The sequence below is a fragment of the Urocitellus parryii genome, chromosome 14, assembly GCF_045843805.1.
Source record: "Urocitellus parryii isolate mUroPar1 chromosome 14, mUroPar1.hap1, whole genome shotgun sequence".
NCBI lineage: Eukaryota > Metazoa > Chordata > Mammalia > Rodentia > Sciuridae > Urocitellus > Urocitellus parryii.
The window spans coordinates 14,961,280-15,086,672 of NC_135544.1; the positions used below are offsets into that span (position 1 = coordinate 14,961,280).

At 38.5% G+C, this 125,393-nt stretch overlaps 4 protein-coding genes across 6 annotated transcripts; 3 read left to right on the plus strand and 1 right to left on the minus strand.

Annotated features, from left to right (window-relative positions):
* Positions 1 to 5,009: 5,009 nt before the first annotated feature.
* On the plus strand, positions 5,010 to 54,552 carry Ikbkb (inhibitor of nuclear factor kappa B kinase subunit beta). The gene is made up of 22 exons (XM_026409327.2): positions 5,010 to 5,128; positions 5,755 to 5,877; positions 15,874 to 15,968; positions 16,975 to 17,092; positions 19,756 to 19,825; positions 29,307 to 29,395; positions 30,403 to 30,492; positions 32,598 to 32,722; positions 36,543 to 36,650; positions 37,999 to 38,128; positions 38,571 to 38,765; positions 40,297 to 40,411; positions 41,455 to 41,578; positions 42,160 to 42,311; positions 42,503 to 42,564; positions 43,603 to 43,712; positions 44,844 to 44,893; positions 44,997 to 45,096; positions 45,301 to 45,448; positions 48,816 to 48,943; positions 51,590 to 51,680; positions 52,687 to 54,552. The coding sequence occupies exons 2-22, from the start codon at positions 5,773 to 5,775 to the stop codon at positions 52,750 to 52,752; spliced, it is 2,271 nt and encodes a 756-aa protein (XP_026265112.2). The 5' UTR covers positions 5,010 to 5,128; positions 5,755 to 5,772; the 3' UTR covers positions 52,753 to 54,552.
* Positions 54,553 to 61,644: 7,092 nt separating this feature from the next.
* Positions 61,645 to 88,488, plus strand: Polb (DNA polymerase beta). The gene is made up of 14 exons (XM_026409329.2): positions 61,645 to 61,905; positions 62,255 to 62,312; positions 64,926 to 64,992; positions 68,748 to 68,822; positions 69,838 to 69,896; positions 72,010 to 72,059; positions 74,625 to 74,676; positions 76,406 to 76,460; positions 76,558 to 76,630; positions 80,348 to 80,418; positions 81,902 to 81,988; positions 85,933 to 85,997; positions 86,497 to 86,636; positions 87,587 to 88,488. The coding sequence occupies exons 1-14, from the start codon at positions 61,845 to 61,847 to the stop codon at positions 87,679 to 87,681; spliced, it is 1,008 nt and encodes a 335-aa protein (XP_026265114.1). The 5' UTR covers positions 61,645 to 61,844; the 3' UTR covers positions 87,682 to 88,488.
* Positions 88,489 to 89,428: 940 nt separating this feature from the next.
* Dkk4 (dickkopf Wnt signaling pathway inhibitor 4) lies at positions 89,429 to 93,032 on the minus strand. The gene is made up of 4 exons (XM_026409312.2): positions 92,922 to 93,032; positions 91,349 to 91,499; positions 90,733 to 90,885; positions 89,429 to 89,679 (listed from the first exon to the last, which is right to left on the minus strand). The coding sequence occupies exons 1-4, from the start codon at positions 93,030 to 93,032 to the stop codon at positions 89,429 to 89,431; spliced, it is 666 nt and encodes a 221-aa protein (XP_026265097.2).
* An 11,322-nt stretch (positions 93,033 to 104,354) lies between these two features.
* Positions 104,355 to 117,507, plus strand: Vdac3 (voltage dependent anion channel 3). Of its 3 annotated transcripts, none has more exons than XM_077792519.1 (9): positions 104,355 to 104,462; positions 107,189 to 107,257; positions 107,804 to 107,853; positions 111,075 to 111,227; positions 112,186 to 112,238; positions 113,556 to 113,783; positions 115,380 to 115,530; positions 116,344 to 116,405; positions 116,983 to 117,507. In XM_077792519.1, the coding sequence occupies exons 2-9, from the start codon at positions 107,191 to 107,193 to the stop codon at positions 117,059 to 117,061; spliced, it is 843 nt and encodes a 280-aa protein (XP_077648645.1). In that variant the 5' UTR covers positions 104,355 to 104,462; positions 107,189 to 107,190; the 3' UTR covers positions 117,062 to 117,507. The 3 variants fall into 3 exon arrangements, with proteins under 3 accessions (XP_077648645.1, XP_026265120.1, XP_077648644.1); XM_026409335.2 differs by having other exon boundaries at positions 104,357 to 104,462; positions 116,344 to 116,401; XM_077792518.1 differs by lacking the exon at positions 104,355 to 104,462 and adding an exon at positions 104,602 to 104,765 and having other exon boundaries at positions 116,344 to 116,401.
* The last annotated feature ends 7,886 nt before the right edge of the window (positions 117,508 to 125,393 follow it).

The window sequence follows — 125,393 nt, forward strand, 5'->3', positions numbered from 1 at the left end:
ATCAAGTCTTTTTTTTTTTAAAGTGATGAAGAGAGTTTTTTGAGAGAGAGAGAGAGAGAGAGAGAGAGAGAGAGAGAGAGAGATTTTATTTATTTATTTATTTTTCAGTTCTTGGCCGACACAACATCTTTGTTTGTATGTGGTGCTGGGGATCGAACCTGGGCCGCACGCATGCCAGGTGAGCGTGCTACCGCTTGAACCACATCCCCAGCCCAAATATCAAGTCTTTCTATGAATGATCATTAGAATAAATCATGGGAAAGGGCTGACTTCTACATCTGGGGGGGGGGGGGGGTTGAGGGGTGAAGGGAGGAGAAAAAAGGTTCCACGATCCTTGGATGGCTAAAAGATCCATACACTGATCAAATTTCTAATAAATAATTATAGTGAACAATACTAGTCATCTTTGCATCACTGGGACAGGGTATCTGAGATAAACAATTATTATAATGGAAATGATTTATTTTGGTTAGTGTTTTCAGGACATGGTTGTATGGCCCTTTTGCTTTAGGTGTTTGATGAGCCAGAACATCATGGCAGAGAGCCTGTGGTAGACTAAAGCCACTCACCTCATGGTGGCCAGGAAGCAAAAAAAGAAAAAGGAAAGGTGGGTTCCAATATGCCCTTCAAGGGAACGGCCCTGATGACCTCACTTACTAGTTCCACCACCTTCTAAGAGCTCCATAGGCTAAGGACCAAGTCTTCAACACATGGGCCTTAGGGGGACACTTATCCAAATCAGAGTAAGCACCTATTTTTTTGACCAATAAATGTTTGCTGCTGTCATTATTGTGTATGGCCAGCATGAGGTAATGCTTGCATATTAGCTTGAACAATCAGGCATAGAATGGACACATAGGGAGCTGACAATATTGGGTGAAGCAGGCAATAAACAAGAAACAAATAATATTAAAATTCTAATCTTATGAAAGATTAGAATAGAGTGTGATGATAAAATAACAAGTTGTGGTGGGGAGGAGGATCTGTTTAGAAAGGGCAGTTAAGAATTTAGCAAAAAGAGGAAGTCAGAGTGGGAAGCAAGTAAGAAACATATCACCTGCCTCATTGCCATCATGTACCTCTTTTGAAACCAAGCTCCTGGAGGGGAAGGGTAAAAGACAAGAGATCTTGTACTTCAAAGGGAAGGAATGAAGCATTCAGTATATTTTATTTGAATTACAAAGGATAGAGATCTCAGCTGATTTCTAAGTTATAGCATTAAAAAAAAAAGGCTGGACATATAGTTCAGTGGTAGTGTAGTTTGTGTGCAAGGTTCTGGGTTTAATCCCCGCTGCCCCCAACACTGCAAATAATAATAATTTACAAATAACAATAGCATTTATAACTACTATTCAAAGGGGTTTAATAAGTATCTGACTCTGTACTTTTTAATACATTATCATATAACCATGAAGAATAGGTTTTATTAGCCTCCATTTTATAGAAAATTGAGGTTTAGTGAGGTTAAGTAAACTGCTTGAGTTTATAAATCCAAGAAAAGTCAGAGCCTGGATAAGAATCCACATCTCTCAGATTCCAGACATTATGTATAACCAAATGTAAGAGTATAGAATCACTTGTCTTTTCATTGCCAATTCCCTCATTCATTCAATTCAATCAATTTTTTATTGAGCACCTATATGTACCAGGAACTAGGGATACTACAGTGAACAAAATCTTTGCTCTCATAGAGCAAAAGGAAACACTCAGAACTGAGATGAGCAAAGAAATATACCTACAACCAAGGTCAAGGAATGGTAAGTTGCCCTTTAGTGACTTCTTCCTCTTTAATTGGAATTTACTGGAATAAAAGCATGTGTATAAAAGTAAAGAGAGCTTACAAAGTGATTTCCACCCCCAAGCTTTCATTCCTTCTGAGAGGGTGACTCAGGGCCCCAAAACCTTGGCTTTCAATATTTCATCCAAAGTTTGAGACAGGATGGTCTGTTTGGTTCTGCTCCTCTTAAAGTTTTCACCATTACTCAAGTCCAAGTTGGCTGCCTCTTCATTCCTTCCTTTTCTGCAGTTCTACACTGAGCCTAGAAATATCTGAGACAAGGTTCATTGTCACTATCAGTCTCCATCAGTCCACCTCCTCCGGCTAACTCCCTGCAAAGAAAGGCAGATTTCTTCATGTCCTCTAACTAAACATGTTTTTCCAACTTTCCTGGCAGAGGAGTATTGTTGATGGAGCAAGACCTGACTTGCAGAATCCTCTCTCTGCAGGTCCTGGATTAAACCAACTTGGAAGGATAATAAAAGAATTGCTAAAATCACTAAAGCAGAGCTGACTCTGGGGGCAGGGAAATCCATCCTGAGGGGTCTGTTTTTATCCCTATCTTTGAGACTGGCTTCTTCTACTACAATTTAGCCCCCAGATGGTGCTGAAAACAATCTTCCTCACTCAAAGGAGCTCAGTGCTGCTTCGCCTGGTTGCTATTAGGTGAATGAGCAGAGCTTAACCAACTGATAACATTGAAAAAAAAAAAAAAACTAAGAGGATAGTTATCTTTGACTTCTTCAGGGAACAAGATTTCATTTTACAATCAACGATACTCATAAACTTTATCCCTATTTCTAATTATGTACTATCTCTGTAGCACAATGAATTAGCACTAATTTTATGTGGCCTGGTCCTCATCTCCCCACAATGGATGGCTGTCTGTGGGTCTAGTAACTCCAGGAAGATTCTGAATGCCTCTGATGCAAATTATACTGCTGGGGTCCCCTGGGGGTCAACGATGCCTACAGCTGTCCCATGCTGTTCAGTGTTTCATGATAACTTTAGTCACAGCTAAATAGCACACTCAGACTCAAAGCATGATGAAAAAGGAACATTTTTCTGCTGCATCTGAAAAATATCTGTCAACAGTCTGCTCACATCACCAGAGCAAGATAGAGACAAGATGCAGGCAGTGATCTGGACATGGTCTTATCTGGAGGGAAAATAGGGCTTAACATGATAAATATCTTGGAACATGATAAGTTCCAGAGGCCCCTTCCCGGCACATCATTTATTTAAAAAAAAAAAAAAACCCAAACCTATTAATGTATGACTTTATCAGAACGATTTATGTACAGCTGAAAACAAAGCTATTTTTGAGCTGAACAAAATGAGAACTCTTTAATTTCAGTGATGTAGAGTAAACCTTTGGCATATTAGTAAATGTCCTGATAAGTTTCTTAGGGACACCAATTTTCAGAGATGCTAGGACTAAAACAAAACCATTTATGACATCATACAGGAAAAAGACTACATAGTATCCAGCACACATAGGTGCTAAGTTAATATGTTTTATTTCTAAAAGTTATTTATTAAACAAATGCTATGCACTAGACTTTGCCAGGCACTACTCAAAGTGCTTTATGTCTATTAACTCCTATTTCTTCTTACTTTGAGGTTGAGTATGTAATTCAAATGTGACTATAGGGTAATCAAGAAATACTATAGCTTAGTGATATAGCACATGCTTAGCCTGTATGAGATACCACAAAAGAAGAAAATAAATAAATAAACAAAAGAGCAGTCCAAGAGCCTAGCACAGCCCTAGGCACCGTCAACTCATATTTTTGAGTTAAGAAATGTTCCTATGAATTAACTTCAAGCCCTGGGCTCTGTTCAGTCAGGAGAGTCCCCTGTATCAAGTGTTGCTTTTACTATTACCTCATTTCTTCCTCACAACTCTTCTGGTGCCTCTTTTTACAATTTATGTGCCCTTCAGTACTGCTGCTATTAGGCTGAACCAGATGAAATTGCTGATCTTTGTTACTGATGTCTTGGCAATTTCATGTAACTCAGCCTAATAATGCCTGTATTTTATTTTAAGAATGTAGGAGTGGCTAAGTAACTTGCCCTAACATCAGAGATCATCCATAGCATTATGTAGATTCAAATTTCAGTTTTCTGCCTTCTGAATTTTTTGGCATGCTACTTTCAACCAAATATTAAAGAACATGCACCCAGAACATGCAAGCTCCTTGGGTTTGAGATTCAGTTTCAATTAGTAGCTCTGTGACTTTGGGATAAAGACTTTTTCCTGTTCATCAGTTTTCTCAATGGCAAAATGGGGATAATAATATTAATATTATATTTTCTATTTGTAGGGTTGACTTGCAGATTAAGGAAATCTAAGTACAGCGTTTAGGATAGTGCCTGGAACAAGGTAAGCATTCTGAAAATGTCAAGTATTATCATCAGGTTTCTTTTAATATGGTTTTTCCTGCTTGAGTAAAATGTGCCAACACACACACTGCCTTTGACTGCTAATACAATGCCATAGAACTGAGAAACTCAAGGGTAGAAGACCTTGTTACAATTTTAAGTAGGTAGGTGATGAACATGAATCTCAAGGCTTGAGAGTTTCCCATAATTTCCCCGGCTTTACTGGAGATGAAAATCCAAGTTAGTTTAACACTACTCGATTCTCTTTGTCTGGGACTCTTTGAGGGGGGTGTCACTTTGAGGAGTACCGCTCTTATTTATCATTCTTGACATCCAGCCAAGTAGCTGCCAAACAAGGGGAGCGCTGTGGGAGGACAGGCGGGCAATTCTTGTAAACAGTCCCTAAATCAATCCTAGCGGGGGGCGGGGGCGCGGGAAATTCCACCTAGTTAAAAGTCTAGGAAGCGGTGTCAAGTTCACCCTAGGAGTGCCAGGTAAGGAAATCCCCAAGCCCCTGTCGCAGAAACCGCTGCAGGTAGAAGTCGCCCGTCTAACAACACGGGCATCTTAGTTCATTTTAGGGCCATTCTTTCATCTTAGTGAGCAGTCTGCCCGATTTCCTCCAGAGCTGTCTGGAAGCCACCTTCAAACCCTCTCCCTGAGCCCTGGGAGTCACCTGGGCAGGGATCTTGAGGCTGGGTAGGCTCGTGCTGCTTGGCTCGCTGGCACCGTGGCGGCTTGTCCCGCAGCCCCGCAGCCCCGCAGCCCCTCGCGGTTCCTTTAAGAGCCGGCCAGGGCCCACGTGATCGTGACGTCAGAGCAGGAAGTGTTTGAGGAAGTCGCTGGTTTAAGATTCCAACATTTTAATGTCTTCAGGGGGGTGTCAGAGCCCCCAGCTTTGCCACCCCAGCCCCTGTCTCCCCCGCCCCCGGGAGCCTATCCCCTGTCCCGCGTCCCCGCCGACAGGTGAGTGCCTTGGGCGGGCCGGGGGCTTCAGGTGCCACCTACAACCTGGTGTCCCCTCTGCCCGGGGCGGGCTTTCCCCGGTCCCGTTTTCCTTTCCCCTCACTTCAGGCTTTGAAGACATATCTGTGGAGTTTAAAAACCGGGGTTTTCCGGGCGCGGGAGCGTTTCTCTCTGCCCTGGCCAGGATGGCCCCAGCCCCAGGTGGGTGGTTTGGGAGACAGCCGTGATTCATTGACTTGTAAAGACACCTGTGACCGTGGGGAAGCGCAGAAATACGTTCTGTCTCTGCTCCCTTGGGCAGAAGGCGGGCAAGTCCAGGCGCCCCTCGCAGGAGTCAGGTGGGGGATCCCCTTTCTAGGTCGTAGCGTGTGGGGCAGCATCTCCCTCTCAGGGAGTGACTCTTCCCTGCTGGCTTCCTCGAAGACAAGGTGGGGGAAGGTGAGAAAGCCCAAAGTTGGCCACCCCAAACCAACCACACCAACTGGCTGACTTACAAACGGATTACGTTTTTTCTTCTCTCACATGGAAAGCAGTAGTATCTCATTACTTTCTCCATCTCCTTGAGCTCACTTTTTTCACCTGAACCTTAACCTTAACTTTTGTCCTCCACCCCAAATTGCTTACAGAATTAGCAGGGCATCAATATGAGCTGGTCACCTTCCTTGCCAACCCAGACATGTGGGGCCTGGGAAATGAAAGAACGACTTGGGACAGGGGGATTTGGAAACGTCATCCGATGGCACAATCAGGTAGGAGCTTTCTGCAGCCTGAGCAGAGGAAGGGGAGGAGAGTGGGAAGATGGCCTCCTTTCATTTTTTTTTTTTTTTTTTTGCTTCTGTTCTCACTGTTCTGAGTGGACAGAAGACCTCCCCTTTGGTGTGGTCATATGGGAGAGTGAGAAAGGGGCCATGGGAGGGGGCTGCTAAGCTGACTCTCAAACCTCTGTTAACTGTACTACTTAAATAGTACAAAAAAATTAAGCACTTAACCCCATTTACGTATTTTACATTATATGTCTCTGAGAATATTCAAATATCAGGCACTAATACATAACATACTGATAAATGTTATAAGATGGACAAATTGAAAGGATGAGAATAATGAAATTTTTAATATTTTAAAAATTAAAATATTTTAAATATTTGCTAATTGTGATGTCTCTCCAGTATTATTTATAGCACAAAATACACAGACCTGCTTGAACACGAGGATGGCATATTACTGAGGGTAATGGATGAAAGTCCATATTTCAGATAATTTTTAGTTATTTGAGCTTATATCTTTTTGAATATGATAAGATCCTCATTATGTTTAGTCCTTCTAACATTAGAACTGTCAGTTCTCCCACATTTGTGTTTGTGCAGATGTTACATGCACTGAAATTTCCTGTAGGACTCTCTTTAAGCTGCTTGTTCACTGTATGAGAGTTATTTTACCAAAATTGCATAATAAAATCAATAATTCTGCCCAAGTGGGGCTGTAACCTGCCCTTGTCCACCCTCCTGCTCATGGAACACCTACTTGTGTACTTTCCTGTGGTTATCTCCAGTGTCAGACATAGCACAATAAATTATCTGAGAAGAGTGCTGTGTGCAGAAGCTCAATTTTATTTTTCATTTTTTTAGATTTCAGTCTTGGGTAAAACTTGGAGAACATATATCCAATTTGGAGACCATTTCTCTAGGGAATCCTCATTCACCAAATAACTGAAATTAAGTTCCTGACCCCAAAATCAGACCCACTGAAATCCTTGAAGATCTGTTTTTTTAGTTAATGGCTATTGAGGATCTTTTGTGACAATAGGGGTAGGAAACTACAACCACTTCCCAGGATCCTGGCTGCAGTGAGTGAGAGGGTCATCAAGTTTGCTAGCCAGCTATGTCAGAAGGTCATTACAGATGGTCACTCTCCTGTATCATTAGTTGGAAAGCATTCCAGGCCATGCTCTGAGTCCTGTCAACTTTGAGCCAGTGGAAGGACCCCCAAGGAATGTGGGTGTCAGAGCTAGAGAGCAGAGTACTATTCCATAGGTGATAATATTCACACATCCAACTTGGAAACTAGGATTTCAGCAAACCCTATGGATAAGGGGCCCTTAGAAATATAACTGTCTCAAGTCTGGCATGGTGGCACACACTTGTAATCCCAGTGACCAGAGAGACTGAGGCAGAAGGATCAGCAGCTTAAGGCCAACCTTTTCAACTTAGACCTAAGTCTCATGCCTAGTCTGAAAATAAAAAGAGTTTTGGGGGTGGCGGTGGCTCAGTGGTAGAGGGCCTCTGGGTTCAATCCCTAGTACCGAAAAAAGAAAAAGAAAGAAAGATATACAACTACCTCATATTTGTCCTGGTCAGTATAGCCAGGAGCTAGCATTAAAACAAAAGAGCCAGATCATTCTGCAGTCACATAAACCTTGACTGTGTTACTTTTTTTACACAGCCTAGTGCTTCTAGAGTCAGCTTAACTGGAGATATCCTGGTTTCCTTCAAAAAAAGTTCTGTCATAATGTGCCCTGAGTCTCTTATCTCTAGCCCAGTATGACCTCTGTCTGCTCTCTGGACTTGAAAAGCTTTTGCCAGATGGAATTTATTTTTGGCTTTATAGATATGGATGAGAGAGAGAGAGAGAGAGAGAGAGAGAGAGAGAGAGAGAAATACGCACTTGTGCGTATTATTCTCTAGTATTACTGCTTCCCAGTACTTACCCTTTTCAAAAGCCTTCTTTCTTTCTTTCTTTCTTTAAAAGAAAAAAAAAAAGTCTAGTCAGGTGCTGTGGTGCACACTTGTAATCCCAGTGTCCCAGGAGGCTGAGATAGAAGGATTGCTAGTTCAAAGCCAGCCTCAGCAACAGCAAGACACTAAGCAACTCAGTGAGACCCTGTCTCTAAATAAAATACAAAATAGGGCTGGGGATGTGGCTCAGTAGTTGAATGCCCCTGAGTTCAATCCCTGGTACCGCCTCCAAAAAAAACAAACAAACAAACAAACAAAACCCACAGAAGCTGACTCCTATTCTTGTTGTTTGAGGTTCCTCCACAGCCTGTGTACCTTGCCTTCTAGCACCTTGGCTTCCAACAGGTTAATCTGTGAGCCCTGTCTCTGGGACAAGCCTCCCTTTCCTCCTTTACATAAATTCTGCCTATTCCTCCAGGAGCAACTGTAGGCCATCTCCATCAACCCTTTTTCACAGGCTGCTTCATTTCTTGGGAATTCATTCTTCCATTGAATTCCTTATCTCCACTCATTTGGCATGCCTCTCATAGACTGACTTTTTGTCTGTGTGTAGGAGTGCCATGTCAAGATGGGTCAGTTCTGGATTTCTTTAGATTTCAGCATAGTGAAGATCTTATATATGTATTAGGTGCACAAAATCATTCACTCAGTTCATCTTTAAGTATTTATTGAATATGTGTTATGGCTTAAATGGTGGTTAAAACAGACTTTTTTAAGAGAAGAAAAAGAGCCGTTAATCAGCTAATTATAAATGTGTATTCCTGATTGTTATAAGTGAGTCTGAAGACCCCTCATGCACTGATACCTTATACATAGGTAGGATCAGTCAGGAGGTCAGAGGGGGGCATCCCCAAGGAAATGGTGCTTCAAGTGGGTGGGACAGCAAGACCAGTGGGACTGGAAGAGGAACTTGGAGAGCAAGGTGTGCAGCAGGTAGGCAGCTAAAGGTAGAAGGTGAGAGTCAGACCCTGCAGAGATTCATAGGAAATTTAAGCCGAGAAGGTTTACTTTTGATCCAAAGTGGGGGAGAAGGACCATGGTATTGGAGGCTTATTCTGACTGTAAGGGCACATTGGATGGGATCCAGGCAGTCAGTAGTGTGCTGGGAAATTTTGTCAGTCATCAGAACAACAAAAAACAACAAAACAAACAACAGCAACAACAAAGAAGAAAAATAAATATTCTGGTTTTTAGTGTTAACAACCATTTCCATGGGGTTACTTACTCCCAGCATGACTATTTTCAAGCCACCAAGAGTTGAACAACCAAGTTTTACTAAACTAAGAATATTGAACAATTAGCTGATCCTGGGACACCATTGGCACCACTGTAATAAGGTGGAGAGACCAGTTAGGAAGTCTTTGGAGTAGCCCAAGTGAGAGGTTGGACTGACTGATAGTGGTGGAGATGATGGTAAGTGGGTACATTTAACTGATATTTTAGGGATAAAATGAACCAAACTTGGTGGTGGGACAGTGGAAGGGGTTGAGAGAGAGGGAGGAGCCAAATGTTAACAGACTTTTAGTGATGCTCACTGATGAACCTGCTCAGCCCAGAAAGCTTTCTGTCATCCTTGTGGGTAATTCCTCAGTTTGGGAAGCCCTGAGGGGCTTCAGGGTGCTCAGGGGAGGCCTTCAATCACTATCTAAGATCAGAATGTGAGGAGCTGCTCTCTGTAGGATATGCTTCTATTCAAAGCCTCTTAAACAGGGTAGCTGAAGCATTAGTATTGGTTATTTAACTCCAGTCAAGTATAATGCTTAACGATGTTCATTTTCCAATACTCTTGTGGTTTATGAATTGGTACTCATAGTCAGAGAAATGATGTCTGTTAATCAGGCCCACTGTTTATTGAGAATCCATCATATGCTAGCATTAGGGTTGGTATCATATGTGCTTTTTTTTTTTTTTTTTGGTGGTACTGGAGATGGAACACAGGGCCTCATGCATGCCAATCGAATGCTCTACCATTGACTCACACTCCCAGCCTTATCTCACCTGCTTTATCTCTAGTCTTCACAATAACTCTCACAATAACTCTCACTACTGTCTATTGTCATTTTTATAGCTGAGTAAACTAAAATACAGTGTGGTTAAGTAATGTATCCAAATAGGCTAGGCTAGTAAGTAAAGGAGCTGGAAGGTATACAGCTTCAAATACCAGACTTTCACCACTATGGTTTCTCCAGGTAGAGCCCATGAATAGAGACACCCTGGGACCTTCCCAGTATTTCATTCCTAGTACTCATTTATTCTTCACACGCAATTCAAACCATTTTAAAGCATTAGGGGAAACACTCTTTGAAGGACAAAATATGTAAATCTTTCTGGTTAAACCAAGAGCTCCCAAAAGAGTTAAGATTGAGCAATTAAGATTGAGTATTCTTAATCCAAAGTGCTCTAAGATCTAAAACATTCTGAGCACCCATATGACACCACAAGTGGAATATTCCATACCTGGTCTTGCAATAGGTCACAGTCAAAATGCAGCTGAATGCACTGAGGTTGTGGCTCAGCAGTGGAGCACTCGCCTAACGCATGGGAGGCCCTAGGTTTGATCCTCAGCACCACATAAAAATAAATAAATAAAATGCAGCTGCCCTTAAAATACTGTATAAAGTTACCTTGAGGCTATGTGGAAGAAGTGCATGTGAAACAAGTGGATTTGCATCCCATCCCCAGTATATCTCATTATATATATGCAGATATTTCAAAATCAGAAAAAAAAATTCAAAATCTGAAACATTCTGGTCCCAAGTGTTTCAGAAAAGGGACATTCAACAGTATATCCCAATGAGGAAGGTTAATAAATATCCCACCCCTGGTCTCCCAGTTTCACTGATTTTCCTACAAAGTGTGGGCCTTGATGTTCCTTGCTGTCAGTCTGCTCTTAAATCTTCAGTCCAATGCTCAGCATAAACCATTTAGCAGTGTAGTTTAGATAGCCCAATAGTTCCAGTAAGACCTATTTAGCATTCAAAGGAAAAAGAAAATGCGGTAACTCTAGTAACTTCAACCTGCTGTACCTTTTGGGAAAAAGCATTCAAGGAAAAAAAGTGGCTTATAATCATATAGATATTGCTTCAAATCCTGACCCCGAAGTGTCACAGTCTTGGCTTTGGGTCACAAGTTCCCATATGCATTATGAGGTTTCTGAGATACTGATTCCCTCAGCTTTGGATCCCCAACACAGTCAGCAGGATATGGGGCAACTGCCCTCTGGGAGAATCTGAAAACATCCCAGGAAGCCTTGAAATATATTCTGTGTATACTTTGATGTAAAAGAGGCTGGGAATACTCCCTGGGGTCCTATGGGATGCTTGTGAGGATGGAAGTAATGCACTGGCTATTAGAAGGCAATAATATTAATTATCCTTCCTGTGAAATAGCACTATCCTACACTGGATAATACAGCTCACTTCTGCTTATCTGTGTGATTTAAAGTCCTGAAGACTGATTTGGTTAGTGAGTTCACTATGAATTTACTGGGCGGGTCTAAGCTACATCAGGGATATAGGAGCAAAAATAGATGACCCTGTCCTTGATGTTCTTATAATTGAGGTAATAAAATTGGTACTTGGGAATATATTGAGTAAGTCTAAATACAAGCACAAAATATTGTGGAAATAATAATGACTACCATTTATCAAATGGCATGTGCCAGCTGTGCTAGATGCTCTATCCACTTGTGTCTTTTGAATGCTCAGAGGCAAGGGATGACTTCTTCGAGGAAATGGAGTTTCAGCAAGATCTTGAAAGGAGGTAGATAGCCTGACAGGAAAAGAGAAGACCTTTCAAGTGAGTAGAGCAACACTTACATTGGACCAGAGAAAGGAACTGATAGTGCCATAGTTAATCCAAAGCTTACTACGGATCAGATGCTATAGTTCCATTTAATTAGCAGCACTGGAAGGGGTACAGTCATGAATAAAAGGTAGAATCACTTATGGATAAGTAACCAGATACTTAAGTAATAGGCTCAACCACACATTTGCCTGGTGAAGGAGGAAGGAGTGTTTCTGGCTCCTATGGGTAAGATTGGAGTCCATTGTGTCCATTAGGTGTGTCTGCTCTGCTTTAAGTACAATTGAAGGATCACAGTCTCTGATCAATGCTGAGGAAAGAATGTTTCCCTCATCTGTTAAGTTAGAGATGAAGCTGCAGCCAGACTCTGGACCTTTTGACTCCCCAGCCTTGGTCCTGTCCACATAATCTCTCTGGGCCCAGATTTGTACCTTCTTTCCAAAACATTCATCTTGAGAGTCAGGGTCTGAGAAGGAATGAGGAGATTATTACTAATTGTCACTGTGGCCTGGTTTCATGGTTGCCATGAAAACAAGCAATGGCTTTTCTGGGCTAAGGGTCTAAATGGAGCTCTGGTTTCCTGTGAGTTTCCCCTGAGTCATTAAGGGGCTAGCTTAGGGAAGCTGGGCTAGCCCCTTTTGTTTCCTATGTAAAACTGACCTTCTGGCTCACTTCTGCTGAAGCATCTTTTGGTGGCCATCAGGTCTGTGGATGTGTCTCCCTTCACCCTTACCTTTTTTGAACTTTATATTGCACATTTATATACAATTTTTATTTTTTATTTGTTTTTTATTCCAATTAGTCAACTTTTATATTTTCATGCATTAAAGACAAAGAATTGCAAACTGTGAGGGCCTTAAAAATCAACCACATTCAATATAGATAATACTTTTGGCCATTTTATTTATTCAGAATGTAGCCAATTTTAAATTTTGTCCCACATGAGGAATCCACTTACTAAAGAGTTTGATACTGAGATCGTTTAGGGCAAGTCTGGACTTCATAGAACTGAACTAAGACTCCATGGGTTCAAGCAAAATACAGTAAGACATTGACTACTATCTGAGTTTCCCTGCTAAGAAACAATAAACTCTCCAGGGTTTCAAAACCAGTATTCATAGTCTGTTTCTGTACCATATAATTGAATTTTGCTTTCTAGAGCAGGTATGTTTTTAGTAACAAAATCATCCTGTTTGGGTTTCTGTTTTGAATGAATCATTAATCAGAAAAATGGGAATGTTTTAGAGTATTACCTAGAACCAATGAGGGCCACTGTGTTAGGAAAAGTTTATGTATCTATTGCAGACATTCCTAGGCCTAGGAAGTTAGGATTTCCCCTACAACTGTAGGGCTAAACTGAGCTATCCATAAGTAGAAAGTTATTTTTCAACTCTGCTGTTATTCCAAGACTTGTTAGTTCACTCTTTTTAGTTTGAGTTTGGAGATTGAAGGGCAGAATCTAATCCTCAGTCTTTAATATCAACCATCATTATAAAAATCTATTCTCGGAATAGAGGTACTTTGGATTAGACAAAGGGGAATGAAGGGAAGGGAGTGGGATTGGAAACAGGAGTGGAATGAATCTGACACAATTTTCCTATGTTCATATATGAATACATAACCAGTGAAACTCACCATCATGTATGTCCCCAATAAATTAACTAAAAAAAAAAAAACTATGGATAAATGGCAGAAAGATCAATAGAGGGAAGGGAGCAGAGAGTGAGGGGAGGAAGAGGTACTGGGAACTGAATTAGAACAAGATATATTTTGTGCTTTTATAATTATGTCCAAATGGATTATACTGTTATGTATAACTAAAAAGAACCAATAAAATAATTTTTAATTCAAAAACTTAAAAAATCTTTTCTTGGCTTTAGGATTGTGCAGGTGATGTCTCTGTGTTAGATACAATGTTTGTGTTTAGCAAAAGACCACAATTTTCCAATTTGTAGACTGACATATTGAATTAATTATATCTCAGTAGAACTGTTTAAAAATTAGAGTAGGTGTGGGAGATGTAGCTAGTGGTAGAGCACTTACTTGTCTATTTTTTTGTGAGACCCTGGGTTCAATTCCCAGTACTGAAAAAACAAAAATCAAAATAGAAAGACATATAACTGCTCAGAGAGCTTGAGCAAAGCAATTTTGGGCTTTATTAAAAGCAGCTTCTGAAAGAGTGCTAGAGGTGTTGTAAATATCTGTTCTTTGGCAGTGGAGCTGTAATGGTCAAATGATGCTTCCACCTTATTTCTGAAGCTTTGAGTTCTTGAATGCCAGTTTTAGAATTGGCTTATTGATTGGTGATTTAGTGATCTTTATTAGACAACTTCTGATTGTGTTTGGAGATTTGCGTGGTTCCTTTTCTTATTATTTGGCTTCTTAGTCCTGCCGAGGATCTTGGCCAGTCTGGTAAATATGAGGCTGTGATGCAATTCAGGATAGCAGCATGCACACTGGGAGACCTGCCACAATCCTGTGCATGTCTTTAAGTCCCCTTCAGTGCCATATGAATGTTCCACTTAGAACATTTAGGATTCCTTAGTATGCATTTTCATAAAATGAGAAACTTAGGAAAATGGTCTGACAAGACCTCCAGGATATCCTTCAAAGGGGCCAACAGTATTATCTATGTAGATGTAGTTGATTTTGAAGATCTTTATAGTTTGCAATTCTTTGCCCTTTTTACATGGAAATAAAGCTTTACATAAATAGAGTGTATTATAAAGCACAAAATTTGTAGAATTTGGGTATAGTTTTGAAATATTTCCTTATTGTCACATTTACTCCACCATCCTGCAAGGCCATTGCTCCCCTCTAGGTGTGTGCTGAGAGTGAGGTTTTTGAGGGAGGTTTTTGCTGCAGATGCACAGAATGCACAGGACATTGACACAGGTCAGTTGTTCACTGGTAGTTGGATTAGCTTCCAGTCTGATGCCACTGGAGTTGCAGCTGGAGACACTGCTATCCCTTAACCATCCTGGAGGCCCCCTGGTGGAGGCCACAGCTGCTGCCAGCTCTGCAGTCTCAGAGCCCTTACTCATATGTGCCCCGCTTGGCTTTTTGGTACACCAGTGATGAGAGATGAGTTAATCCTTAGGATTAATTCCTAATCCTTAGGAACCAACCATTCAGTTGATTAGTCCCACACACACAAAATATATCGATTGCCCTCTCTTCCACTTAAGAAACCACAGTAGAGGACATTGTGCTAGTTACTAGTATAGAGGCTAAAGCCCACAGAGATGGATAAGCCTATAATTTAACAAAGAAAAGAGAAAAAGCCCCATTTCCCTATATAAAATAGCTCATTAATAGATGTATGCAGCGAAGGAATTACCTGTTAAAAGAATTCAGAGGAAGACAAGGTCTTCTCGGTCAGGGGCTAGCATTGCCTGTACTGTGTGATCAAGAGCACAGACGTGGAAAGCACAGACCAGGACAGGTGGTATAATTTAGCTGCAATTTTGGAAGCCTGAATCATTGGAGAGTGTCAGGGTAAGCAAGTTGGAGTCAAACTTCAGAGGTTTTTAAATGAAGGAGTACCTACATTGTGATAAGTTGTCCTCTTAGTAGGGTCTTCAAACATCTCCCAGGGACAGGACACTGCTCATCTTCATGACAGCCCTGGAAGGTGGGTATCATTATTTCCATTTTATAAAGGAAGATATTGAGTCATAGCAAGTAGTGACCCCCAGGTCACATAGGTGGTAAAGACAGTGGAATTTGGGCTGGCCTGTATCCCATCTCTTATACTCTGCTTGTATTCTCTCTGAGTAGACAAAACTCTTACATGAGACAATGATAACACCCAATATGGCATGAAGTATTGGGTTGAACCAGTATGAGAGTGTCATTTTTGTAGGTCAGAGTTGTCATATATTAACAGTATCACCTGGTTCAACCTATTATAGAAGCAGTCTCCAAACAGAGTTTGGAGAGAGAAATAGAAGTTTATCTGGGCAGGAATGGTCAGCAGAGATACCATAGAGGAGGTGGGAATGGAGCAAGGTCTTAAAGGGTTTGTAGATTCTACATGTAGAAGTGATGTGGGAGAAGGGCAGGCTGAAAAGTGGGAGTGGTGAGGAGAGCAGCCAGATTGAGAGGGTACCCTGAGCACTCTCAGGGATAACTGTGTGGTCTCTGAGCCCCAAGAGGTAACCACATTTGGTAGTTCATTCTTCTATCCCCACTCTGCTCTTCCTATAGGAAACAGGTGAGCAGATCGCTATCAAGCAGTGCCGGCAGGAGCTCAGCCCACGGAACAGAGACCGCTGGTGCCTGGAAATCCAGATCATGAGAAGGTGAGGGTCTGGGCATTTTGAGCTGTGGGAGCTGTTACCATGGCCATGGGATGCTGAAATGAAATCTGCAGCAATGGCCATGCCTGCTGCATCTTGGAAAAGAGAATCATATCTCCCTCTGTTGGGACACCTGCCAGGCTGTCCAAATAAATGACTCTCCTCTTCTAGAGACTTCTAGAGAAGTAACATATAAAGACTACTTTGGGCCTTGTGGCCAGTTTTATTTGTTACATTAAATAACTTTATATGGTTATGAAAGCATACCTGTAATCCTAGCTGTTTGGGAGGCTGAAGTGGTAGAATCACTTGAGCCTACAAATTCACAACCAGCCTGGGCAACACAGCAAGACCCCATCTCAATAAATAAATAGCTATCATGGTGAATTTTCCTTTGTTAGCAAAAATTTCTTTCCCCTGTATTTCCAATTCTAAGGTGGCATGAGACTCTCTACTGTTGTGAGCCTACTGCTGATATTTATTCCTCCATTGTGAAGCCAGGATCTATTACTTGCCAGGTAGATGCTGTCCCCTGAGGTAGGAAAGCATGGAGGTAGTACTGTCAGCCTGGAAGACAGCAAACAGGTGCTCCCTCTGCCAACCTTTCAAATAAAGGAAAAGGAGCAGGTGTCCACCTTGATTGTGTGCTCACATGCATGCACATGTCATCCTCTTGAATGAGCTTGAAGTCCTTCTGTTTTCTCTGCTTTTAGAAGCAGGTTTGTAATACAGTAAGGACTAGAAATGGGGCCCTCTAAAGAAAATTAAGTGACACATGATGTGCTCACAGGGTGCTTGAGTTCAGGGTGCTGGAAGTAGAGCTGGGTGAATGCTAATTGACCTAGTGACTGAGGTAAGTTGCTTGTTCCTGGGTCCTTGTCTTTCTCTATTTGTTTCTGAGGACCCTTGGTTACTCCAGGTCTTGGTTGGAAGGTTGATACATGGAGAGGGGAAATGGATTTGAGCTGAAGCTCAGGTTCTGCCCTCATTGTTTTCTCCTCCTTCTTAGACTGAATCACCCCAATGTGGTGGCTGCCCGTGATGTCCCTGAGGGGATGCAGAACTTGGCACCCAATGACTTGCCCCTGCTGGCCATGGAATACTGCCAAGGAGGAGATCTCCGAAAGGTGAGGCTTTGAGGGTAGTGAGGTACAGAGCTCATCAAGGCAGAGCTGGGACACAGGAAAGGGAGAGAAAGGGGGAACCTCTGACCAAAGTCATTTTCAGGAAGCTCAAGGAGCCATGATGATTTCATTGAACTCTTTGTCCTTCTCAAATCCCCTCTCCGTGCCCACTTTGGCTGGTGTTATATGTATGTATGTGTGTGAATCAAGAGACTGAATCAGAAGCCCTTATGAGAAAGTCAGGGAAGGGCCTTCTGTACATTCTTTACCGTGATTATTAAAGTAACAAGGAAAACTCATCATCAGTTCTGGAGCATGGGGAGAGACTGGATGAGTTCCAACACAAACTTTTCTTCCCTTGCATGTTAGGGCCACTTCAGTCCTTTAGGGTCAGTGTTGCTGCCAATCTTATGAGGAGGACTCTTCTCCACAGATATGACATCACTGCACAGAGTCACAGAGCATATCAGGAAGGGTACTGGCTTAGTCATTGGGGCACTTGGTTGTGGTTCCAGACCTACTGCTGACTCACCTGCTGGGCTTTGCCTTCTTCCTTCTCTGTCCCAGAACCTACACCCGAAGGTGGATGTTGGCACCTCTCCCTCATCTCAGGGACGGTTCCATGTGCTACCCCCAGCTGTTCTCTAGAACAGCACTACACAACCTGCTTTAACATGGTATCTGTTTATGGTTTTCAACAGCCTTATGATGTTTGTGCACAAGTAGGATTTCTGTGGTATAGATGGATATTATAGACCAGAGAGGTCAGGTCATCTCAGGCCTCAGGAGTGCAAGAGCTGAGCTGGGGTCACACTGCTGTGAACCCAACCACAAACTCCTCCTCATCTGTGAAACTGAGAAGTGCCACTTAGGAAAAATAAAAGCTTGGATCTGTTCTTAGTATAGTTCTTCTCAACTCTTCACTCTAGAAAGTCCATGATTTGTGGGGATCAGAGGAAGGGATGCACATTCATGTGTTCTGTCTATACATGGCAGTTTCCCAGACTCACATCGTGTGCTATTCTCATTCTTCTGGGCATTTCTGCTTTATTTTTTTTTTTAAAGGAAAGTTTCCATGATGGTTGATCTATGTGAGGAACTTTCTCCAGCCATGGGAGGTGGGCATGCCCTGGGAATGGTGAACTGTCTGGCAGGATGTGAATACAGTCACTGGCATGGTCCAGGAGTGGCCAGTGAGAAATGGGGATGTGACAGTGCTTTGATTTTTCCACCCTGTTTTTCTAACCTTTTGACAATCATCCAGTTACTAACTGCAGCTGTGTGGAGATAAAACCTTGTTGTTATAATTGAATAGAGAATTCCTAGCGGACAGCTGTGGGCAGTAGGTGACTATGGCCAGATTACCAAGGACTCTTGAAGTGGAGCAGGGTATTTTTCACTGGTCTTCTAGGCAACAAAGAGCCAATGAAGGAAGAAGATGATGAAAATTCCAATATGACTCCCCTGGGTTGCAGGATGATCTCTGGGGAGGCAGAGGCCTCAGTTCTTGCTGTTAACCTGGAGTGTGGCACTGTGGGGAGGGCACTGTTGCTTAGAGTTCTTGTCATCTGTTATTTCTTTTGTTCTCCAAATAAGAGCCTGTCTTTCCCTCCTCTAAAAAGTTCAAAATCTACATTCATGGACACAAACAAACTTGGCCAGCCATGCCAAAGTCAGAATTGATTTAACAAGTTAAGTCAGCCAGGCATAGTGATGCACACCTGTAGTCCCAGCTAATTTAGAGGCTGAGGCAGGAGGATTACTGAGCTCAGGAGTTCCAGACCAGCCTGGGCAATATAGCTAGATTCTGCCTCAAAAAACAAAGCAAACAAACAAACAACAACAACAACAACAACAAAACAGAAGAGTGAAGACTATATGCCATATAGGTAAATAGTCCTTGGAATATTCAGGAATATTAATATTAATTAGTGACCATACTCCCTAGTTGGGAGGTTACTTTCTCCATTGTTTTCATTTGAGACCAACTTCCAGCACACATGGAGCCCCTTGATAAGTCAAGTGGCCAGTTGGGCAAAGGGTAAGTGCTCAGGCTCAAGCACCAGGTGGCTTGCCTGCGCCTTTTAGCCCTGCCCTCTGATAGCTGCCTGAACTGATGGATATTGGAATCCTTTAGTCTCAGTGTCCTCATCTCTGAAATGGAAACTCTGATAGTGCTTACCTAAGCAGAAGCTGTGAGGATTCAATGAGATAATGCAGGTAAAGCTTTAGTGAGCTCATGTAGTAAGTGCACATTAACTCTTCCCTGCTGTCATCACCGTGTGGCAAGGCAATGTCAGGGAAGTGGTCAGAGGGTGGTTTTCAGTGAATGCCTTCCCAGCCTGGCCAACTGAGCTGAGCTTAAATTCTGGCCTGCTTCCCTCAGGACTACAGCAACAGGTGAGACCAAAAGTTCCTCATCTTAGAATGACTCAGACACCCCACCCCACCCCCATCAGGGCCAGTGCTGTGTATGCATGAGAGCCTCTGGGGGTGTTGCCTCCTCTAGCTCCTCCTTGGACCATTCTGCCAACTTTGTTGCTCAGCCTCCCTCAAAAGCAGGTCCCCAAAGCCAAGGGCCTGGCTCTGGCACTGGTATGCTACTGTGGGGCTGATTGGTAATTTGTGACCACTCACACTGACACTGCTTCTCAACTTCTTGGCAGTACCTGAACCAATTCGAGAACTGCTGTGGCCTGCGAGAAGGAGCCATCCTCACCCTGCTGAGTGACATTGGTAAATCCCTTCCCTGGAAGTCAGGCTGAGGCCTTCAGGTAGAATGTAGTACCTCTGTGAGTCCTTGCAGAGCACAGAGAGGAGACATTTCAGTTCTTTGGTTTTGACAGAGGGTTGGATGGGGTCATGGTGGGGCCCCAGTGGAATGGGGAGGTCAACAAGGACTAGTCAGGCAGGCACTGAACTCAAATAGATTTCCCTTCCTTCCTGATTAAGTCATGAAGTGAATTATGATGCATATAGAGCAACAGATTTCCTTTCCCATTAAAAAACTCCACTCCCTACTTTCCTGGAATGGTAAGGGATGGAATACGTTGTCATTTGAATGAATTTCATCCGTTGGCTATGAATTTTTCCACTCCCACATTGATGGTTTTTTGCCAGCCGCTGGCATTGGAAAAACTACCCTTGTTTAATCATTTGGTACTGTCAGTGTCCTCAGATGAGGTTGTCTGTGGCATTCTCTGAGAAGTCCAGGCTGGCTTTGGAGACAACAGTCACCTCAGCCTGCAGAGGTCACATGCCGTCTCCCACGCCTTGGCTCTGGCCTAGGAAAACAGGCACCAGAAGTGCCACAGAGACTTTCTCAGGTTCTTTTTTAAAAATTAAAAAAAAAAATCCAACAATATCCAAGGTTGTTAGTACATATTGATAGTTTGAGATCCTAAGGATCAGAATCTATTTTTGAATATGACTTCATTTTCATTCCCCCTTTATCTCAACCTTTTGAAGTTGTACATTTTATTTAAGTTTTTTTTCTTGCAAATTGTCAAAAAAAGAAAAGTTACAAGAGTAATGTAGTGAAACTCACACACCCTTTCCTTAGATTCACCCATCATCAGCATTTTGCCACATTGGTGAAGCTGTGTTCTTCAACCCTTGAGCTGGCTTCTTGAGCTGGCCTCTAGTCTCTATTAGTCACTTGGCCTTGCTAGTGTGAGTCCATCTCCCTTACTCTGCTTCTTTGGATAGAGGGTGAAGGGACAGTGGGGAATCAATTAATGAAGTCTGAGATCCAATAATCTGAATCCTTCTCCCTCTATATGTGGTGTCTTTTCCCTTTGGGTGGAGTTCACATGGAGGGCAAGCTGACATTATATCAGTCTTATCTGACTTGACTGGGCAGTCACCATTGGCCTCACTGATTTCTCTGTCTGTGGACCTTCGTGTGTCTGCAGGAAGGGCCCTCACTATTTACCTAGACCATCTAATCTAGAGGTCAAGGATTTCACTTGATTTATTGACTCCTTGCAGCATGGCTTGCTCATCCAGAGTATTTATGTTTAGCAAGTAGTTATTTAGAAGGTCTTTAAATTATTAGGTCAAGTAGCCATATCTGTCTTCTGCCATTTTACTTTCCTAAGTAGTTATCTACTGATATTAATAACACCTCTACTGGTTGCAGATGTTTTTTCACCTGGGTATATTTTGAATCCTCTTACCATTAACTTGTGTGGTAACTTTTGTATTATGCAATTTGCCCACACAGATGTAAGTTATATGTGAATCAGAATAATAAGGATAGGTGAGCTTTAAAGTGCTTATGTGGTACAGCTCAGCTCTCCTATATGAAATAGGGGATTTAATTCTTTAAGTCACTGATTCTCTCTTATTTCTATTTATAACCCCAAGTTGGAAATATTTAGGCTCTGAAGAACTTCTACACTAGAATTAAACTACTTTTTGTGGGGAGTGCTGGGGATGGAACCCAAGTTCCATCCTAAGCATGTATTCTACCATTGAGCTATACTCCAAGTCCTGAATTAAATTTCTTATAGGCAGAAACCTGAGTAACTGCTTTATCACCAGCTTCTAGAAGAGTATACTTTGTATATATCATCTTCTCTATCAATATTTATCAAATGAATGAAATAAACCCTAAAGGAAATTAACACAAAAAAAGAACTTAGTTTTGCAAAAACCTGATGCCCACATATTATCCTTAAACCAGCTCTTCCACTTACTAGCAGTATGACCTGGGGTGTGTTACTTAATTTTTCAGAGTGTCTGATTTATTAGTTATCAATTAGAAATGTGACTAACTTCATTAGAATTGTTATAAGGATAAAATGAGATGGTATACCCAAAGCTCATAGCACAACATTCTTTTCCTAGCAGAATGTACAGTTAGCTGTTGCTTACTCATTTCCTTCCTACTCTGGATTTGTATTTATGGTTCCCTGTTTGAAAAATGTCAGATCCTAATTTGGGTTGTGACCTGAGTTTGGATCCAGCAAACCTGACAGGTGATTGTGTCATGAGACTTTTTTTCCTGGAAATGGCTGACCTTCTCCAGATCCATTCCTATCTCAGTCAGCTTTTGGATGCAGTCACATCCCTTGATTTTGTGGTTACACTAATAAACTTGTAATTCATTTTTATTTACATTTCTGGTTTGTATACAGGACCCATGAGATTTATTTCATTTGCAGCGATCTCATGACTGAGTCAAAGTTCAAAAGCTTTACTTGGAGCAGCTAATCTAACATAACTCTTTTGTATTTTGAAACATTTCCTGAGCATATTTTGTTCTAGTTTGTTCCAAGTGTTGGCCCCACGTTTCCTATGTTGGAGTTGCCACTGCTGTTCCTTTCCCTGTTGACTTCAGATAAGTGTCAGAGCCACACCCTTGTCTGCAAGGTCCAGATTTATTGCCTTCTCTTCAGGGTTAAGCTTATTTGCTTCTAATTTCTTCTGTACCCCTGCCCTCCCTAGAGTAACATCAAGATAATGGACATAGGTGGAATTTTTCCACTGAACTTTACATTGACAAGATAATACTGCAGAATACACATGAGGAAATTAGGCAAGCACATGGGAGCCTGCCACTTCCAGTGCTAGGGCAAGCTTGCTAACCATTGCCCTTACACTGGCAAGAGATGCGGGGGCAGGTGTGGAGCAGCCAGAAATTATTTGGCCTTCTACACAACTTGATCCTAAAATAGATCAAGGAAGTCAAATGCAAGTGGACTGTAAATTAACATCTTGCTCATTATCCTTTGGAAAACATTGGACTGTGTTTCCTTCTACCAGTGGAGGAAGAAACTGATGAGCAGTCAAAACAGAGGGTCAGACAGCAAGCATTTCCTTGTACCAGGGGTTAGGGGGATCCTGCCCATGCTGAGGCCAGCTGGGCAGTCTGGACCCCTTTGTGTGATTGTCATGGCCTTTTTGGTTCTTACGTTAGGATTGGTCTCCTTGATTCTCTAGGTGGCTGACTTGCTGTGGTGACTGAATATATTAGTCAGCTTTCTATTACTGTAATGAATACCTGAGGTAATCAACTTATGAAAAGATTCATTTTGTCTCAGTTTTGCAGGTATTCAGACCATGTTTATTTGGCCCCATTGTTTTGGGCAAGTAGGGCACATCATGGTGGGGAGCATGAGATTAGAAAAAGCTGCTCACCTCATAACCAGAATGCAAAAGAGAAAGAAGAAGAAAAAAGGGTCTGGAGTCCCACTATCCCCTTCAAAAGCACACCTCCAGTGACTGGAAGACCTGTCACTCATCCTCACTTCTTAAAGGTTCCACCACCTCCTGATAGTGCTAAAGGCTGGAGACCAAGCCTTTAACATATGGATCTTTGGGGGATGTTCCAGATCCAAACTATGACACTAACCATCTTGTTCTCCGAGTCTTCAGGAATCCCACCCCACATTATTTGTGCTTCATTCCCTGCATCACCATCTCCACTTCTGTTGGCAGCTGCTTCTAGATGGCATCCGTATTTCAGCAGTAAAGAGCAGAGAGGGTTCCAGGGAGAACACATGGCTTGAGGGAAGAGAACTCCATTAGGAATCAGAAAACTGGGTGCTCTGTTTAGTGTTTTCCTACCTGTGAATTTTCTTGCTTTTTCTATTGAATGCATCAGTCTGACTCTACTATTGATTATAACAAAAGATGATTACTTGATCCCAGATCATCTCTATAGAAAGTGTGTCGAAAAGCAAAAATAACCAGATTAATAAATAAATATAATATAATTACAAAAGAGAAGACAGCTGGCTCTCAGTCCCGGGTTTCTCTGCTTTACCAGCTCTTTGACCTTGGGCAAGGCTGGAGACTTTCTGGGTCTGAGGGTCCTCAATTTTAAATGAGGGGTTTGAGTCTCTAAGTGACCTTTGAGGTCCATTACACCCCAGCTATTTCATTTCACTGCTTAGGTAGCTGATATGCAGAATGATTTTCCCAGACTGTCCTTGAGTTGCCCTCAGCTGTCCCAGCTGGACAGCTTGCCACAGACTCATCTGCATGATCTTTTGCCAGGAGCTTTGTCTTCCTACTTTCTCCTTATTCCTGCTTCATCCCATTCATCCTTCCCCACATGGACCAGTGGCCCATTGCTTTCTAGTATTCTGTTTGCCAGGCTGTTCTTGTGTCATCTTTATTAACCATTTCTTTTCTAAAATCTGATTTCTATCCTCAGTCCATATCCATATCTACAGGAATTTCTCTTAGAGTTGATTCCAAATTGAAGTCCTAGACTTCTTCCTTAAACCAGAGCCTTTCCCAGCTTCCACTTTGTTGTGTTACTAGACCCATCTTTCTGTCAGTTTCCCAACATGAGTGTCAATTTTTAATCTTGCCTCTTCTTAGAATCTTTCCCTACTCTTGCTCCATACCCTCCCATTTAAAAATTCTTCAGTCCATTTAACCTGTCTGTGTTGTATAGTCCATTTTCCCTGTTACTACTGCCTGCACTAATTCAGTGTCCCAGTAAATCACTGTCATGACCTCTTGCTGGCTTCCTTATCCACATTTTGCTAATCTATCATGCCTCTGAAAAGACATTTCATTATACTATTAGCTAATGGCTAATCTTCTTAATCTAGCATTTTCCCCACCCTCTAGAGCCAGCCTACCATATACTTGACTCTCAAAATCCACTTTTTATCCTCCTGCTGACTTTTGTGCATGCTGCCCCTTATTAGGCTTCCGTTTGTATACCTCCCCAAGGGCCCTCAGCCTTTCTGTCTTTGTGGGCAGAGGTTTAGACCTGATATCGCACACACAGTGATTCTTTCACAAGATTCCTCTTCCCTTGTTCCTAACAAGAGACTACAAGTACTTGTTGAAGGACTGAGGAAATGATTTTACACTTTCCTCAGCGCTTGGTGTTGCTGCCTTGCTACCTTGCTGATTAGTCATAGAGCCTGTTTTAGCTGGGAAACCAAGCCAGACTAAATCTTTCTCCACAGTTGGCCTTCCACTCTGTTTGGTTGGCAAAATCCAGGGACACAAATTGGCTGGCACATATTAGGGACAAAATAAATTTTGATTGAGGGCATGGGCATCCTATTGCCATTCTTAGTCAGTGGCAACTTGTATTTTGGTGACTACCTTTACTTTTTTCTTTTAATCTCTGTGTCAAGATTTTGATCCATTTGTCTTTCCATTTCTTCCCAGTGGAATGTACTTTAAATAGGTGTTCTGAAGTGAGCTTAGTTATCTCTTGAAACTTGTGGTGTGGTAAGTAGGGATTCATAGACACAACCCTTCTAAAGCTCCTTTCTACATTGAAGTCTAGTGAGTCCAGCTATTCCTTAACTTGGGTTGTTGTCCAGAAAAAATACAGAGGCTGTGATTTAGAATTGTGTTTTATCAGTAAGAATCACAGGATAGTCACATTCTTCAGTTATATGTCTGTGTCTGCCTCATAAGCTAAGGGAGCACTGGGGTAAGTCTCTGAATGCCATTCCTGATGAGGATAATAGCTACTGTTATTTGCAGAAGATTCTTCAACTGGGACTCTTCTTTCTGCAGTGTCCTTTCTAGGACATGCCACAGTGTAGTCTAGTCAACAAGTGTGTGTGTGTGTGTGTGTGTGTGTGTGTGTGTGTGTGTGTATGTGTGTGTTTTGCTGGGGAATGGATCCAGAGCCTCACACATGCTAGGCAAGTGCTGTACCACAGAGCTACATCCCCAGCCCCTGAGTTATAACATCAAAGTTCACACAGAGCAAGCACTTCTCATAACTTGTTTCTGCTATTAGAACATGAAAAATTAACTCTTGGCTTTTATGCATTGGAGTGATGTAGTTCTCAATTTTTATAAATGTGTACTATCACTATTGCCAGGAGTTTAGAGTTGTTGTTGTTGTTGTTGTTTTTTAATAAACTCCAGATGCAACACTGTTTTTCTTAAATCTCAATATTGCAATTTTTCATCCAATTTAAACTAAGGTTCTCTTGGCTTTAGACGATTTTGATTTATTTCCTGACACTGCTCTTCAGAGGCTGTTTTGTGAAATGTGACTCTGTCTGACTAAACTAAACTCTTTGAAGACCTGTTCTGCAAGAGAAACCATTTAAGAGGTCTTGCTTGTCAGAATTTTTACTGTTTTCAGTTAGACAATGTGTAAATGTGTAAAGAAACTACCTATAACTATACCTGTTAGATTCTTTAATTCTAGACTTTGTTAAGTGAACAGAAATATTTGAGAATAAATGACCACCCTGAAATGAGAACTAAAGTTTGTTATGTAAAGTTGCTTAAGCATCAAAATAAACAGTTATTAATAGTCATCAGTGGACCCAGTTGCCATCTCTCTTCACTTAATGAGTGAAGTGTAGAGAATAACATGTTGTCTCATCTGAACTCTTTCTCCTCATCCGGGACTTTTTGAAATACTTCACCTGCTCCCACCCCATGTAAAAATGTTACACTTCTGGCTTCAGGGCCTTTGTCTTAGTCTGGCATATGTACTTCCTCAAATTACATGAGTCTCAAGTTTCACATGGTCTGCTTTGGAATAAACCAACCCATACTTTTACATACATTATATCCTGATATTCTTCAATAGCTTGTCACATACCAAAATTTTATTGAATCCATCAGTAAAATTTTAAGTTATTGTGTGATCTTGGTGCCTGCTGGCAGATAGTTCAAGTTTAATAGTAGTGCCATCTCTGACTGTAAGGTTTTGTGGGTGTGGTTATTAGAGTTTTATTATACTTCACTTTGCTTCTTTAATAAAAATAGCAAAATAAAAATGAAAGTGTTGATAAGAAGTTTTGACTTTTAGAAATTAATGCATTTGAGCTGAGTATGTAGCTCAATGGTAGAGTGCTTGCTTGGCATGCATGAGGCCCTGACTTCTTCCCCTGGTACTGCCAAAATAAGAAAACAAAGTTGAGACCAAGATAGAGTGGAATTCTTCAGGCACATGGAAAGCAGCACAACTTTGACTTCATTTGGATGGTAATTGTACCTAATCCAATCAGGTTACTATGTCCCTTATGAAAGAAAAGAAAATCAGGAATAAGTATGAAATGTTAAAACTATGTTCAAAGACTGGATTTAAAAGGATATATAATTAGCAACTTTGCAGTATGGCTTAATGTCCTGAGCTAAAACCCACCTAATAAAATGTAGTTCCATTGTTGAGCTCTCTCATTTTGCCTTTCAAGTGCATTTTTAGGCAATGTTCAGGTGAAAGTCCTCACAGAGCATGCTGATCACTTGGTTTTTGTGGAGGCTTTTTCCTCTCTGCACAGTGCTCCCTCCTGATGCAAATAGACAGGACCAGCCACCTATCCTGCAAGGCTGCCTACTTCTCCACCGCTGCTTTCTCAGACTGACCAAAGAGAGTTTATGTGTGTTTTTGTGTGTGTGCTTATATGGGCATGGGAGTGTTTAAGCATGTGTGTGGTGGCATAAAGAGGGCTTGTTTTTAAACTTCTCTTAATGTTGCTGTTGCTTTTGCTTTTTACTCTCATAAAAAAAAAACAAAACAGGTCATACCATTCACTTGGCAGTACATCATTGACATCCCTCTGAGTCAGAAACTATAAACTTAAATTACTTTAAAAGAGTTGCCAGTTGTACTGTGGATCTACCATAATCAGCCATTCCCTGATTGTTGACTTTCACTTTATTTCTAGTATTTGGACTTTGTTTATAATATCTTTGTCGTAAACTTTCAAAACTTTTTAATGTTATTTATGCTTTTATCTTTATACCATGTAGTTTTCCTCACATAAGACTACTTTTTTGCTAATTGCACTCCATGATGTTTTTGTTTTTGTTGCTAATGTGAGAGATTTTTTTTTTCTCCTTTTCAACATCTATAGATAAGCTAACAGGGAGGACAGCCATTGATTTGTATACACTTGTTTTGTTTCCAGCCAACTAGATTATTACTAAATTCTTTCCATTTTTTAGTCTTTTGAGTTTTCTATGCATATTTATCATATAATCTCAAATAGGGATAATTTTATCTCTTTCCGATACTCATTCCATTTTTCTCTTCCCTAGTTAGTCTCTAGTTAGCTAGGACTTCTGTTAAAGTTGATTAAACCTCTCTTACAGGTAAAAATCACTTCTTGGACTCCAAGTTACGGATGGATCTCTGTTGCTCTGTGCCATGGCCCTTCTTGTGTAATATCCCATTTCTTCTTCACAGCAGAAGCTGTGTGTGTCAAATGACCTCATAGGCAGTTTTCTATAGGCTCGCTTTCTACATAAATTCTTAGATTTGGAGCTGTGTCCTTTGTTTTATCCCCTGCAGAACCTCCCAGAGAACTAGGCACAGTTTATAAATACATGCCGAACTTTCGAAATGTGTTGAAGGCATTCCTTTTCTGTTCCTCTCAGGCTTCCCAGTATCTTCTTAAAGCCAGCTTCAGCCTCATTAGACTCTAGGTCTTAATGACCATAGTATTCTTTGCCCAAATGACCTTTTTGCCCTCCCTGCAGAATTTAGATTTTCATACCTCAAGACCAGAGAAGTTCCCCTTAGATTATTTCAGTGTCAGTATCAACTAGAGAACTTGTGATGCTGAGGTGAGCCTGAGAATTTAGCAGGTAATTCAGTTTGAGAATCACTGCTCTAAACTATAATTGGTGACCTCATGGGTGCAAGGCAGAATTAATATTGTCAAAATGGCCATACTACCAAAAGATTTAATGCAATTCCAATTAAAATCCTAACGACATTCCTCACAGAAATAGAAAAATCAATCACAAAATTCATTTGGAAAAATAAGATACCCAGATTAGCCAAAGCAATTCTTAGCAAGAAGAGTGAAGTAGGAGGCATCACAATCCCAGACCATAAACTGTCCTGCAGAGCTATAGTAACACAAATGGCATGGTGTTGACACCAAAATAGACACGTAGACCAATGATACAGATTAGGAGACACAAAGAATTGTTTTTTCTTAAAGTGCAGGGGAATGAATCCAAAGCTTTGTGCATGCTAGTCAAGTGCTCTACCACTGAGCTCCTCTTCAGCCCCTTGGAATTTTTGCATGAATAAGCTAAGTTTTTGTGGTAGTCGTAAGTTTTGCTCATCAAGCTAGGTTCTCTTCACCCCACCTGAGGAGCATCTGCCCTAGGCCCCTTCCTGCCACAGTGAGTTTGTGCACTAAAAGTTATAGAGTGCATTTCAGGGGCACATTATATAGGATAGGAGATTCTGAAATGAAAAGCATTTCTTAAACTTAATAAAAATTCACTCCCCTTTCCACTCCCTCAGCTTCTGCGCTTAGATACCTTCATGAAAACAGAATCATCCATCGGGATCTAAAACCAGAAAACATCGTTCTTCAGCAAGGAGAGCAAAGAGTGAGTGACCTTCCTGTACTCAGGAAGTCTCAGGGGCTGCCTCAGGGAAGCTGCCTGGTAGAGAAGGAACATGTTTTGTAGGTTTGTTTATATTCACATTTCCTTGAGTCACACTTTGATCCTCTGGCAATACTTTTTTATTTGAAACAAAATTCAGTTCTTACTGGCAGATTGAGGCAAGTTTAAATGGCTCACATTGTTAATTGCCCAAGTTGCAGGATTCTGATAAGGAAAATACTATTTGTTGTCCTACCTCTTCTCCCAAACTTTGGGGCTAGTACTTCTTGGAAGTAGACTTATTGTTTTCCATTTGTTTTAAGAGCCTTAAATTTTAATATTAAAATGGAAACCAACTGTAAATTGGTTATCAGTGTGTCTGAGAAAGACGCTTGGAAATGGCATTTGCCATCTCAAGCCTTGTCCAGCCTGCAGTCCCCCAGAATTCTTGTGACCCTCTTGAATGGCTGCCCTGCTTAGGTATGGTGGTAACCACCATACAGGACTTGATACTGTTGTTGACTGGGCTGATGAATGGAATACAGCAGCTCAGCTCCAGTTCACTAATCCCTCCTGGTACAACTCTGACAGCATCCTAGACCTGACCCCATGCCTATGACAGGATTCACTTTCATTCCAGGGCATATTCATTCTTGCTGGTTTTTCTAAAATTTGAGAACTAAAGTATTTCCTGAGAAGGAGCTTGCCTGATCTCTGACATTAAGAAGTCCAGGTTTAGCAATCTTGAGGGCTGGTCCATGACCAGTTAATTTTGGCCTTTTTGTGATTGGTGGCAGAATGAGGGAGAATATATGCCTAGCATTTTTACAGTGAATAATTTCTCTCCCATATTCAGTGCATTCTTCTATGTATCTGGCTTTAGGAATCTAGGATTTAATACTCTCTGGGAATTCTGTAATAATCTCTGCTGTAATGACAAATTACCTGAATCTTTGTAGAAGAACAACACATTCTGATAACCCTCAGATTTCTCCTCCATTTTTTTTCAGTTAATACACAAAATTATTGACCTAGGATATGCCAAGGAACTGGATCAGGGCAGTCTTTGTACTTCCTTTGTGGGGACCCTGCAATACCTGGTAAGAAATGGGATTTACATGTTTGCTTATCAGTTTCTCTCATGTTTGTAGGGCTCCTTTCCATCCTTACCTGCCTGAACCTAAGTCCTGCCAGATTCATGGATGTTTCCTAGATATATAGAAATTGTCTCATGAGCTCACAACCACAATCTGCTCAAGTTAGCATATTCTGCCATCAGATGCCCTCCAGAAGGATGTAGTCTTCTTTGATGTCAGAAGGGCTGAGCCAGTGTGCCTTTACACAGAACTGTAACCTCACTGTCCTTCAGTATTTTCCTTACCCTTCTTTATTTTATGTGATCTGAGTTCTGAATTACTCCATTTATTCCAGAATATCGATCCAATGCAGTCTGTGTGACAGGTGCTATGCTTAGAGCTGGTGATGCAATGGGAAAGAAAATAAGCATTCCTCTGCTCTCCAGGAGCTTAAAATTTAGCAAGAAAGTAGGTGTTAACTTGATATACAGGTAACTAAGAGTTACATTGCATTGAGCCCTACAGAGGAAAACTGTAGGATATCATGGGGGTATATAGGACCTAGCCTAGTCTGGGCCCCAGAGGATGAGTAGATAAGGGCTGGAGATTAAAGGCAAAGGTAGAGGAAGGGGAGATTTGGGCCAAAGGAGTAGCACATTGGAAGACCTAAGAGCATGACTGAGACCTAGAGAAGGAAGAGGGAGTCTGAAGTTGATGCTGGGGAGGGAGAGGGAAAGGGACGACAGATCGAGGGCCTGCTAGCTAGTTAAGGGTCTTAAACTATATCCTAAACCCTCTGGAATGACATTAAAGAGCTTTATCTTGGAAAAGGAGCAGGCTTTGAAAATACTTACTTTCATTTTGGTGTAGAGAATGGATTGCACTGAACAAGAGAGACAAGCAGTAAGAAGCCTATTTCCACAGGCCCATTCAGAGCTGGTGGTAGCAGTGAGGCAGTAGAGAATAATTAGATAAAAAAGATTGAAAAGCTAGAGGAGCTTAAATATCTTGCTGTTTTTTAAATAAGAAAGAAGCCATTTGTTCTCTTTTTGCATGTGTTAATATTTCTTTCATGTCCTACCAATTCTACTACTGAACTCTCTCCGTTTCTCACCTGCTCAGTGGAATAGAGGTTTCTTAGTGGTGACTCGTGGGGAGCTGTGATTCGGGCATTTGTATCCATAGAACGTGTACTTATATTTGTCCTGTTGAGTACCTGCAGGAGTCGTCATCAGCTCAGCAGCAGTTAGGGGGATCCTAACAACTGTGACCAGTTGTTCACATGTGTGAGTTAAAACATCTGTTCATAACCAGAACCAGTGATTGACCCAACCATCCCCAAATCTCTTCTCCTGGCTTGGACTCCCTGACCTTTCTGTATCACATTTCTACCCACATTGTACATAGTTCTGTCTCCCTTGCTCATGAAAGTCCTTTCTGTAATGCCTCTGTCTCCTGCTCATTCAATGAACCTTCTGAGGCCAGTTCTGGCCCCACCTGGGCTTTGTTGCCTTCCTGGATCACCCTAACTCTCTCACCTTTGGCAGATGTCAGGCATCTGGCTTTTTCCTGCCTGATTGAAAATATCCCATCCCATTGTGTGGCCACATGTTACTTGGTTCAGGAGATTTCAGTCAGCATTTAATGCATGCATTGTTCATTTGGTATACATAACCTGGTATTGTTTTCCTTTGTTTTATGTATTGTATCTTCGAATCTCCACAGAGCACCCATGACTAGGCCCTGCATTGTCTTAGCTTTTCAATAATCCCTTGAAATTCTGCACAGCCCTCATTTTTAAAGGGGAGAAATTAAAGCACATTGAAATGCATAATTGATTTACTCTGATCTACCAAATATAACCCCTCAGGGCCCTGACTCCTTAGCTCTTCTCTCAGCATTTAATGAGAGTATGTGATGTACAGGAAAACCTTAGGTACCACCAGCTAGACCACCATCCTCAGGTAGTTACCTCCTCACCCTTGAGTGGATGTGCTAGAACCCCTGGGATGGAGCCAGGAGAGATGGGGGTTGCGGGGGGGCATGAATAGATGAGTTGCTTGTACCTTTTGCTGTGGCTTCTAAGAAGAGAGGGCAGCTCAGGTGTGCTTCATCTTGTGTTGTTGCAGGCCCCGGAACTGCTAGAGCAGCAGAAGTACACGGTAACCGTGGACTACTGGAGCTTTGGCACCTTGGCCTTTGAGTGCATCACAGGCTTCCGGCCTTTCCTCCCTAATTGGCAGCCTGTACAGTGGTGAGTGAGAGCCTGGGCAGGGAAGGCTGCCTAGTAGATGGAGTTACCCCTGGCTCTGTTCATCTCTTTCACTTTGTCCCCAATTCACTGGTTGCCCCAGAGCTGAGCCTGAGAGGTCTGTGCGTGATCTTCTGAGAGGAAAGCCCATTAGCAAATAGCATATGGGCATTTCAAACTCCACAAATCTAGAAAAATGGGTGGTTGTTAAGACACCTCTTTAAATTTAATACTATGTGAGTGCTACTTGTTCTGTGTTCAGCAGTAACAAGTCAGCCTCTTTGTCCACTGTTAAGTGAATGTGTGTACTTAAAGTGCTATATATTAGTAAAAAATAAAGGATACCTGCACATTACATGTGAGGAAATATTTACATGAAAATTTAGTGTTGACAAATTTTAGTGCACCTTAATATACATTTTTATTTTTTTTCTTTTAAAGAGATCAAATCTCACTATGTTGCCAGACTGACCCTGAGCTCCTGGGCTCAAGTGCTCCCCTGTGTAAGCCTCCCAAGTAAATGAGACTAAAGGTGTGTACCACCATGCTTGGCCTGAATATAAACTTTTGTTTTAAAAGTATAAGAAAGTCAGGCTGAGGTTGTGGCTCAGGGGTAGAGTGCTCACCTAGCACGTGCAAGGCCCTGGGTTCGATCCTCAACACCACATAAAAATAAAGATGTTGAGTCAAACTACAACTAAAAAATAAATATTTTTTTTAAAAAAGTATAAGAAAGTGGCCTTAACTGTGAATCTAATAAATTATTTTTTACTTATCAGTTAAAATAACTTCAAGTGCTGGAGGGAAAAGAAAAAAAGGTTAATCATTACTAAAATACATGATTTAAAAATTAACATTCCCCCAGTCAAGTAGCTTTCACTGAAAATTACTTCTTGGGAAGCCACACACTAATTCAAATGATGCTGTTGTTTCTCAAAAAGTTTTTATTTCAAGTTTTTTTGTTTGTTTGTTTTAAGCAGTAATAAGTTAGCATGGTTCAAACTTCAAAAGTATGAAAGAGTATGTACTCAAAAGTCATCTCATACCAGTCTCCAACCACCTGGTCCCCTCCCCACAGGCACCTGATACCACTTGGTTTTGTTTACTTCTGAAGATGTTTTTAGAACCTCTCAACCAAAGTGACTGATATTTATTTGTTCAATTTTGCATTTGCCCCCTTTTTCTGCACCACTGGTGGCATAATTTGAACACTTTCCTCTGTGTGCTTTTAAAGCATTTTACTCTGTAACAAAGTTTCCTTCAAAGCCAATTTATCTACATCTTAAAAAAATCCTTGTCTTGAGCCTAAATAGTCTGCCCAGTTTGAATACTTCAGATAAATTTTGTTTTATTTTTGTAATTTTGAAAGATACAGATACAATTTTTAAAAATAAACAAGTATAATCAGATAGTCTGGGAATAACTGCTATGAACATTTGTGTATCTTCAGTGTGTGCATGTATTTTATAATTTTAAAAAATAGGTTATTATACATACTCTGATATACCTTGCTTTTCAAACTAATATTGAACCTACTTTATATTTTTCCATGTTGTTTGGATGTCCGTTTGGTGTTCCATTGAGTGTCTGGCTGCATTGTAGTTTATTTAACTTGTGCTCTGTTGTTGGAAGCTTGGGTGGTTTATAATTTTTACTTCTTAAAATAAAACCAAGAATAACATCCTTGTAGGTAAATCCTTGCACATTCATAGTTATTTCTTTAGGATAAATTCGTAGGAATGGAATTAACAGATCAAAGAGTATGCACGTTTTAAAGGCTTTGATGTATATTACACTGCTTGCCAAAAAGGTTATTTAAATACTTACTTCCGTCAGGAATACACAAAGCTGCCTCTTTCTCCACACCATTGCCATTGGCTGTTGTCATCTTTCTAAATATCTTTTTGGAAATAGTAAAGACATTAACTTTTCAAAGGACAAGTGTTTACATCATGAGAATATTTATTGATGAGAATAAAGTGTAACCTCTGAAATGAGTTCTAGAAGAGAGGTTTTTTGTGATGGCAACCCAAGTCAATTCTGTATTTGTATTCCAGACACTGGTAATGTAAGGACGGAGGTGAAGTCCCTTCACTGGAGGAGTCTGGCAAAGTGGCAAAATATGCCCTCCTGTGGTGACTTATGGAGAAAACTTTTTTTTTAGCTGCATAGATTCTGGAATATTAGAGAATTTCATAACTGTAGTCACATTTTAACTGTAACCATCATGAAAAAAGTTTGAAATTATTTGTGTATCTATAGTGGTTTTAATCAATCAAGGGATTATTGCATTTCTTCAATTTAGATGTTGAACTTTTCCATTATTTATAACAAGATGAGTTAGAGTCCATTAGAACAGCAGGAACAATATTTTTTATATTTATTTTTTAGTTTTTTAGGTGGACACAATATCTTTATTTTACATTTATGTGGTGCTGAGAATCGAACCCAGTGCCTCACGCATGTTAGGCGAGCACGCTACCACTTGAACCACATCCCCAGTCCAGGAACAAATGTTTTTGAAAATATATCTCTAACGGCTCAGCACCTTCACAGTTAAATCTATTGTCTACAGAATCTTCTAGATTCTAGAACTACCCTTATCAGTACTGGAAGGCCAGGTGGCCATAGTAATTTCAGAACAGGAGCAATTTTGAAATATATTTTAGGATCTGCCTAAAACATAATTTTCCATTTAGTGTGTTCTTTTGTAATTTTCTATTGATAGACAGTTTTCTGTAGGAGGACCATCCTACTTCAATTAGAAAGAGAGAGGGCCTCTGATTTCTACCTATCATAGTTTCTGCCAGATGTGGAAACTCCAAGACTCTGCCAGACACCAACTATTCTGGATCTCATGCATGCTCCTGATAGGCCAGTTCACTGAATTGTTCAGGACAATAGCATTTTTAATTTGAATTTCTCAGGAGTTTCAGGAAAAGATGTATTTGTATATTTAGGCAGAGTATAAATTACACCAGTAATTTTCAGACCCTAATTCTGCCATTCTAGTTGTGTGACCTCAGATAGATCACTTCATCTTCATCTCCTTATCACTAAGTGTTGGACTAAAAATGATATCACCACATGAGCAACTAAGGAAACAATGACAAACTACATAGTTATCTATAAAGTTGAAATATAAGGTATTCTTGTTACCATGAAGGATTGAAGCCAGTTGGTTTTAAATTTCTTTCCTTCAAATACTACTTCAGATATCCCAAGAGGTTCCATAGATTGGGAAATGTAAAAGTTCATTTCTCCATAGAAAAAAAATATTTAGCAATACACATTTAAAGGGAAGTATATATGTATGTGCATGTATTGCACATCTCATGTAAATGTGACCTGCATTTGGTAATCTTGATTTGGAAGTCCTAATTTTATCCTGTATCAAACATGAGAACTTACATTGGGTGGAATGGAAAGTAGAGAAAATGAAAAGCAAGAGCCAAGAATGAGAGTTCTGCTGTCTGTAGAACTCAGGGCACAAGATGGTGAATGACCACTAGGGACTATCCTTTAAAAACTCGCTCAGGTAGTACTGACCATTCTTGTAATGTGGTGCTGCATATTGAAATAGGGTCTTGCACATGCATGCTGAGTACATGCTCTACCACTGAGCTACACCTCCCCTACCCTACTACTAACCATTCTTAAATGAAGAAACCAACCTACCAGGATACCAACCATTTTTCCAAAAGATTAAATATCCATCTGGAGTAACAAGTCATCTGTATAGTTGTAAAGTGATGTTATAAATGTTAAATGGCTCTTGAGGCCACTGAGTAACTTGAGGGAAATGATAATGGCATACTTGCAGGCACTCAAAAGTCCGGCAGAAGAGTGAGATGGATATTGTTGTTAGTGAAGACTTGAATGGAGCAGTGAAGTTTTCAAGCTCATTACCCTACCCCAATAATCTTAATAGGTAAGGTACCATGGTAATTTACATATCTTCCTTTTTTCAGAAATTCAAGTTCAAGATAACATCTGATAACTTTGAAACAGACTACCCTGTGACTAAGAACTTGACATAATCTATCTCAATCTTAAACAGGGTGAAGTCCCATCCATTACCTCCCTCGAAATCATCTTTTCTCTTTCTTTCTTGTTCATTTCTTGTAATTATATATAAGATAAAGCTCACGAAGAACTCAATATAATTACTTCCATAGTAAGTCTTTTAAGGGGCGCAGATTGTACCTTATTTCTCTTTGCACTCCTCATCTGTCCTAATGCTGTGTTAAGAGTCAACAAATCCTTATAGTTTGAATGGCATTCCAGTCTAATCCAGTCAGAATACAGCAGTTAATTAAGTTATCAGAATTGTTTCATAATACAAAGGAAAGTTACAAGGCATGGGGAATGATGACCATGAGCATTTAGAGGTATGGTGTGCAGTAGAGTTATGTGGGGTGATTTTGGATGTGCTGGGAGGATGTATACGCTATGAACAGATGAAAAGGTTGGAGGAAAGAAGTTCAGAGGGGAGACTGGGGTGAGCAAAGGCACTTTGGGGAGGCCATGAGTAGCTGTGTGGGTCTCAGGGGAGGGCTTGAGTGCATCTAGGAAGCAGGTGCTGGGGGTCCAGGAGAAGGAGTTTGAATTTTGTCATGGACACCTACCAGATGCTAAATCCAACAGTATGGGGGCTAGGTTGCGGGGTGGGCTAGTGATTACTTACAAACCACTCCCTCCCTGGCTGTCCAGTGCTACAGATGGAACCCAGAGCCTCATACATGGTAGGCAAGCACTGTGCCACTAAGCCATACCCAGGCCTAAAATGCATTCTTTTAAAAAGTTTTTTTTTAGGTATAGATGGACACAATATCATTTATTTATTTATTTATTATTTATTTTAATGTGGTGCTGAAGATCAAGCTCAGTGCCTCACACATGCTAGGCAAGCGCTCTACTACTGAGCCACAACCCCAGCCCCCTAAAGTACATTTTAAAAACTTCACAGATCATTATTCACAGGTCATTCACAGGTAGCCAGTCGGAAATGTGTACTGGTCCATGAATTGGAAATCCCTGATTTAGGGGAACTGTGTTCACAGGTCAAGAGAGAAGGGATGACACATGAATGATTAAATTGGTTGGAAGCACTTAGGGTTTTCTCTCTCAGATTAGTCCATTTTATTTTCAATAACCATTTATTGGTTGCCACCCATGTGCATAATGACAAGACATATGCAGGGTCAAACTTTTAAATTTACACATAAAGGCAGCCTGAGACTGCTGGCAGTATCTCTTCTACACTGTGCTTTTCTCAGTGTACTGGCAGAACGACTGGAGAAGTGGCTGCAGCTGATGCTTATGTGGCACGCCCGACAAAGAGGCACAGATCCCCAGTATGGTCCAAATGGCTGCTTCAAGGCCTTGGATGACATCTTAAACTTAAAGGTAAATGTGCCAGCAAGGTAGCCCTGAGGCAACTGCTGGGTCCCCTGGTGGGACATAGCAATTCTGACAAGAAAGATTTGCGGGAGGACATAGTAGGTCAGGGGCCAGTTTGCTGAAGGAGGAAATTTAGGCTTCTCTGACAGTCTTTCCACAAAAGAGGTTGACAACTGAGCTCACTGACCTTGACAGTTAAGTCCTCACTGTTTGCAAACACTGAGCTCATTGACCTTGACAGCTAAGTCCTTATGGCATACAAACAGGAATACTAAAGACTGGAATATGGAAACCTAGCACCCAGCCTCCCTTCCTTAAGTTAGGCCTTTACTTTGTGGGACTGGGAAATGTTGGGAAGTGGAAGATCTCTACAAATAGATGGGGATCTGCATAAAGACTGTTGTTTTTGTTTTGTTTTTTAATATATAACATCTGAGTTGTGTTGTAGCTGGTTCATATCTTGAACATGGTCACGGGCACCATTCACACCTATCCTGTGACAGAGAATGAGAGTCTACAGGACTTAAAGACTAGAATCCAGCAAGATACAGGAATTCCAGAAAAGGACCAGGAGCTACTGCAAGAGGCAGGTCTGGCGTTGATCCCCGACAAGCCTGCCATTCAGTGTATTTCAGATGGCAAGGTGAGCTCCTTGCTTCCTGAAGATTGCCCTATTTTCCCCTAACTTAGTAAACTAATTTTAGTAAACTTAGTAAACTATTTTCCCCTAACCTAGTAAACTAATCACACTTTTGGATTGCTACTTGACTGTATCAAATAGACTGTTAATCATGCATTACATATACATGCCTGCTTTTTTTTTTTTTTTTTATAAGTTGGGGTATGAGATCTCCTGTGTGGCTTACTAGGAGACACACGCCACTTCATGCTTGACTTGTTTCCAGACCAAATTTGCTTTCTTTTAAAAAATACTTTGTTTTTTAGTTGTAGCTGGACCCAATACCTTTAATTTATTTTTATGTGGTGCTGAGGATCGAACCCAGTGCCCCACATGTGCTAGGCAAGCGCTCTACCAGTGAGCCACAACCCCAGCCCCCCAGATTTGCTTTCTTTTGCCTTTATTGCCAAAATGATTCTCTAGTCTTCTGAGTAACCAAAACTATTTATGATTACCTGTGTGTATAGAGCCGTTAGGCACCTCGGTGTTAACCACCTCAATGTGAGACATGGTCCTTGCTCATAAAGAGCTTATAAACTAACTTATAGTCATTGCATAGGGAAGTATACAGTGAACTTCTAATTGGACAGGAAAGTTAATCAAAGAACAAAATAGAATGAAATGTAAATAAGGTTTAGGTTCACGTTATTTTTATGCTTGATTTCGGGACCCCCCCAAAAGACCACAAGAGACGAAGATCCATGTAAGCAGCAAGGAGGCATTTATTGCGAGCTAGCTCCATCCTCCCTGCGCACACAGCAACTGGTGACGCTGAGAGGCCCCGGGTTTGCAGCAGTTTTATATACTCTTTGGGGAAGGCAGGGACTTTACATATATCATAGCATCTCTTAGCAAATCATCACACACCAGAGGAAAATTATAAAACAACTCTAAAACACGATTTGCACATTCACAGGCGGGAACAAGTTGGGTAAGGATGATTGGTTAGTACAAGAGGGGGATTTGTTTGAACTGATTGGTTTAAACCATGAGGGGTGTTCGTGCTGAACTACATGGTTTCCCAACATGTTATCAACCACCATAACTAATGGGAGGGTCATCTGGCATCCCAGGTATTTTCCCTGTCTCATGCTGATTGGTGGCTGCTAGGGGGTTGCTATGGGTCCCCAACTAGCCTGACTGAGTCAGGGACACCTGGTGCCAAAGATCTCTCATGTGATTTGTAGATAGACAACTCAGCAGGGTGGGTATGTGCCTAGGAGTGCTCTGTGGGTCTTTCCAAGGACAAGGGTCACGCTCCCTTCCTTGGACAGTCTTTGTTCTGAGGTAGAGGCTGGTTTCTCAATTATGAGGATAAAAGGAAAGATGAGTGTAGGCTGGAGTCAGGAAGAAAATCATCATACCTGCTTAGTACCTGGGGCTAAAGATGATGCCCTTGATGAACAATGGAAGTTGATCCAGAACCTCTCATGATTAGCTGGGAAATGGGAAGGTTGGATCCACAAGATTTCATTCTGTTCTTGCCTCTTTGCAGCTAAATGAGGGCCGCACACTGGACATGGATCTTGTTTTTCTCTTTGACAACAGTAAAATTGCCTATGAGACTCAGATCTCCCCACGACCCCAACCTGAAAGTGTCAGCTGTATCCGTAAGAACATCATTTGTTGGTTTTTTTTTTTTTTTAAAGATCAGTTGTAATATATGGATGAAGGCAGAAGAGAGAGACTTGAACCAGGGGAGAGAGCTACATAAAGGAAATTCATCTACCCAGTCCTAAGGGCAGCTTTCTTAACCTAGGATGTGAAAGGAGTAACACAAGCAAAACAAGTCAAGGAGATTATCAGTTAATTTCAATATAATAGAGCTTTAAGCAGAGGACAGAATACTGCATATTACCCATTTTAGTTATTTTTGAAGTTACATTTATATTTTAGTAACTAATGTATGTAAATAGTATCTTTAAGAAGAAATATGAAAGATTGAATATACCATGAAAAAATAAGCCAACCTCTCTTTCCAACTCCCCAGCTTGTGAGTTCCCCTTCCAGGAAAACTGCTGCTATCAAATTTTTGGATATCCACCCAGGGGTATTTTTTCCTCACACACCACTGGTAGTACCCTTTTCACTTAACAATTTATTATATAGATTTTTCCTCTGTTGGTACATACAGAGCTGTTTTGTTTTTTAATAGCTATATAACATTCCATTGCATGAGCATTTAATGAATAATTTTACTCCTATCTCTTCAACAAACATACATATACCTAGAATAAACAGACTGGCGGTCCAAGGTCTTAGAGATCTCTAGGCTTCTCGCTAGTTTAATTATCTCTAGTACTGTTAGCTGATGCTGTGTTTTTATAAAACTTCGTGAACCTTAAATGTTGTGAACATAAAAGAGTTTCTGTTGAAAATATGTGGGCCTCTGTACATGTGAACATGCCTTTAAATGGTTCACAAAATGTATCTTCAAATCAAATCAGTAGCTGTTTATTAACCATCTGGTACATGCTTATACTGTGAATAGGCTACACAAAATATTTAAGATAATAACCAAGCATAATACCAAAAAAGTTATGGAATAGTATAATAATTATAAAAATTTTTAAAATACTAGTGATGTTTCAAAGCAGGATGTGGTTCTTTGCAGGAGAGTTATTTTCTGACAATTGTTCATCTCTTTTTCCAGTTCAAGAGCCCAAAAGGAATCTCTCGTTCTTCCAGCTGAGGAAAGTGTGGGGCCAGGTCTGGCACAGCATCCAAACTTTGAAAGAGGATTGTAACCGGCTACAGCAGGGACAGCGAGCTGCCATGTATTGTGCCAGACATTTTTTAAAAATTTAATTTATTTAAAATTCCTTAGTGGCTTTGGCTCTAAGAGAGGTGGCTGAGGCAGGGACCCAGAAGCAACTCTTCTCAGAGACAAGAGGGAGACACTGGTTTGGATGGGTAGGCAGTGGTTGGGTGGGCTAGCTGGAGGGAAGCCCTTTTCAACCTGATGAGGTGAGTGTGGTCAGTATATGCAGCAGAATTGCAAAACTGAGGGTTGAGTTGGCTGAACTGTGGACAGAATTTGGAACTCAGGGAAGCTCATTGCAATTTGGGTTAGAAAAACTCCCCTGATTATTATGCTGGGTTACAGATGCTTTCCCCAGTTAAGAGAGTTTAGTTTATTGGCCGTTTGTATATAATTCTAATTTTGGTGCAGAACCCCATGTATTGCTAAGGGCTAGGAAATTGTCTTTATGGTTTTAAGTGGCTTCTTTAATAATAGTGATGATTATTATTATAGCAGGGACCTCCCTAGGTGTTTGAGGGGGGTTTGTTATTATACAGGAAATGGTATTTGGATCCCAAAGATGCTCCAAGGTTCTGTTTCTTGTGGTTCCTGCAGGATGAATCTCCTCCGGAATAACAGCTGCCTTTCCAAGATGAAGAATTCCATGGCCTCTATGTCTCAGCAGCTCAAGGCCAAGTTGGATTTCTTTAAAACCAGCATTCAGATTGACCTGGAGAAGTATAGTGAGCAAACCGAGTTTGGAATCAGTGAGTGTATTCTGCAATGAGTGTAAAGAAACCCTTCCTTCCTTTCTTTCTCTCCTTTCATTCATTCATTCATTTTTTCACTTAGGTTTCTTTTGTCCTTTTATAATTAAGTTGCTTAGTTCTGTTTTGGTTTTGTGGTGTTTTTGTTTTTGTTTTTCATTTTTTTTTCTTCCCAATTTTTGTTTTTCCAGCATCAGATAAACTGCTACTGGCCTGGAGGGAAATGGAACAGGCTGTGGAGCTGTGTGGGCGGGTAGGAGACTCATTTTAGGTTTCTGTTCTTGTGATATGAGTTAGGCTTTGTTCTACCATTTCCCACTTTCTCATCAAACACTGGTTGATCTTTCATGTCAGAATTCAAATTTCTTTGCCACGGCCTTTCTCCTTAACCAAACTTGTTGGAAAGAAACTGATAGAGTACCCATTACAAGAAGCTCTACTGTAGGCAGACTCAAGGTAGACACCAATGTTTCAGATTTAAGTAAAGAGCAAAATATCAAATGTCCTTGGAGAAAAACCTAGACCTCTTGTTGTTAGGAAGGGAATTAGATGAATGATCAACACACCCTCTTGTTAAAGTTTTTGCCTGATTTTGTTGGTACATGAAATCCATAAGAAAGGAAAGGTCTTGGCAGAAAGTTTCAGGACACTAAATCAGATGCCACTGAAAAAACAGCAATTGTAGAGTCAGTGGAATGTGACTCGGTAAACCTTGCATATATCCAAGACCCTGGGCTCCAAGGCTTTTTCTACCATCTCCACCCTGTACACTTGGATGAGGACTTTCACCTCTGTTCCTTGATGTCTGTTTTTAAAAATGAGTCCTGATGGGTTTAAACTTGTTTGGAAGTGAATATCATATAGACATTTCCTTATTTGGCATTCACATACATCATCTATGAAGTAAAGGAGTCCAGGCCTTCACACACATGATGGCATTGGGATGGACAAATGGAGAGAAGACAAAGTAATGTGCATGGGGCATCTTCTTTGTGCCAGATACTGTGCATACTTTATCTTACTTAATCTCTAAAATGGCCCTACTAGAATTCTTTTTATGGAAGAGGAAACTACAACTCATGGGTTAAATAACTGCCCATGGGTCACACAGAGGTAGATGTGAGGTAGATCCAAACTCTGGTTATTCTGACTCCAGAGTCCATATTCCTTCAGCCAGTCACTTGAAAGTTTCCATTGAGTTTGGAGGTTCTCCCTCTGGCAACCCAAAGCAAACCTGTTCTTCAGAATGCTTTTCTTGCATCAGTTGATATTAGTGTAGCTTTTTCATTAGGAGAATGAAGTAAAACATCTGGTGGAACGTATGATGGCACTGCAGACTGACATCGTGGACTTGCAGAGGAGCCCAATGGGCCGGAAGCAGGGGGGCACACTGGATGACCTGTGAGTGCCACCTGGGAGAGGACCAATTCTGCTCCCCCATACTGATACCCCTGCCCAAGTTTCTAGCTGTGTGTTAGTGTCGTCTCAGGAGGCTTGGTAGAATCAGCCTCCTGCAGAGCATGTTCCCCTGGTGAATCATGTCAAGATGTTCCAGAGATAAGCCAGGGGAAATCACCATCACTCTGAATTTCAGTTTCCAAATCTGTTAAATAGCAGGGAAAACTGTCTGACCTCACAAAGTTTTTGAGGATGCATTCGTGAATTGCATATGAGAAGCAATCTATAAAGATCTATAAAATGCAAGTATCCTTTACCATTGTATCAGACGTCACTGCGCATCCTGCCTACCGTGGCTCAGCTGTGACTGAAAGAGCAGGAAGAAAAACAGGGAGGGAGGAGCCTGGCAAGTCTAGGAGTTTAGATCTAGACATGGTTCATTTGAGTCTTCATTAAGTATTTGGCATTGGCTCCAGGAGGGGATGAGGCATACAGGCAGAGCATCCTACCTGAAGAAATAACATCTTTCCCCTGTGTGCTGACAAGAAGGTAGCAGGCAGGCAGGATCAGTGTATTAAGGACTCCATGGCTGAGCTCAGTGTATTTCCTGATGCTTTTACTAGGATTCTTGAGATGAAAAATCTTAGCATCAGAACTTTAATTATTTGTTCCATATTTTCCCTAATTCTTTAATCCTTATTCTCTAGTTTTCAAATGAGAGTCTTCTTTTGAGAACATTGCCTGACCTTTGTTAGGGGAATGGGGTAAGAATTTGTGTTTGCCCTTGACTCAAATTTTCAAGGGTAAGCATGTTTTCTTGCTCAGATCCAGGGATAGCACCTGTAGTCACTACTGTAGAATTCAAGTGGAAGAGGAATTCAGAAGGATGGAGCCAATACTGCTTCTCTTAAGATTTGCTCTAGTGATACCTTGGGGATATTTGAATTGGATGATGAAGGCAATCATTCACTTACCAAAGACATTACTAGAAATAATAGTCTTCTCCAATCCAGAAAGACATATCATCATTCTTATGTTTGTAAATCAGTAATTCTGCTGGCAGGAATTAGCCACCAAGACTTCCAGGGTTCCTATTTGGTCTTGAATCTAAACAGAGCTTCCTATATATTTCAGAGAGGAAGAAGCAAGAGAGCTTTATAGGAGACTAAGAGAAAAACCGAGAGGTAGGTGGTATGGGGGCCTCTGGCTCCTTTTTATCTCATTTTGAGGCACTGGTACTCTGCCAGGCACCTGGAGCAACTATGTTACTACCCCTGTCTTTCCCAGACCAACGAACAGATGGTGACAGTCAGGAGATGGTACGGTTACTACTTCAGGCAATTCAAGGTTTTGAAAAGAAGGTGCGAATGATTTATACACAGCTCAGGTACGAGCCCCCTTTCCTGCTACAGGATGGAATATAGTGCAGCATGAAGGCCATGGGTGAGACCATTTCCCTCACTCTGATCTGATTTGCTTAACAGCAAAAGAAGCTATCCACAACTGCTAGTTGGATCCATATTATTAAGGGTGATGTTCTGCTTGCTCCAGCCCAAAGCCCACTCGAGTTTTTCATGTTTGTTCTTCACAGCAAAACTGTGGTTTGTAAGCAGAAGGCATTGGAATTGTTGCCCAAGGTGGAAGAAGTGGTGAGTCTAATGAATGAGGATGAGAAGACTGTTGTTCGGCTTCAGGAGAAGCGGCAGAAGGAGCTCTGGAACCTCTTGAAGATCGCGTGTGTGAGTCAGCCCTTGGCCTGCCAGCCACCTCCCTGCCTCTATGCCACTGACAGCATTCTGCTAGGGGAGCCACAGCGTCACCAGCAGCCCTCCTTAGTTGCCACTGCTCTGTTGTCATCTCTATGAAATGGAATGGGCAGGGAAGGGAGGACTAGGTGGGGAGGTGAGAGGAAGGCTTGTGCTGGTAGTTTTTATTTATCCTAGTGACTGCCTTAATTACCACAACCCAAGTGGCTTCTAACAACAGAAATTATTCTCTCAGAGTTCCAGGGCCCCTCCAGCAGCTCCAGGGGAGAGACCTGCCTTGCCTTTTACAGCTGCTGGTGGCTCCAAGTATTCCTTGGCCTGTGGCCATGTCACTCTGGGATCTGTCTTCACATGACTCAGTGTCTCCCATCTGGATGTCCTTCTAAGGACACCTGTTACTATATCTGGATCACACTGAGCTAGTACAGAATGATCTCATTTGGGGGCCCTTAATTATATCCGTAAAGACCCCTTTTCCAAATAAAGTCACATTTGCAGGTTCCAGGCATTAGGACTTGGACCCACATCTTTTAGGGCCACCAATTAAAAACAGCCTTGTCAACCCTCATCTGGGTCTGAGGTGATCTCAGCATTATGGCCTAGACTTTCTTTGCATACCATCTTAATGCAACTGTGATTCCATCAAATCCACTTGGGGTGAAAATATAAAAATTTAAAAGCCAGAGAAAAGAGAAGAGCCAGTGGGGATGGGGTTGTGGCTTAGTGGTAGAGTGCTTGCCTGGCACATGTGAGGCACTGGGTTTGGTCTTCAGCACCACATTAAAATAAATAAAGGCATTGTGTTCATCTACATCTAAAAAAATAATTAAAAATAAAGAAGAGCCAGGTAAAAAGTTGGTTATGGAAGCCAGAGCCACTAGGAGAGTGACCCAATCATGAAAGGCTGCAGAGAGGTTGGAAAGAATGAAAAGAGAGCAATTTGGTTGCTAATTCCTGCCAGCAGAATTACTGATTTACAAATATAAGAAGCTACTAGTAAGTAGCTTCAAGAGCAAAGGGAGGAGGAAGGGTAGATGGTTGCTTATGGTGGGAACAAGATACAAAGATGGTACTTTTCAAAGGTCTTAGAGAATAGAGCATATTTGTGGGCCCAGCAGAAAACAGTGTACCAGGAGATCCTTAATCAGAGAGAGATGGGGGACAGTTGATTAATCTGGTCCTGAGACCCAAATAGAGTTAGGATCAGGAGCATTGTGATGGATTTGCCTTGGAAGGTGTGAGCAGCATTTTCTCCTATCAGAAAAATGATAAAGAGAAAAGGAGGAGATGATCCAAGAAGGAGAGAGAAGTTGAGGTCTGCACAGGTGATAACTTGACCTGCCTTCTGCATTCTTTGAGTGCTACTTGCTCAGCAGTATGATGAAAACTGGAGATACAGTGGGGACAGGGCATGACATCTGCCCTGGGGAGTTCATAATCTGGCAAAGGCCATGGACAAGGACATGAATGAGAACAATCTAGAGCAAGAAGTGCTAAAAAGCAGCTATAGCTATAGTACGCATGAGCAGTGGTGTGAATGCAGGGGAGGAAAGCCAGCTTTCATCTGAGAGGTGAGGGAGCGACAAGAAAGGCTCCTGATGAGTACATAGGAGTTAGTTGGGGGAATGACAGTAAGGACATTCCAGTACAGTTGGATTGCTTCATTGAAAGCATAGAGGCCTGGAAGAGAGTGGTGCATTCTGGGTGGCAGAAGCAGGTTGCAGTGGTGTTGGAGAAAGGGTTTCACCAAGAATGAAATCTGGGAAGGTCAAGGGTTAGCTCAAGTAGGCCACCCTGTGTTTTCAAAGTCTAAGGAAATATAGCAGGATTTGTTCTTCCCTCATATCAAAGAACACAAGTATGAAAACTATATGATCCTATTTGGGTTTTATGGGAATCACTCTGGTGGCAGCTGGAGTCCAGATTTGGCACTCTGTCAAACCTTAGTACTAACTATGAGGGGCCATGCAGTGGTGGGTGCACAGGACCTAACAGGAGAATGTTAGGAGCAGATTGTGTAGAAATGATCTGCCACCCATAATTATAGACCCAGGGAAGAAATGAAGGAATAGGTGGCTGATCGGCCTGGAAGGCACAACAGATAGAGAAGAGCAAAGCTAACATACTTGAGGAACTGGGATTGTGGCTCAGAGGTAGAGCGCTTGCCTAGCATGCATGAGGCACTGGCTTTGATCCTCAGCACCATATAAATATAAAATAAAGATATTGTGTCGGGCTGGGGATGTGGCTCAAGCGGTAGTGCGCTCGCCTGGCATGCGTGCGGCCCGGGTTCGATCCTCAGCACCACATACCAACAAAGATGTTGTGTCCGCCGAGAACTAAAAAATAAATATTAAAAATTCTCTCTCTCTTTCTCTCTCTCTCTCTCTCTCTCTCTCTCTCTCTCTCTCTCTCTCTCACTCTCTCTTAAAAAATAATTAAATATTAAAAAAAGATATTGTGTCTACCTATAACTAAAAAATAAATATTAAAAAGTTAGCATATTTGAAAGTCTGGTTAAAGACAACCTCCATGTTTAGCCAGAGAAGAGTATAAGCTTAGAAAGGTCTCCAGATTGACAGCTAGGGAGAGACTGCAGAACTGCTGCCTCCAGCGAGGGTAAGAAGCAGGGATCGTGAGTGTAGAAGGAGGAGGTATCCAGAGACTCATAGATGTGCCTGAGGTGTAGAAAAGATGACAGTAGGTCATGTTTACAATAGATCATGTCCACACTACGTCATGTTCACAGGCTGCATATATGAAGAGGTGCAAAGAGCTGGAGCCAGAGCCACTGGCTGACCCCCTGCTTGAAAGGGCAGTGGCTGCATTGCTCCTGGTATTCAGAACAGCTGCATTTTCTTCTTAACTCTACTGCAGATTGTGCCGTTCACACAGTTTCTTATTCTTTTTGTGTGTCTCATTCTCCTTGGAAGAGTAAAAATACCTTTCTTTTGTTTAAGAGTACTCCAGGAATCAAATTAAATAAAGCGTGCAAATTCAGGTGTTCGAGTTCTCTATATTTAGAGTCCTTTTTCAAAAAGCACATATGTTGATACAGAAACACTTTTTTTTTTTTTTTTTTTTTTTTTTTTTGTGCTGGGGATTGAACCCAGGGCCTTGAGCATGCGAGGCAAGGCAAGCACTCTACCAATTGAGATGTATCCCCAGCTCAACTTTTGAGGAATAATGCAATATCCCCAGCTGTTGTCATGGATAGAGATGTTGACTGGTAGTTTCTAGGAATAGTTATGGTGTCTTGCAGTCAGTTGTCTCAAGAGGAAGTACTGTGGTGCGAATGCAGAATTTGTTTTGTTGACTGTTTTGGGGTTTTGTCCTTCAGAGCAAGGTCCGTGGTCCTGTCAGTGGAAGCCCAGATAGCATGAATGCTTCTCGACTTAGTCACCCCGGTCAGCTGATGTCTCAGCCATCCACTGCCCCTGACAGCTTACCTGAGTCAGCCAAGAAAAGGTAAGTCACAGTTAACAATGCCTAGTGTCACATTCAGGGCATATCAGGAGACCATGGAAATGGAAATCATGTTTATCACTGATAAACATCTACTGGTTTTGTGCATGCTTCTCTTTGTTATATATGCAAGGCCCTACAGTGACAAAGGTGATTCATATTTTACCCGCATAGTCCCTTGTAACTTGCCCACTAAGTAGTTTCCTTGTCCTAGGTGGATTACTAATTGTTTAGTGAGGACACAGTTCTAGTCAGGCACATATTGTTACATATAGTCTATCAACAATCATCTCTTCTTCAAAACCATCTTCCCTTCACACCTGGGTTGTCCGGCCTCCTCCATCCCATTCACCTACATCTGTCATAAAGCAGAGGTCAGAAAAGGACAAATGGTTTGACAGAATCTCCTTAGTCTCATGGTGGCCCATAACATTTTGAGTTAGCAAGTTACTATTTTTCTTCCCAGGGCCTCTCTTCATCTCCCATTCATCCCTTCTTTTCCTTCCTTTTTCCTGAACCACTTCAATGGAATTCCCAAACAGAACATTTCAACCCTTTTCCTAGCCAGGCTTTCTGCTTCTGCTTCCTATCTGTTACTGCTGCCTAGACTTTTTTTTTTAATATATTTTTTCAATTGTTGATGGGCCTTTTATTTATTTACTTATTTATATGCAAAGCTGAGAATTGAACCTTGTGCCTTGTGCATTATAGACAAGAGCTCTACCACTAAGCTTCAACCCCAACCCTGCTGCCAAGTATTGACAAATACTATTCTGACCAAGTAGTTACTTTAACAGTGGCTTCATATTCCATTAACAATGGCTTTCACATTCCATTCTAGATCAGGTATGAACTTTTTCAGGCACTTGCAAGCACCTCATTGTGGCTCTTGGGCTTATCCACTATCCCTTACAAACTTCTTGCACTAGCCCAGTTCTTAAAAAGTCCCATCCAGACCTGCAGCAGCAATAACATCCAGGTACTTGTTAAAACAGTAGATTCCTGGGTTCCACCAAAGCTCTGAATCAGTGGTGGTGCCTAGGAGTCTGTGTCTTAAAAGCTGTCTGGATGATTCTGCTGTATGTGGAAGAATGGGAACTGCTGTCCTTACTGAGCAAGCTCTCATTCTTCAGGTGCCCTTCACTGTGGTCATCCTCCCACACACTGGGCACACTGTTTTTCTCTGCTTTCCACCTCCTTCAAAGCCTTGAGCATCCACACATGCCTTGCTTCCTTCTTAGGATTTGTTTTCTAGTTCAGTTCCATAGGCATTTATTTAGCACCTTCTGTGTTCTGATCCCTAGGTACTGGAGATGGTTAAATCCAGTTCCTGTAGGCAAAACCGTAGGCATAGAAAATAAAGTAATGATTGCCTAGGGTTAATGGGGAGGAGGAAAGGACTGATTGATAATGGGTACTAGGTTTCTTTTAGGGGTGAAAAAATGTTCTAAAACCGGACATGGTAATGATTGCTCAACCCTATAAATATACTAAAGCCATGGAATTGTTCACTTTGAACAGGCACACTTTGTGGTGTATAAATTATATATCAAAATGTTTTGAAACAATTTGTTCTTTTCCTTGGGGAGTTTGTTGCCAGTTTTGGTATTTAATCATACACAACTTTAGATTCTTCATTATATCCCCTACCTCTTGTGAACTTCTGGAGGACTGTAATCTGGTCACAGGTCACGTGACTCTCTGAGCTGATACTGAGCCTTTAACTTAGCTAGAAGTCCCGTAGATGAGCCTGAGCACAAATGTGCTGGTTCCTTCCTACCCAGGATTTTGTTCTTTCCCACCAAGTTTTACAGGGCAGAGTAAATTCCAGGGCACCAGTATCTTATACTTGGTGTTTTTCCTCCAGTGGTATTCTTAAAGTTCAGAAAATTTGTACTGAGAGCATAGAGATTCTCTGGTCTCTCCATGTCATAAAGCAGAGGTCAGAAAAGGACAAATGGTTTGACAGAATCTCCTTAGTCTCATGGTGGCCCATTCATGAAAAGAAACAGGCGTTTCTTACTATAGAAAAGAGAGATCAGATTCAATGAAATAATATCCCAGAACTATGCATTTCAGCAGATCAAAAAGAACTGTGGAGGGCTGAGGATGTGGCTCAAGTGGTAGCGTGCTCGCCTAGCATGCGTGAGGCACTAGGTTCGATTCTCAGCACCACATAGAAATAAAATAAAAGATATTGTGTCCACCTAAAACTAAAAAATTTTAAAAAAGAACTGTAGAAACCCAGGGGACTGCTTACTCCCCTCCCCCACCCTTTCTTTCTTTTCCATTTCAAAAACTGGAAAATAATTTACTTAAGAGGATACCTTTAGATTTTGGCAATTTGAAAAGAATTCTGTATAGCTATCTAGTAAGTCAAAAGGCTGTTTTGCTTTATTAATTAAACAGATCTATTTACTTTTTCCCATTTTGAACAGTAATATTCATGACTGGATTTGGGCTTCTACGAAGTACTTAATCAGATGAATGGACTCACTAGTCAGTGACATGGTGTTAAGACATTTAGGATCAAAATAATTGTTGCATCATTCAAAAAATAGTGTCAAAGGTTCTTTAGCATATTTTCAACTGAAGTATTAGCTCATAAGATACTTATGACCCTTTCTAATAATTGATCATTATCTTTAGTGAAGAACTGGTGGCTGAAGCACATACTCTCTGCACCCAGCTAGAAAATGCCATGCAAGACACCATGAAGGAGCAGGACCAGAGTTTGATGGTAATAGCTTGTGGGAACTCTATCTTTTCATGCCCTTTTTTCCTGTAGCAAAAGAGAAAACGAAAAGGCAACCCAACATTAGCCTTGGTCTCAGTATGTATTTATGATTTTCTAGTACTTTTTTGTGATTCATAATAATTAATGGCTGTTGATTATTGCATGTTTCTAAGTACATTGTGTGCATTATCCTTTTTAATTTTTACAAGACTGAATCCTGATGAGGAGGCAACATTATTCCTAGAAGATCCTGCCCCACCTTGGCTACTATTGCTGAGCAACTATGTTGGGTGCTGTGCTGGATTCTGGTGACAAAACAGCAATCTCTCATGGCTCTGTACCTTAGACACTTAGCTTAGCAGTAGGCAGTACTGATATGGGGAAGCTACATGAGGAAAACCCAGCCAAGATAGAGAAGTACATTAAGACAAAACTGAAATCACTGCAAGGATCTTAAATCTTTCCCTTAGATGTTTAAATAGACTTTTTCTGCTAATATAATCATTTTCTAACTCTTCCCTAACTTCAAGAAAAATCAAAGAGGACACTACTGCCAGTTGTAGTCGTCTCTGATTTGTTCAAGTGTCCTCCTTTGTGGGAGCTTTCTGTACCTCTTATTTCTCTTCACCTCCTGGTGCTATATATATATATATATATTTTGATCATTTCCTGCTACTTGACCTCTGCCAGGAGAGAAGCGTTTCTCATCAGGCCATTTCCTCTTATGAGATTGGAAACTTACAGTTGAGGTGATAACTCTCAGTATTACTTACCTATAGTGAGTATGTAAGTGTTGTGAGCTACTAGTAGTACTAAAATTCTCTTTTTAGTTTTCACAGGGCTTTGAGCTGATCCAAAAATATCCTGCATGGTTTGAATATGTAGCTTAGTTCAAGAGTGCCCTGCAATAACAGGACTGTTCCTGACAGAAGGCTTTAAACTTACTTTGAAATTGCATTGGTTGCCTCCTGAAAAGGAAAGAATGTCTAACATGCGTATTGATTTGCAGGCTCTGGACTGGAGCTGGTTACAGACAGAGGACGAAGAACAGAGTGCTTTGGAGCAAGCCTCATGACTGGGGGCCTAGACCACCTAACCTGCCACTTTCCTACAGAGGCTCCTGTGGTATTGACGTCCCAGTGCTCTCCAGCATCTAGATGGAGATCTTACTTCCCCAGCATCTGTGTTTTTCAGCCTGGACCAAAGTTGTGGCCCTCAGCAAACCATGCCAGTACCTTGTCTGTACACTGGAAGTCCTCCATTATAGAAGCCCAGTAAATGTTGATACCAGTTGTAAGTTTTCAGGGAAACAGAGCCTCAGCAGCTGCTTCCTCTGCTATGAAAAGAGTGCTCAGAGTATGGTTTGCCACACAGACCACTGGACAGATGTCTAACTTGAATCTTTTAGAAATGGTACTTGGTGCCAGCTTGCCCTCTTCTGACTTCTCCTGAGCTCCAGGGAGGTCTTAATCCACTGTCCCTTTTTATGTTACAGCTAAGACTTCGTCTGGATTCAGCTTCTCTTAAACAGACTTTTAAATCATAGGTTTGGCCAGAACCCATCTCTGTTCCTTTTTATTTCATTGCTGCTAAAAAAATGTTTTTATCCACTGCATCGTGATCATCCCCCACTTGGTTATAGTAATGCCAAGCCCCCCATTGTCTGCAGTCCTTTTAGCTACAGAGTGACTTCCTAGGGACAGGATGAAGAGCTACTACCTTCTTTTGAGTTTCAAAGATGACCTGGGAGCAAGTTATCCTGGAGAAGAGGGAAAGAAGAAAAGGGTATCTGTCAATGACTAGCCTACTGACCTTTTTAACCTTGTAAAAAATGTCTCTGTGTGGTGGTGGGGTAGGGGTGTTCCAGCCTCTCATACAGTATTATTAAATTGGTTTATTTTATAAATAGTTTCTTTATTTTGAAACGTGACTGAAATACTTAGACTGGATTCTGCAGTCCATTTCTATAATACCTATGGTTAGAATTTCTGAACTCAACATCCAGCATAATGGAAAATTTTATAAAATTGAATATTATCTGGATCATAAACAATGTTGTAGCTCTGCTTCAGCATTTCATGAAACGATTTTATATGTAAAAGCAAGAAAAATGAATTTAGATGATCATAAACAGGTTTGTTTTGTTGGTTAAAAAAAAAAAGACTTGAAGTAGAGGAATTTCATGAAGTAATTTCCATGGAGATAGTGTGAGGCAAGTGCCTGGTCAAATAATTTTAGGAAATTCTTCATGCTTAAACTATTTGTTGGAGATTTGCTCTGTATACTGGTAAAGTCTCTGAAAAGTCTTATAATAAAGGAACTTGCTTAACTTTAGGTAAATTCATTATTGACCAATGTCATTTGATCATAGAATTTCACCCCTCCCAATGTGTGTCTAACATTAATATCCAAAGGATTTATGGTTTGAGAAAGCATGATTTTGGAAACCTTAGTTAGGGACATAGTGGGAAATAAGACAAGAAACCCTGGGACAGGAGAGAAGGCTGGGTTAAGGGCTGTGGACTTGTTTCATAGGCAATTAGAAATCACTCAAGAATTTTGAACAAGAAAATGACATAGCCAAAGCAGTAGTTTGAAAATTTGTCATGGGCCATTCTAATTAAAAAAGTGAAAACCCAAGAGTTAAGACTTCTTTTTCCAAAAAGATGAAGTAGATATGCTTTTTCTTTTTGTTAAGTACAACTAAAATCTTTGGACATTATATATGAGCAAATATAAGAAGGTAGAGGGTAAGGCAGACTGTATAGGGACCTTGGGATTTGAGGAATGACATTGGTAGTGAGTTCTTTGGGTTTTCTCTTTCATATATCCCAGATTGGGTGCTGGAGAAGCTAGCTAATGGGCACAGACAAAAAGGTCCCAAGAAAAGCATGCTCTCTTTTTTGAGTTTTCCTGGGGCTGCTATAACAAATTACTACAAATTGCCTGGCTTAAACAACAGTAATTTATTCTTATAGTTCTGAAGGCCAGAAATCTGAAATCAAGATGTAGACAGGACCATATCTCCTATGTAGGCTGTAAAGATAAATTCTGTTCCTTGCCTCTTCCAATATCTGATGGATCCAGACAATCCTGACTTGTGGCTGCAACTCTGATTCAAGGATATGTTGCCACCGCCTCCTCCATCTAATCTCCCCTGTATATAATTTATGATAACAGTTGTCATTAGATTTAGGGCCAATTTGGAAAATGTAGGATAAGTCCCTCCTCTCAGGATTTTTATGCAGTCACACATTTTGCCATGTGAGTAAATATTTATAGGTTCTGGGGATTTGGATGTGATTTGGGGTCACCCTTGGATCCCCTGAATTCATGTCAGTCAAACATCCCCAAAAGTCTCTATCCATTACAGAATCAACTCTGAGGCCATATTCTCACCTAGATATCAGCTTAAAAGTCCTGAATTTCATCATTTCAATCAGGTGTGGGTGAGATTCAGGCCAGTTATAATCTAGGACAAAATTTGTCCATCTGTGGACCTGTGGAATTAGGAAACAAGTAATCTGCTCCCAAAATACAATGGTAGAATAGGCATATGATAGACATTCCCAAACCAATAAGGAAAAATGGAAGGAATAATGAAGTCATCAGTCCCATCAATTTTGGATTTCAAGCAGGGCAAATTCCATTATGCTTCAAGTTCTGTAAATTGGTTTGTGGCTGTGCCTATTAGACCTATAGCAGCTTTGTTAATCTTTGCATGTGTGCTCATGGTGGCACCGTGGACTTCTTTATGCCCATGGTGGCTCCATAGACTTTTGATTCTGCCCACAGAAACTTACTAGGACTGTATCCATTAGCTCTGTATCTGCTCAGCCAATGACTCTGCCCTTAAAATTATTTTTCCTTTCTTCACCCCCGCCCCACCCCAGAAAGACAGCATGCTTGCAGCCTAATAGTTTGATCAGCCCATTTCCTGCCTGTAGTTTTGGAATTTCACTAGCCTTTCCCTCCTTTCATCCCGTGTCCCTTTAATCTAAGCTGATTTCTGTTGATAACACATTCTCAAAAATAATGTATGTCTCCTATGTATGTCATGGAGTTCTGCACCATTAGATAAGAGGGCCCTCCACATATTTTCCAGAATAATCCCATTCCTGACTTTTACTGAAATGGTTGAGTGGGTCATATGCCATGAGTCATATGCCTAATCTCTTCTATGAAAGTTTGTCCAGCATACCCTTGACTTTCTCTCTAGGGGGGCACTTTCCCAGAGTTTTAAATTTTAGTTTTGTAATCTTGGTAGGCCAAGGACATCCCAAGTAATCAAGTGCTGATTCTTTTTTTTTCTTTTCTTTCTTTTTTAAAAATTCTTTGTAATTGTAGATGGATAGCATACCCTATTATTTATTTTTATGTGGTGCTAAGGATCAAACATAGTGCCTCACACATGCTAGGCAAGTGCTCTGCCACTGAGCCCCATCAAGTTCTGGTTCTTTTTTGCTTAACAATTCTTCAATTTATCTCATTCTTTTTGCATTTTACTATAAGCAGCAAGGAGAAGCCAGGCTGTATTGTCAGTGTTTTGCTTGTGAATCTCAGGCGAATAACCAAATTCATTGCTTACAAATTCTGCTTTTTATAAAATCAGAACACAATTCAGCCAGTTTACTTCTCTATATAAAAAGGATAATCTTTCCTTCAATTTCAAGTAATGTGTTTCTTATTTTTTTCTGAGTCCAACTATGTTTGTTTGTTTGTTTCTTATTTTTTTCTGAGCCCACAATAAAAGCAATGACTTAACATTTGTATTTATTTGTTATAATTGGTTATACATGACAGTAGAATGCATTATGACACACTGTACACAAATGGAACATAACTTCTCATTCCTCTGGCTGCACTGCTGAATCACACCAAGAGTATATTCATTTCTGTAAATATTTTGTTCATAGTAAATGTGTTCTTCAAGATGATAGAAACTTTCTTGACCATGCTCCTAACATCCTTCTCAGTCTTCATCATCTGTCTTTAACATCTGTATTTCTATCAACATTATTCAAGGCAGTCAAGACTTTTACTGTCATGTACCTCAATATTCTTCATCTTCTATTCATTATATAATTCCAAAGCTTCTTCCACCTCTTTGTGTTATAGTACATGTTATAAAGCATTCTATTCCTTAATACCAAAATCTATCACCTTTCTAGTTTTCTATAATAAATTACCTCAAGTAGGTGACTGCCTCAGCCTCTATTGTTTACTGCCTCCTATCTATCAAATATCCCCAGTGTGTCTTTTATCATGACACTTGTTAAGATGGTCCTCCCAAATCTTTTATTACAAATTTTGTTGTATAAGATGGTATCCACTTCTTTGCTGCAAGTCACAAATTCTGAGAATTAAGATGTGGACATATCATCTTGGGTACCACCATTTAAATTACTACATTAGCCATAAGACCAGGAGAAAGAATCTTAGACAATGACTACTCCAGCCAAATAACACAGCAAAAACTGCTGTTTCTGCCAGCAAAGGTCAAACAAGGAACTTTGACTTCCACACTCATCAGATTGTTATGAAGAGTCCCCACATCTCCCACAAGGGTGATGACAAAAGAAGACCAACTGAGGAGCTAGGACTTACATGTCTGCTAGATGCCAACAAGTCCCCTTCCACATGGTATCAAGGGAGACTATATGGTGAATGGCACTTTTAACCACCCATTAATTGTATTAATGGAGACATAGTTAAGAGAGTAAACTCCCACATCTTTCTAAGTATCAAGGAGCTCCTGCTCCCAGTTTTTGTCAATGGAGTTTTACTGAACTCTGCTGCCATCGATGAGTATATCCAGCAGACATTCCAGATGGCAACAGGCAGATTTCCATTTTCACTTGATAATAATTAGATGGCATTTTGTCTCTCTTGATAGAACAGTGCCAGAGGAAGCCTACTCAGAAGATTTAAATAAAATACAGAGCTACATAACACTCAAGTATCTAAATTTCATTCTAAAATCAATTCATTTTTATCATGGGTCTATATATTTATTCAGATCTTCTCGTAAAACTTTTAAATAGCTGAAATATTTTACCCATCTAGATGTTGCACATTTAAAAAAATTAATTCCTACACACTGTACTTTTGTGACTTATGTCATTTTGTCAATATTTTTTACTTTCTATAATTTTTAATTGGTTTTTAGTGGTAGAGGGGAATAAGTTAATGTTAATAATCCAGTCATCTGGTACATTTTTATTAATTATAAATTAAACACATTATGTAATTATATATTATTTTAATAGTTTATTTTAATTCTATTGTTATTATATAAAAGTTACTCTTCATGGCAAATATGATTTTTTTCTTTTCTAATCCCTTTGATGTTTTATTTCTCTTTCTTGTCATTGTAAGAAAATTTCTGTAAATATTTAGATCTCCAGTACTGGTTGTACAATAGTGATGATATTGGACATTCCTGTCCTCCACTGAAACCAAAATTATATTACCAAAAAGGATGATTACCATAGCCTTCTGTCAGATAGTGTTTATCAAGTGAAAGATGTTTTATCATATTCCATTTTCTGAATCCTGTTAAGATCATAAGTTCACTTGAACTTTTTAAAATGCTTGCTTATGATTATTTTTAAGTTACATGATATTTAGGATTTTTACATTTATTTTTATATCTGAAAAGGGCCGACATTTTTCCATAAGCTCCAAAATAGAATAAGTTTTTTTTATAAGTTTAAGGAAAATGCTGATTTTTTCCCTAGATTGATGCTCAATATTTTTAACTTTATGTTGATGTTTCACAAACCTACATTTCTTTTTCTTTTTTAAACAAACCTACATTTCTACTCCTAAACTTCAAATTTCTGTATCTAGTCATACCAGTCATATTCAAATACCTCACCCAAACCTGCTATATCTGTAATTTTATTTCAGGTAATGAAATTGCCATCTCATAAGCCAGAAATGAATGATTGTGTTAGTCAGATTTCTGTCACTATAACAAATACCTGAGAAAATCAACTTATAAAGAGAAAAGGTTTATTTTTGGCTCACAATTTTGGAGGTTCCTGTCCAGGACTGACTGGCCCCATTGCTTTAGGATATGGTAAGACAGCACATTATGGCAGGAGTAGATGGCAGAGTGAAATCACTCACCTCATGACCAGGGAACAAAGAGAAAAAAAGGAAGAGACTAGGATCCCATACTCTCCTTTGGGGGCATACCCCCAATGATCAAAAGACCTTCCATTATGCCCCCACAAAGTTTCTACCACTTCCCAAAAATGCTTGCTTATGATTATTTTTAAGTTCAGTTAGCACTTCCCTGGGCTTTTGGCAAACTTTTAAGATCTATACAATAGCTGTGATCATGCTAGCCTCATTGCATTTTTCATCCTCCAATGAATATTAAGAGAAAACTGGCAAGAAATAAAGTTAGAGGGTAGGCAGGAGATGAGTCATCTTAGACCTTCGGGCCACAGAAAAGAGTTTGGTTTTTATTCTAAGAACAGTGAAAGGGTATTTAAATAAATGTAAGATATTTTTGCATTATGTCTTTAAAAATCACTCTTGTCCTATTTGGTGAATAGTCTGTGGAAAGAAAAGAGCAGAAGCAGGATGTCCATTGATGACAACTATGGCAATAGTTCAAGAGACCATGCTACACCAGACTTGCATAGTAGCAGCTGAGGTGGTGAGAGGGAATCTGATTCAGAACAGGCTTCCCTTCACATTCATGGAGGATTGGTTCCAGGAACAAAGTCTCCAGATGCTCAAATCCCTTACATAAAGTGGTAAAGTATTCTCCTAGAACCTATGCACATCCTCCCAAATATTTTAAATTATCTCTATATGCTATATACTGTTGTATGGTTTAAGAAATAACAAGAAATAAGTTTGTACATGTTCAGTATAGATAGTTTTTTTTTCAAATATGATCCATGTTTGTTTGAATCTGTGGATGTGGAATCCTCAGATACTGAGGGCCAGCTGTGTTCTAGAGACTGAACAGACAAGAACTTGCTGATAAATTGGATGTGGGATATGAAAAGAAAACAATTAAAATGATTCCTGGAGTGTTGGCCCGATGACAGAATAGATTAAAATGCCATTTACTGAGATAGGCAAAATTTAAGGAGAAGCGAATAGGGTAAGAATCAAGAATTCTTTAGAATATTTTGTCAGTTTGATGTGTGAGCTCAAGGGAGAGGTTAGGTTAGAAATATAAATATAGATGTCTTCAAGATACTCATAGCTGCTTAGAGAATCAAGGCCTGAGCTCCTTTTCCATTGAGGGCGGAGAGTTGAGGAGGAGCTAGGAACCAGCATGTACATACATCACCCCTGAAAAGTGGCCAGAAAAGAGGAAGTGCTATCTTAGAAGTCAACTGAAAACTAGTTATTTCAAAAAGAAACTAGTTAAGTGAATCATATATAGGTTGTTTAAGAAGATTGGGAATAATTTTCCTTGTATTGTCTAGTATTGATTTTTAAAAAGCAGCCATAATATTCATATAAAATTTTTTTCACACAACTCTCTACATTTGTAAATTTGGAGGTAAATAAAAATGCTTTTATTTAATGAAGGATAGTCATTCTCTCGAACAAAGTAATCTGGCATATCAATATTTAATAGGAAAAAATATGAATATGGAAAAAAATTATTCCAAGTCTATTTACAAAATTTTGTCAAAAATATACAAAAGAAGGTAAGTAATAATATATAAAAGATCTAAAAAATTAATAGAAAACAACTACCTCCATTAGAAAAATAAGCAAAGGCTGGGGTAGTGGCTCAGCTGTAGAGCGCTTGCCTGGCACATAGGAGACCCTGGGTTCGATCTTCAGCACCACATACAAAAAATAAATAAGTGAAATAAAGGTATTAAAAGAAAAAAAAAAGAAAAATAAGCAAAGGACATGAATAGGAAATTCACAAAAGAAGAAATACTAATGTTCAATAAGCATCACTTAACATGTACACTGATATTGCAAAAAACAAACAAAATTAACCATACGTTGCTATTTAAAGAAAAAAATTATGTAAAGCCTTACTTTATTATTTTAAGATAATGGGGATTTTAAAGGGCAAAGATTAAAAACAAGAAATGTTATGTTCCAAAATATTGATAGTAGTCAAGCTGGATAGAGAGATGATCACTAAATTTTCTTTTCTCCTTTTATTCACTTATCAAATATTTCTATAGCAATTATGTATCATTTCATAATAAAAGTTTAACTTTATACACAAAGCAATTGCCTGAATTGGTTATAAATGGACCTAGGTGTTACACTTTTAGGATAACATAGAGCTTATGTATTTCACTTCTCATGGTACAATGGAAATTTAATTGCTCACTATAGGTCTCCCTTACTTGCTTATTACATTCTCCCTTTCTTGTGGTCTTTTCATCACTTTGGCTCCTAGCACAAAAGGGGAATAAAAAGTAAAATATCTTTAGCTAATAGTTGGCAGAAAAAAAGTTCTAGTGGATAGCTGCTTGTGTCCACCATTCCACGCTCCTGCAGTGCCGAGTACAGAATTCCACTGCAGTGGGGATTGCAAGACATTCCTAGAGCCTTTGGACAATAAGTATGATGCTAGTGTTGCCTTTATCACATATGAAATCTGTCATGCATTCAATAACTATTATTGTGCACATATATGTCCACAAGACCAGTCTTCAGTCTTCTATACCCAATTCTTACCATCAAAATTGGACTTCTGTTTTTCCCTCTTTAGGGAGAGGATTCCAGAGAAACATCAGGAAAACAGAATCTCTTAGGTTAAGATTCCAGGTCTTCCCCTAAGAAACATACCAGGATGTAATTCTGAGGTTCTCATTTCCTCCAGCAAAACTCTTTAAGCTTTGAGCCATTTGCTTCTAGGACAGCTTCCAAGACCTTCCCTTTTTTTTCCTACCAGACCAAGGACGCTCCTCTGTAGCCCCGCCCCGGAACCGCCCCAGCGCGTGACGTCACCACACGCGCCGCGCCGCGCCGCGCCGCGCCTCCTGTCAGAGGCAGCCATTGTTCAGCCGGTCGCGCCCGCCTAGCTGGGCTGGATTGATCCTTATCCCTTCCTCAAGTCCCCGTTCCTTCTTAAGGCTGGGGGAGGCGGGCTAGTCCCTGTCTCTCCCAGGCTCTCCCAGGCTCTGGACACCCTGGAGCCCTCGGGTGCAGGCCACCATGAGTAAACGGAAGGCGCCGCAGGAGACTCTCAACGGGGGAATCACGGACATGCTCATGGGTTAGTCCCAGGCCCGGCCCCATTGGCTTTCCCTTTCCTTTCTACCCATTACCTTCCTTTCTCCCCATTGCCTTCCCTCCCTTCTCGCCTGCCGCTACAGTCCAGTGGGTGGGGTCAGCTCCTTGCAGCTGGTGGTCTTCCTTGGAGCTCTTCCTGAAGCACCCGTGCCGGGAGCTGATTGTCAGTTCTTCCGGGGATTTCTGGGTCATCCCTTGGGCAGCCTTTGCTGCCTGTGAAGAAATGGGTAGCCACTGACCCTTAGATGCTGCCACATCCTCTTCCAGGGAGCTCAGTTTTCCTGCGTTTACTCGTAATTCTTGTTCACCCAAGCCTCTTGTTGCCTTTTCAGAACTCGCAAACTTTGAGAAGAACGTGAGCCAGGCTATCCACAAGTACAATGCTTACAGGTGGGACAGTGCAGCATTCTTGGCTAGCATGCATTCTGGTATACACCTGCTTTGTGTGGCACTTAACATAACCAAGGTTCCAATGGATATTTCGACCACCTGCAAGAGCAGAAAAAGCAACAAGAAGGTGGTACCTCACTTAATATTTCTGGAAGAATTTTGACAGAGCTCTATAGGATCAATTCAGATAAGTTCCCAATTATCCAACGTGATTGATTGGAAATGCAGTATAATTTTAAGCCATAATGAAAGGCAATGGTTGCAATATGTACTCAAACATTTGTGGTACGACAAATCATATCTTTCCATCTGGTTGGTCTGTGGCTGATCCTGTCACCTTCCTTGGATCTAGTCCTTGTCCATTACCAGGGGCCTTTTCCTAGCCATTATTTCCACATCTACCTGTCTCAACCCCTTAGCCTATAAATGTGCCCCCAAGTCCCTCAGTTCTTAACAGCAAAATGAAAACAGTCTTAACTTCCCTCTAGCTAGTACCTTATTTTTCCTTCTTGAACAATCTATGTTTCATTTCTGGACTTCCTCATCAGTAGTCATTCCCTTATGTCATTGCAGTATAATTCCCATCTTGCCATTTCTCTGAAAATACTCTCACCTACATCTCATCTTATTGGACTCTCAGTGGCATTCTTCATAAGCTCATTCCATGAAAGTCTTTCCCTTGATTTTCACGATGATTAGTAATCCCTTCTATTCTTTCATTTTTTTCATCTGTCTTAGCTTTTACTGTTGCTAGTTTCCAGAAGTCTTCCGGTAGCCTTTTCTTTTTTTTTTTTTTTTTAAAGAGTGAGTGAGAGTGAGAGAGAGAGAGAGAATTTTAATATTTATTTTTTTAGTTTTCGGTGGACACAACATCTTTGTTTGTATGTGGTGCTGAGGATGGAACCTGCACGGCACGCATGCCAGGCGAGCGTGCTACCGCTTGAGCCACATCCCCAACCCCCGTAGCCCTTTCAATACTTTCTCTTTCTTGTCTTTGAGTACCACTTAAGTCATAGACTCCAAAACTTTGGGCTTTCACCAGAATTTTTTCCTTCACACTCAAACATATTTCAAAACTGATTATGCTTTCTTCTTATGATTTCCTATGTAAAATAATTGTACTATCATCCATACATTAGTGACCTAGAATTCACACAGATATTCAACCCTGTTTGGGTCACAGCAGTGTTTAATCTTGAAGGAGCTCATCAGAGGTTGAGAGGAGCAGAAATCTAGACAAAGAATACAAAATGGGGCAAGTCCTTGAGATGAAAGAATATAACATTTTCTAAAAGTCAGTAATTCAGTTGGCTTAAGGGTTATATATAGCATGAGTGGGAAATAAATCCAGAAAAGCAAATAATCCCCTACTATCCCTACGTACTACTCACATACATACTCACCCCTAGTATACATTTCTCTTGACTGTGAATGAAGTATTTTTTAAAATAATCTAGTCTTGTCGGTATTTCATATCAAATAATTCAATATTTTTTTTGATAAAGCCTAAATATATGATGGCATACAAAAGGCCTTTCATGATCTAATTTATTCCTTTCAGGCTTGGGTACCCAGTTCCAGTTATCTGGATCTACTTGCCTTTCCTTAGCTAATCCCTTCCATAAACCGCCTTAGCCTGTTGCTTCCCCTATAATTATAACCTGTCTAGAGCCATCATCAATCATATGCTAATAAATAAGCTATAATTCAAATCTAAAGACATATATGCTAGAATAGAATAAAAATCACAGGTTCAAAAGATTATTCAACATTTGTGCTTTAGATTTAGTTGTACTATTGCTTTTTATCAGCAACAATTCTAAACTACATTTAACATTGAAAATTTAGACAGAATACCCAGTGAGCACCCAGAGTATACCTAATCTATCATCAGATTATTAAACTGGGTGTACGTAGAGGTAGGCAAGAAACACATGATCACTGCTTTATGTTAAACTGAAATGTTAACAATTTTTTTTAAAAAAGAATTGATATAAGGACATAGGGAATTGCAGTTTGAAGTCATGAATTTTTTTATTTTTTATTTTTTTTAAAGAGAGAGAGAGAGAGAATGAATTTTAATATTTATTTTTTAGTTTTCGGCGGGCACAACATCTTTGTTTTTGTATGTGGTGCTGAGGATCGAACTCGGGCCGCACGCATGCCAGGCGAGCGCGCCACTGCTTGAGCCACATCCCCAGCCCCAGAAGCCATGAATTTTAAAATAGCCATCTGTAAGCAAATATGATATTTAATAGTTCTATTAGTTTGGTAGCACATTTTTAAGCAAGAATTATGAATCATCTGCAGAAACAATTAAAATATATTGTTATATGCTATTTTTCAATTATTCACAAGAAAGAAGACTGCTGGTATCCCAAATCCCTCTAGTGTTACATATACAGTTAAAATTATCCTCATCTGTGAGAAATTTAAGAATTAGAGATATAGTAGGTAATCTATCAGCTCTCTAAATTCTAAGTCTTACATGGGAATGGAAAATTAGTTATCTTGGTGAAAGTGTAAGGTAGATATTTGTGTGTGCATTCTAGTTTAAGAAAAGTTAAGATCTTGCTTGTTTTTTAATTGATTTTCCCTTTTTTTCTCTTATAGAAAAGCAGCATCTGTTATAGCAAAGTACCCACACAAAATAAAGAGTGGAGCAGAAGCTAAGAAATTGGTAAGTTTAGTGAACACACTGGTCGAACAGTTTACACGTGTACAAATTTGGGGGGGTTCCCACAAAACTAAATTCATTTTTCTGAAGCTGTCTTGACCCACACAAACAGATTTCACTACTCCTAATTTTTTGGAATAAAATTAATGCCATTTAAAGCATACTCTTTCAAGCTCAAAATGTGTTTATTTGGAGATGAACAGATATATAATTATACTTTTCTTTTTCTACTCTATCACATATGCATGTACTGACTCTCACATTGAATTCCTCTGACAATGGTAGTGTACACTTGTAATTCCAGCAACTCAGGAGGCTAAGGCAAGAAGATTGCAAGTTTGGGGCCAGACTCAGCAATTTAATGAGGCTTTTAGTAACTTAGCAATACCCTCTCTCAAATAGAAAATTAAAAGAGCTTGGGATGTAGCTTAGTGGCAAAGAATCCCTGGGTTTAATCCCCAATACCCCACTGCCCCCCAAAAAAGACTATGGTGATGTAATGATACTATCATATGTGGTCCCTATCTATCCTTCCCTGATCCCCAGGTATAGGGACTTACATTAGTTACATTTGGGGAGAGTATTCCCCAAAGAGATTTTACCTACAAATAGGCATATGAGTAGACCTCTTTTCTAATATGGTAGTTAGCCCTGTTTTCATTTCCATGAAACCCTATGTGCTAGTAGTGTCCTAGTAATATCAGTTTCTAGAGGCTCACATCTCTTGGTAATTTGTAATAATATCACTAAGAATGTCCTTGGAAGATCTCCCTATTGATAGATGATTCTCTCTTATTTAACCTTACATAAATGATTCAAATTTGCTTAAATATCTTACATTTTGTTAAAAATGCCAAACTGACATGGCTTTGATTTTTCCAGATGATAGTTATCATCTCCATTTGTTGTTCTTTACTTGTGTTTTACAAAAGTCCTCTGGAATTTTAAGTATTATATTTGATCATCCTTAATTTTTTTCTAATGAGAGCCTTAAGAGTATGAACCATAAATGCCCTTTGTTCTCTCACCCTTCATAGTCACCCATGAATCTTGTGATTCTCACATTAATCATGTGCCACATCTTAACCTTGAATTTGTTAACCAATACAAATCCTACTTTGGTACATGGGTTTTAAATCCTTTGTGCCATGAACCATTACCAGCAATAGTATATTTTCCCCAAATACAGCATCCAATTAAGTTATAAATACATTAGAGATTTACTTCTTATTCTGAATTTTTGTCTTAGTGAACTGTTGCAATGTTATCCTCAGAGACCACACCTATTCATTCTGTTCCCCTTTCATTGAAACTCCTGAACTTCCTTTTCTGTGCTGATTGCAAATAAATTTTATTAAAGGTTTTTTAAAAGCTCTGATACACTTCATCCTGAATCTGAGCTCCTGATATGGCCCTAAAAAAAAGCATGAAAGTATCCAAAACTCCTTTTCCATTAGACTGGACTTAACATAAAAATATCAACATTATTTCTTTTTACTATTACTTAAGAATCAAAGACCTATTATCTAGCCCATAGGAGTGCTTCTCAATAATTCCAGAAATCTTACATTTCCAGAATGAGTTGTTTGTCTTTTATTCCTTAATGTTAGATACAGAAAATAGTTTGGGTCTAAATTGCTTGAGGTCTATTTATTGAGTGAAATTGTTGTAGCACTATCTGTAAAGGAAAAAATAATTACCTTTTTATCATTTAATATTAGAAATGAGAAGTCTAAGCAGTTTTTCTCTTCTAATCTTCCTAAATCTTTTGTTCATTTCTACTTGGTTATTGCTTTTTCAGAACTTGAATATGCATTCAGTAGTTTTGAGACATCAAGAGTACACAAGGGTGAATTAGGGCTAAAGGTCAGTAGGAAATAACTGGCACACATGTTATTTTGCTTGTTGAATGTTTAATAGGACCAATAAATGTGAAAAAAAAGAGGTTAAGTTGGAAAATAAAACAATATACCATATGTTGCCTCTCAAATTATCAAACTAGTATGAAATGTAAATAAGGTTGTGAAAAAAATAAAAGAACCTTCATTTACTACTGAAGGGTGTCTTGATTGTTACAGCCATTCTGGGGAAAATTTGGCATACTGTATATATTGACCCAACAATTCCACTTGGAGGAATTTGTTCTAAGAAAACCAGTAGAGTTATGTGTACATAAGGACTAAGCAACTTAACAACTTTTGAGCACCTATAAGCCAGGCATTAGGGATATGCAGTGAACAGATAAGATCTCTGCTTTTTTAGAGCTTACATTCTAGAGCAGTACTGTCCAATACAGCAACCATAAACCACATTTGACTATTTAGTCCTTGAAATGTGGCTAGTGTAACTGAAGAATTCTAAATTTTAATTAAATTGTCATTATGTGGCTAGTATTCTACATTGGACTTTGTAGTTCTAGAGCAATGATTCTCAATGTGATACGTAGACCAGCAGCAACAACAACACTGGGGAACTTAGAAGTACAAATCCTTGGCTTCTTGGCATATCCCTGATAAAATGAATCAGAAATGCTAAGGTGGGACTTGACACTGTGTTTTTTTTTTTTTTTTTTAATACAGACACAACACATATTGTGTTTTTAATGAGAAAATGACTGTATACTTGCATCAAATGCCTCACAATCACTATAAAACCGAAGCAGGATAATAACACCGAAATGGTTACATACACAGGAAAGCCAGATACAGAGTATAATTTTCAAACACAGTATTACTACTTTTTCCCCCTCCTCCAATAAAAAAAGAAAGAAAATGTCATTTGGATAAAGAGCAATACAAAATCAAAATTGGCAGCTCACTGAATGCTAAAAATTCAGGAAATTGGTTCTGTAACTCAAACTGGATATAATCACCATCTCTAATACTTAGGCTGTTTTTTTTTCAATACATAGTTTAATTAAATCCATTCTTCATTTGGGAAAAAAATGAGTTCAGCGACAAAAGTCAACTGCTTTAGTGTTCGTTGTTATGAGTATATATATGTGTGTGTTCATGTGGAACTGATACAGATACTGCTTCTGTGTCATTACCTAGGATGGGCAGCATGAATGGGTAATTGGCATTGTCATCCAAGTAGAACTCAACCCGACTTCTGTCACTGATAGACCCTGTTTCTATAATTTCTGGGTGAGAGAACCCAGGTGTGTCAGTAGACACTTTGCTTGTGTCCAGGTGATGCTAATGCATGCAAAAGCGTAAGCACCTCTGTTCTAAAGGGAGTTCATAATAGCATTATTATACTATCAAATAATTAGAAACCATCTAAATGTTTACATGTAGGATATTAAGTAAATTATACATCCGTAAGATGATATACTATGCAACCACTAAAGACACCATTGTATTTATTTATTGATATAAAAATGTGTTCATAATGTATTAGGAAAAAGCATATATGTAAAAATGTATATTTATAAGTAAAAAAGAAATCAAATAATAATTTCCAGGGCAATGAGATTGACAAGTGATTTTAGTATTCTTTGTGTAACTTTTCTAATTTTTCTACAACAAAATTTAATTTTAAATGAGTCATTTAGACTTATTTTATAAAGGTTTCTCTTTTGTCAATCATTTAAGCATTTTGCTGCTGGGAGAATTCATTACAGGGGTTCAATTTTCTGTCTATTGTTTGAAAACTTGTCGCTTATGAGCATTTGTTTATCTTTTCCCACTTTATCATTTAGTAATTTGGTGAGCATTACAATTATATGATTTTTATATTTTTCATTTTTTGTGTAGCCTGGAGTAGGAACAAAAATTGCGGAAAAAATTGATGAGTATTTAGCAACTGGAAAATTGCGTAAACTGGAAAAGGTAAAATTTTAACTGATTTACTTATTTGGTTACAGTGTCTTCCTTTATGGCAACTATCATGTAGTGTCCTTAGAGGGCGATTGATGTTACTTGGTGAGTAACATCACTTTACTCACTTTTCCAGAAGGAAAGAGATGAGTAGACTTTATGGCTTTACGTAATCTATTTTTTAAATATGAACATTGCTTCTATAAAATTTTCACTTATTAGTTGGGCATGGTAGTGCAACCTGTAGTACCTTATGCACAGGAAGCTGAGATGGAAGGATCACTTGAACTCACAGATTTGAGACCAGCCTGGGCCACTTTGTCTCACACACACACAAAAAAAATCCCTCTTATTTTATGTGACATTTAAGAGATTTTTAGCATCATGATACAGTTGGCTCTTTATTTTTTTTTACTATTCAGAAAAGAGATTATAAATTTTGACTAAAAGGTCATTGTCATTTAGAATTTCTGTTCTTTAATGCTTCCAAGTATTTTTATGCTTTTATTTCACTCTAATGATAATAATTATATCATTTCTCGTCTCTTATGGATAGGCCTCTTAAAAATATTAGAAAATTGAAAAATTCAGAGACTGCATGTTAAATGTTCTTCCCGTGAAAATAACTATATGAGGTGGTACATTTGTTAATTAGCAAATTTATTGGATTTTACCAGTCTATACTTATGTATATTTCAAGACATTGTGTTGTATATGATAAATACACGCAATTTTATCCGTCAATTTGAAGAAAAAAAGTTATTTGTTTTGGTGCTGATGATTGAATTCAGAGCCTCATGCACACACTCTACCACGGTACTATACCCCCATCCAAAAGTATTGAATAAATTAGAGATGAGAGATCTTCAGCTGCTCTGTTATTCGCCTGTAACTACCTAGGTTATATATGAATACTTCACTATGTGTTAACCAGGTAAATGTAAATGATTTTGGTTTTTAATAAAATCATTTAGGTTCTCAAAGCATTCTTAAATCATTGTTAGACCTTTTTTTTTTTTCCTTAAAGATTCGGCAGGATGATACAAGTTCATCCATCAATTTCCTAACTCGAGTTAGTGGCATTGGGTAAGAACTATTTTTTAACAGACGTAGTCATAGATTGGTTATATTTTTCATGTCAACCAAGCTAAGTTACCTGCTGTTTTTCTTCTAAACTTGTGCTTCACTACCTCTTTGCCTTTACTCATACAGTTCACCTTTTCATAGCTTATGGATCTGAAGCTGTTTATTCACATGATGCCTCATTTAAAGCAAATGTTACCTTCTGTCTTCTTTCCTCTAAACTCTACTAGTACTTGCTGTGTACACCTTTTGCCCTCTTCAGATTGTGTCTCTTCTGCTTCTCTAAGCATAATGTTTTTCTTTAGAACCATGAATTTGGAATAAGCACTCAGATGTTTTTTAATGCAGGAATCTTTATCTCAGATTTGGAACTAGCACTGAAAAGGTCTTTTGACATTGGACAAAGGAAAGATTAACACTGAAATATTAAGGCCATAATGTTTTCCTTACCTCTTATCTTTAAGAAACAAGGCATTCCTTTACATTATATGATGATAATTCCTTTAAGTGACCACATTTTAGATAGAAGTTATTCTAGACTGTATTATATTCTTAAGCATAATATACTGAAAATTAGCATGACTCCTTATGGACCCAAGGCTATTTTAAAATTTTGATTAGAAGATGTTTTAGAGAGCATGTTATATTATCCTCTTTTTTTAAGGAAGAAAGCTGAAACTTGAGTGTAGAAAGTACTGTGGCAGAGCCAGAATTAGAACTCTTTTGTCTCCTGATTCCCCGTTCAATTCTGTTTTTTGTTTGCCACATTGCCTTCCTAATATCCATGTCAATTATACCACACTATAATATCATAATGTTTGCACGCTGTTCCAGAAACTATGACTCGGGCTGTTATATGCACATGAATGTGTATGTGTGCTTTTCTTTCTGATGTCTGTACTCACTTTTACTGTAAATTGATATAAGAGAAGAGAATCAGGAAAACTGAGTACTGGTCCTGACCAACTAAATTTGTTACCTTAGCAAATTATTTTCAGTTTTTTAGATTCTGATGTCCTTCTTTATAAAATGAGATGGAAATTTGGTTAATCTCTAAGGTTCCTTCTGTCCCTGCCATTCCATAAGAGCATCCTTAGTCCTTTTTTTTAAAAAATATTTTCTTAGTTGTCGATAGATCTTTATTTTATTTATTTATTTATTTATTTATATGTGGTGCTGAGAATCGAACCAGTGCCTCACACATGCTAGGCAAGTTCTCTACCACTGAGCCACAACCCCAGCCCATCCTTAGTTCTTTCTGATGTTCTGATATATTTATGTGAACATGGCAATCACAGTGATTGTTCATTAACCCAATCAGATTTTATCACTGCTTTGCTCTGTATGCTCTAACAGCCTCCCATTGCACTCAGAATAAAACCCAAACTTACTACCCTGGCTTTAAAAACATGATAATGTGTGGCCCCTGTGTACTGCTCAGTGATATCTCATTCTAGCCATACTTGTTTTTCTTCTTTCTTGAACAAGCCAATCTTAAGCCAGCCTGAGGGCTTTTGACCTTCCCTTTCCCTTTCCCTTTCTCCTTGATCCCTTGTAGCTGGCTCTTTGTTATTTAAATCTCAGCTTATGTATTATCTCAGAGCCCTTTACTCACCACCCAATCTAAAGCAGAACTCAGTCATTCTGTTATGTCTGGATTTGAATTCCTCCACCTGATATTTTTCTTGTTTGTATATGTATTTATGTATCCCCTTACTAGAATGTAAGCGGGTGATATCTAGTGCTCTTATTTATCTTATTTATGCTGTATCTTCAGCACAGTGTCTGGCATATGATATGGTCCTCAGTAAATCTTATTTGAGTGAATGAACAATTTTCAAGTGCCCATATGTTTGAACATGGATATTATGATGGCTACTGTTTAGGTGTTTTTTTCCCTGTCCAAATTCAGGATTATCTTCCTAATGATTGAAACTTCAAAAATTCTTACTTTGAATAAAATTGCACATTACCAAAGTAACCATTTTAGTAGGTCTTATTTAGCATAATATCAGGTCTTTATGTTTGACCTTTCCTTTTATTTTTTAAATATTTGATTGTTACAGTGATCCTGAATTCCATTCGATATTGAGACAATGCATTTCTTTCTTTGTAGTCCGTCTGCTGCAAGGAAGTTTGTAGATGAAGGAATTAAAACATTGGAAGGTAAGTATGACCACAGGTTGCTAATTCCGGCTTAAATATGGTCCTGAAGGACCATTAATAAATACTCTAACAAACTAAAACCTGGAAAACCTGTTCTCAATTAATAAATACAAATAAAATTTTCTTTTTAACTCTGTAGTAGAATATAGATGTATAATTTATAGTCCCATCTTAAACATTTTTAGGTTTGTAATTTAGAAGAAAATCAAAACCAGGAAGTGATTTCTTGGTTTAAAGACAATGAAAATAGTTCTCATTTGTAGATGTTTAGAATATTTAGATTACTTTTGTTTCTATAATAAAACAAAAACATTTGTTTCTATAATAAAACATTTAATCTTATATGTTAAGATTAAATGCTGAGTTATATAGATTGAGAGTTGAGTGCTTATTGAAGGAATTTTTAATTTGAAGGAAGTAATAAAAATAGAGCCTAAGTCAAGTAATTTTAAAACACATAAACCTAACATAGCTGCCGCAAACTGCCCGGCCCCGGGCCGGCTGAGTCCCGCTCCTGCTGCCGAGCACTGCCTGCGGCACCCCTGCTGAGCGATCCCCTGCTGAGCTGTCAGTGCACGCGGGCTTGCAATCTTGCAACCCGGTTGGGCACAAAAACACAAGCCAGTCAAACTGAGACAAAGTTTTATTTAGAGAGAGGCCGTGTGCGTCCCCTAACAGGTGGGTCCGCCACGTGTGTGTCTACCTGAGCCGGGGGGTTTCCACTTCCCCCGGAACACCCTCCTACCATCCTTTTCCAACCAATGGGAACTCTCCCATTACAAGAGTGACATGAGTAACCTGAGTCCTGAAATTGGGCCCAGCTGGACAGCATGAGTCCAATTACCATATGAAAGTGAATTGCTGGCTGGCAGTCAATAAAATCCAAAGGTGCCTGTATCAATATTTTTGCTGTGGCTCCTAACAATAGCAATCCTTTCAATTTAATTTATCTCTTCATACTTTTCAAGGTGTATACTATATATATATATATATGAATTCATTATAGTACATCCATGGCATTAAGGGTTTAGTATTTGTGGGTTCAACTATTATAAGCAACACAGTGGTTAGGTGAACATGTTTTGGAGACTGACCTGGTTTGAATCCCAACTAGCCATACTTGTTTTTCTCCTTTCTTGAATAGCCAACAAACTCATGCCAGCCTGAGGGCTTTTGACTTTCCCTTTCCCTTTTCCCCTGATCCTTCATAGCTGGCTCTTTGTCATTTAAATCTTATATTATATTATATTATATTATATTATATTATATTACATATTATCTCAGAGGCCTTTATGAGCATTGTGCTTCAGTTTCTTAGCTACAAAACAAATATTTCATATAATTTAATGCAGTCTGTAAAGCACTTAGCAGAGTGCTTAATACATAGTAAGTACTGAAAAATGATTAACTTACTTTTATGAAATATTGTTCACTAAACTAAGTATTACTAAACCAAGAATTTCTAGAGACTGATCTCTTTCTGTGCATCTCAGAGAGGTTATGTGCTTTTCTCCTTGTGACATATACAGTATATCTGAATAAGATGATTGGCTAAAGCACTTAAACCCACTCAAGTTTGTGGGTTTCAAGCTGGTTGCTGCTTGGGAGGCTGAGTCAGGCCAGCCTGGGCAACATAGCAAGAAACTGGAAAAAAAAAAAAAAAGTGGGTTTCTCAAAGGTGTTCAGGTTTTATCTCTTGGTAGTGTCAGACATTTTGTTTTTATATTATTTCATATTTATGTAATGTCTATATATTTAACTTATAGATATATACATATATATCACTATTTCCATTTCATTTTCAGATATATATGTTAGTATTTCCTGTGGGAGATGTTAAATGTTCCATGTGTCATAAAGATGCTTATTTTTCTCTGTTTTATATCTCCAGAGTGAATTTATGTATTTGTTAATCTAAGGGTGATCATAGGAATTGCTTTTAAACCATGCTTGTTGTTTTCTTTAATGAGGTTCACTACTGTACTCATGCCTAGTAAAAGAACACCTAATGGAACTCAGTCACTTTTAAGATACAATGTTAGGACGACTTTTGCAAATTAAAAAATGAAGCTAATACCTTTACTTTCAACAGGATTTTTAGTACAATGCCTGCACAAATCAGTATTCAACACTAATTCAATGGAGTGAATGAATAAATGTACACTATGAATGAACCTAGGTAATCATAAAGTCTTCAGAAGTTGTGATTGCTGCTGCTATGAATAGTAAATTTAGCAATATTAGTTCTTATAAGGTTGCCTTTTATGATAGCCAGCAAAATTTGATATAATTCCTGTATATTTATCATTTCATGTAATTCTCATTCAAATTTTGAGTCAGTAAATGGAAATGATCATAAAATTAGATGTTAGGTTTTTACCATATTGATTTGAAGAGTCATTTTTTCTAGTTCTTAATATCTAAAAATTTTTTTCTCCTTGTTTTTATCAAAACCATTTCAATGTATTTTCCCTCCACCTAGTTCTTTGAAAAAAAGTAGCTGAGTTTAGTATTTTTCCTCCCAAAAGTGTTCAAATTAACACCTCAAACTTATCTTCTATTCAGATCTCAGAAAAAATGAAGATAAATTGAATCATCATCAACGAATTGGGCTGAAGTAAGAGCAAATTTTCTTTTGATACTTGAGATGTGAAAGTAAAAATTTTTATAGACATTCTTTTATACACCATAATAATTCCTCAAATTAGGTAAACACAAGCATTTTCCAATTTAGGAATGCTAAGATTTGTTGCAGACTCCTGTAGAGTTTATGTATATGTACATACATTTTGTTATTGTTTTATAGTTTACTTATTTTAAGAATTTCCCTCATTCATTTGACTTTAGTGGACCAACTCTCTCTTAAAATACGTAAAGCTTAGTGCAGTGACTTAGACAGTCATTGGGTGTTCATTCCATGATTCTGTAGTACAAAGCACTGTACTAGGTCTGGGGGAAGAATACTGAAGAGATTCAGTGTAGCAGTTTATTTAGTCTGAGAAGAACATGAAACATGTAAACATCAGTTTACATGAACATGAAAAACTAAAGTTTTTTAATAATAAGAAAAATCTCAACTAAAAACGGTATAAATAACTAGTATGTATGTTTCTCTATCAGTATCAATAATTATTTTGTGTGCTAGATATTGATTATTTACAATGATAGTGTATAAGCAGTATATGTATTTCCTCTTAAACTTATACTATTATTCTAAAATTTTGAGCCACTAAGAGACCAGGATGGTGTGATTCTTACTTTCTTTGCATTTATATAGTAAATGGAGGTATTGTGAAGAACTTGGCTATCGTGAGAACTGATTTTGAAGAATTACATTATCATTCTTAGCCATATGCTTAGATATCATTTCAAACAGAGATAATATCTTTATAACTGCTTTATTGAGATATAAGTCATAAGTCATGCAATTTATCAATTTAAAGGATATAGTTCAGTGATTTTTGGTATGTACACAGAGTTGTGCAACTATTACAATTTTAGGACATTTTTGTTATCCTCAAAAGAACTCATCCATTAGCAGTCATTCCCCATTTATCCTCATTCAGCCCTAGGCAACCACTAATCTGCTGTTCAAATTTGCCTCTTCTGGACATTTCATATAAATGAAATCAATATGTGGTCTTTTCTGATTTCTTTCACTTGCCATATTATTGTCGAGGTTCATCCATGTTTTAGGTTAATATTTTAAAAAGCAACAATTTGCAGAATTTTTGTGTTATTTTTGAATTTATATTTATTTTTTAACTGATATATAATAGCACTGTACATATTTGGGGGTTTCCATGTGATGTTTGATACATGTATATGCTGTGTTATTTAGTTAGAGTAAACATATCTCCTTAAACATTCATCATTACTTTATGGTGAAAACATTCAAAATCCTTTCTTCTAGCTATTTAAAATATATAGCAAATTCTCATTATCTATAGTTATCCTACAGTGCAATAGCACAACAGAATTTCTTACTCCTATTTTTGCAAGATTTAAGTGCAGTTAACTGTAACCAACCCCTTGATTTACCAGTAAAGAGCAGTACTTTGAAAACATGTCCCAACTTAAATATGTTTATTTACTATTGTAATGTGAATATGAAACTTACTTACATATAAGTTTTGATGCAGTTTCTTGAATATTACAAAGGATGATCCAGTTAAGAAACAGACACCCCATCTCAGTTTTGCTGTTGTCTTCTCAATAAATTCTATTCTTGATTTCTGAGAATTGTAATCTGCTGGTATAAGGACACTATGTATGGTAGGCAATTTAATTTCTAAAAAGATTTAAATTTTACAAAAATCTTTTGTGTACTTATTCTGTCTTTATAGATATTTTGAGGACTTTGAAAAAAGAATCCCTCGTGAAGAGATGTTACAAATGCAAGTAAGAATATGCTGAACTGTATTTTTTGATTACTGTTGAGAACATCACTTGGTGAAAAGCTGTTTTTGGAATACTGACTTAATCTTTCTTCTATTAGGATATTGTACTAAATGAAGTTAAAAAAGTGGATTCTGAATACATTGCTACAGTCTGTGGCAGTTTCAGAAGAGGTAACATACTTCCTAATCTTGGGCTATTTCATGCCTCAATGTTAAAATTGCCTAGAATATGTGAAAAACTTGGATTAAAAATGTGTCATTTATATTACTTCTTGGATTTACTAAGACCCTATCGTATTAGCTATTTATTTGTTCATAGATGGGAATATGTATAAATAATTAGAGGAGAGTCATTCTAATTTTATTATAGAATAATATTTTTAACTGCTTTTAACAAAATTTATAAAATTATTTAGGTATATTAAAACACTAATAGTGGGGCTGGGGTTGTAGCCAAGTGGTAGAGCGCTTGCCTTGCATATGTGAGGCGCAGGGTTTGATCCTCAGCACCACATAAAATAAATAAATAAAGGTATTGTGTTCATCTACAACTAAAAAAAACTATAAGAAAAAAACACTAATAGTGGTTATCTGGTTATATGCTAATGGAGTTGTAGATAGTTTTATTTACTTTTTAAATTTTCTACATTTTCTCTAATGAATCTAAGAATATTGTCACAAAATCACCAGCTCAAAACCCATTCTCCCAATCACCAGGTTTTTCAGGTCTTTCACTTACTATGTGAGAGCAAGCAAAGTGAGAACCACACAATCCTGGTCTCTTTGGAGGCTAACATAGCTTTTTAAATTAGAATAGAAAAAATTTGTTTAAAACATTTTAGAGTAAATACCTAGATTGAATCTCTGGTCACCAGTAGAATTTTGGGTAGAAAGTAGGCAATGGGCTATCAGAAATATTCCAGATATTTTCTGTAAGAATCTAGAGTTGGATTAAATCCATATTTGCTGATAAGTGGAAAGAACATTGAATTGGGATAAAAAGACCTGGGTTCCGAGGCCAAGTCTTCTTACTACTATATGATTTTAATAAATCTGTCTTTGCTTTATCCTAATTTTCATATTTTCAAAATGAAAGGATTAAAGTTAACCAATTATTTGAGTATGTCTATATCAGAAATACCTGGGAATTTAAAAAATATATATATACATTGTTATACCCTGCTACAAACCTACTAAATAAAAATTACCTTAGGTGGGGACTTGGATTATCTATTTTCAAAATGTGTGTATGTGTATACGTGCGTGTATGTGTGTAAAAAATATGTATTTTTGTATATTTATATATACATATTTTATATATATATTATATATATATATATTTTTTTTTTTGTACCAGGCATTTAACCAAGGGATGCTTAACACCTGAGCCACATCCTCAACCCTTTTTAATATTTTATTTGGAGACAGGGTCTAAGTTGCTTAGAGCATTGATAAGTTGCTGAGGCTGGCTTTTAACTCATGATCCCCCTATCTTAGTGTCCTCAGCCGCTGGGATTAAAGGCATGCACCACCACACCCAGTTCAAAATGTATATTTTGATGCAAAGCAAGCTGAAATGCACACTCTGAATATGACAAACCTTTTGGATTTATATATTTTATTTTTATTTATGTTGTTGACTATGTTATATGGCTGTATGCTTTAATATTAAAAAAGGGGACTGGGATTTGGCTCAGTGGCAAGCGCTTGCTTCGCATGTATGAGGCACTGATTCGATCCTCAACACCACATAAATATAAATAAATAAAGGTATTGTGCCCATCTACAATTTAAAAAAAATTAAATATATATAAAAAATGGCATACACTGTGGAGTCTCAGTTTTACTCTGTCTCTGTTCATTCTGTATACTACATGCCACCATTGTCCCATTAATAACCACTTTCTTTTGAATTCTTTTCAATGTTTCTGCTTAACGATAACAACTAATATGAGTATACATTTTTTATTTTCTCCTCCACTTCCCTTTCCCTTTTTTTCACCAGGTAACATTATGTTTGCATAATACTATACCTTTTTTTTAAATTAAAGATATATCCTGGATATTTTTCATATCAGTATACAGAGATTGTCTTTATTCTTTTTAATAGTTGCATAATATTTGCTTTTGTGGGTTTGCCATAATTTATTTATCAAGCCCTCTATTAATGGACCCTTGAGTCTATCTTTCCTTCCGGTCTTCCTTTGCTAATATGATTTTCTTTTTGTTTTTTAAAAATAATAAAGTGATTTTGGTGGTAACTGCATAGTGAAAGCATTCAACTTATAGGAGAAAGAAATGAGAACACAATAGAATTTTCTTTATTAAAATAGCTTTTGTAAATATCCTGAAATCAGTACACATTCACCCTTTGTCTTTTTTATATGTAGATACAAGAATTCCCCACTTATCCATAGTTTTGCCTTCTGAGGGTTCAGTAACTCAGGACAACCACAGTCTGAAACTACTAAATGGAAAATTCCAGAAATAAACAATTTGTAGTTTTAAGTTATTATGGGTACCAAGAGGAAATCTCCCTCCATCCTGCCTGGGATGTAAATCATCCCTTTGTCCAGTATAGCCACAGTTTATTCTCCCTGTCCTGCACTTCATCACTTAGCCATCTTGGCTCTCTGATCTCAGATTGACTGTTGAAATATCACAGGGTCTTTCTTATTTTACTGAATAAGGGCCTCAAAGCATAAGGGTGTGATGCTGATAATTCAAATCTGCCAAAGAACATCTATAAAGTATGTCCTTTAAGTGAAATTGGGAAAGTTCATGACTTAATAAGGAAAAGAAAAAACTTGTATGCTAAGCTTGATAAGGTCTACATTAAGAACACATCTTCTACCCATGAAATTATGAAGAAGGAAAATGAAATTTATGCTAGTTTTGGTGTCACATCTCAAACTGCAAAAATTATGGCCATGGTGTGTAATAGGTACTGAGTTAATATAGAAAAGGTATTAAATTATAGGGTTTGGTCCTATCTGTGGTTTCAGGCATCCACTGAGGGAGGGCCTTAAAATCCTCTGCAGAAAAGGGGGACTACTGTATCTGGTTAAAGATTGATACATAGGATGATGATCTGCATGGTCATCTAAAGTATGTTTTGCATGTACTATACTTATCAAAATGAAAAGAGAAGAGATAGGATTATTTTATGCCGAATGAGGCACAATAGTAGATGCTTTAGCTCTTATCTAGTTGCACAGTAGCCTATGTAATAGTTTTTAGTAGTTTACAGACAAGGAAACTGAGGTTTAGAGAAATGTAAGAGTCCTTATTTGCAGTACTAAAAGTGAAAAACATCTAATTAGAGTCAAAATTTCATAGTTCAAAGTAAGGTTCAAACAGCTATGTGTAACTTGCCTGAAGTTATATGGTTATAAAGATCAAAACCTGAGTCATTATAAAGTGCTGTGTTCTTATCCATGATACTATAATAATAATTTTTTACCAATATTTATTAAATGACTTCAGTCATAAGAATTAAAATAAATTACCTTTTAAAGAGAGCATATTGTTTGAGATTTTTAGATATTTAGTTGTTCATAGATGTATTCCAAAGCCATTTTCAAAAATTGTCTTTATTGTTGAGTGGTTAAGTGCATTATTAGCACATTAAATATACAAGTTGTATGCAATGTGTATCTAATGCCAATTACTGTTGTTATCCCAGATTCTGCTGTCTCTATCAATAAACCTGAATTATTGGACAGAAAATTGAAATCTTTTAACTAATTCTGAATATGAAGCACAGTGAAATAGAATAATAGGCTATAAGAAGTAAGGCTCTTCTATGTATGTCATTAGTTTTGTTCTTCTTTGGCCTAATTGATAGATTTACATGGAGAATACCTTCCATATTCCTTGTTACTGTAGGTGCAGAATCTAGTGGTGACATGGATGTTCTTCTGACCCATCCAAACTTTACCTCGGAATCAACCAAACAGGTACCCTAGAACTTATAATCAAATATGTTCTGTCATACAGCAATGCAGCAGTAAATATCATTTTCTAAATTGTTTCGCAACAAATCATTTTAATCTTTCTGAAAAGTCAGCTGAAGTGTTTTATACTGATTGAATTCTGTGAAAAAGCAAACGTAGGTGTGGAAAAGGATACACAATATTTTTCCTTGAGGAATTGGAAGGCAGTCTAACATTTAAATGAGAGGAAATGTAATAAAGTATTTCTTTCTTTTTTTTTTTTTTTGCCTTGCTGTATTTTCTTTCTTTTTTTAATTTGTTCTAATTAGTTATACATGACAGTAGAGTGCATGATACATAATACGTAGAAATTCTTCTGGTTGTGCATGATGTAAAATCCCACTAATCATATACTTATATATGTACAAAGGGTAATAATGTCTGACTCATTGTACTATCCTCCCTACCCCATACCTGCTCCCCTCCTTTCACTCCCTTCTACCTAATCCACTATAGCTGTTTCAGAAATGCTTGGTCTAATGTTCAGGTTTTCATTAAAGTAATATCTTCCTATTAAAAAATAAAGCATTGGGCTGGGGATGTGGCTCAAGCGGTAGCGCACTTGCCTGGCATGCGTGCGGCCCGGGTTTGATCCTCAGCACCACATACAAAGATGTTGTGTCCACCGAAAACTAAAAAATAAATATTAAAAAAATTCTCTCTCTCTCTCTCTCTCTCTCTCTCTCTCTTTTAAAAAAAAAAAAAGTATTGAGAAACTACTTTTTTTTTTTTTTCTCACAGTGTGGGGATGGAACTCAGAGCCTTGCACATGCAGGCAAGTGCTTTACTACTGAGCTGCACCCCAGCCTGAAAAACTTAGTTCTATTAGAAAATCCATAAAAACAAAACTTTTTTTTAGTTGTAGATGAACAAATACCTTTATTTTTATGTGGTGCTGAGGATTGAACCCAGTGCCTTACACATGCGAGGCAAGCATTCAAACACTGAACCACAACCTCAATCCTAAAAAACAAAACATTTTTTATTTTGGATGACATATGTCTTTTAAAGATAAAGCAGCTAACTCTTTAATGAAACAGATAAACACAAATTGTGTTTGTTTTAGGGTATCAGGAGATTGGTGAGAAACTAGTTTCTGAAAATGTTTTATTTGATAAAATGTATTCTCTGTTTGAGGGGAAAGATACTTAATCAGAACATTAAAAAGAGTGTGGGGCTAGGATGTAGCTCGGTGGTAGATTGCTTGCCTAGCAAGTTAGAGGCCCTGGGTTCAATCCCTAGCACCCCCCCCCAAAAAAAAATCCTCACATAAAACAAAATCATAGAGATTTTTCCATAAATAATCTGAAAACTCATGTTAAAAATATTTTAGGTTGGGCATGTAGCTCAGTGGCCTTAGGTTCAATCCCCAGCACCAAACAAAAAGATTTTTTCATATGACAGAATAATTGCTCTTTTTTTTTATTCCCTGATTATGATTCTGCAGCCAAAGCTGTTACATCGTGTTGTGGAGCAGTTACAAAAGGTCCATTTTATTACAGATATGCTATCCAAGGGGGAAACAAAGTTCATGGTAAGTACCCATTTGAATTAACACATGTGAAAAAAATCCTTAGAGATTGCTTAGTAACCATTCTGAGTATGTGACTTTATTGTAGCTTTGTAGTAAGGTCAACAAATAGCTGGGCATGATGGCACTCACCTGTAATCCCAGTGGCTAGGAAGCTGAGGCAAGGAGGTTCATGAATTCAAAGCTGGCCTCAGCAATTTAGTGAGGCTCTAAGCAACTTAGTGATACCCTGTCTCCAAATAAAATATCAAAAGGTTGGGATGTGGCTCAGTGGTTGAGTGTCCCTGGATTCAATCCCCAGTACAACCCCCCCCCACCCACCCACCCCCGTTAAAAAAAAAAAAAAAGGATGTCCTTGAGACCTTAGAGAAAAATACTTGATACGACACCTGATTCTTATAGCTACTCTCACAATGTTTTAGATAAGAACTTTATTCTTTCAGGGACTGGGATTTAACTCAGTGGTAGAGTGCTTGTTAGCATGCATGAGACCCTGGGTTCAGGTCCTAGCACTGTGAAAAAACAAACAAACAAACAAATATGGATTTTCTTTTAAACTCCCCATTTCTAAATAATATATACTGTCAAAGTAAGTAATTAGGCATAATTTGCTTTTGCATAATATCTGTAATGACTTTGACACATAGTAGGTTTTCCCCTAAAATCACAAATGGTTCTCATGTTCTCTGACTCAAAATCCTTCAACAAGTGAGGTTAGAATTGACTGAAGGTTATTTATCTATTACAACCTCAAAGAAAGAAAAAGAATCAGGGTCTGTCTTATAACATATAAAGAATGTTGTTACATGAAATGATAAACAGGGAAGCTAATAGAGGGGGACACTTGCAAAGATTTTCACAGTGAAGCCCGTTATGATGTGCTGTCTAGAAATCTAAAGACTCAAAACAAATGGCAAGTGGATTAAAAATAGATTAATAAATGGTTCAGTATAATAACCAATAGGAAAGCCAATAAAAATGTAGGGATCAAGATTTTTCTTTCTTTAGGCTTACTTTCTTCTAATCACTTAAAGACTTCTTTGGGTCCCCTCTTCTCCGTGCCCCACTTTTATGAAGTTATATGACTTAAAGGAAAGATACTGTACTGTTAGAGCCTAGACGTGCTAAAATTTGTGAGTCTCAATAGATTTGACAGGAGTGTTATCTAAAAGTAAAAAGATAATTGAGAAAGATAAAACATCATGTCATATAGAAATAGAATGGCAGTTGCCTGTCCCTGAGGAGAGGGAACATGCAGTTATTTTTAAATAGATACAGAGTTTCAGTTGGGGAAATATTCTAGAAATGGATGGTGGTGATGGTTATAAAACAATATAAATATAATACTATATACTTAAAAATGGCTAAGATGATTTTAAAAAATTAATATGGTAAATTGGATGTTATATATAATTACTGTATACACAATTATTTCATTAAGTTCCTCGTGGTGATTTTAAATGAGCTGTGAAAGTGTATTCAGTCAATTTGACAGTATATATTTGCTGAATGAATCTCTTATGTTTCAAGCACTGTTCTAGGATCTGAGAATAAATCAGTGAGTTTAATTAAGTAGAACTTACATTAGGACTCATGGAAGGAACTGATCATTAGTGATGAACATAATAAATAGGTAAATTATTTAATATATTAGGTTAAAATAGTGCTCAAAAATGGGGGAGTAGGTATGGAGGATATGGGAATGCAGGAAGCAATATTAAATAGGAAGGTCAGACTGACTTAGAGCCTCAAGGTGAGGGACTTAGCCAAGCAGATACCTATCTAGAGAAAGAGTTGGCTAGGCAGGAGTCAGAGCAGTAGCCTAAGTGACGGACAGTAGCAGAGACATCCAAAGAAGTGAAGGTCTCTAGGTTCTGAAAGGAAATTGGCTGCAAAATGAATTCAGTTCATGAAGTTGAAAAAACTATTCTCCTGTATCTTCTTGATTCCAAAGCCTTTTATTGCTATAACCATTTACTAGTTTTAAAGATATATCTATCCAGGCTGGGGTTGTGGCTCAGCAGTAAAGTGCTTGCCTAGCACATGTGAGGCCCTGGGTTCAATCCTCAGCACCACATATAAATAAATAAAATAAAGGTATTGTGTCCAACTACAACTAAAAAATAATTTTTTTAAAAAAAAGACATGTCTATCCATGTGCTTGCCAAGTTATCTTCAAAACATGGATTCCTTTAAGCTAGTAGTAATCAAATTCTAGAAACTAGTCAGAGTTATTCCAGATCATCTTGTAAAATCATGGTCTTTAGACAACTGAACTGTTCTTACTGTGAATATAATAATATTTGGAAGAAAATACAGTTTCTCTACATTCTGTTAGTTTCATATTAGGTATGTACCATTCAAATTTTAGTATTTTGTGCATGTTTGGCCTTGGGTGATTTTTCTGTAGAATATCCACTTTAAGAATTCAAGGGACCATAGAAGATACCTTGACTACCCTGAGGAAATGAATGGCTTTATTTCAAACACTCATTGAAGTTATTGAATTTAAATACCAAACAATACTAATCCATTAAGTCTAATAAAGCATTTATAATAATACAGAAATATTCTTTAATATTAACACTTCAGAAAAAATTCAGGAAATAAAATTAGCCTTGAAAAGGGGAACAAAGCCATTAGATGAAATTTTATCACTGATATAACAAACAGCAAGATCATTGCCTATGGCATCCAGACATTTATACCCATAAGTAATACTTCATGGTAATTTCTGATGGAAGTTATTTCTGACCATTTGAAGTGGAAGTTGAGTTGGAACTTGTTAATGCCTAAGAAGGTAGGTTTCATATTTTGAAGGTAAATATGTTTCGTTAATCTTCCAACCATACAAATGGCTAAAGAAAATACCCATTTTCAATTTTAATTTTTCTCTTTTGTTGAATAAAAAAATACAGCTTTTAGTGATGTGTATTAACTTGACTAATTTTTTATTTAGGATAAGAAGCTTGTCACTTGTTTATTTTTCTTAGAATGTGGTATTAGGTAATTGTAATTTGAAATCTGGTGATGTGTATAGCTCTTTTTCACATATGCATGGGTTGCTGCCAAGTCCAGAAATTTGCCCATTTTTCTGGAAAGGAAAAAAAATGACCAAATAGGCTTTGATGATTTTTGCTTGAAACTGAAGAAGTTTTCACTCACCTGTAAAGAAGGGGAAAAAAATGATCCTCTAATTTTCTTATTATTTATTGCACTCCTAAGGATTAAACCTAGGTACTCTCTACCACTGAGCTATACTCCCAGCCCTTTTTATTTTTCATTTTGAGATAAGGCCTTGCTAGTTGCCCAGATTGGCCTCAAACTTGTGATCCTCCTCCCTCAGCCTCTTAAGTAGCTGGGATTATAGATGTGTGCCACTACACCCAGATTTTCTTATATTTTAAAAATTTTTCTTACCTTTCTCATATTATTTAAGAGATTTCCTCAGACCCTTCTACTTCTGCTATCATATTTAAACCAGTCCGAAATGTTTTTTTTTTCTGTAGTATTCTGCCCTTATTCATGTGTTGAATATCTTCTATTGTCTGAGAAAAATATAGCTTTTTTTGTTATTGTAGCTTTTTTGTTTATTTTCTTATTTCTGCATGATCATTATTTCTCCCAAGTTGCTTTTGCCTGTTTGTTTTGTGCTCTTTCATATATGATGCTTTACTTGATTTATTTATTGTTTAGAATCATATACAGGTGAAATTCTTATGGCTAGAACCTTTGTTGATTCATGTAGTTCTCAAATTATCATAGAATGTCACAGGAAGTTCATGATAACATGTAGCTTAGAGAAGCTAGCTAATAAGTTGAAAGTGCTCAGAATTCTAAAACTGCCACCAATAAAAGCAAAACTAGCCTCACATTTAAAATTTGATTAAAATTAAGCCTTAAGTTTAAAAATATCTTTAAAAAATTCTTTAAAATATCCTTTTCAGGGTGTTTGCCAGCTTCCCAGTAAAAATGATGAAAAGGAATACCCTCACAGAAGAATTGATATCAGGTATGCTCAAACTTTGTTTCTGACATTCTTGCTTTTTCCTTTTTGAATCCTGTCTTTCTTCCCTCTGTATATCTTATTAAAGTTTACAAGTATGTATGGAACCCTCTTTTATTCTGAAGGACCATATATTCTTGCCAGATATAATGTTTAGCCTTAAGTATAAATAATAATGACTGTCTACAGATTTTTTTTTTCTTCATGTGGATTTGCACATTACCATAGTGTCTTCTATAACTCAAAAGAAATTTCTGGCATGGGGAAGTGAGTTATACTAAGTGATAATGCTTTTCATTTCTCCACACCTCTTACAGAGGAAAGTTTACTGAAACCTAAACAATTGCAAGGTTGTGATTTAAATGTTCCACTTAATGATTGTCTTCTCTTCAGATTGTTAGGACACAAAGATTTATTTTAGGCATTTTGTTCCTTGCTTAGTTAGGAGTTCTGTGCTTGCTAAATTTGAGAAGTGTAATAAAAACTTTATCTGCTTTATTTTTAGGTTGATACCCAAAGATCAATATTATTGTGGGGTTCTTTATTTCACTGGGAGTGACATTTTCAATAAAAATATGAGAGCTCATGCCTTAGAAAAGGGTTTCACAATCAACGAATACACCATCCGCCCCTTGGGAGTCACTGGTGAGTATATGTGATTGCCTTAGAGATGATCCATGTTATCTGGAGAGAAAGTTATTTTCAAGGGGTTAGCAAATTTAGCTTCTCTAAAAAGCTGGTCAAATGTATTTGTATTATTAGTCCCTTAGAACAAAGGGGGCTTGAATGCTTAATGTGCTCCCAGTTCCTTAGTAATGACCATTTATCCTAATAGAGCTAGACTATTTCTAGCTCTATTAGGATAGAGTAAATCCTTCCTGTCCATCATAGTTATTAAAAAGTTATATTGGTTTAAAAGAGTTTTTTTTTTTGTTTTGATGTGTGGTTCCAAAAATTCTGAGATATCATTGCTCTTAATGCCTCCCAAACTTTAAACCTATGCTTTAAAGTTTAAAGAATAAGGATTCTTAACTCTATACTTTATAGATCTTATTAACATTTCACAGCATACTGTATGATTTACTATTCCCTACTGGAGAATGAATTTTTGCCATTTTGCCCTAAAAAAGTAGGGCTTTTATTCCTAAGGCAATGCTGCTCACATTTCAGCATGCATACTGTTTACTTGGGGACTTCATGGGATGCAGATTCTAATTCCTTGGAGCTCAAGGTTCTGCATTTCTTTAAGCTTCCACAGAATGCCACTGCTTCTAGTACTAAAACATTTTGAGTTGCAAAGGAACTAACTAGAGTATTTTATATAATGTGATGGCTATAATGGAGATCCAGCAGAGAGGAAAGTCACAAGTTGGGGTAACTTTAGTGACAATAGTTGGAAAACTCAGGTTCTTTTTGTAGCATTGGTAATATATATGTAATAAAACTCAAGTACAAGCTGGTATGGGGAGGATTAGTAGCTTGGTTTTCCTTTTTATTATGAAAGCAAATCTCACACAGCTCTCAATCCTGAACCCTCATAACTAAATTGCTAAACTGGTTCTTAAAATAAATTTATTTTCCCTCTCTACTTCTAGGAGTAGCTGGAGAACCCCTGCCAGTAGACAGTGAGAGGGACATCTTTGATTACATTCAGTGGAAATACCGAGAACCCAAGGATCGAAGTGAATGAGGCCTATTCTTCCTTCCAGACATAGCCCAATAGGAGTCTTAATTTATTTCTTAACCTTTGCTATGTAAGGGTCTTTGGTGTTTTTAAGTGATTATTTCTTCCGAATGCTTAGCTTGTATTAGAATCAATAAAATCTCTTGTTACTATGGATGGTGATGTTCTTATTTCTTAGCAAATGTGTATAGTTTAAATTTCATATTATGATCACGGTCACACTTTAGTATGGGTAGAGATGAGATGATAGCAAGTCTTGAATAGGAATTTCATTTTCTCTATTTTCTGTCCTATGTTATAAACCACATTACTACTTTTCCTCCTATTTCTGGATTACAAATATCTTACTAGGGAAATATATATTGAGGAAGATTTTTTTAGAAACTAGAGGTCTTCATAAATTTGATTTTCTCTTTTGTAATACACACTTATGGCTTAAACAGAAGAATAGGTGTATGATTTATCTCTTAAATGAATTCTGTAGCACGTGACTGGAATCCCCTAGCTTCCTGAAGCAAGTCCTCTTCTGTTATGCACATAAGACAGTCTCTTAATCATAAAGAAACAAAAATTTCATTCCTGAGTTTTCCTCTGAAGTAACTTTTAAGTAGTCAAAATGTATAAGTAAAAACATTTCTTGAAAGCTCTAGCTCTCAAATATAAACATTAGATAAATATAAAATGGGAAAAGTTATCAAATGGTTAGGAAAGTTATTGAAAACAGAATATGTGAAATGCTTTGTAACTTGCAAAGGACTATCCAAACAGAAGATATTATTACCTTTGAGTCTTATTTTTTTGTCATAAATTATTTTGTGGTGAAATATAATTTCCCTTTCAACAAATGAAGGGAAATAAACAATAGAGTTTTTAAAGAAAATTGCTGTATTTGCTCTGATAATTTTCCCTAATAAGATATGAGAATTTGTTTAGTCAGGTATCATCACTAATTTTTCCCCTAAGATACTGTTAGGTACCAGCCCTGCACTAGGAATTACATAAAAATTTATGGGAATGTGGTTTTTTTGTGGGGGGAGTGGGTGCCAGGGATTGAACTCAGGGGCACTTGACCACTGAACCACATCCCCAGCCCTATTTTGTATTTTATTTAGAGACATGGTCTTACTGAGTTGCTTGGTGCCTCACTTTTTGCTGAGGCTGGCTTTGAACTCACGATCCTTGTGCCTCAGCCTCCTGAGCCCCTGGGATTATAGGCGTGCACCATTGCGCTCAGCAGAGGATATACACGTTAATTGGCTTGACTATGGTAATCAGTCATCTATGTATATAGTGTATATCAAACCATCATTCTGTGTACCTTAAGGTATACTATTTCCTTTTCTAAAAAAAATTTATTTGAACTAATTGAGTCACTAGATCAGAATTCTTTTTTTAAAAAAATTTTTTTAATATCTATTTTTTACATGTAAAAACACAACACAATGCCTTTACTTTTATGTGGTGCTGAGAATCGAACCTGGTTCCCACCCATGTGAGAGAAGCGCTCTACCACTGAGCCACAATCCTGGCCCCTCTTTTTTTTTTTTAACTTACAGAATCACGTCAGATGAAAAGCCAAAGATGGCTTCCATTCATCACAATGTATCATCTCATAGTTCTCTAGTTTCAGTCTACTTCTGTTGCTGAAAGATTTGATTTTAAGAGAGATTTGTATGGAAGCACTTTAAAATTAATGTCTGAGAATCTGCTTGAGGACAATGAAAATTCTTCATGTTGAAGTGTTTACAGCTTTTTATATTTTTTGGCATATTCTTAACCGTGCATGTTGTCTATTGCCAGTCACTTGGCTTCGACATAATAGTCCAGGACCACAGTCACAGCGCTGGAAGATTTCTGGAGCTTGAGCAGTATCCTTATGTCCTCTTCTAGAGCAGACTTGTCCCTCTAATAGGACTGGTTTACAAATTTTAGTCCAAAAATGACGAGCACAGCAAAGTCCAGAGCCACAGTCAAAGGTTCTCAGACAGCTTTCTCCCTCTTGTCCTGTAACAAGATTGATATGAACTTTAGTGGTAAGTGGGGGAAAGCTGGATGTAGGTGAATTGCTAATGGGACAAGATTAGAGATCTAGAACTGAAGGCCACAAAGTAAAAATAAGAATAGTCTTCAGGACATACAGAGTTAGATTTTCACACTAAAAGCAACAATGAAGTGGAAATCTCAGCCCATCTCAGCATTTATTGTTGTCTTATAAAGTTAAAACATTCATCAAGGGAAAACAGGATTTCTAGTCTTGAGAAATGAAATATCATTTGGCAATGTTTTATTAAATGGGATTTATAGTGTATGAAGAGACCCTTCATTACTTATGAAGGGGCCTACTTAATCTGAAGATACAAATAAGAATGGCCAGTTTACCGCTTTCGAACATTCTGGCTATGTTAGAGAGGAATTTTAGACTACAACTTTGTTTAAAAAAAAAAAAAAAAAACTTTGTACAAGGCTGAAAAGTTAATGCATCTACTTTCATTTCTATTTTATATCCTCAGGATCTAGAAAGGGAAACTACGACTTGTTAAATTACCATATAAGCAGAAGAAAGCTGTATGTTTGCCAGGCATGGTGATGCATGCCTGTAATCCCAGCAGTTTGGGAGGCTGAGGCAGAAGGATTCCAAGTTAGAGGCCACCCTCAGCAATTTAGCAAATCTCTAAGGAACTTAGTGAGACCTTGTCTCAAAATAAAAAATAAGAAGGGCTGGGCATGTGGCTCAGTGGGTAAAGTACCCCTGAGTTTAATCCCTGGGACCAAAAAAAAAAAAAAAAAAAAAAGGTGTGTGTCAAACTGAACTCAATAAAAGGTTTTCTTGCTAACCAGTCTATTGTTAACAGCCATTCTCCTGTCCTCTTGGCCTACTGACTACCTTATACTGCTCCCTGCATGCTCTCTGCAACATCTTATAGAAAGAGATTACAAACAAGACACGTTCCCTGTTTCCAAGGCAGAGTAGAATAGTCAGTTTCAGCCTTTTCTTATGAGACTGGAAGGAGAAGATCTTTTTCTTAAAACAAAAATGCCTTCATGATGCTCTCTCACCCTTACTGCCTTGTGGTTTCTTAATATTTGACTTCCTCTTGGGTTTGTTTTCCTCCATTGGATGCTCAGTTGTTCCTTTTGTGTCTGTGCCATCTTGGTCATCAGTCTGTCTTTCCAGTATTGGGGCTGCATCTTCCATTGTAGTGCAGACATCTGAGGGATAAGCAGGTGGCACTAGAGTTAATAACTTCAACAGAACAACAGACATGCTAGTTATGCTGTTACACAATTTGGCATCACTTCTGTCTTCCAGTTATGCATAACTTTCTAGATATCTGGGACATGCACTAAATATTTACATGCTGACATATGTCAAAGAAGGTAATTAAATAATTAATAGAATCCAAGTGAAAAATAGAAAAATTTGAATGATTCTAACTTGAAGGTTTCCTTTAAAATCATCATTCCAAGGCACTGGCTACAGTTGTTTGCCAGGAAGTGAACTATTTTGTTTCATCAAGAAGAGACAGCTGTATAAATATATTTCAAGCATGACTAGGAAGCCCTTAGAGTGCCTTTCTTGGAATCTTCTAGTCTATGAGATTCCAATGCTGTCTTCAGTTTATAAATCACTTGACTGAAGCAAGGCAGTCCTGCTGGGTTTTTGATTGCTCACCGTTCATGCAGAGTGTTCCTGGGCAGCACATGGCATTTCGCTGGCACCTCCTCCGCAACCCTCGGCATGTAGCACAGAATGGCTTCTCATCACGGGGCTTGAGGCAGAATTTTCTAGTGTTGCAGTCGTTGTCAGACATGCACTGTGAACCCTGTGAAGGAAAACTTGTCACAAGGCTAGGTAATCAAACAAGAAGTAAGATGGCTTTATTTAAGGAGATGGAGGAGGCCAAATCATAGTAGCACTTTGAATGCTGTGACAAAGGCAGGGGCTGGGGTTGTGACTCAGTGGTAGAGTGCTTGCCTCGCATGTGTGAGGCACTGGGTTTAATCCTCAGCACCACATTAAAATAAATAAATAAAATAAAAGGATTTGTCCATCTACAACTAAAAGAAAAATTTTTTTTAAAAAAACTTAGGCAGAATTTTAATTTTTCAGTGTAGTTGGTTTTCTCCCACAAAGGGGAGATCAAATCACCTGCAAAGAGACCTTAGCACTGCAAAGGTTGTTTATGTTTGAAAAATTGTCATACTTTCCAATACTTTAATTTCCTCATTCTCTTTGTAAAAAGGGAAGAAAATGTTTTCCTATGTGTGTCTTAAAGATGGCTATGAAATGTCTAATTTATATCTCAACTTTAGAGGCTGTGCTACAGTTCAGTTAAATATAAAGTTGGCATTTGTAGCATTCTTATTTGATTTTTTTACTCTAGTGAATCAGTTATTGCCTCAATGATCCTTACCCAATTAACAGTTCTTTGATTTTTAGTGATGCCTCATTCATTTGCACAGAGAAAAAGATACCATAGATCAGGTTTTTTCATCCACAGTTGATGCTCTTTCATATACAATATACATATAGTGTAGTACTATATACTATATATGTCATAATGTGTATATGTAGTATATGTATATACAGTATATCTAGTATAGTATATATTATATGCAGGTATATACTAAACATAATATCTAATATATAATATTGTATATGTACACATATACATACACATATGTATTTATGTATCCCTAAAACAATTCTGTGAAGTGAGATGGTGACAATAACAATGCATCATGTTACTGCATTTAAATTATACCCCTCCCCATGTTTACTGGCAATGTGGTCTTGGTTAAATTACTCAACATTTCTGAGTCTTATTTCTTCATCTCTGATTGTAAATGTGAATCTCTCTCAAGTTGTGGGGATGATTAAGTGAGATATTGTGTATAAAAGCCTGGCACATGGTAGAGCTTTTTAAAAGTTAGTTTATTCCCTGAGCTGAATGTCCTGAAAAACCACTTGGCTCTTTTAGTAAGTTAATGCTGAGGCAATTGGTCCCTGGGAACCTTCCCAATTCCACAATCAATTCAGATAAGCTATTTCACACATTAATTTTTTAATGAGATAAGCTATTTCACACATTAAGATAAGCTATTTATTAAGATAAGCTATTTATTTATTTATTTTATTTGAGATAAGCTATTTCACACATTAATTTGAACAACTTATTTAAACCTGAATGCAACACCCATCACCCACCTCCAAGTGCCAGCGCTTTCACCCTAGGTGTGCTCACCTTCCTAGCCCCTTGCACGTCCGCAGAGGTCTTGATGTTGTTGAAGTCCAGAACCAGAGCTCCCAGGGGTGAGCAGAACCAGCTGAGTCCCAGCAAGGCCACCAGCACCATCCTTCAGTTTCCCGGGTCTCTTTGATGTTCACAGCACTTTGCGTGTCCCCCCAAATTGGGCTGCTCCAAACCCACAGCAGAGCTTCTGCCAAGCTGGAAACTACAAGTCGCCTGTAACCGTGTTCTGAAAGAGAAGCAAATCTGCCTACAGAAGGTGTATGAAATTGAAGGAGCAGGTCTGATCAACAGGTTCTTTCTGCAACTATTTATAGCCAGATGTGCCCCCTCATCCTTCTCCTCCCTCTCCTCGCTTCCTTCCTTTTTACCCCACACAGGCTTCAACAAATCCTTTCAAATCTGTTTGATCAATAGTTCAAAACAAGGACTCGATAGAAGGAGACAAGAGGCAGGGCTGCAGCGGCTTCTCCTCCAGGGGTTGAATCCCTCTTAATTATTGCATATCAAAGTTAGTTCAAAGGGCCTGCAGGAGAGCAGGATGTCTGTATCAAAGGCAAACTATGATAATCACCTGCATTTCCGACCTTCAGTAATCCTTTGGGGAGGGGTGGGGGGAGTCTAAGATCTGTTTTCACAGCTAATTGTGCTCAAAGAAAGAATGAATCATACTGGCCAATATGCTGTAGAAGATGCCAAAAATGAATGTTACCAAATTTTCGGAGAAGCTTTAAACTGTTTCAGATAGTGTGGACAGATAGAGAAAATGCCTTCAATTAGCTCTGGCATCTGGATGTAAAAATCTCAATAGCTTAATAATAATTATGAACGTTAATAGTTCCTGTTCTGACTAAATGGCAATAGGGAAATTATTCTTACAATGAAAATTGAACTGCTTAAAGTCAGAGATATTTAATGAGGAAAATAATGGGGTATATAAAAATCCCATTTAAAAATATTTTTGATGGTGGAAACCACAGAAAGCCCGTTTTATATAGATTTGTGCAGGTCATTAGAATGCTTTTGATTCATTTTATGAACAATGTATTTAATTTGTATTGCATTAGGTTAAATTAACATAAGCAGAACTGGTCTTTAAGTCTCCAGCTGATTCCAGATGAAATTTCATGCATTTCCAATTTTCCAAATTTGAATGTTTAAAAATTGTTTTAGTCTTTTTATTGTTGATTTTAAATTCTTTCTTTTTAAAACAGGGGTCTTGCTATGTTGCCCAAGCTGAGCTTGAACTCTTTGGCTCAGGCTGTCTTCCTGCCTCAGCCACCCCAGTAGCTGCACGAGAGGTAGTGCCACCTTGCCTGGCACTATCTGATTTTTTTTTTTTCTAGAAAGACAGAGAAATCATGTATTGCTGCTTTGAGTACTTTAAGGGTAGAACAATCTAGATCTGGGTCAAAATTTTCCTTTTTCCTCTCTTCATTTTTTTCATTGTTCTCAGGATAAATCCATCCCAGTACCTCAGGTAAGGTATTATTTAAAATCTAAAAAGGCAGGGTTTTTTATACCATTTTTATAAGTGGCAACCTTAGTTTTACCAGGTCTTCTTCCAGGACAACCTCACATCAGCCCCTGGTCTTGGATCTTGACATTCTGTGTAATGAAAATATTCTTGCTCTGTGTGTGTGTGTGTGTGTGTGTGAGAGAGAGAGAGAGAGAGAGAGAGAGAGAGAGAGAGAGAGAGAGACAGAGAGAGAGAGAGAGAGAGAGAGAGAGAGAGAGAGAGAGAGGCGGGGGGATGGAACCCATGGCCTCATGCTTGTTAGGCAAGCACTCTACCATGGAGCACTTGACCCAAGCTGCATTTCTCACTTTGAGTAAGGCACAATGTGGGTCAAGAATTGAACTGGGAAATATGCCTTTAGGTTACTTGGCTCTCTTCCTTGCGTTGGTGTTATTTGGTGCTGCTCATGTGATACATTGGGAGTTCCTTCTTTGTCAACTACTATTTTTTTAAATCACTTAAACTGACAACATCAAACACCCTTTGATAATGTGATAAGCCAGCAAGTAGGGATGGTACAGAATTTATTTTGAAGTTGGGCAATTATGACCAAGGATAAAGGCGAGAGCCCCAGGGTCCCCTGTCTGCTGAGTCTCTCCACTTCCTGTTGCCTAAATGCAGAAAAAATGTCAGGGTACCAAAGGCCATTGATGCTATACAGACAAAAGGGCTGGTAAGAGATGCTGTAACACAATACAGAATCTTAAGGATGTAGTAGGACCTGTGTTCAATATTGGAAATGATGTATGAAAACTCTGAGTATACAGAGTGCAGACAGAAGACATATGGATGGGTGACTTGTGTATATTATGATAAACATTAAAATAAATGTAGAGATGGAGGACCTACCAACATATCAATACAGAGGAGGGCATGATTTAGATCTTCTGGAGAAATAAAGGAATGTGTTTACAGAACAGGTAATATTTGGGCTGTATTTTGTGGGATGAATAGAGGTTTGCTAGGTTGAGAGGCATGGATTGGTCTCACCCCCGGTCCTGACAAGTGCAGGGAAATGTATGTAGGTTCTAGTGAGAGATTCGGTGTGGCTGGGGCAGATAATGGGAAGACAAGATGAGGCTGACTGTGACACACCTGATAAACCATGTCAAGTAAACTGGATTTTATTCTCTTTGCCATAGAAAGTCCTTAATGATACTTGAACCTGAAAATGGCATGCCCTAATTTGCTTTCTAGGAAGATGGTGCTGGTGGTAGTGTGGAACTGAGGTTGTGGTGGATAAAAGGTGATGCAGGGAGGTCATTCAGGACTCAGCTGTGACTGTTCTATGACAATGCAGAGGTCCAATCTCTGGCAGTGACTCATGGCAATGAGAACTAAACAACGGCTGGAGTTCTGAAATTGTATCTACACCATTTTGTGTAAGTGTGGAAAGTGATTGGGAGGGAGGAGCCAAGGATAAATCTGACATTTCTAATTTGGGGTCAAGGGATTGGGACTGGGATTTCAGGCTGGAAACCAAGTTGGGGGAGGCAGGACAACAGTTTGCCTTGAAAAGCTATCCAAATAATCAAGTATTTGCTGAATATATTGTATTGAAGTATAAGATTAACTAACATCTTGCATGAATGGTAGTGATCTCCATTTTGTCTCCCAGAAACAGAAGAGTTAATCTCTCTCTCTCTCTCTCTCTCTCTCTCTCTCTCTCTCTCTCTCTCTCTCTCAGCACTGAAAGAGTGTTGGCTTTGGAGTCAGGCAGAACTTATTTGGTCCCCATCCTTTCTTCCCTTCTTGGGCTTCCACTCCCATCCCCGTGCCTCCGTTTGCCTATCATAGCACTTATAAAACTCTCGTTATTTGTCTTTATATCTAAATGTTAAGCTCTGTGAGGGCGGGCCTATAGCTAATTTATATTCTCATGTTTGAGTGCTTGGCACATAATAAATGTTTTTATGTGATGCAAGAATGCATAAATGAGTGGATTTATAAAACTTTGTGACCTCAAGCAAATTAGTTCACCTTCCTAGATTGCAATCTCTTCAATTGTACAACTAGCACCATCTAACTCAAGAAGACAATATTCTAAGGGTTCAGTGTCTGAATACATGCACAGGACCTGGTGGGGTAACTAGCACTCATAAAACTCTAAGCAATTGTCACTCGTCAATTTTCCAGGCTAGAATATTCCATCATCATATAATCTTTAGCACCTAGCGATCACATGGCCATATCATGGCAGGCTTTCAATAGTTGTTTTGTACAATGCTTAAAAAAAAAAATAAACCAACTTTTTCTGTCTCTCAAAGGTCAGAGCAACTTGGAGGGGTGTAGGTAGGTAAAGTACTCCCTAGATAATGACTTTTGATATATTTTCAAATTTGCCAAGGCTGCTTGCCTATTGGTAACAGTCCTCAGCTAGGATGGCAATAAACAAGATGAGATGCCCTCCTGGCAGCGTCTACTGTCACAAGCTGCATCTCAATTTTCTGGGGATTAGAGGTGATGGGAAGAGGGTGACAGAGAGGAATAAAGGAAGAAAATGAAAGCTTTAAAAAATGTTTCTGCTTAAAAAGGTGTCTTTGCTTCTGGGTTACTCCACTGGATGCAAACCAGACCAACAGCACAACAGGGACCCCTTGAGCAATAGGCAGCATCTTGAACCGTAGCTGTCTTTTTTAAAAAACCACTTCATTCACTGTAGAACAAGGGAAGCACTCCTGTGCAGTTTTGGCCAAGATGTTGCGATTTTGATGCCCCCTGGCAAGGATTATGGGTTAATTGAAAATCTCAAACTGATCCTTAGTTTTGTAGCAAACACCTGGACCAATGAAACACCAAAATTGAGCATTATTGAGTAAGCTTAGAGGAAACAAATATGCCCAGAAGAAATTTCCAAAGGTTCCGGTTTTAGCACTGTATGTCTGATCACACTCTGGGTGTCTCCTGACCTAGAAAAGAATTGCAGGCTTGCGTCTGACAGCTGACACCTGTATTCTCCCAAATTACAGCTGCTATGGTTCAAGTCAAAGGCAGTGTCAGAATTGATGATTTATATTCACGGAATGGAAACTTTTATTTGTTATGGCTTCAGTGTCAAAACCAGTTTGATTTCCATAAATTTTACTTTTAAAAGAAAAATCAAAGTAACTGAAACAAGCAGATCTTTGGCAGAATCTCACAGGAAATGTTCAATAAAATCAGAGATGAGAAAGGGCATGTTGGTGGGAGCAGACAAAGACTGCAGGATATAATCACAGAGCTGATGTAATCATTACCTTTTACCTACCTGGGGTCAAGAGGTAAAGCAAACCATGTACAAATGCTGAGGAGCAAGAGTTTGTCAGGTGTCTTGCAACAAAGTGTGGGGGTTGCACAGGATAGGCTGGAAAGCAGGGAATCTGAGAGGTCATGTCACTTCTTAACCTCAGTTCTTCCTGATTTGGGGATCTTTCCCATACCATTTTTCCAAGAGTTTAGGGTGGGGTGTGCTTTGTCTCCATGTTGCCCAGTTGCATAAGTCACTATTCTTACTATATTTTCTGTAAAAGTAACTGCCTTGGAAATGGTGCAAGATGGCATTGTTAGGGACCTTCCTTCTCTAGCATAAATGGCCTTGGTTCCTCCCCCCACACCAGGCATCTCTCTGGGAATAGCACCAGGCTCCCCAGACATTCCATCCTCAAAGATGGTTTCTGTCAACTTTTTTGGTGGGTGGGTACCAAGGGTGGAACTCAGGGTACTCAACCACTGAGCCACTTCCCCAACCCTGTTTTGTGTTTTATTTAGAGACAGGGTCTCACTGAGTTGCTTAGCATCTTGCCACTGCTAAGGCTGGCTTTGAACTTGTAATCCTCCTGCTTGAGCCTCCTGAGCTGCTGGGATAACAGGTGTGCGCCACTGCACCTGGCCCATCTTTTTGTTTAAAACAGGATTTGATGCTATTTCTTGTGACTTCATAAATCCTGAATGCCTCACCCTAGTCCTGGGCACCCTCCCCTCTCTTGCTTCTCTGTGCCAAGCCAGCTGACGTATGTTACACAAATTGCAATGGGAGTGACAAGAGAAGAAACTGACCCTGTCTCAATACATAGTAGTTGGCAAACGTTGCTCTTCACTTGTTCAGTGAAGGAGTTGGTGATTTGAGAGGAGGACAGATGTGCATTTGAGTGGACTTGGGTCGATGCTGCTCTGACTCTGTGAGTGGCATCCTGCATCAGTCTCTGTGTATCCCAGCAGTATTCCACAGAGTATGCATGTACATTTTTGGTGTTTTATAAAAACCCCGAGTTATAGTTATGTTTCAAGAGTAGTTCATGGCCAAATTCTTTTTAAAAAATATTTATTTTTAAGTTTTGGCTGGACACAATATCTTTATTTTAGATTTATGTGGTGCTGAGGATTGAACCCAGTGCCTCATGCATGTTAGGTGAGCACCCTACCACTGAGCCACAACCCCAACCCAGGGCCAAATTCTTGAGGCTTCTTTCAGTCTTACAATTTTATGAAATTCTCCCATATGAAGTAACAACTTAGAAAGCAAAGCATTTTCCTGGAGTTCCCTTTGATTTATTCTCTTTATTGGCTTAAAAGCAAATACTATGCCAGGAGGTGCACATTGGAAAGAGGACAGAAACCACTCCACTAAGTGGAGCCCTCTTCCAATTTTTTCCATTTAATTCATTATCTTCCATTTCTACTGTTATCTCCTGTATGTTTTTCCATCATTTGAGCCTCTTTTGCCTCATTTCTCTTCATTTCCTTAATTTTTCTTTTCATTGTATCCCTGTAACCCCACATTGTTTCCCATTTTTTCAATACAAATATTCTCTCAAATTTGATGATGTTCTGGTGGCATTTTGAACCTAAAGGGAATGGTAAGCTGATGGTTAGTTCTGTCCCTTGTGCCCTTTGGTACCTATGTTGGGATGGTGGCCTCCTCTATGTGGGCTTGTGATTCACTGTCTCCAGGAACCTAGTCTGGAGTGGTGTCTTGTGCATAAAAGACTAGAAGGGTTGTAGAGGTGGGCAAGGACCGTAGTAAGCTCCACAGCAACCCTGTGTGTGACTTGGGGCAGAGGCTGTCATTACCAGGTAGTCCACAAGCCCTAGGAAGACTTTTTCTTGGAAGGAGTAAGCAAAGAGGGATCCTCCAGGTCTGCAGCCTCTTCCCTTTTGACAAAATATGTTCTCCCATGATGCAGATCAAACTGGGTCTATATTTTTTTTTCTCAAAAGTAAGTGGTGAACCCCATTGTATTAGAATACTTCAAATCTGCTAGAGTCCTAAATCTGAAAAAGCAAACTTTAAAAGATTAACGTTACCCATAACCTATGCACAACATGAGCTCTGGAATCCCCTACTGGAGAAAAGAGGCTGTGTGCCTTTAATTTCCCTGGGTGTTAGTGGGTGTTACATGATTCTAATATCCCTCCCCATTACCACTCCCACTTCAAGGGGAGTCTTCACCTAATTATTCCATCTTCCTGGTTTTGTGGTATATCTGAGTCACTGGGTATGATCATGGCTCCTCTGTTCCAGGCTTTCAGGTGTGGTCTAAGTCTTCCTAGGACTTTGGCCAAAGAAAGTCTGTCTGCAGCTGAAACCTCCCTCTGGGTGGGCCCCATCTTACCATGAGTTTATTCTGGGGATCTCCATTTTAAAAATGAAGACAGTGAGTTCAGAGAGATCAAGCAATTTGCCCGAGGTCACATGGCTTGTGAGTTACAGACCTAGGATTTAAACATTTTCTGGTTCCAAAGTGTATTCTTCCCTCCATACCACATTACATAGCTCATGAGCTGAAGTCCATCCCCAAACTAATCAAGTCGATTGGAACATAGGTATATTTATTCAATAAAAAATCACAGGGAACTGTGTTATTGTTCTTATGTTATATGTAACTGTAGGGATGTCATCTTTTTTCCGATCTTTGGGGTAAATGGTACTTCACTAGGAAGTGCTTATGATTAAATAACTCTTTGGTTGTGTCAGCCAGGGTCTACCCTAACCTGTGGTACATTGAAAACTGATTTTATCATTTGAAGCTCCTTTGGACACTCAAATTTGACTCTAACTTTGATATAAAGTCCCCAGACACACTATCCAAACCTGATTCACAACTATGAGAATCTAGAAGATCTTGAATCAGGTTTGGGGGAGTAAGAGGAAGGTTAGGGTTTTTGTCTTGACAATAGGAAACTGGCCCTTTGGGTTTAGCTTGACTTTTACCTTGTCTTCTTGCTCCCTCTTGTGGCCCAAAGTGGGCCAATCAGAAAGCCTAATGTAAATTCCAGGTATGTGTGATTCCAGAAACATTTCCCAATTTCTGGGGGAAATTCCCCAAGGAACAGCACTCTCCTTCTCACAAATCTAGGTACTTCCCCACCTTATGAAAGTAAGTCAAACTTTTCTAATTATAAAAGAAATACATGTTTCCAAATTTTAGAAATTTTGGAAAATACAGAAAAGGGTGAAGAAAATTAAAATAACTTATGCTCTGATTCAGCAAAAATAGTTACTGTCTGCCTTTGGTAAATTTTCCCAATTTTCTTTTTTTTTCTATGCAGTTACATATACATATATACATGCAGCATTTATTTAATATGCAATGTTTCATCTATCATCAGCTCCATAATTAGTCATTACTTGTGCCCATATCTACTCTGTGAGCACCCTCTGCCAAGTTCCACTGTTTCCCCATTGGAGGTAGACACTGATGTTTATCACTCCCTTGCTTCTTCTTAAAATGAAATCACAACACACACATACACACACACACACACACACACACACACACACTGATTATACTAGATATACCTTTGTTTCCTCCTTTTTATTTTTTCCTTTGCCAAGGCTTTCTCCTGGATAATCAAATATTATCAGGCATGATTGAATCATAACCCAGAACATGGATGTAATATACTTTATTTAATGAATCTTCTAAATGTTAGCCATTTAGAGTCTTTTAAAATTTTTGCAACTTTAAATTATTTAAGCAATTAATGATAAATCTGGGCATAAACATATGATCACTTCCTTGAGGTGAGTGGATTCTAAGGTTATGAAATAAGTCCTTGATTCTGCTCTCCCTCTGCTGTGGAAGCCATTCCCCTCTTGTCCACATGAACCATTACAAGAAGTCTTTAGTTTCTTCCCAGGTTCAAATAGGTGCTGGCACTGCTGTGTTCCTGTGCTCAGCTGCCTCCTTGTTATAAGGTGCCTTCTTCTCTTCAAAGATACCATCAGCATTAGTTCAGTAGGTAAGGGATCTTCAGGTTTCATCAGAATTTTGGAGTCCTTGAAAAGAAGCACATGGGCCCTTTTTCTATAAAGAAGGAAAATTAACACCATTGGCTTTAGAATCATACAGTATTCTTAACCCATAGAGTCATTGAGCTACCAAAGCTTCACAGTAGTACTTCTGTTCTCAGCTGTTTTTTAATATTTCTGAGAATATATCTATGCTAACTTTATGGATTTTTCATTCTAAAAGGCAACATAATCAGATCAGCAAGTTATCCTGATGATCTGAGCAGGTGACCTGGATCCTGTGAACCCATTCATGGGGTGATACCATCTCTCTGGGCCTCTCAACCTGATGACTCTGCCACTTTGGGAAGTTTCTTCAAATATTACCTGTAAGCACAATGCCCTGTACACAGTAAATACTTAGCACATGTCTCTCAAAGGAAGGAGTCTGAAATCCCTTTCTGCTCTAAAATTCTATAATTCTATAAAAATTCCATAGGAACAGAAGATTATTTACTACGATTTGTGAGAACCAACTGCAGTTTTGAGGTAGTGAAGGCCAGAGTGTTGCTATGGTCACTCTTAATCTCGATCCAGCTAACTTGACAGGGAGCAAAGGAAGGATGCCTTTCTGCAGCAGTTGTCTTCTGGAATGGTTTCTTTTATTGCCTTCCTGCTTCACTTGGAGAGAGAGCAGGTCTCTCTGGATGACCTGGGACTGGTCATGTCAGGTCCTTTCAGAAGACAAAACTTTGAAAAACGGGAGACAAGGAAAGAATGCTGCTAAATTCCTAAAGTGCTCTTTTAATGCCTGCTGTACTTGACAAAGGTCAGGTCTGAGCCAAATAGGCAAATGAATAAATATGGGTTTTACTTGTACAGCTTTTAAACTCCTATTGCATATTAATTTTCATGTTATTAACTAATAAGCATCTGCCAGGTAGATTATGAACTCTGAATACAACATTTAATATCCATTATAATTTCACGAGGTACATATCATTTAGTTCTATTTCATTGCTGTGGAAACAGATATAGAGAAGCTAAGTTGCTTGCCTAAGATCAGAGTTGGCAGAGCTGGAACACAAACTCAGCCTCTTTTGACTCTAAAGTTCATTTTTATTTAGGCTACCAGGTTATACTGCTCTGTTCTTATGACACTGATCACATTCTGTCTTATTCAGCAGATATCTGTCCAAGTCTTACCTTATGAGTCCCTTAGGGGCATTTAACTTACTTATCTCCCATTGACTGAAATGCCTTATGGCAGACAAGCAACAGTATTTGCCTATTGATTCAAGCAGCAACCTGTATTGTATAATGATAAATCCAGACTTTATGGTGTTGTTTTCTCCTTTTTATTTGAAAAATTTTAAAACTTACTGGAAAGTTTCAGTAAAATCTATCTGTCCGTCTATCTATCTATCTATCTATCTCTATATATCTTCTATCTAGATTCACCAATTGTTAACATTTTGTCTCATTTGGTTTTTTTTTTCTAAACAATTTGAGAGTTAGTTGCAGATATACTTTTAAATATTTCAGAATGTATCTCCTAAAAACAAGGTCACTTCTGCATAATCAAAACACATCATCCTCAAAACATTTTACATTGTTACAATACTAATATAATCTGCATTCAAATTTCTCCAATTGTACTAATAATGTTTTTCAAGAGCTGTTTCTTATCCAGGGTCCACTTAGAATCACACATTCTTTTGTCTCCTTTGATGCAGAACAGCCCACTAGCCTTTCCAAAAACAAACAAACAAACAAACAAAACCATGAAACCGATTTTTTTTTTTTTTTTTGGTAGAAGTTCCCTCATTTTGGGTTTGCCTGATTCTTTCCTGATGTATAGGGACAATTACACAAGTTTGGCCAGAAAATTATCTTTTGTGTTCTTCTCTGCAACACATCGCCAGGCACATAACGTCATTCTCTACCATCTATGGTGAAGTTAAGTTTGGTTATTTAGTTAAGGGTGAATTTCTTGATGTGAAAGTACCCTTTTCTCTTGGTAAGCAGCCTATGGGGCGATTCTTTGAAACCATACCAATATCCTACCCAACCATCTATTGATGTTTTTTTTTTTGCCTGAATCAATTACTACTACAGTGATTCCAAATAGGTGGTTTTCTATTTATAAAATCTCTCCTACACATTCATTACTTGGTATTCTCCTCTGAAGAGCTTTCCCTCCTCCATCTCCTCTCCCCCTCTTGAGTTATAATCTACTTCTACTTACCCTTTGGGGACCTATGTTTTCTCATCCTTAAGATGACGCAAGGGTGACATTCTTGTCACTCTGAGATGAAATTCCCCAAAAGATCTGCTAGACATCTACCAGAGAATGAGTATGGATGTCGTGCCCGCGGGAGTATCCATCCGGATACAGCAGGGTCCGCATCTCTACGTGCCTTCCTTGCACCCCTCCATGGCAACAGTAGCTAGGTGCCTTCAGGCGTTCTCGCGAGAACGAGCCCCTACAGGGACAAAGCGAGGAGCCCTGGACTCCGCCGCACCACGTCAACCCTCGCCCCAGCCACCTGCGCGCTGGGCCCTCCTGCGCACGCGCGCCCGAGAAGTCGGACAGTTGGTGCCCACACACCCGGGCGGCTCCTCTCAGCACCCAGACCCGAGGCGCGCGAGCGCGACAAGACACCACGGCGTAAACGCGCTCGGGGGCGTCAGGGGCGCGCAGGCGCCGCGGGGGGAGTGAGGCCGCGCAGGCGCGGACGGCGTTGGTTTGAAGAAGACCTTCAGCGTTGCCCTGGCGGAGCCGAGACAGGCCCTTAGGTTGGAGGTGAGGCGAGCTGAGGCCGCGTACCCGGAAGACCTGGGAAGGCCAGAGAGTGGGGGGACTTGATCCAGGGGAGGTCGACGGAGGCGGGCCTAACAGAGGGCGGTGGAGGGAGACAGCGGTCTAACGGGGCGCGGGCCGGGCAGGCCGCGGAGGGCAGAGGGGACGCCGGCTCCTGCCAGGGACCTTGCTCCTTGGCCACCTCAGGTGATGGAGCCGCAGCGCAGGCGGGGGCTGGTGCCGCAGCGAGCCGCGACCTTCCTACCACCCCGCGTGCGGACAGGACTTTGTAAGGCTAGAAAGGAGGTCGGTTTCTAGGGAAGTTGGGTCCTTGAACCCCAAACCACTCCCGCACCCTCGCCCTCACCTTTCTCTCTGGAATTGTTGACCAGCGGGGTCTTACACTGCTGGCCGAAGGGAGGATGCTGTCCGTGCAACTTAAAAAGCAGAAACGAGGAACAAAAGGGGGCTCTCTACTGACTGTCAAGTTTGTGGTTGTGTAAAGCAATATTATCTAGTTAACGCCTTTTAAAAAATTCCAGTCTGCGTCTAATGCAACCTCGGTACACGGTGCATGTCTACGAAGCACATTTTGTAGAGCTAATAGAAATATGTGGTTATAGCTTTACTCTCCAGCAACAGGAAATCTCCCTGACTTCTTGCTTTTTGCTTGATCATACCAGCAATGCATTTCCCGTCAGAATCATGGACCTGAAAAATAATATTAAATTAGGCAGAATTGAGATCAGTAAACTAAATCAGCTACTTGACTTTTGCAAAGTATCTGATACTGGTTTTGAAAAATGACAAAATGAAAAAGATTATAACTAGTACCTAGAGGAATATATATGGGTGCTTGTGAACATTTCAGTATATCTTTTCTCTTGTCACTAAGAAAAACTGAAAGCTTTAGACATTTCTATTTGAATATATAATTCCTGCATTTCTATACTTATCTCCCAAAATACAGTCTTCTGGCAAAATTTCAACGAATGAATACTAGCATCGATTGTGATCATAATATGAAGTTAGAATTGCGAATATGTAAAAGTCTTGAATTGTTTATTGAAGTATAAGGGACTGAATTATAAAATAATTGCTCTGGAAGTGAACTATGAAACTCTGTAGCTTAGAGCACAGTTTTATTCTGATTTGAGTCAACATATCCATACCACTCTTTTACCTTTACTACATTCTTTCCTCTTTGCTTTGTAATTTGGTGGTGGTGGGGAATTGAACTTGGGGCCTCCTGCATGCCAGGCTAGCATTCACCACTGAGCTACATTGCTAGCTTATATTCCGCTAAACTTTCTATATGGTTTTATATATATTGTACATGAAATTATGCATGTATGTATATAAAATACTCTGTCCTCTTTATATCATAGTGTCTGTTATAGGTTTAGATTAAGGAACAAACTTTAATGAATTCTCAAGTTAAGAAGTGCATGAGGGCTGGGGCTGTAGTTCAGTGGTAGAGCACTTGCCTATTCTGTGTGAGGCACTGGGTTCCATCCTCAGCACCATACAAAAATAAACAAATAATAAAGCTATTGTGTCCAACTATAACTAAAAAAATGTTTTTTAAGTTCCTCCTTAAAAAAAAAACGAAGTACATGAAGCACTTCAAGTATGATGGTCAAATAAACTTAGCAGAAGTTCAGATTAAGAGCTAAATATAAATAGCTGGACTAAATATAAATAATGCCTAAATAAATAGTTTGAATGCCTAGATGATTCAGGTGTAGTAATTGTAAGTGCTAGCTGAAACTCTGGATTTTTCTGGTATAATAAAAGTGTGCTCATGGAACTGGTTAAAGTGGTTCTGTAATTGGTTAGACATGGCTTTTGAATCTGTGAGAGGCACACAGCAGAACCTGCTGCAGGAAAGAACTTCCATTATAGAAAAAGGGCAAAAGAATTGTGTTGGTAGCTTTGGCGAATTTGATGTGAAGGTCATGTTGGCAGTAGACAAGTTGGGGCAAGATGTAAAGTCAAGGCAGCTTAGGTTTTCAAAGTTATAACTGCAGAGTTTACATCAACTTTGGTAAACAGATTACTGAAGGTAGAATTTATCCTATTTTAGTTAATGATAAAATTATAAACTTTAAGAAGAGCTTTGAAAAAGACCATATTCTGGATGAATTCATTTCAATTAGTATGGTAGCTTTTATTTTAAGGCTTCTTTTAAGCCTTGTTTCAGAGAAGCAAAATGTTAATCCTGAGGATTTTTTCCTGTGTGTGTGTGGTGCTGGGGGTTGAACCCAGGACTTTGAGCATGTGTGCCATCACTGAACTACATCCCTAGCCCCAACTCTGAAGGTTTTGGTTACATATATTGTTACAGTTCCGTAAAAATTTTACCTTGTGGCTGTACGCAGCTCATTGGCTATATAAAGTCCAGTAAAGCTTTTTCTGAAGTAAGTTTTGAAGGTTTTGTTTTGTTTTTAGAAGAGTATCATTTAACAGAACACCCCCCTTCAGCCTGTGAGAACTTTCTTTTCTTTGAAATGTAGTCAGAAAGTTATCTTCTGACTCTCATGAGAAAACCTTTTATTTTCTAGTGTTCTGGAAAGCTCTTTTTTTAAGGAGCAGAATGCCTTTTCTTAACTTTGACATTAATGATGCAAAGGAAGAAAAAACTATGCCTCACAGGAGGAAAGAGTAGAACAACTTTAGGTGAATACATACTAAATGATTACTCCTTTGTTCTCATCTTTCTTTATAAGATATGTGTAACACACCGACTTACTGTGACCTAGGAAAGGCTGCCAAGGATGTCTTCAACAAGGGATATGGTAAGGATATACTATTATAAATCTCCAGGCTTGGGTAAGGGTTAGTGTTGAATAGCTACTGTGTGTACAATAATGTGTTAGTAAAATAATGGTAAGCCAACATTAATTTACTTTACAAACTTTAAGGGGATAACTGTTAACAGGCTATTAGACTTCATTCTTTAGAGATAGAGTTCCTTAAAAGCATTTATTTTTAGGTTTTAAAATTTTAGGCTGTGCACATTTAATTTTTTCCTGATAATATTAATTGTATATTTCAACTTGTATATATATATTAGCATAATATTTTCCAGTAATTTTGTTTCTTAGAATAGAAAATATTCCTTTCATTCATTTTTTCTTTAACTTATATTTTAAAAGTATGTCTTTATTCATTTTGAGGGTCTTAAAAATTATACTTATTTCATTGTAATGCAGTTTCTTCTGGAATACTCACCTAATGAGAATACCATGTATTTTCCATATGGAAAGTAATCTGTGCTATTTTCATAATTTCTGAGTGAAAAAAAATGGTGTGTCACATTTTGTTTTTGTTTGTTTATCTAGGGTTTGGCATGGTCAAAATAGATCTGAGAACCAAGTCTTGTAGTGGAGTGGTGAGTAGCTATTATATTTTGAATAGATGTAGCATAATTAACTTAAAAGGAACTTGCTTAAAAATAATTATTAATCTAGTTAAGTGGATTGGCATACTTTTGGAACTGTGCTCTTTCTTACAGTTTTGTTCTGCTCTTGATTTCACTAACTCAGCCAGTGAAACCTATAGACAATCAGATTGAATGTGACAGAGATACTTGTGTTTGTCATAATGAGAGTATTCTCCATCATACTCTTAGAAGATAGAGAATATGTATTTTTGACTCATATCTTTGCATTCATGAAAATATATTACCAAAAACTTTATTGCCATTATACTGGGTTCATGTATGTTTTTAAATTAATTTCAATTTCTGTCTCTTCATGATTAGTTAAAACAAAATGTAGAAATAAAAGTATTTCTACATGTTTGCACATCGGTAATTAATTCTTTAATTTTTAACTGATGATGTTCTTAACTTCCAGTCTTGTTCTCTCCCTTTCTTTTTTTTTTTCCTGGTGGTGCTGGGGATTCAATTTTGAGGATTCAATTGTCTCATGCTAGACACATTATACTACTGAGCTATGTCTCCAGCCCCAACTTGTCCTTTTTTCCCCTGGAAGTAAGAATATAGTAAAGGATGTATTGACATATTTTCAAAGCATCATTAACCAAAGTTTTTATTCAATAAATCTCAGCAAATAGGTTAACTTTTTATTAACTTCATTCTCTGATTTCTCCTCATGAGCTTCATCTTTTGTTTGTATTTACCTATTTGAACCCATACAAAGTTTATTTCTGGAAATAAAGATTTAATTATAAGGACAGAAGCATGTGGAATTCCTATGATATTTTCTGCTGGACTCTGTATAATCTTTGGTTTGTCACTATCATTCTTTTTCTGGGATTCTGTAGCATAAATAAATAAACATATTCACCTGCCCTACTAATATTGGCATATTGTATGTATGGCTATGTGAAAATAGAAAAATCATACATGTTTTGAGTAGGTTTTGGAATTTGTGCAAGTTATGTTTGTGTTGTGAATGTTATCAACTAAATTTTATCTCCCCTTTCATGCTGCTGTGGTGTGATTATATTCATTCAGATGGTAAGGAAAAAAGCTTATTTGTTTTTATGGTTGCTTTTGGTCTTGGTACTTGAAATTTAGGATAAATTTCATTCACTGTTTCTTAGATTGTATCTGCATATTTTTATCATACAGCATCTATTTAACTGTGACATTTTTGTTCTGTTGCTTACTAACATGTAATATAGAGCTGTGGATGTTATGTGCATGTTATAAATATATTTTTCACTTATTTGACCTAAGTATGAAATTAGAATGAAGCAGTTGTGGGTATGGAGTTCAACTTAGAACAATCTAGTCTTCTCTGAGATTTTTACCTCTAGCATTTTAGTTTCTTGACAGAGCTTCAAACTAAGAAAAGTTGACAGTAACAAGGAAGACATGTAGACTATATCACTTTAATTTTATTCATAAAATTTTTCTAACACCAAAATTAATATCTGTTTGCTATGCTTGACAAATTTATGAAAATGTAAAAATACTAAAACAAAACAATTGTCACATTAAAGAATTACATGGACTGTTAAACATGGCTAACATTTTATCGATTTTTTTCTAAGGCCTTGCTCTAAATGTGCAGCACGATAGTCTCTTTGAAAGCTTTCTGTGTGGTGCTGATAAACAGATCACAGTTTCCCAGTTGTTTCATCTGCCTGTGGAACTCGAGTTAGGGGGCAGGGTTTTGTTAAAGGGAGGATTCATATTGCAGGCAGTGAAACAGAACTGGTCAGGGTTGGCAGCCTTTTATTCTGTTGGCAGTATTTCAGAAATGCTCCTTGCAAACAGGACCAATCAGAATGTTTTTTTCTTGACAGTTGTAGATTGTCAGTGACAGGTGTTGACTGTTTGCATGCCCCTAGAAGGAGGTCTGTTTCTAATTGCTTATTGTCATATGACTGAAAGGATACTTAAATTGGGAGGAGGATATACTTAAGGCATTCGTAGTAGCTGTTGGTAGAAAGCAACTTTATAAGGTAACAGGATGGAGAAGAAGGAAAGAGGGATAAATTGTAGCATTCTACTTTATTGTGAAAAATAGGTAGATAATTTCAAGTATTGAAATTGTTTATGTTGAAAGTTTTTCAGATAGTGTTGTAGACAAAAGCAGTTAATGTTTTCACAACATTGTGAATGTACTTAATACTTCATGATAACGTGTACGCTGTACACTTGAAAACTATTAAAATGCTAAATTTTATGTTAATTGAATTTTTCCAAAATATAAATACATTAGAAAAAGTAATAGGCTGGGGGTTTAGCTCAGTGTTAGAGTGCTTGCCTAGCCATGCACAAAGCCCTGGGTTTGATTACTAGTGCTGCAAAAATCAAACAAAAAACAAAACCCAAAGCACTGATTCTATTAATGGGGAGGGGTAGTGCTTTGGGCTTTTTAAGGACTTCTAGATTTAATTAGTAGTTTGAAAGGCATTACAGAGAACTGTGATGTTTTTTAGACCATGAAAGTAAACTTTTTAAGATTCAATAATTTTGTCTTTTGGCATTTATTTTTAGTAAAGATATATTTCTTAAGGAGAGAATTATTTTTATTGTTTGCTTGTTTATTTATTTATTTTGACACTAGGGTTTAAACCCAGGGGTACTTTACCCCTGAGCTACATCTCCAGCTTTTAAAAAAAGTTTTATTATAATTACTTTATTTTATTTGTTTATTTTTATACAGAACTAAGGATCGAACCCAGTGCCTCACACATGCTAGGCAAGTCTGCCACTGAGCTATAGCCCAAACTTCCATCTCTTTTTATTTTTTATTTTGAGACAGGGTTTTTCAAAAAGTTGCGTAGGGCCTCACTGAGTTTGCTGAGGATGGCTTCAAACTTGTAATCTTCCTGCCTCAGGCTCCTGAGTCACTGGTATTACAGGAGTGTGCCACCACACACAGCTTGAAGGAGAGACTTTAAGGTGCCCATTTAGGAAGAGTATATAGAACATTAAATATCAAAAAATAAAGATGATTAATTAAGATATATATTAAGAGAGGAAAAGCAGAAGGAAAGCAGGATTGCTACAAAGTAGGGCACTGGTATAAAAGTAAATTGTATTAGTTTCTGATGCATTGAGCTCTGCTTTCTGAAATTAATGTTTTCTCTTGGATGAGATAATTTTAAAGTAATTATCTTTTTGTTTATCAGGAATTTTCTACTTCGGGTCATGCTTATACTGATACAGGGAAAGCGTCGGGCAACCTAGAGACCAAATATAAGGTCTGTAACTATGGACTTACCTTCACCCAAAAATGGAACACAGACAATACTCTTGGGACAGAAATCTCTTTGGAGAATAAGGTAAGAGAAAGCATTAGAAGTTATTTGTAGGTTCAGTTTCTCTTGAAGATTGAATGATGAACAAACCCCAAATATAATCTGAATGAGGTCTTACACCATATCTAATAGCTGTATTTTTTCTATGCATGTATTTTTTTTTTTTTTGGTATGTCTTACATTTCTAGAAATAAGGCTTTGTTTGTGAGTCCTCTGATTATTACATAACATCTTTTCTGATCAGTTCTGATTATTTTGTTATATAGTTGAACTTTTTCTGAGTAGAATAAACTATTTGCAGTAGTTTAGTTTTGTAATCATTGTAAAATTGGCTCCACAAAAAAAAATGTTTCTAAAATTCTTTAACATTTTCAAGGAGAAATATCAGTAGACATTTGTCAAGTGCCCACTATGTACAGGGCACTGTTTTTAAAAGTGTATCTGTATGCACGTTGTCATATAAACAGATTACAGCTGAATAAATTATTTAAGTTGACTTGTTATATCATTACAGTAACTTCAAGAGAATGTAGCAAGATTATTTTGTTGTATTGGAATTTATTATTTTTGTTCTATAATTTATGTTATTTGCCTTAATAGGATTTGGCCTATACATTTTAACCTCCTTTTTTGAGATGGGGTCTCACGATGTTGGCCGAGCTGGCTTTGAATTCCTGGGCTTAAGGGATCCTCCTGCCTCAGCCTCCGAAATAGCTGGGACTACAAGTACCTGCCCAGTTGGCTCAGCTTATAACCTGTTTTTTGATGGGAGAACCATGCGGAAGGCTAGGGGTGAGGGACGAGGAATAAGGGGACAGGGAAGGATGGGAGGTAATTTATTATATAATTTAATATCTGGCTTTCTTTAATGACTTCCTATTTTTGTTAAAGAGGAAGTTAAAGGAAACTTAAAAATTGGCTCTTTGAGTCAAATTAAGTATTAAAAATTACTAATTGTTCATTTAAAATCTTTGTTTTTCAGTTGGCTGACGGGTTGAAACTGACTCTTGATACCATATTTGTACCGAACACAGGGTAATTATCTAAACCCTATTTTATGAACTGTTTTTGAAGCCTTAAAGGTTTAGAAGGGAGTTGCGATGAAAGTTTAGAGGCAGAGAGAAATTAGGAGGCTCCTGTTAAGAATACTAGAGACCTTGTGTATAAAAAGATAAAGAAAGATCCTTGAAGTAGGATAGCATTTTCATTTGAAAATTGAACAGATGAACAAAAATATATGTATCTATTCTAGAGAGGCATATTGTAGAAAAAACTTTGGGAGCTAGAAGGGTCTAAGACCATAGGTATATCTTAAGCTGTTCTAAAGATTGATGGGTATGGTATTCTTCTGAGAAGTTAATTTCTGAAGCAAATAATCTTCAGAATATAATATAATTTATGGACTCTAAAACACCATAATGAATAGTTTTGCTACTGACTTGATTTCCTAGCATACTCTGGAAAGAATGTGGATGTGTTATTTCCTCTAAGTTGGTTCCCTGCTATCTGAAGGACAAAGGTGCTGCATAAATGGAAAGTAGAATTTCTTCTCAGTTGTAACTAGTATCTTTCCTGTTACATGCTTAGTTACCTTTAGGACTAATATTCTTTTTAGAGATTTGACTGGAATAGGACATGGATTATTAAGAACTAATTTTGTCTGTTCAGTATTATTCTTCAAAATAATACATTTCTTTCCATGATAAGTTAATAATGTATATTGGGTGTTATTTTTGTGGCATTTGCAAACTTATCAAGAGATGTAGTTCTCATATGTCTGTATACCTACATCTCCAGTATTAATTTGGCACTGAAAAATTTTATTCCTTTTTAAATAAAGTTTTAATTGATATTTTACATGTTTTATGGGTATTGTGTGGTGTTTTGATATTTGTATGCATTGTGTAATGTTCAAGTCATAATAAACGTCTCTGAACATTTATAACTTCATGGTGAAAACATCAAATCCTTTTTTCTTTTTTGAATTATATATAGTACATTATCTTTATCTATAGTAACCATACTGTGCAATAGAATGCCAAAGCTTAATATTTCCCATCTAACTTAGAATCTGTTGACCAACCTTTCCCCTTATAGTTTTATTTATGCCTTTATAAAATTAATCATGAAGGTACCCTGTTATTTGAACTTGCAGTGAAGAATAGATAATAATAGTATGTACATTTCTAATATTAGTAAACTTACATTTGTAGAGCTAAGTAATCTGAAACATTTTTAGTATCCTTATGCCATCTACCAAAACAGTATCTACTTTGGGAGAGAGAGGGTCTTAACTCTAAAGATTCCTGCGTAATACTTGAAACTTATGTTGTTCTCATTTGTTTTTTACAGAAAGAAGAGTGGGAAATTGAAGGCCTCCTATAAACGGGATTGTTTCAGTGTTGGCAGTAATGTTGATATAGATTTTTCTGGGCCAACCATTTATGGCTGGGCTGTATTGGCTTTTGAAGGTTGGCTTGCTGGCTATCAGATGAGTTTTGACACAGCTAAATCCAAACTGTCTCAGAATAATTTCGCCCTGGGTTATAAGGCTGCAGACTTCCAATTGCACACTCATGTGTGAGTATTTATAAATTGCTTCTTCTTTAGTACCAGTGCATTTGCCCACCCCAAAAGGTGATAGTTAGCATATTGAGAAGATTAGAAGTGATGGTAATATGCCGTGGAGGATACCCAGCCTTGCTGTGTTTTCATTGTCAGCAGAACACTGTCAGGAGGCCAGTGCACTTAGTGCATATTGCTGCACTACTGGTAGTTACTGGCTTCTTAGCCTTTACCCCAAGCTTTATTAAGCTCTAGAAACTGTAGGAGAACCACTACTAAACAGACAACCCAGAACATGGGTTATCCTCTGGGTATAAAAAATCTTTTGGAGAGTTCTGCTTCTTCCTCTGCTACCCTGCTATCTATGCCATCTGGGCCATATCTAGAAACTGGTCTGTTTGGATTACTAAGAACATCTTCTGTTCTTCTATATTGATTGGAGCATCCTCAGTAATTCTATGGAGATTTTCAGGTATCCTTGGTCAGAACTGCTTCTCCTATTACATTCAGAAGAAACAGAAGTCCTCAGAGCTGTCCTGGGATTCAGTTGTGTAGCCTGCACTCTGTTGGCTGAATGAATCTGTACTTGTATTTTAAGTTTTGGCCAACTGAATATTGTATTGTACCAGGACATAAAAGAAAAGGGTGATCCAGGCATGGTGGCAAACACCTATAATCCCAGCGCCCTGGGAGGCTGAGACAGGAGGATCATGAGTTCAAAGCCAGCCTCAGCAAAAGCAAGGTGCTAAGCAACTCAGTGAGACCCTGTCTCTAAATAAAATACAAAATAGGGCTGGGGATGTGGCTCAGTGGTTGAGTGCCCCTGAGTTCAATCTCTGGTACCAAAAGAAGATAAAAAGGTAAGATAAGTGTTTTTGAAGTATTACAGATTGCTCTCCACTAGATACTCTTATTCACTTATGATGGCTAAACAGAGTCAAACAGTGATATAGATAGGCATTGATACTGGTAAAATGGGAAACATGAAAGCTCATCTGTGATGCTTTAAATCTATAATTGAGGTGCTTCTCTGGTGCCCCCTTGATATCTTAGGGATATGTTTTCTCACTCTAGGGCTATGTTTTAAATAACATCCAGATTTGGCTTCCCCATATTTCTGCTTTTTAAAAATTTTCATAATCTTTATAGAACTCTATTTTGAAGTTTCTAAATTTTATGAACATCCCAAAGATCATATTTACCTGCCTTTGTGCATAATTGAATCAATCTAAGAAACTTACATTATAGCTGAGTGTGGTGGCGAATACTTATAATCCCAGCAACTAAGCAGTCTAAGCAGGAGGATCACAAGTTTGAGGCCAGCCTCAGCAATGTAGGGAGACCCTCTCTCAAACAATAGAAAGGACTAGGGATGTAGCTCAGTGATGGAGCAATAAATGAATCAAATGTTACTGTGTTCTCATTAGGTGATTATAAATTGCACAGCTGGATTAAGTTCCTTGTTTAATGGTCATTTATGTTAGAAATTTGCAGAAATCTTTAGTTGCAAAATGGAATCTATATTTAGATACTCTTAGAATTTGTTTCCATGTCATAATAATGAATGGTACAAACTAATATTTATGACTTTTTCTTATGCTATGAAAACAGGAATGATGGCACTGAATTTGGAGGTTCTATCTACCAGAAAGTTAATGAGAAGATTGAAACGTCAATAAACCTTGCATGGACAGCTGGTAGCAACAATACCCGTTTTGGCATTGCTGCTAAATATAAGCTGGATTGTAGAACTTCTCTATCTGTAAGAATGTGCTACTAGTTTGGATCTGCTCTTATGTTTTCATCTCAACTATAGTTGAATGTTGTGATATGATTGTAGTTTGTGCATTCTTTATTAATTTTAATGAGATAGCTCATTGTGTAGTAAAAAGATAATTGTGCCTGGGGGTAGGAATTATGGATTCTACTCCTAGCTCTTCCTCTGTTTGGCTATTGTCTGACCTTCTGAAGTAGTTTGATCTCTTTGGCCTTAGCAATTTCTTATCTGTAAACTCATGGGATAGGATTACTATTCTTGTTGTTATTGGTAGTTCTTAATAATAGTAAATCTACTCTTAGATTTCAGGGACTTAATGCTTAGACTTTCCATATACTATTTCATTTAATCCTCGCTACTGTATGTGATGAGTAGTGTATCTTTATCTCTGATTTATAAATGAGAAAACTGGTCTAGAAAGGTCAAAGTCACAGTTTGTGGCAGTGTCAAGATTTGAACCCATATCTGATTTTCTGTCAGCAGAGTTCATGTTATAACTACTGTCAGGTTGTAAAGTAGCATTTCAAAGAATTCAGTTCATAGGCATATACCGTGCATTAAAAGAAATTTGCTCAGGGCCTTTAAGCACACATTCTCAAAGTTGCCACTATTCCTCTCAGCCCTATTGACTTCTTAAAAGGCTAATCTTTTTATTTATACAATTTTCAGTTTTACTAATTCTAGTTTGGCTCCAAAGTGCTTTTAGTTTTGGAAACCTGATGCATGAAGTAGTGGTTGTATTGGCTACATATTGTGAAATTGATTGTCTTCTGTTTTTATTCCATCTCTTAATCTTAGGCTAAAGTAAACAATGCCAGCTTGATTGGACTGGGTTATACTCAGACCCTTCGACCAGGTATGTAAAAGAATTAATAACAGAGGAGTTCGGGTATAAGGTGATAAAGGAACCACAAAAATAACCTATAGAAAGACATCCTACAGGGCTGGGGTTGTGGTTCAGCAGTAGAGCGCTCGCCTAACATGTGCAAGGCACTGGGTTCAATCCTCAGCGCCACATTAAAATAAATAAATAAAGGTATTGTGTCCACCTACAACTAAAAGAAATCTATTAAAGAAAAAGAAGGATAGCCTATAATCATTGTAGGTTGATTTCAGACCATTTTATAACGTTTGATCAAGTACTTTCAGATCAAATACTTTCACATAGAAAGAGTTTATTTCTAACTATAATTTGGTCACTCTGGCTTTTTAGTTTGGTTGATCACTCATTGTTTATAACCCTGAACTCCAAATAAAAGTTTGCTGTGATCATGCTTTACGCATGTCAGATCAGAGGATAATGGATAACCCTATTCCAATTTAGTACAGCTTATATCCAGCTTATAATTCATGCAATTGACTGTCCATTAGTTCTAGAAAACGTAGATCTGATTGTAATGTTGGCAATAACTGACTGTGGTGTTTTCTTCTTCCTAGGAGTCAAACTGACCCTGTCAGCTTTAATCGATGGAAAGAACTTCAGTGCAGGAGGGCACAAGGTTGGGTTGGGATTTGAACTGGAAGCTTAATGTGGTTTTAAGTAAAGCATCAGATTTGTTCTTGGAAGTGAAGAGAAATGAACCCACTATGTTTTGGCCTTAAAATTCTTCTGTGAAATTTCAAAAGTGTGAACTTTTTATTCTTCCAAAGAATTGTAAATCTCCCCACACTGAAGTCTAGAGATTGCAAGTCCATCCTAAGGGAGGTTCTTGAAGGCATGCCTGGAAGTTGTCATGTTTGTGCCACATTTCAGTTGAGTTCTGCAGTGTTAATTTAAATTTGTTCCTCAGCGACAGTGTAGTGTCATGTTAAAGGAAATGACCTGATCCTCAAGTTTGTACATCACGTCCTGCATGTACCATACCACTTTTTCATGATGTTTTAATATATTGGTCTCTGTGCTATAGTGGAATCTTTGGTTTTGCATCAGAGTAAAATAAAATAAACCCATCACACTTGGAACACGATTGCTTATCTGATTTGCTAGTGGTGGTTTTCTTGTATTTGATGTGGTCTTTTAAAAAATACTTTCATAGATGGGATATGTATCCAAAGTGGTATTTCTAAAACACTGTTGCCTATCCATTCTACTTTCATTACCCTCACACTTTCATTGCTTGGGCTGAAGGATGAAAAGGTAGATTTTGTTCTTCTGGGGAGAAATACATCTGTTGAGGTATTTGCTTTCTCTTGTGGTGTGACAGGGTAGTGTCATGATAGTAGTTTCATAAGTCTCCTGAGAAAGAGGGAGGGTATGATTTGGTGAAAAGATGGAGCAAAGAAAAGAGTACAATTTGGGGAAATATCGGATGGGAAGTGATACTGGTAGAATAGCGCCAAAGCTGTAGAAGGATGCCTCTGGATCCTCTGGGGCTTCAGAAAAATATTTTTGATTAGTTTATCTAGAAAAATGATAAGCAAAGAAGGAAGTACCACTGAGTTCTTCCTTCTTTGCTTATCAGAGTAGAGTTTAAGATTTTCAAGGCTTTCTAAAATCAAATTATTTAAAAAAAATCTCTTCTTTTTTTTTTTTTTTTCCTCTTTTGGGACAGGTCTCTCTCTGTTGCCCAGGCTGACCTCAAATTTTCAGTCCTCTTGACTCAGTCTCCCAGGCAGCTGGGATTATAAACATATGCCACTATGCGTGGCTACCCTCTCTCTCTCTCTTTTTTAGTATACAAGTAATATATGCTGGTTGTAATAAATTCAAACTATTTAGAAATAAAAGTACCAATTCCCATTCCTTTTTCCAATCTTTTTTTCACTATTACTTTTGTATATATCCTTGTAGATATTTTTTTATTGTCTATAGATTTCCAAATACCTATACATAAAATGTTAAAAATGCATATCTTGTTTTGCAATATACTTTTTTTTGGTGGGGGGAGAGTGTGGCACTGGGCATTGAACCCAGGGATGCTTTACCACAGAACCACAGCCCCAGTCCTTTTTCTTTCTTTTTTTAACTTCCGACTTGCAGTCCTCCTGTCTCAGCTTCCTAAGTTGCTGAGATTACAGGCATATGCCAATTACAATTGACTGCAATATATTTTTTAATTTAACATACCAGAGTCTGCTTTGTTCGTTCATGTCTGCTTCATATTTTCCCCCCCCCAACACTTTTTTTTTTTTTGCTTTTTAACCAATGTAACATTGAATGTCATCATTCACTTTTGTGAACAAAGCACAGCAGCACTGCCTGGTAGAATTTTCTGTGATGATGAAGTGATCTACATCTGCACTGCCCTATATAGTGGGCATGGTCCACAACATACCAATGGTTTTTGAGCACTTAAGGTGAAATAAGGGCAACTCAGCAAATGAACTTCTCATTTTATTTTATTTTAGTTAATTTAAATTAAAATAGCCACATATAGCGAGTGGCTATTGGGCAGTGTAGTTCAGTAAGGGTTTTCTAACCATGAGATGGTCAAGTCAAGGTATAGGCATGTGGTAGGTAGTACAAAATGACCTTTCAAAAATTTTGTACCTATTTATATTTCTACTAATGGTGTTCAAGTGCCTATTTTATTACATCCCAAGAAACACTGAATGTTAGCAGACTTTGAAATTATTACAAGGTTTATTTATTTATCTGTTTTCGTGGTATTGGAAATTGAACCCAAGGCTTCACATATGCCAGGCAAATGTTCTACCACTAAACCACATCCCCAGCCCTTTATCACTTTTGTAGGAGAAAATATACTGGTTTTCTCCCATATTTTTATTGTATTATAGTTGTAGATAATGGTGGGATTTGTTGTTATGTGTTTGTACATGCTCACAATGTAATAGTATAATTTGACTGATACCATTCCTAGTATTTCCCCTTCTTAGTATTTCCCCTTTCCCTCTCTTTCTCCCTCCCACTGGTCCTTTTTCTTTTTTTCTCTCTCTCTCTTTTTTTTTTGTGTGTGTGTGTTTGTGTGTGTGTACTAAGGATTGAACCCAGGGGCACTAAACCACTGAGCCGCATCCATGGCCCTTTTTGTGTTTTGAGACAGGTTCTTACTAAGTTGCTGAGGGACCTCGTGGAGTTGCTTAGGCTGGCTTTGAACTCGCTATCCTCCTGTCTTAGCTTCCCGAGCTGCTGGGATCCCAGGCGTGGGACACAATGCCTGGCCCTTTTCTCTACTGATCTTTGATTTTCATGAGATCTGCTGCCCCCCTGGTCAGTAGACACATTTGCTTTTTGAAAAATTTTTGTGCAAGTTACCCCTCAGACCACCAAAACTGTCTTAACTTTACTAGACAATATCCTTTACCCAAATTATGGGTAAATGGGTAATAACTTGATATCACTTATATCTATAATACCAATCACATCATTTTATTTTTCTAATATTATCTTTATTGAACCCTCATTACAAGTAATAAAATATACAGGAAGGTGGGTAAGCCATAAATTAGTTCTGCCTCATTAACACCCCAATCTAATTAACATGTAGCTAGTGGCTATTGGGCAGTGTAGTTCTTACAAGAGAGTCCTGCTTCATGTGTGTGTGTGTGGATGGGATGCTGTGGTGGGCTGACTAGAGTGCACCCAGGAATTCCATCATGGTGTGGGGTGGAGGAATGAGTCCTGCAAATTGGAGCCAGCTATAGTGTGTTTTGAGAGCTTTGCTATCCAAGGGCAGTTTTTCAGTCTAGTATGATTAAAAATAATGGGTAGAAATGATGGGGATGGGAATTCGTAAGGATATATGCAAGGAATTGCTGATGAGAATCACCCTTAATTATTTGTTATTTATCTCCTGAGATGGTTTGTGTTTATGGCCTAGAATGGATGAGAAGGGGATTGCTATATTTTTGTATTTTTTCCCTTTTACTGTTTCTTTTAAATGATGTAATTGATATTGCAGAGCTGAAACCAAATTTTGTATTAATGATACAGTCATGTAAATATAAACATAAGTTCAGCCTTTATTCAGTAATTGTATTGAGTCATGGCTGGTTGGACTGTCTGCTAAGAATCCTTATCACTGACAGAGACATTAAGTTCTAGTAGAAAGAAAAGGATATAAGCTTTTGTATAAGCATCATGCTGGCCTTTTTATAAGAACCAATCTAATCCTGAAAACATCTTGGAGTCCAGAAATCCAGAAAAGAACACCATGAGAGAGGTTTCCCAGAATAGAATAGTTCATGTGGTTTCTCATGGCTTCCTTCTCTCCCCCAGGAAATGCAGGCATTGCTGTTCACCTGTGCTGCTCCCCAACCCTTCTTGCCTCCTTCCTACCCCAGCTCTGTCTCCGCCATGTCTGTTTGGCCCTCACCACAGCCTGTGTTTGGCACACAGGAGCAAAAACTAACATGATAAATATATATTTTAACATCAGTGGCCTCTTTGGTTCAGTGGCTTCACTCCTAGGAATTTACCTTGAGGAAATCATCAGAGATGCACTGATAATGTGCAAGGTTTCTCTCGCAGTGTTCTTTGTAAGGATGAAAAATTTATAACCAAATGTGGACCAGTAGGGCAATAGTTAAATAAATGATGGTATATTCATTAAATGGAATATTTGTCTGCCATTACATTCCGTTTTTCTAAAGGAAACAGGAATTTCACAGTATATTGTTAAACAGAAAAAAATAAAAGATTAATCTCAATTTTATTTTAAAAAAATCTGTATGCAAGTATGGGAGAAAATGCTCAAAATATCTGTAGTCATTATCCCAGGAAGGTAGAATTATAAGTAATTTTACTTTTTTTATACTTTATATTTCCAGTTTTCTAAAGTGAATTTATTATTTCTGTAATAGAAAAAAGAAAAAAAAACTCTACCAGTTATTTGAAAAAAAGGCAGAGGTGCCTAGAGTAGCACAACAGGCAGGGTGTCTAACAGGTGATGAGTGACTTCAAGGCTGAGCACTCAGGGTCCAGAGGCATTGGCCAAGAAAAGAAATGCCATTCGTTCCTACCTGCTACCCTTTGTAAAGTTATCAAGTATTGGTGTTGCTTCTGAGAAACTAATAGGCATGAGGTTTTTATTTAAGTTTGTAATGAAAAATTAAAGTTAACCAGTAGTATTAATTGCTTCTGCAAGTGACCAGGAATATGTCTCAGTCCATTGCTAATTTAACGTCATACTCTCAGTATCTGTTCAGGGACAGAAGAGGACAATAAATGTCTTAAAGTTTCATTTGGTTACTAAATGTCTGCTCTTGAAGATCACTGAGAACTCGGCTAGGGCTCAGGTTCTAGAACCTTGGATAGAAAGAGATCTAAGAAAGAGCTGAAGCCGTTTCTGTGCCTCTCTTGTGTTGTCTTATGTGTGTCTATGTGTGAGGATTGCTGTTTTCTACACATGCAGTCCGTATTCCCTTTAAACCTGTAGCCTCTTATTCTGGATGCTTGATACTCTGTTTCCTCTGCTAGTTTTTCAGAGGACAGATCCCCCCGCTTTTGCTCTCACTTAGATGTCGGCATTCAGGTTCTGTCCTCACCTTCCCTGACTCTACACACTGGTTCTTAGTATATGTTGTTATATTTGTGTGAGGAGCTTTTGCTAATTACATTCACTTTTACCCAGGGGTTTCTATATACCTCTGGGGCCTTCTCAGAATAAGGATAATCTATTGAAGCCCCATTCTCCCTCACCCAGGTTTTAAACAAATTGTAAATTAAGACAAATTGTTAGTAGATAGAAGTAAAAAACATCCTTGCTACTGCTGGAAGCCGGTTGATGCTCTAGCTTAGGGAGAAAGTCATAAGCTATACAGGGCCAGGACTGACCTCCCCTCCTTCCAGGCTGGATGGCATGGACCAGGGGAATGCTTTGCTCTTAAGAGGAACTGACTCCATCATGTCCAGTTCATTCTTCCCCAGTGGCCAACGATGAGGGGCATAGCTCAGATAGAGCACATATGTAGCACATTCAAGGCCCCATATTCAATTTCTAGCTCCCAGCGGGGGAAAACCCCAAACCCCAAACCAAGCCAAAGCAACAACACAACAAAAAACTAACTACACTTCCTTCCTCTGTTGGGTGAATGAATGAAAGGGTACAGAGTGGGTTTTAAATATGGCCGAGGCACATGGAACTGGGAATAGTATTTTGTGTGTGCACTTTGAAGCTGTAGTTGGTTCCTACCTTTTCCCAGAAATTGATTTGTGGGAATGTGCCCAAAACTTGAGTTGCTGGGGCAAGTGCAGTGTGTTCTTTGACACATCTTCCTAGAGATTCTCATGTTCCGACTTCACTCTGCCTTTAGACACCCTTACTCCCATCTGGTTCCTGGACAGCTGCTTCCTAAAGCCAGCTAGAATTCCCTCCTGAACTCCAAATCTCCTGTCAGATATTTCTCCTTGGACATTCTGCAGGCATCCAGAACCCACTATTTCCCAAACAACCTATGCTTTCCAGGACCACTCTGCACTTGCAGTCTCTGCCAAATTTCAACCTTTTGTCTGAAAACTTCTCTGATCTCCTCAAATCACTTAGCAGCCCTTGCCCACGGCTCCTGCTCTGCTCCAAAGCCTCAGGATGGCAACAATCCCACTGCAGTTGTGTTTAATCTGTCTTCTCTTCTGCCTGTGAACTCCTAGTGGTCTTTTCATCTTCCTATCCTGGCCAGGTCAGTAACTAGCACATGAGGCTCTCCTGGATGTTTGCTGAACGAATGAAAATAAGCCATCATAGGCGGGTGAGCCAAGTCAGACTCTCCAGTAATGAGGACTTTTGCAAGTGATCATGGTCACCTAAGACCATCAAAGGAAGCACAGATAATTTCTGGCATTTTTTTTGCAACTCTACATTATGATAACACTGTGTGAGACGACTTCCCTGCTGCAATTTTAAAGGGTCATAGTTGTAATTAAACCACTAGGTGCCGCTCTAGTTACCTGGGTGGTGCTTTCTGTCTTTGGAGTCGTTCAATCCTTGCCCCTTCCCTATCAATTCATGGTTTGGAATCTCTTAAATTCAGGGTTTAGTTTAAACTTATGCGGCAAATCTGGGGAAAGGCAAGAAAATTGTTCATTCTTCTCTGGCCAAAATCCCTTTTGCTTTTTAAGTAGGTTTAGATCTTGCCACATGGAGAACTGTTGGTTGTTCTCAATACCTTGGAGAATGCTTTACTTAAAATCATATTTAATTCCTCATATTTCCTTCATAGAAACAGGCAGAACAAACCCCTTCCTTTTCTTCCTAGACTTCCTTTTCAAGTTTTTAATCACTGGTCAGTGTTCCTTCTCTAAATCTTCCTTCTAGATCTAGACTTTTTTGTTTGTTTACATTTTTTATCTTTGTTATAAACATGTATCCTTTAAAAATTAATAATCCTGATTTTTTAGAGCAGCTTTAGTTTTACAGAAATCTGAACAGAAAGTAACAATATTCCCACATATTTGTTCGCTTCCTCAGCCTTCCTATTATCAACAGAGTATATTAATATAGCACATTTGTTACAATCAATGAACCACCAACAAATAGAGTTTGCTTTTTTGAACAGTCCTCCTTTTTTATGGAGACTGCAGTGAAGGACAGTCTGACAGCCGCTAAATTGGAAGAGACTGAGATAAGGGTCAGGAATCCTGGGGTCTTCTCAATCCCTGTTACCATTTGGCTACCTAAATGTTTTTTCATTCTGTGCCTTCATTTCCCCAGTACCTGGCCAGGTCCAGGTGTTTCAAAGACCAAATAAAATAAGGGTAATGAAAATGTTTCAAAAAGGATGGGGGTGGGATGATGGTATAGTGGGGATTTATTTTTCCTTTTTTCATAATATCCTTCAGGTTGTTTTGTTGCTTTTTTGAGAGTAAAGGATGATATATTATAGAAATATAAGAGGGTGAAAATTCAAGTGTAGGGTTACATTTCCTATTTATTTAACCACATTGTATAGGTCTCACCCATTTTTTTTCCCCATCAAACAAGCAGATAACCCACACTCCACTTTCTTTTAGTCTGTAGGCAGTTTTGTCTTGTTTAGCTAGCTGTTTCCAGCACCCATTTCAGTGTTCTCAGAGGAGTTCTGGAGGGAATTGTTCAAAAAAAATTTGAAGCAGTGAGATTGGTTGTGGTGGTCCTCACAGCACTTGTAATCCCAGCTATTCAGGAGGTTGAGGCAGGAGAATCTAAAGTTCAAGACCAGCCTCAGCAACTTACACCCTCAGCAACTTAGTGAGATCCTCTCTCAAAATAAAGAATATAAAGGATTGGGGATGTAGCCTAGTGGCAAAGCTCCCCTGGGTTCAATCTCTAGTACAAAAAAAAAAAAAAATTAGGTGGTGAGATCAGGTATGGAACACTCCCAGAATTCTATTCAGGAAGCTGACTGAGGCAGGAGAGTCCACTAGTTGGAGGTCAGCCTGGGCAAGATAGACACTCTCCCATCTCAAAAAAAGAAAAGTAATGAATAAAGGCTTCATGTACAGGAAATGAAAACAAGCACTAGTTCATAGAGTCCTTGTTCTGGGCCAAGCCCTTCAATATACAATCCTGTGAGATGGTCTCAATGTACACATTTTGCATATGAAACTGGAGCTAACAAGAGACTAAGGAAGTTGCCCAAAGTCACTGCAATAAGCAGGAGCTGAAATCTGAATTCAGTTTTGCCTGACTCCAGGAGCTGCTCCTCCAGGATCACTATAAGGTAACAGGCAAATTTGGTCTCCCACAGGTAAGCAGAGTCTGGATACAATCTCATTTTAGAACAGCAAATCACTGCGTAATCATTTTTTTAAAATTTTTAAGTTGTAGATGAACACAATGTCTTTATTTATTTATTTATTTATTTTTATGTGGTGCTGAGGATCGAACCCAGTGCCTCATATGTGCTAGGCAAGCGCTTTACCACTGAGCCACAACCCCAGCCCCAGTGTGTAGTCTAAATTCTACCTTTTC

Excerpts from the sequence above, each read along its gene's own strand:
- Dkk4 (XM_026409312.2), bottom strand. The coding sequence starts at position 93,032 with ATGGTGCTGGTGGCCTTGCTGGGACTCAGCTGGTTCTGCTCACCCCTG. Across the intron at positions 90,886-91,348 it reads AGGAACACTCTGCATGAACG|ATGTCTGCACTACAATGGAA; the intron begins GTGAGCAATCAA and ends CTTATCCCTCAG. Across the intron at positions 89,680-90,732 it reads GAAACCACAAGGCAGTAAGG|GACAAGAGGGAGAAAGCTGT; the intron begins GTGAGAGAGCAT and ends ATCTTGTTACAG.
- Vdac3 (XM_026409335.2), top strand. The coding sequence starts at position 107,191 with ATGTGTAACACACCGACTTACTGTGACCTAGGAAAGGCTGCCAAGGAT. Across the intron at positions 112,239-113,555 it reads ATATTTGTACCGAACACAGG|AAAGAAGAGTGGGAAATTGA; the intron begins GTAATTATCTAA and ends TGTTTTTTACAG. Across the intron at positions 116,402-116,982 it reads TACTCAGACCCTTCGACCAG|GAGTCAAACTGACCCTGTCA; the intron begins GTATGTAAAAGA and ends TCTTCTTCCTAG.
- Ikbkb (XM_026409327.2), top strand. The coding sequence starts at position 5,773 with ATGAGCTGGTCACCTTCCTTGCCAACCCAGACATGTGGGGCCTGGGAA. Across the intron at positions 17,093-19,755 it reads AAGGAGGAGATCTCCGAAAG|TACCTGAACCAATTCGAGAA; the intron begins GTGAGGCTTTGA and ends ACTTCTTGGCAG. Across the intron at positions 45,097-45,300 it reads ATGATTTATACACAGCTCAG|CAAAACTGTGGTTTGTAAGC; the intron begins GTACGAGCCCCC and ends TGTTCTTCACAG.
- Polb (XM_026409329.2), top strand. The coding sequence starts at position 61,845 with ATGAGTAAACGGAAGGCGCCGCAGGAGACTCTCAACGGGGGAATCACG. Across the intron at positions 64,993-68,747 it reads GAGCAGAAGCTAAGAAATTG|CCTGGAGTAGGAACAAAAAT; the intron begins GTAAGTTTAGTG and ends TTTTTTGTGTAG. Across the intron at positions 72,060-74,624 it reads AGGAATTAAAACATTGGAAG|ATCTCAGAAAAAATGAAGAT; the intron begins GTAAGTATGACC and ends TCTTCTATTCAG.